This window comes from Vulpes vulpes, chromosome 9 (genome assembly GCF_048418805.1).
Source record: "Vulpes vulpes isolate BD-2025 chromosome 9, VulVul3, whole genome shotgun sequence".
NCBI lineage: Eukaryota > Metazoa > Chordata > Mammalia > Carnivora > Canidae > Vulpes > Vulpes vulpes.
Window position 1 is genome coordinate 51,440,393 of NC_132788.1, and position 144,179 is coordinate 51,584,571.

Below are 144,179 nucleotides of genomic sequence, written 5' to 3' on the forward strand. Positions count from 1 at the left end.
CTTCCACGGTGCAGAGTCATATCTGAAAAGTGGCTGCCCTGGTGTCTATGAAGGTCCACACTGGCTCAGCTTGGGGTCAGGAATGCAGGCAAGAGTAATGTGTGACACGTAGGCCTGGCCCATGAAAACCTGCCTGTGATCTTCCAAGCTCTCTTTTGCCCTCCATTCTCTGGTTGGAGTCATGGGATCTGAGGCACTAGGGGATGACACTGCAATATAGAAAGCCTGGGTCCCTGAAACATTGTATGGAAGGCTGTTTGCAAAGGACTCACCTTAGACTGATGTTTAAGCAAAAAATAAACTTTGTGCTAAACCAGTGCAATTTGGGGACTCGCCTATTACCATGTTAGTGTTGATGTAATTGACATGGCAGGGTGTGGTGTATCAGCCACAGCCTACCCCTCCCCTCTTGGGGATGTCATTTTCCTTTCACTAACAGTAATTGACAAGAAGCCTCTTTTCATGACTTCTTCCGCATTTTTTGGTTCTTCACATTTTTTTCTCTTTGAGTTTTTCTCTATAACTTTTTTTTTTCTGCTTGTAAACAAGAGAAATTCCTTTCCTACAGTTCTGGAGTTCCGAAGGCTGGAAGTCCAAGATCACAGTGCTGGCATGGTTGGATGAGGACCCTCTTCTGGTTGAAGACTTCTATCATCACGGTGGAAGGAGTATAACATCTCTTCTGAGTCACCTGTCAATCCATTAGAACTTGAGTCTTGGTTTTCTTCTTACAAAGGCTACTTCTGCTAAGAGTTGAGTTCGGGAATACGGGAAGTGGAAGGAGAAGGAGGTGATGGACACCTCTTCTGATTGTCTGCTCTCCTTCACTGTTTTTCCTTCCACATTGATGCCTCTTTTCCATCTCAGGACTAAGGATCACACTTCAACTCTTGGCTGTAAGTGTCCTGCTGAGATCAGAAGGGAGGCTACATTGTAAGAATGGCTTCTGGATTCTTTCTGGAAAGGACAGAGCCAAGGGCTAGTTGCATAAAGAGCCCTGAGAACCCAGGAAACCAAATGTCATTGTGCTCATGATGAAGTGAGGCTCAAGGGCTCTAATTTACAATTTTCTTTTTGATTTTTTATTCCCCTGATGTTCCCCGAGGCTATGCCAATGAATAATGACCATTTCAAATTCCTCCTAGGAGAATCAATCACTGTACAAATGGGAACTGCTTCCTCATGGAATATCCCTGGAATTTACATCATGGCAACATTCTCATTGTGTTTCATTACTAGGAGACTTGGTTGAGAAACCATCGCATTTTACTGCTTTTGTGTTATATTGTTGAGTATATAACAAGTTCAGGACTCAGAATGGGGTAAGTTCATTTCAAAGTGTGCATGTGAGCATGAATGTGAGTGTCAGTGTGCTCCTATTTACTTCTACTCTAAGTGGTCTATACTGGCACCTACAAACTGCCTCTTAGGGACTGAAACCTAGTGGGTTATGGATCTCTAGAAATATTTGACACGAAAAGTCAGACTTCTTTTCTGCTATTTATTCACTGCTATTTATTCACAACCAGGGCAATGTTGTGTTTACACGTCATGGTGTGGATCCCAGCTCCAACACTTACCAGCTGTGTAATTTGGATACAGTCTGTAACCTCTCTGTTCTCCAGTTTTCTCTTCTGAAATAGAGGAATTGTGATATCTACTTCATAGGATTCTGTGAGAATAACATGAAATAAATGTAAAATCTTCAACAGGGAGCTGTAATAGTAATCCTCAATTTATATTAGCTACTACTAATAATAATTTTAAAAAGATTTCATCGTCTACTGAGATTACCATGTTCACCACAAAAGACCTCCCCTCTCTGACTTCTACCTTCCCTAGGTTCTCACAAGCCTTTCTATACTTCCCTATCATTGCACTTAGGACCTTTCATTGCACTGCTGTTTGCATGGCCATTCTTCCTATTTCTTACTCTTGTATCACCAGTACCTAATGTAGCCTCTGGTACATTACATGTTGAACCCTGTGAGATTTCTGTTTTCATGGATTAAAAACTCAAATGTTGACACTTTTATGTGGTTTGACCTAGAATGGGTGTTCAGTAAATATCTGCTGATGAGGGAATGAATGATTACTTTTTCCCCCCACTGGTCTACTACTAGTTGACAAGTGTCATAAATGACACCATGATTTTCACAAACACTAATGTATCTTCCTGGATACTTGTTAATACTATTTTCACCTTCCAGGAGAATTTTGTTAAAAATATGTTGTATCTGTGAGTTGTGAGTTATGTTTTTTCATAAAATGATACGGTTCAAAATATTGTTCTCAGGCAAACAGAAGATTTAAGAATTATCTAAGATGATCACATACATATTCACATATATACTCACATACACACTTTGGAACAACTAACACCATCCTGAATTCTAAATTTGTACATACTCATCACTGTTCATCCCTTACTGAACTAGTTCAAAACACTCTAAGAAGTCCCATACTTAATCAGTATATTATCTGGAAGCCAAATAATTTTCCTATCCCCAAGTCCTGCTCCCAGACCCAGCTATCTATTCTAAAAATGATTTTTGTTGTTACACAACTGGCCCCAAATGTGATGAACAAGCATAGAACAAACAACACATATGAGATGCTTGTGTCTTGCATTTTATATCATCAAGGAATGACCCAAATCATCTGTTGATTATTCCCTCTTTGGGGATCTTCTCTGATCAAAGAAGGAAAGCTGAAAACATATCATAGGCATTGGGATTCCCAATACCTCAAGTATTAAATGTCACATCTTGGCCCATATCTTGCTGAGGATCAGCCATCTGAGGTGGGACATGACAGGAGTGAAGACGCTCTGTCCCTTCCCTGATGGTGAGCAGACCACCAGCATGTTATGTGACTGAGTCAGCAAGCACAAGTCCAAATGCTTGGAGAGGCAGGTGGATCATGTAAGTAGGAAAAGGAGGCTAAATAGGAAGCCCTAAAAAGAAGTGAGGAGTGTGACAAGGTATACTGTAAAAAGGCAGCCGCCATTCAGTTCCAGGCTGGTCTATGAAGTCCATGTTGCCAGATTTTAGGATTTTTAAAGAGAAAGTTAGAAATTCAGATGTTTATGAGAAATTTCCTGGCTTTTGAGACACTGCATGTATCATATGCCACATGGCTGAAGGCAGATCTGACCTGTGGTCGCCAGTTACAACTCCTACCTGAAACTGCAATCCATGACACCTTATGCACACAAGGCATTCAGAAATGGAAAGAGACTTCTGTGGTCAGAATGTTCAAAGAAAGCTCTAATTTTAAATACTTTCACTTAACATTCCTGAAAATATTCTGACACGTGTTGGAACACATGTCTCAATTTTTAATTTGGAAAATACAGCCTGAATCTCTCTAGTTAGCATTTTGGATCTCCTTAAAAGTTAGTAGTAGTCCTACCAGGCTGAGAAAGAGAGAAGAAACAGGCCTACATACTCAAGGGTGAAAAGTGCCAGACAATATGTTTATTTTAGGGAATAAGGGATGTTAAACACTGCCTTAGTCTTCCAGCTCTTGTTGCACATCCCTTCCCCTTTCACTAGCTCATGTCTCTCAAAATCCAAATGCTTTGGCTCCGTTATTAAGAAATTATCTGTGAGTCATTCTCAGAGGTCTAGTTCATGATGACAGTACCATATCCATTGGACAATGACTACTCCTTTCTAAACATTTTGGTCAAACATCAGCAAAGCCCTCCTTCCAGCCTGAATTTCTTCCAGTCCACTGATCAACAAATTGCATTACTAACTTTTCTGAGATATATGCACATGCATGCACCCACAGTGACACACCTTCCCTGTGACAGAGCACACAGTTTGATGTTAGAAGCACAGTGAACTCATCAAGCATCAAAGTGGGTGGCAGAGAGGCAGAGCCATCTGAGGAAAGCTTCATCCCCTCGTTGGCTCCCACCCTCAATTAAGGAGTCCAGGGCATTTAAGGCCTACCACATTTCCATGCGGGGACAGAAACCCAATCTGATAAAACGAACCCTTTGAATGGAAAATGGGAGGGTCGTCAGTTTGGGCTGGAGCATATGCAGGATCATAATGACACTGTCTTTGCTGGTGTCAAACCTATATTTGTTAACCAGCTCACAGAGCAGTAACAGGGCACTGTCTTCAGACACTGCCTGCTATTCAGAAGAGGGAACCACAACAAAAATATCCTGTCAAGCCACCCAAGTCAGATAATTACGCTGGCTGCAAAACATCCAGGCACTGAGCACTGGAAACGTTTTAGGGGCTTCTTTATCATGCCCTGCCTTTTCCAGAATGAGGCTAATTTGCTCCTCTTTCAGCCAGCTCCAGCACATAGAGCAGGCGAAGGAGAGAGCAGAGAATGAAATGTCAGCGTTATTGAAGAGATTCATGATTAGTCACACTCACTCACAGGCCAGGCCCTTGCCAGACACCACACCACTCATTAGCAGACCTGAGAACTGGCGTGCTTCCCACAGCCGAGCAACAGCTCCAGGCCTGGCAGGCCGTCCAGGGACCCACAAATCACTGTGTTCTCCCACACCCTACAATAAGAAAGGCCAGTTTGGGCAAGCCTGGGTGCAACAGGCTCCCCAGATGCTCAGTGGATCTGTTTGTGTTATGCTCTGTGTTGTTTAAAATATTATTATGCAGGAGCTCAGCTGGTGTGGAAATCCAGATAATATCTCTTCATTGTAACATGAAGAGTAACCTGAAACAGTTACCTGACTGTGGCTGCCATTTTCTCCCCAGGTTCTGCCTGAGGCACCCAAGAGCCCGTGTCTGTGGTCTGTCATCCTCCCTCGTCTTATATTCAGCTACAGCTGTGAGCCCTGCTCTTCCCAGAACTGGAAACATTTCTTCTCCTGGTCTGAGTAATACCAGCAATTCTAACTTAAATTTATAGCATTGGCCATTGGAGGGCTCAGGGCGTTGTCCAACTTATTTTGCAGGAGACAGGGTGGGCTGTAGGATTGACTTCACTTCCCATAGCAATGGGGAAACTGAGGCTGAAGGGCAACACCACTTACTCAGAAGCATAAAACAAGGAAGAGGGATGGCTGGGTGGCTCAGTGGTTGAGTGTCTGCCTTTGGCTCAGGTCATGATCCTGGGGTCCTGGGATCGAGTCCCACATTGGGCTCCCCACAGGGAGCCTACTTCTCCCTCCGCCCGTGTCTCTGCCTCTCTCTGTGTCTCTCATGAATAAATAAATAAAATCTAAAAAAAAAAAAACAACAACAAGGAAGAATTGCCAGGTGCCTGCTTTTCTGTTCAGGTTCACTCTCTTTATTCCAGCTTCAGTTCCATAGAAGAAGCACCATTTCCAGTTAGGATATTTTCCTCTTAATGAAAGCACCATTCTCAGAGTTATAACTCCATAAAGCTCAATCAAAACTAACAAAATGATGTGGCTTCTGTAGCTCACCTTGTATCCTCCATAGGGGATCTGAAAGCAGAGGGTGTGGCGCCAAGACATCATAAGTGATCACAACGGGCACTGAACATGGTCGTTCATCACACCATGTCAGAGTGATATAGAGCTGTGATGGGCACTAGTGGAGAGAGGAAATTATCACTGTAAAGCCTGACTCCAGACCAGAGCTCATATCACTTGGTTTTTATACTGAGATGCATAATAGCTTAGATCAGTGGTGCCTGCAAAAGTGACCCTGGCCCTAGAAGAAATTCAAGTGGTTAAGAATGACTCAAAGCATCACACTGCATTTCATCTGGCTGGAGTTGCCCCCACCCTGGCTTCACAGAGGTATCACCATGCTGATCCAAGCAAGAGTGGTAAGGCCCTGAGGAAATTCCGTGAGTTTCCAGAATTTTCAAAACTCCCTGCAAAGTTACTAAACAGTGCTTCATCTAAATAAAGCATATTGGCAAACCCAGAGATTTTGTGTGAAGGCCATTTACCACAATGGACACCCAGTACTGTACACTCCTGATCCTCTGAAATGGGGGACAGTGGGAATGTGAAGGGCCAGAGGGAATGTGAAGGGTCATAAGCACTTCCTGTCACTCAGTATAATCTGGGGGTGGAGGGACCACTGCCCCTTCCCTGTGGGAGTCCCCCAGTCTATCCCATTCACTGTGCTCCTCAGTAAAAAGAGGTAGAGCCTAAGATAAGGTATTGGGTTAAAGGAATACCTTACTTGACCCCAAAAGGAACTTGCTCAGGAGTCACTCAGTTCTCCTACAGCTTCCCCACCCCCACCAAGTCTGGGCTGTCAGCTTTTGAGACCACAGTGCCCAGTGAAAGACTGACTATTGTGTACACTGCCAATATGTGTAGTCTACCTTTCAAAGCATGCACGTGTGCTTACAGAAGAAAATGACTTTCCTTCCAATCTTTGCATTATTTGCTTCCTGAAGTTGTGAAAAGGGCTGACAATTTTTGCATACTTTTCCTGGGTACTATCTTAAGTGCGTTGAGTAGGATAGCTCTTCCCACAAGTCTATGAGGAAATATATTCCTCATTTACACATGAGGAAATTGATATACAGAGATTCCCCAGTCACACAGCCAGAAGTAGCAGGGCTGGGGTTTGAACACAGAGCTCGATGTGTTTAACCATTGTGCTGGTTAAGAAATGATGGTATGATTCTGCGTGGATCAGGGCTCTTGTTTATCCAATGTACTTCTGAGTGTTTGGGAATACTTCACTCTCTCTTCAGTGACATGAAGGTGTGCATAGAAAGGCCAAAAAGATTTGGGGGAAAAAAAGCTAAGGAGAAGTTCAGCATAATGGTCAGGAAAAAGGGACCTGAGATCAACAGATCCAGCTGGAGTCTACTGTTACAACTATGTGATTCAGCCTCTCAAAACTTTGTTTTTCTCACCTATAAAATAGGGGTAATGAAGGCCTCTAGCTTACAGGGTTTGGGGGAGGTTGAAAGGAAGTGGCCCACATGAACAGCATCCAACAATGGCTGGCCAACAGTGAATGCAGGATAAATGTTGAATAAAAGTGCTGGTTGTTAAATGCGGTGAGATAAATAGCACTTAACGGAAGATAAAGTTTTATAAAAAAGATTTAATGTCTACATTGTCTTCTTAATTGTCAAACTTGTCATAGAGACTTAAGAACAATAAATAAGAGATTCCCCTTAAAACGGTAATTTTGTTTTTTTAATAATAAATTTATTTTTTATTGGTGTTCAATTTACCAACATACAGAATAACACCCAGTGCTCATCCCGTCAAGAGCCCCCCTCAGTGCCCGTCACCCAGTCACCCCCAACCCCTGCCCTCCTCCCCTTCCACCACCCCTAGTTCATTTCCCAGACTTAGGAGTCTTTATGTTCTGTCTCCCTTTCTGATATTTCCTACTCATTTCTTCTCCCTTCCCTCTATTCCCTTTCACTATTATTTATATTCCCCAAATGAATGAGAACATATAATGTTTGTCCTTCTCCTATTGACTCATTTCACTCAGCATAATACCCTCCAGTTCCATCCACGTTGAAGCAAATGGTGGGTATTTGTCGTTTCTAATGGCTGAGGAATATTCCATCGTATACATAGACCACATCTTCTTTATCCATTCATCTTTCGATGGACACCAAGGCTCCTTCCACAGTTTGGCTATTGTGGCCATTGCTGCTAGAAACATCGGGGTGCAGGTGTCCCAGCGTTTCATTGCATCTGTATCTTTGGGGTAAATCCCCAGCAGTGCAATTGCTGGGTCGTAGGGCAGGTCTATTTTGAACTCTTTGAGGAACCTCCACACAGTTTTCCAGAGTGGCTGCACCAGTTCACATTCCCACCAACAGTGCAAGAGGGTTCTCCTTTCTCCACATCCTCTCCAACATGTGTTGTTTCCTGCCTTGGTAATTTTCCCCATTCTCACTGGTGTGAGGTGGGATCTCATTGTGGCTTTGATTTCTATTTCCCAGATGGCAAGTGATGCGGAGCATTTTCTCATGTGCGTGTTGGCCATGTCTATGTCTTCCTCTGTGAGATTTCTGTTCATGTCTTTTGCCCATTTCATGATTGGATTGTTTGTTTCTTTGGTGTTGAGTTTAATGAGTTCTTTACAGATCTTGGAAACTAGCCCTTTATCTGATACGTCATTTGCAAATATCTTCTCCCATTCTGTAGGTTGTCTTTTAGTTTTGTTGACTGTTTCTTTTGCTGTGCAGAAGCTTCTTATCTTGATGAAGTCCCAATACTTAATTTTTCCATTTGTTTCTCCTGCCTTCATGGATGTATCTTGCAAGAAGTTACTGTGGCCAAGTTCAAAAAGGGTGTTGCCTGTGTTCTCTTCTATGATTTTGATGGAATCTTGTCTCACATTTAGATCTTTCATCCATTTTGAGTTTATCTTTGTGTCTGGTGCAAGGGAGTGGTCTAGTTTCCTTCTTCTGCATGTGGATGTCCAATTTTCCCAGCACCATTGACTGAAGAGACTTTGTTCCAGTGGATAGTGGCTCTCTTCTGGCTGCTGTCACTTGTACTTTATCCCTTTCTCCCCAGGATCTCATGGAACAGCTAAAGCTGGCTCCCCCACATCTCAATTCTGGGCCTGGGTAACAGATATGTTCCCATCATCTGTGGGTTTCTGGCAGAAAGGGGCCTCTGGGCAATGGTAGTCAGACATCAGCCCCACGTCTGTGGCTCGGGAGCAGGTTTGGTTCTGCCCCATCCTGTCCAATCATCCTCATCTGCACCCTCCCTGTTCCTCACAGCTTGGCGGCATGTTGGCAGGTCGCTGGCCCGGAGCCTGTATTCCTCACACAAGTCCTGTCACTATAATAACCATATTTTCTGTTGCGGTGAACAGTAATTGAATTAAATTGGGTGGCATTTGATCCTGACCATACTAATTGCCTGATCCAACTGAGGCCTCTGTGAGGTCATGGGCAGAAATGAGTGGAGCAGTCAGACAGATGTCCTTGTTCCACAGGCCTGGCCGCCATGTCCTTATTTCTGTGCACACCCTAGAAATCCTCCCTCGTATGGAACTCTCTGGAGGGTGATAGGGTTTGGGAGGCTGGAGAGCAAATCAAGAGAGCCCCTGGGCATGTGAGGAACACAGTAGAGCTGGCAGGGAGCAGAGTTTGATGTCACAACATATGGGCATGAAGATATTTAAACAGGGACGGATGCAAGCACGGGATATTGGTAACATCTATAAATATGGCTCAAAAAACACTCTGCGCACGCACGTGTGTGTGTGTGATGGGGATTGGCAAGTAGGAATGAAGAGTTTTGCTCTGGTAACATCTCAAACTGTTCACGGTTTAAAAGTCACATGTCTTTGGCAAACAAGCAGTTCCAGTAGTGTTTATCAAGAGTAAATTATGTGGGTATGTTGCTTATCTAAAAGTAAATAAGAAACACAGATGACTGTCTTTAAATCTCTAACGAGATCTACTTTCCCTTCTTTCTGCAGATAAAATTAAATCTCGACATCAACATCGAAATTTGCAGGATTCAGAAAGGGACAGCAAGAGGGGCAAGTAGGGGGTGATACCTTTAAAAATGTCTTTCTCTGTCATCCTTCTCCTTGTCTTCACTGGTCATTTGGTCTTGGCATCACTGTTCATCTTTCAGACATGAACCTGAACGACCTTTACAAACACCAGACCCCATCCCTGTCACCCCTCCATTTCATGATCCCTGATGGCAAACATAGAAACAGAAAGTTGCTCCTATGTGGGGGGCACCTAGAAATTCAGCTTTGCTTATAAAACACTGACAAGGTAGACTCCCATCCTTAGAGGCACAGCCTCTGTCCCTTTACTTTGCAGGTGTCCTTTATGGGTTGGCCTTTAGTGAGCCAAATTGCCAACCTGGGAGGAGTACTTCATTTTGACTAGTCAACTAGGGCCTGCCAGGAGGAAAAAGTGCCAAGATTTTGAGAACAAGAGGCTACAGTCACACACAAGGACTTAGGAGGGCAAAAATTAAGGCCCTCCTTGGAAGCCCAGAGTAGATGTATTTTGGTTGTGTCTCTTCTCACATTATTGCTCCAAAAGGAGGTGATGGGAAGATCTCTTCCTTCATTGATATTCTGAAGGTTCAATTTGTGTGTGAGGATAAGAATCTGGGGCCAAGTGAGAAAGGAAGTCCTAAACACCCAATAATTTTTTGAATTATGGGTTATGACACATTAATGACTCCCAGGATGGGGAAAGTTTCCATTGGGATGTATGATTCAGCCTCGTAAGAGAGCCCAATGCCTTCAATTTGAACCAACTCAGTTCTCAACCCACTAATCCTCTAGAGTCCAACCAACTCCTTCCAAGTGAGAGGTCCTCCCAAAATGTGTTATGAATCACCATTACATTATTGATACAGTAAAGGGAGTAAGTCTTGCTGTACTATACGGAGCCAGCTTGAAGTTTCAGGTTAAAGCCTAAATGAGGATGAGGAGTAGGAAAGCCTAACTATCCTCCATATGTGGTTTTAGGACACTAGTAGAAACTGTATACGAGTCCTCAGACCTGAAAAAGGCTGTCACTAATCACATGAACATCGCTGCTTTGCTCCTTTCAATAGTCTGTTAAAGTTAGGGAAAGGTCAGTTCAATGGAAGCCATGTCATGTCGGTATAGAATGCGGTGAAGGAATTCTCAGAGTACAAACTGGCATCACATGATTTCAAGTCTCCTGGGGCCCACTGTGAAATTCAGCACCATCTTGGCACTCTCTCTGTCTCCCTCACCTGCTTCCCTGCCTGCATGGTCCTTGTTCATGTCAATGTCCTGTAGCTGTTGTCCAAAGCCTTGTCTTCCTCCACCATACATGCTCCCCAGGGTTTATTAACAGTATTTCAGTTACCATGGGCACACTCTGGAAATGTCCAAATCCAGATGTTCAGTCAATACTCAACAAAGGTCAATGAAGAACCTACCACGGGGCAGGCTTGGGGCCAGGCACTGGGCAACAGGAAATGAATAAAAGATGACATCAGCTGCCAGGACTTATATATATTTATACTCAGATATTTGCAGAATTTTTAACCCAAATTTATAGTAATAATAATAACAATAATGATTTTTAAAAATATGCTAATATTTGTTGAGAACCTACATACTTAGTTCATGTCAGCTGCTCAACACAAGACATTTTCTGGCTCACCAGAAGTGCAAGCATGGCCTGGCTCACTCAGGCACCAGCCAAATCTCTAATGCTCATTTTCATCCTAGCCTGACAGCCAGGCAGTGACAAGTGGACATGGACCAGGACACATCATGATAACGTGTTACACATCATGTTAGAACTGATTCTAGGGCCATGCTGCTTCTCATCTGACTTTTAACGGTAAGAAATGTAAGATGTGGGCAGATAATAATTTAAATTTGAACTAAAAATGTCTTACTTCTTCTCTCTTAAGCTTCCAAATCACAGGAGTACCCCAAGACTGCAAATTAAGTTCTTTTTTTAAAAAAACAAAAAAGATATATCTTTTGTAAGTAGTTCCCTGAATCAGCTTTCTCAATATTATGTAATTAGAAAAAATATATATGTATATTGCCTTCTCAGTCTCGTATCCTTCTGCTCCCCACCTATACACCCAACACCTGACAGGAAAAATCACCTACTCTTCTTTCATTTCAATCTTTGCTTATACACGCTGTGTCCTTCACTGGAATGCCCCTTCCCTCCTCTCCTTCCAGGCAGCCATCCTGACCTCTCCAGGGTGAGATAGGATATATGTGCTCCCATATCTCTGTTCCCACAGAGATGCTTTCCCAGCCTTCCCTCATCATGGCAACTTTTTGTTTACATATCTGAGTCCCTAGTTGGGAAGAGTGGTAGTTTATTTATAGTTGTTTACCTAGTGGCTATCTGCTGCTGGCTCATAATATGTACTTAGTAAATGTGTGTTGAATGAATGAATGAACAGATAAGCAATTTAAATAAGAGCTCAGATTTCGTCCGTAAAGGATGTGAGCTTTTACATTTCTAAAATGTCTATGCTTGATATGCCATGGCTACCAACACTCAGGTAGTACTTTAAACTATTTATAAGAATTGCCTCACTCAATCCTCCAAACCAACTCCATGAGGTAGGTGGAATAATTATGTTAATTTTTCAGATGAGGAAACAGAGGCACAATGAGGTGATGTAACACGTCTAAGTTCCCACAGCTAGTGAAAGGCAAAGCTACACTTGGATCCCAAAATCGAACACCCTGTATCCCCCTCAGGAAGCTCCCTACTGCTTGCAGAGAAGGTTGTAGGCAGTTGGACATCTTGATGATGCAAAGTTGTGATGACTATCCTCTAAAATAAATGTATTTGGGAACTGGTGAGTACCCGATCCTTCCAGAGCGTGGCAAATTTTAAGTACTGATTCTATTTTTGTCTCCTGCCATTGTCCTGCCATTGGGGCTTGCTTGTCAGCGTGCCTGTCTTTGGAAAGGATAAAAAAGAGGAAGAAACATGAGTTTTGAGGTCACAAAATCCTAACAAAATGGAAGACAGACTTCATCCACTGGCTAACGGACCTTCTCCAAATCTGTTTTATCACCCTTAAAATGAGTCCATAACCGGGGGTAGCACTGGTTGATACTGGCGTTTGTCAGAATAAAATAAGCCTGGGCAGCCCTGGTGGCTCAGCGGTTTAGCACCTGCCTTCAGCCCAGGGCATGATCCTGGAGTCCCGGGATTGAGTCCCATGTCAGGCTCCCTGTGTGGAGCCTGCTTCTCCCTCTGCCTGTGTCTCTGCCTCTCTCTCTCTCTCTCTGTCTGTCATGAATAAATAAATAAAATCTTTAAAAAAAAGAATAAAATAAATCCTTATGAAGAACCAAATATATTCACTTGCTTTCTTTCCATGCTTAATTATTTGCTTCTAACATGCTGTAAGTCTTGAAAACCAAGCTTGTTAGAATCATGCCTTAAAAAAGCATGCCATTTTCTTCATAAAGCCCATAACCTTTAGAAGTCATCTTCTCCTAGCAGTCCCTTCTGTAGGGCTGGGGTCTCCTGCACTGTCCTCCTGCTGCTAGGCCATCCTCCAGGTAGACAAGGTTGGGTTCCGGATAAGTGAGGGGTCCCGGTAGTCATCCGTGGCTCACCGCTGGGTGGCAGCACACCACACTTCCTTTAGCCCTACTCTTTTACAGTAGAGCTCCAGGGAGGAGCCCATCCCCACTTCTCAATTTCCTCCATTGCTTTTGATGTAAATTATCCGTTGCACTTTTAGGTAGTAGCAAATATTGTTTGTGTGTGTTTTTATGCACTCATTTAGGAAGACATGGAGCCCCGCCGAAGCCAAACTAAGCACATTTCATTACACCATTTTCACTGGGAGATTTTTCTTACACAAAATTATCTACAATTAAAAATGTAGAGAAATTTTCTCAGTGTGGCACAGCCTTTTAAAAAGATAAGGACAAAACCCTTATGGAAAAAGCAATTTATAATGCCAGTAATTTTCTACCTCTGGACCCCTATCATTAAGGATAGCAGTTTTAAAAGGGACTCTTAGCTCTGGTCTCTCTGCTTAAGCTGTGGGCTCACATAATGGTCTGTCTCTAACTTGAGCCCATTGCCATGGGAGTAATTATGGCACACACTCAGAAGGGCGATTTGCTACAGAATCAAAAAAGAAGCAGTTGGGTTCGAAATGAAAAACAATCTCTATACACATGAGGGAAAGAAGCAGGATGAAATGAGGAGGATCCAGAGAGCACTGTTTTAAGTGGAAGAGTGCCGTGAACAAGTTTGGAAATAAAACATCAGAATAAGACAATAGTGTGTGTGAAACAAATAGAATAATTTTCCCGATGTCCCCTTTCCTTCTCCCATATTTTTCAATCACAGTGCATGGTTAGATGGTTGCAAATAAATAGCTCTTTACAGTTGCTATGATATTTTCTGTACCAAGCATTCCAAGTAAATGATTTTAATTTCATAAAATCTTGGAAAAGAATCACAGATTTCATGGCCATAAATGTGACCTGGAAATTCATCCTGTCCCATTTCTCAATCTTCACAAAGGTCCAAGCCAAGTTTTTCCCAAGAAGATCAAAATCTATGCAGGAAATATCATGAAATAATTTTTCTTAGGCCCAGGACAAACCACAAGACCAAGGACAAAGCTCCCTCAACGTAAGGGTCAATTTTTTTGGTCAAGGAAGGAACATGAAATCCAGAGTCAGCAGACCCTGGTGAAAGTCTAGATTCTGGAGTTTGCCAACCCTGTCACTAGGGCAAGCCACATGATGCCTCTGCACTTGGGTTGCTTCAAAAATGGAGATTATAATCTAAGTCCAATGACGGAGTGAGAAAATGGATGGGAAAGTCCTTTGTAAACCAGAAAGTGTTATTCAAATGCCCCTTCTCAGAGTTGTGCCCACTCAGTTCATTTCTCCTTCAGTGTGCCAAAGAATCCAATCCTCTACCCCTAAAACACAAAAGAACTGACATCTGCAGGGTAGGGGTGTACTTCTAACTGTGTGCAGGCTCGGCAGCCTGGAAGGTGGTGTGACCTGAGCAGGGAAGGGGAGTGTGAAACCCGTAAGTGGCAACTTCCAGCTTCCTCCCAAGAAGGGGATCTGTGCACTTGCCAGGGCCCAGCCTATATCTAGGGCTACAACTGTCACTAGAGAGTGACAGGGGACTTGGATTTAGCCACTATCTTGCAGAGTGACTCTAGATTATTTATTCACTTGCTTGGTTACTCATTCAAAATAGTGATTAAAGACATAGGCTCTTGAGCCAGGGAGCCCGGTTCAAATCTTAGTTCCACCAATGACTTGAGAGGTTACTCTGGGATAAATACAAACAGTAGCCAGTATTTATTGAGCATCCAAGTATGCTAGCTCTATTTCTAATGTTTTGTGCATGTGTATCAACTTGGGTGACCTTCACAACAACCCTACGAAGTTACCCTGTCATTATTCCTTATATTCTAGGTGATGAAATTGGGACCAAGGTGCTTCAGCTGGTGAGTGGCAGGCACACACACTCATCAGGTATGCCGAGTTCTCCTTAAAGAAATGTGTCCATGTATGTGGAACGCCTAAAGTAGTATCTGCCACTCAGTAAAAGCACTCAATGAGAGCTATTGTTTATTTTTGATTTATCATGTATTGTTTATAGAGCAGCCACTTTGCTAGATGCAGGCAGGACACCCAAGCTCCCCAGCCCCACCCCATAAAAATCACAAATTATAATACCTGCTCTATCTATTCCCTGAGATCATTCTGAGGACCAAGTCGGAAAGGCACTGTACAAAGATACAGGTGTGCTTTTGAGAGTGAAAAGCAACTGCATTTGGTAGGCAGTCAGCCTTAGTTTATTTAACTGAATCTGACACAATGTCCTTGTAAAAGGAAAAACTTAACTCAAAAGATGCATTATAATAATCTTCTTGTTGGAATAAACATCATCTGGTGCTGTGGCAAGTGTCTAGAACTCCATTTGCCAAAATAACTGACGTGATTTTGTAGTTCCTAGAGTGTCACGTTGACTCCAGCCCTGTTGTCCTAACTCAATGCATGTTTATTTTCCTACAGATGAGGACACTTAAAGCCATATAAAAGGTCTGTGTTCTTTTCCAGGACTGGTTGGCCCTCTATCAGAACAGTGGAGAACTAATCTTCCTAAACACTCAATCAACATACACTCATTAAACATGTATTATTTGCAAAGCTCAATACTAAGGACTCTATTTGTGGATGCTCTCCTCAATTTACATCTCCAGTTCTGGATTAATTCTGTTATAATTTTTATATTACAAGGATCAGAAAACAAATGCAACAGGGGCTCATTCTCCTTTTTATCTCCAAGAATAGCTCATAGAAGAAAATTGAGCCTAACGCAATTTGTAAAAATGTTAAAGAGCACCACGGTTCTTTTTGCCCCAAAGGCAAATTTCTGAGGAAGATAGAATCATTGTAACATGATGTTAATCTCATTTTAACAGATATTTCTTTGACCACCTACTCTGACCTAAGTTTCAGAATCTAATACTTACCAGCTGTGTTGCTTTGTACCAGTTACTCAACCTTTTGGACCTCAGTGTATTTATCTATAAAATGGGGGTTGGGAGGGGCCTACTCATGAAAGCACTTGGGAAGCATTCATTACTTCATCTATCCTCTCAAAAATCCTGTGAAGTCAATGTTGCCATCCCCTGTTACATCTCATAAAACTGAAGCTCAGTTTCCTGAACAAAGCACTATACCTAAGTCTTCACAGTTTCTGGACAGCAATGTGAAGACTCAAATACACTCTTTTTATTTCAAAATCCTGTGCTCTTTTCCTTGGAACACAGGACCAAGCCAAGGAAGGATTGCCATTGGAGAATTCGAAAGCTTAAACAATTGGAGTCAGATTTCATTACTATTCAACTCAATTGTCCTTATCCCAGTGATTTGGACCCTCTGGCCCCAGAATTTCTTGGTATTTGTGTTTGCAGGTCAGTACTCAGAGAACTTCTCATAAACAGTTTCAAAATACAAATGCTCTATTTCAAAGGTAAGCAAAGCCAAGTTGATTTGAAAGTCAGAGAGTTCTGCTGCCCCTGCTCCATGGTGTGCTTTGTGTGTTAGAGGTCACGCTTTCCCAGTGATAAGGGGGACTTCACTAGGAAGTTCTCAAAGCAGAAAGCTGAGCACGAGTGCCCCAAAGGTCATCAGTGGGAGATGGCCTTGAGGGGAGAGCTTTATCTATGTGGACTTGTCACCCGGAGTCGGGCATTAGCAAATACACGCTATTTCTGCCAAAGGTTATGCGCCTAAATGAGCAATTGACATCATTGGGATTGCCTCTGACTGTGGCACTTGCAGTGAAGAGAGGATACTGACATCTAGGTAGTGAGGGAAACGAAGAAACGCCCTTTGGGTAGTGAAGTGGGTTTTAGTGCCTTAAAGTTTACAATAGTGTCTTCTGCTGCTACAGAATCTTTCTTTTCCTTCTTTCTCCCCTCTTCCTCCTCTTCCTCCATTACCCATCCTCTCATAGAATGGCAATCAGTCCCTAAAGGGGGACTGAATTAAAATTCAATCTGTTGGACTCAAAGCCCCTACTGTCCAATATGTTTATATTTCTTCTATTCCATTAAAATCTTGCCAGACTGGCCTCCCACCAGGCCCTACCAGGTACTGCTCAAGGTGACATGCATATATTTTTCTCCCCCTTTTGATGCATTCGCTCTTAGAAGTGATACTTCCTTTGGGGTCCTGTTCCTTGTGCCTGTCCAGCAAGAGGCTGGCAAGGAGCACCACCTCACCAGGCTCCAGGTAGGGAAGCGTATTGAAAGGGCAGCAAGGGAAGCTTGAGGAGACAAGTCTGGGATTGATACTTGATGAACTTACAATAAATTATCATATCCAATGGCAAGAGTCACTGACTATGGTCCCTAAAAGAAAACTATAACAACATTTGCTTATTTATTTTTTAAGATTTTATTTATTTATTCATAAGAGACACAGAGAGGCAGAGACACAGGCAGAGGGAGAAGCAGGCTCCCTACAGGGAGCCCGATGTGGGACTTGACCCCGGGATCACACCCTGAGCCAAAGGCAGATACTCAATTGCTGAGCCACCGAGGTGTCCCTATAACAATGCTTTAAACCAGGGCACTTCCATTTGTTTTATTTTAAAAACTGTGAAGAGTCTACCTCACCAGCAGAATGGAATAGGAAATGTAGGCAAATAATGACTCTGTCCCAGTCTTCCTCCCAGAGGCCCTCCTGAGGGACAGGAGGCCAGTTTAGAGTCAGATGCACAGGGTCTGCTCCATGTTCAGCTCCTCCTGGGCCCGGCCAGGCACACAGGGACCCTTCTTCTGCCCTCAGGAAGATAGTCCTGTCCCCAGTCCTGGCTTCCCCCTGCTATTCTGCTCCTCTGAAGAGGAAGGTCACCTCATTGTCCAAATTCTCACGTTATGTCAACAGGGTCCCAGAAGCAGAGGTGAAGGCCCGGGGCTGTAGGCCTAGCCCACCCTCCCGTGCTCAGACTTTACGGGCTGTAATTCCCTGCATGACAGTGTTGTGTAAACTTGGCAGCCATCACCGCATCCACCCTCTGCCTCCTTGGCTAAATGACTGCAATTCTTAGAGCCATCTCTACTAATCTCTGTGGCTCACCTCTGAGGCCTGCACAGAATATGTTCCCTTCTGTGGTAATTCAGGTCAGATTTGCAGAACCCAGATTCAATGAAGGATTAAGTAATGTTCCACATTGGCTGCCTTTTGTGCTCCAAAATTGCTTAATTCTCTGCTGTATCCGGACTGCATAGATTGTAACTGAAAATTCCTTAAATCATGAAAGAATCCCCAGGACCCCTCCACTTAATTCCATCCACCCTCTGCGTGAGTGCAGGGCTTTATCCGCAATGAGAAACAGAGAAGGATCTACTTACATAACTGGGGAAGAGAGAGAGAGAGAGAACCTTTCATGATTGTGGCAAAGTATAAACTGTATTATGCCATCACTGGATTTAGTATAAGAAGCTAGTGTCATTTTATAAAAAGAGCTCAGAGCTGAGAGACAGGAAGCCTGAATTCTAGTGTTGTTCCTACCACTTGAAATGTAAAGGACTCTTAGCCTTTTTTTCCCTCTCTATTTGTGGGTCCCTTTGAAGACCTGCTCAGTGCTTTGGAACCTTAATCGTACAGGTCCAGCATTTGAAGGAATAGATAACAGAGTCTGCCCCTCAGGGTAAGACTCCTTCCCGGACTATTTTTGTAGGCTTTTCCGGCACTGATACCCACAGAGGCCATTAATCCTGCCTTAGGAGGGAAACAATCTAACAGGTTATATTTTTAATGTTCGCAATGCTAATTGTCCCATATAGCCTTGAGAGTGAAAACAGAAGAGCGTTGAGAAGTTTAAAGAACTGGTAGGGTAGCTCCGTCTTGTCCTCGGCTTTCATGAGATGCTAAAATTATCCCCAACTCCTCAAAGCGTTATTCACAGTTCCATATGGTTTATATCCTAGCAGTCGAGCAATTCATCAATCTGTTTACATACTGATGTTATACTTAGATTGATATTTAACTGTCCTCCGAATCGCTGCCTTGTGAAAGATTTATAAATGACTGCTTTGCTGTAATAGAATAGATATTGCTCTAAATGGAAAATAGTAATCATTTAGGTGCAAATCATGGTCTCTTTTTATTTACACATACGTAACCACACATTTACACACACGCACAGAGAGCTAGCTATGTCAGAGCCCTGACATCGGTAAGTATGCCAAATACTAAATGTTGATTTGTTATGCGATAACGAAACTTCTGGATATGAACAGCCTCATATAAAATATGTATATAAAGTAAGTATATAGCTATCCATACACACATAAAAACTGTGCAGTTAACTTACCATTCCTCTTTTCTACTTGTTTTTATTTTATGGTATATGTCACAGTGGTATTTGAAATCTGTCAGGAGACTACAACAATGTATAGAATAAATAGCCCTTTTTTCTACTCCTAGAGCATCCTAGAATCCTAAAGTTGGAAACGATTTTAAAGGCTGTTTACTCTGGCCTCCAATCCAATATAGGAAACGTGTCTTTTACAACCTTGATAGATGGTTATACAGGCCTCTGCTTGAATACTCTTAGTGATGGGGATCTCACTTCTGTATAGATTAAAATAATTAGGAAGATCTTCCTTATATCAAGCCAGAATTGGTTCCAGGTAATTTCCATGGCAGATCTAAAACCAAATCTGTCTTCCTTGTTCTTTAAACTGGCTCCTTCTTTTATGTTTCCCATTCTAATTAATAGAACCACTGACCAACCACTAGAAACCCAGGCCCCACATATTCTTCTTCTTCCCATTCAATTGGTTACCAAACAAACCCAAGTGAGTCTATCTTTATAAAATAGCCTCGTGGGTCTGCTACCTTCTCTCTGTCCTGAGGCTTTTATCTATCACCCATTCTTGGATTATCTCCAACGATGGATTACCTGCCTCTAATCTCACATTTATGGTCATCACCAAAAATGGAATTAAGCCTACCCTCTATAAAACCCCACAGTAAAGCCCTATAACAACACTAGAGTTGGTTTGGCTCTGGGTCTGTTCCCCAATTATATGTATGTATGTACATCTTCATGCTTCACCTAACACCCTACTCATTGCAAGTTCCAGACCTTTGGAATCACTTACAGTGCTAAATTTATTCCTATTCTCTTAGCGATTTTGCTCATAAAAAAAGTTAGCTCTTGTCACTGTTATTACCACTGTTATTACTATTTTTAGTATTGTTAAGATCTCAACACTAATTAGTGGTACCAATGAAATTCAGAGCTGGGATGATGGAATACCTCCCAAAATCGATGTTAATAAACCCCAAAGCAGTAGATAAATCAGGCATTTTTAAATCTAACTCTTCAGATTGTTTATAGGCAATATTTGAAGTTCTGTTCTTAATTTAGTTGTTCAGATCTCTAAACACATCTCCCCATTGAAGTAACATTTAAGATAGGGTCAGCCCACGTGGTTAAGCTGAAATATCCATAAATGTAATTAAAAAGTAGAACATAAGACTGTTATACATGAATAATATGATATTTTAGCTAAGCAAAAGATTTTCATTTAAATAAGAAAATTGTTTCTTATTTAAATTTTATTTTAGCTATTTTAGCCAGTTCTTCTCTGAAAATTTGTTCTGAGACGATTGTAGCACTACCAGCATTGAAACTCATTCATACTGGAGTCTAGGTGACAGAGACCAGATTGTTCCCTAGTGTAATCATCTTTATGAGTTCCCACCCTCATCTGAGGGCTTGAGAGAGGCAAGCACACAGGAAACATCTCTTGGGTGGATACAAACATTTAATGGCGAGGGGATAGAGGACACAGGAGCCTGAGAGTGATAAAGGTGAAATGGTGGGGGAGAATTGGTGAGACTCCAAGGTTTAGCTAACTCTCTCACTGATATGGCTGTAACTCCTCCTTAACATGTATGGGTACAGAGAAGAAAACAAGTAGAATTGGTGTTAAGCCTGAAATCTTCAGTGGGAGTTGATAATTACCCTGGTATCCTATGGACTGTAGAGATTCCAATGTAACTATTTCAACAAGAACCATGGTTTGTCCCTCAAATTAACCCCAAAGAGAGTTTATTCAACCGGAATGACCCTGAGGAGTTTGTTAGAAAACAGTCTACCAATATGCTCCATATTCTTCAGCAGGTAAACTATGCTGGGAATGGCCAAAGTCCATTGAAATATTGCTTTAATCACCTAGACAATCATAGACCCACTAAATTGATAGTTGCCATCATGTACTTATGTTCTTCCCCAGGGGCTAAGAAAAATAATGTCAGTTTTCATTTCTATTCTTCAAGTATCTTTGGTGGAAATAATAATAGCCTCTTGCTACAACTAGCCTTTGTTTAACTGACAGGTCTGGTCCTGACTGACTCGTGAAGGACATATATACTCTCTCATCTCCCCAGGGGTCCCCCAAATCTTGCAATTTCTGATTGTTCATCTGGAACTAAACTTATATACATCTCTGAAAGCCAAATGTCTAATGAAAATGTATGTACACATAAAACACCTTACACAAGTGCTTAGAGCCATATTTGTAATCACCAAGAAATGGAAACATCTCCATGTCCTTCAACTGTTGAATGAATACAGTCCATGCATTGGACAACTGACTGCTAAGCAATAAAAAGGAACAAACTATTAATACACGCAACAACCTGGATGAGTCGCAAATGCCTTATGATAAGTAAAAAAACCCAGACCCAAAAGCCCATATGCTACATGACTGCATCTGTATGACATTCTGTAAAAGGCAAAACTACAGAGACAGAAAACCAATTAATGGTTTAAGGGGCTGGAGTAAGAAGACGTCGACTTCAAAAGGGGGCATTTGGGGAGATGATGGAACTGACCTAGATATTGATCACAGTGGTGGGCACACAGAATATGTGTTCTTTTTTTTAAGCTCAGGAACTATACAATAAAAGAGTGAACTTTACAGTATGTAAATTATGCCTCAATAAACTTGGCCAAAACAATTTTAATATAAAATATCTTATAAAAAGAAAAAAACAAATGGCTAAGTGTGATTATACACTCTCTTTTTAAAGATTTCATCTATTTATTCATGAGAGACAGAGAGAGAGGAGGCAGGGAGAAGCAGGCTCCCCATGGAGCAGGGAGCCCGATGCAGGGCTTGATCCTGGGACTCTAGGAGCACAGCCTGAGCCAAGGGCAGCACCTTGACCAACTGAGCCATCCAGGTGCTCCTGAGATTATACACTCTTGGCCCCTATATTTGTTCAGGTAGATGTTTTTTAATTGAGAATGGTTAAAATGATAGCTAACTGAGATCAGGAATGAACAATATTCACCCAGCAGGGCAAGCTGATGATTGTTCTGAAAGACCACAGAGGGTTGTGGAAGCATAATTCCAAGTTGTTTATTTCTAGACCTTACTGATCATGTAGGTTGGGATACCAAAGGGATGGCTAGAGTAAAAGCCAAGCATGGTGCCTCAGGGTACACAGCCTTCAGTGGTCCTCCTCTAGAGCAAAGGCCAAAAGCCTGAATGATCTATGGGCAAAAATATGATGCTTCCAAATAAAGAGTATCTCATCGAGTCCTCCTAAGAAGTTCCCAGAATGAGAGTTATCATCCCTGTTGTGTAAGTGAATAGGTGGAGGCTAGAGCATATGAGCTAGCCAGATCACAACAAGACAGTGGACTGTGGGGCTGGGGTCTAGGGCTTCTGATTGCCTGCTTTGTTGGTTGGTTGGTTGTTGTTGGTGGTGGTGGTTGTTGGTGGTGGTGATTTAGTGGTAGTTAAGCTCTTCATCATGAAGTGAGCCCATCATCAAAGTAAGAAGACAGACTGGTTAGGCACAGAGAGAAGCTTTTCCTTTCACTGGAAAGATTAAAATTAGGGTGAATTTCTGAAAAAGAGACATAAGAAAATATCAAGACTTTGTCTAGAAGCATCAGACTACAGCTGCATGAAACCAACACCTGATTTATAATTGCATAATTCAGGGCAGTGCTCAAGTGTTTTGACCTACGCAATTGAAAAACCTGGATATCTGGAGATGAGCTGCCTGCTATTTTCCACGTAGCCCAGGTTTGGCTTACGTACCTTCTAAGGGACCCAGTGGAGGCACATGGTAGTTGGGTATCGAGAGGAATATTTCGGTGTTTCATAGGGTTTTCTTGTGATATCTGAATTCACTAGACTCCACATAAAAGGATAGGAAATAAATCACACCTTTGACACATCTTCCTGGTAACCTAGATCCTGCCGCTACATTGCATCAGAAACATATATCATGGAATGTTTTTCGTTGGCATAGGAACAGCCTTGGAAATTTTCAAACCAAAGGGGTCAGAATATTAGGAAGTTCGTAGCAGGGAAAATTCTTGCAGTGGCAGCTGATAAGCGAAATATCCTGAGGAGAGTCTCTCCTCTCTTTCTGGCACACTGCCTAACTGAAAAACAGTCCTGTGTGACTCGAGCAGTCACACGAAGCGGGTGGCGCCCTCATACCGTGGCCCTGCTTCAAGGCGTGCCAAGATTCTGCCTGTGGAACACAGGGTTAGTGAGAAAGGAAAGTAGGGACAGGATGTGACGATTGCTGTGTGTGCACCCTTCTAGATCACACTGAAACCCCCTCCAGCAGGGTGCATGACAGAAAGAAGAACAAGGCCAGAGGAGGTTTCAATCAACCCTGTTGCTACCCCACACTCTGCAGATTGGGTTTAGCCCCACTCTTTTTTACCACGTCTCAATTTTGCTCACCACCTCTGGCAGCAAGCCCACCCCTTCCAAATGGCATGGAACATTGCAAAGGCCTCTCTTCCTTTGTTCCTCTTCTTTTTTCCTTGTTTTATCCAATTGGGGGAAGAGCCCAAAGGGGGTGAGAGAGAGAAGTGGGACAGAGAGGGACACTCCCAAAGCAGCACCACAGAGGGAAAGCTGAAACCCTCAAGAGGGAGTGCCTTCGAGGATTCCAAACATACTTATAATGATTCATGATGATACATCCCCATGCAACTCGCAACCAACCTGGAATAGTCCTCATGCGTCTTGCATGCAAATTAGTTGGTGGAAATCTGGATTTTCACAGAAGGGAGACTATGAATTAATATTCCATTAGTAAAGACTAGACTTGAAAAATATTCATTAAAACCTTCTTTATGGGCACCTGGGTAGTTCAATGGTTAAGCGTCTGCCTTTGGCTCAGGGCATGATTCTGGGGTCCTGGGATCAAGTCCTGCATTGGGCTCCCCATAGGGAGTCTGTTTCTCCCTCTGCCTGTGTCTCTGCATCTCTCTCTGTGTCTCTCTTATGAATAAATAAATAAAATGTTTTTTTTTAAATTAAAAAAAATAAAACCTCCTTTAAATGGCCAGCTGTTTTTTTAGTAATACATTTTATTTATTTTTTATTTACTTATACTCTTTCCAAATTTTAGTTTTCATTCCAGTTGGTTGACGTACAGTGTTTTATTTGCCCCTTTTATTTGATTTTATTATTTATTTGTTTTTCTCTCCTGACAATACAAGTGTTTTTATTTTTTAATTTATTTTTTAAGTTCTCTTTAGCTAGTTAACATACACTGTGTAATGCACTTTAAATACAACTAGACTTCTAAAAAAGGAATTTTTTTCACATGGCTCTTTGGGACCACAGCTATTGGGGTAAAATGAGTCACATCTGCAATAAAGTCAGAGTTTCCAGAGAACATTCTCAGTTTCTTTCACCGCTTACCTGAATACTCTGGTGAGACTAATGCTGAAGCAGGAATGTGAGCATGAGGCTGAGCTGAGCAAAGACCTCTGTCCCAGGCCACCAGGGGACCATTTTGATCATTATTCCCGGCAAGGTTTAGACGATGATAATAGATGCTTCTCTGAGCCAGAGTCAGTCTGTCCGTCCCCCAGCAGAGCAGAAGACAGCTTTCCAACTAACACAGAAAAGGGGGAAGGAGAAATATCGTGGCAAGAGGGATGAGCTTCCTGATTGTTTTACTTTCCATGGCTCTGGTTTTTATGGGATCGGTGGGAACGAAGCAAGTGCACGAACTATGAGTGAAATAAAGCAAACCAATTGCCTTTTAAACCTAATTGCTTTTAATCCCATCTCTCGGTCAATTTAACCTTTGGGATGTCTGTGCCCAGACTGTATGTTACGAGGGCAGAGCATAAAACATCTCTTGACTTAACCCCAATCCTATTTACAGTATTAAAATAAATACCGTAAATTCTGTAGAAATGATCAGCAGATGTGTTTAGAACCCCTGAAAGGGTTTCACATGTAATAGCCAGTCATTCAGTTAGCAAATATTTATTGAGCATATACTGGATGCCAAGCACTGCATGAGGCAGCAAGGCACCCACTATGAATAGATCCTGCCTCCTGGCCTCAGAGTCTTGCAGTCAAGTTGAAAAGCAAATACATACCAAACAACCCCAAAGCTAGATACGGCGGACTAAAGCAGGGGCACAGAATAATTGCAACAGGAGGAAGGAATGATCAAAGTGGCCCCAGAGGTGGGAAGAGGCTCTGGGTATGGAAGGATACTCCTGGAAAAGGCTGCTTCAGCTCAGCCTTGCCAGAGGAGCAGAAAGTGACAGAACCAGGAGACCTCTATTCAGGGCAGTTTTGCTCCTGGGGAATTCTCAAACAGCATTGCATTTTCCATCAAAAGGGCTGCCAATTTTTTTTTCCCCATGAAAATAGATACACATGTCCATACATACACTTGATTGAGAGCAAAGATTTTTTTGTTCTATCTTCCCAGATCACCACTGCATTTAGATCTAAATTCCAAAGCTGAATAGAGGGCAAATGTACTCCAGTTCTGTGATTTCAAGCACTCCAGAGAAAGATTTAGGGGAGTAAGTGAATAACAATTAACAGTGTTTTCCCCATCTGATTGGCAGATCATATGGTGTTTGCTTTTTAGAATTAATTTGGCTTTCTAGTAAGGTTATCTTGCACACTTTCCAGGGTCCCCTGATATAAATAGACCAAGCAGTAAGGAGGAAATGAAAACAAGAGTGCCTGTGTCTGGAACGTCGTGACAACTGTGGGGAATGGAGGGAGACACAGAAATACACAAGAAAACAACAACAGAAGGCTGTAGGGGACAGCTGGTCACTGCATCATCCTCACCCAATCAACCGGTTGGTCATGAACAGCTAAGCTAGAAATTCAGGTCGAGGTCAAGAAGAAGTTCTAGGTGGCAGTGAAATGAGGGAGGTGTTTGCCTCTTCTAACTTATTTTTAAAAATCGGTTCAAGTTTAGCAAATTTCTTTCAGAAGGAAATTAAAGAGAAAACCTCCTCACTATTCATCAATAATGAAAATGGGCCCTGTTCCAAAGTTGCTTAGGGCAAGTATTTGCCAATGGCAAGCTGGGGACCATAGGTGAATATTTATCAACCCAAATAGCCTTAGTTCCCTCTTTATTTAAAATTTTTTTTTTAATTTTTGGCAGGGTATGAAAAAATGTTCATAGTCTGACAATGTTTACCTTTGTTTTATTTGTAAATCTGATAACATTATATCCTCTTGATGTAACTTCTGCTAAACCAAAGGGGAGGTAGGGTGAACAGTATCTCTGTTTTCCCATAACGCTAAGTTTTAGCACTGGGAAGGCTGGACAGACTGGGAAGGTTGGTCATCCTAAGGGAGAGTGAATTCCCAAATACAAGTAGCCCTATTCCAACTAAAGGAATTCAGGGGAAGAGAGGTGGTATTTGTCTATGGGGTGAAGCACAGTACCTGCCCCGCCACAGATGTGGCCTGTTGTCTTCTTCCTTTACACATTATATGTGAGCCTGTGATGGAAAAGTGAAAAGGGAGAATTCTCTTCTTTTTCCACATGAGCTGTCAGGGTCAGTACCTCTTTTCCACCGGCAACTCAGTTACTAGCAGGCAGAGGTGGCTGATCAAGTGTTTAGTAAATGGCAATCTCATCTGCCCATAGACAGAGATTGGTATTTCCAAGAGGCTTTGAGAAAGTTCTCTTAGTCCAACAGGATAAGCATCATCTGAGAATCTGTTGGACTTGCAAATCATCAGGCCTCACCCACATCAGCCTGAACCAGAAACTGGGGAGGGCCCACTGAAGCCATGGTCTGATAAGTCCTTCAGGCCATGCTCATTCAGACTCAAGTTTGAGAACCACCACTCTGGAGACTGATCACAAAAGATCAGATATGATAGGTATACCTGATACACCTGTCACAAGCAAGAAGCATAACGTTAGAGTGTGTGTAGTCCATGTGTTCAAAGAATTTTTATTGCAATTAGAAAAACAGCTAAACATAATTTTTTCCCCAACTAATTTATATCCCCATGAGGTAGCCTGTTTTTACCATTAGGTTGAACTCAGGTCCAGATTCATTCATCCTCCAAATCTCCAAAAAAGCCCAGGGGACAATCACAACCTGAATTTGGGAAAGACAATAAAACAATTACCATTTAAATCGGAAAGGATGCCTAACAAATACTGATCCTTGACACAACCGTGCACTGGGGATGGAAATTAAGTCATCCTTCAGGAGAAAAGCCTCAAAAGATTCTCAAAGAATGGGATTGGATGTCCCTTTCTTCCTCCTCTCTTTGCTCCCACCCCAGTCCTTACCACACCCACCCTTCCTTCCCCTAGAAACAGAAGTCTGATCCTAGAAAAGCACAGGTTTCCCTCCCATGCTGACCCAGTTACATCAGGCACAGCTCCGTGAGGCCTGCTGCTCTCTGTCCTCCAGGGTGGACTTCATTCAGGGTTGCCCAGCAGCCTGGCTTCCTGGCCTTTAGAAATGGTGAGGGATTCACTTAGAATCAGCGGCTACCGAGCTAGGAGCTCAGGTGCTTCAGAAATGGCAGGTGGTTGGAGCTGACTTGACAGCAATTAAATGTACAAATCTTTGATTAGGCTCCCAGGAATGGAGTCATTAGCAACCCAGAACGGACCAGCTTGCTTTCCACTGCCTCATTAGCTGCTCCACTGATGTTACTTTAAAAAGCCAAGGGGGGGGGGGGGGGGGGGGAAGAAACCTCTCCAACATAGAAGTAGGAAAGTTTAGTGACAAAGGTGGGCAGGGAGGGGAAGAAGCCCGTATAAGCATTTCTAGCTGAACAAACAGGTCCCCTGCTTTTTCCAGTGTGGTGGCTGACATAAAAGTGGATGTTTGCTGGACTGTGAAATAGCCCCATGCCTGCCTGATTAATCTGCCCAAAAGGGTGTTGTTGTTGTTGTTTTAATTTCTTTTAGTCTACTTTTCAAAATCCTCAGTTGATTCACTCTCCCTAGCCAAAGCCCCAGTGTGATGGGAGCCTTCCTCTGGTGGGTAGAGTCCAGATTGGCCAGATTTTGTGTGGAGCTGCTGTATACAGGGCTCTGTCCTCCTTCCCCAGTGGCAGGTCTGATGTCCACAGCCACCCTTTGGGGGCCACTGGATCTCGGTGTCAAATTCTCCCCTGCATGGTCCTGGACCCTCTGTGATCCCAGTTGAGATCCACCTTGTGGATATCTTGCACATCACTAAGAGATTTAGAGTCTGGCTAAAACCAACCATGCAGGTTAAGTAATCTTCCCAACTGAGAGCTTTAAAACAAAAGGGAAAGGTTCTTACAACCATAATGTAAAATCCTGTGTGACTATTTGATAGCCTTGTGTGAGACTTGTATTCATTGTATAATTTATTATTCTTATTGTTCTCAATCTGCCAGTCATTGGATTCATAGTCATAAAGAATGCTCCACGAACATTTACTGATCACCTGTTATAAACCTCCTATTAATTGCTGTGGGAAACCTGTGGGTGAAAGGACATACTCTCTTTGACTTTGGGATCTATTAGAAAAAAACATCATATACACTTTTTGTTATTCATTCATTCATTCTTTCAACAAACAAAGAATGTGTGCCCACTTGCTTTAATCATTGTACTTGTCAATAAGAATACAAAGGACAATAAAATACAATAATTATATTGCTTACTGCTTGAGAAGCATTTTACATGTAAAATTCATTTAATCCTTGCAGCAACTGTATGAGGTAGCGACTACTATGATTTTCATTTTAGAGATAAGAGAACGAGAAAGCACAGAGAGGTTAAGTAGCTTGCCCAAGACTACATTGCTAGTAAACAGCAGCAATAGAATTTAAACCCCAACAGTCTGGCAGTTTCACCACTATGCTATGTTCCTTCAAGTTGCTTCCAACTTAAAAGGGAAGGTAAAAATCAAAACCAACCATCACAATACAATGTGATAAGCGCCTCAGCACACATTAGGCAGGGAAGGGAATTAAGTGCAGGTGGAAGAGAATTCACACTGGAAACAATGTTTGATCTGGGTTTTGACTTAAAAAGAAGAAACGTACAGCCTTTCAAGAAGTTAACATCTAATAAGTTACTTCACTAAATGTCTTTGACACCATTATGACATAGTTGTTGAAACAAAGATATCGTGTAAATTGGGGATCTTGAAAAGGAAGAGATCACATCCAAGTGTATTAGCAAGAACAGTTCTTTTAAGGAGATGGTATTTAAGTGAAGCCTTTAAGAGCTGCTTAAAGTTCACGATGGAGCCTTGTGAAGAGCAGACAAGTCAGGAGGAGAGGAAGGCAAGAATGAGATTGGAGGAGAAAGAAAGGAGAACAAAGAAATGGTTTCCAGGGAGGTGAAGTGAGGAGATACTGTTGGAACAATGATTTGTCTAACCACGAATGAAAGATTCTTTTTTTTATTTTATTTATTCATGACACACACACACACACACACACAGAGGAACAGACACAGGCAGAGGGAGAAGCAGGCTCCCTGCAGGGAGCCCGACGTGGGACTCGATCCCGGGTCCCCAGGATCACACCCCGGGCGGAAGGCGGCGCTAAACCGCTACGCCACCCAAGCTGCCTGAATGAAAGATTTTAATTCTAGAAATCTATGAAGGCTTTAGGAGGGAGGAAGGGAGGGGAGCGAAATAAAAATGACTTAGAAAGATCAAGGAGGGGGTGATCCCTGGGTGGCTCAGCGGTTTAGCGCCTGCCTTCGGCCCAGGGCCTGATCCTGGAGACCCGGGATTGAATTCCACGTGGGGCTCCCGGTGCATGGAGCCTGCTTCTCCCTCTGCCTGTGTCTCTGCCTCTCTCTCTCTTTCTCTCTCTCTGTCATGAATAAATAAACAAAATCTTAAAAAAAAAAAAGAAAGAAAGATCAAGGAAAGAAATGGAGCAATACCATTAAATTGATAAGATAGAAAAATATATTTTCATTCTAAGAAATGTAAGAGATTGTTTTTATTCAGAATCACAACCTACTACTAACAATTTTTGTGAGGCTCAAATATGGTAACAAGAGCGATTCCTTTATAAACCATAATGCGCTACACAGTACCATTTCTCCTCTTACCAGTACATTTCTATGGTCTTTAATTCAATTCTCCTCTGTCTAAAGTTAAACTATCTGCATGTCTCCATGGCTAATGAATAGGAGACACCAAGTCAAGAAATTTTTCGTCTTGCACCTGATGAGTATGGAAGGCCTTTCCAAATATCCTCCAGATGAGTCAGAATGCACATGTTCAGAGCATCTTGGTCCCCAAGGAACTGACTGTGAGACATCCACAGTGGTCCGGGCTCTTTCTCTATCCACTCCACTGAGGAGTGGTGTGAAACCAGGGAGAGGAAATAATTATTGCTCCTGCATTGCCACCATCAACAAGAATCAAAAAAGATGGCCTGGATTCAATTAAGATAGCACCACAACCTCATTCACTATGTTCTTAATTTTTACATACAACCAATTGACTTCCATTAGAGCATAGCCCTGTTTATTTGTTTTAAAAATAATCTCTAGGGGCAACTAGGTGGCTCAGTTGGTTAAACATCAGACTCTTGGTTTTGGCTCAGGTCATGATCTCAGGGTCATGAGATTGAGCCCCATTTGTTGGGCTCCACGGTTCCCTCCCTCTGCCCTAACCCTGCTCACACACACTCTCTCTCTAAAATAATAATCATCATCATCATCATCATCATCATCATCATCATCATCTCTTTACCTCTCTTGCCATATTCTTATTTTATGGGGAGAGAAGGATAACTGGATTCATTTTCTATCACATGTTCCAAATGCTTGCTTAAGTGACTTCATGTTCTTTCTTTGGTCATTTCTATTGAGAGCTGGATGGCCTGGGAGATCTGGGTAAATGTTCCCCCATCCCTTGCTAAAAGTTCATAACACCATGATATCCCCCAGTTTACTGGGGAAACCTCTGATTGTTGTGGGAGATCATCCAATGATTCTGGAGTTTCCAAAAGCTGAAGCTGATGTATCACACCAGGACAAGGACAAGGAGACATTTGAAGTTAAATATATTGTTTTTCATGATTGTGAACTGGAACAAAAATTAAAATGGGATCTAATCTGTCAAATAAGATACAAGGAATTGCTTCTGAGGTCACTTCTTTCCCTTGAGCTTCATCGTGATAAACAAGAAGACAGAAGAACTACTGTTAGCTTTCTGAGCCTGTTTTCAGGCATGGGGCTTGCTACTATTATCAGAACCCCCAGTGGCCTTGCATCCCTGGCCTTTCACTGTGCCTCAGTGGCAAAACTCCAACCCTGAGTAAATACCACAACCTGCCTTTCTCCTCCTGTACTCAACTCATTAAACGAGGGAGGAAAAACATTTCCCAACAGTTCAGATGGCCGCTGCCACAGATTCATGGTCTTCCTCAACTGAGCTTCAGGAATCAGGCTCTGTCTTTCTCTTGTCCTTGCCCAATATCCCTTTAGTAGAAATTCCACTTCTTTGCAACTCTCAAGAAAGGTTTAATAATCTCCTGTACCCCTCACTTATAGCATATGGCCTCCACTTCTCCAGTCTTTTAAACAACCTAAGAGTGTTATATGCAAACTTTAAGCTTGCCCCCGCCCCCACAAAGAACTTCATCCACTCCCCTTGCCTAGAGTCTCACAGAAGATGGAAAAGATGGTGGTTTTGTTTGCTTGTTTTGTATCTATGCCATTCCAGACCAACCTCTTTTCTCTTGAACTCTTGGTATCGTGTCCACCTATCTCCTTGTGGACTGTGATCCATCAAATACTTTTTTCTCTAGCCTTCACAACTTCTCTGTAAATTCTTTTCTATTAGATACACATTCTCTTCAATCTCTCCCACTTGCAGGGAGAATAAATGAAGCTCCCCCTAACTCTGTTTTCCCTTCCTTGCTCTAGCTACTTTTCTTTCTTCTTCTCTTAAAACATATCTCAAAGAGTCAGCACTGTCTCCACTTCCTCATCTCACATTCCTTCCTCCCCTTCTTGACCTCCTATTTACCAATCAGTTGGTTCCTCTCTGTCCTGCTTTGGAGGACTTCCATATGGCACTCCAGTTAGCTGATCTCTTCCTTCTTCTTCATACTCTCCACTCTCTTCATGTCCATCACACCGTCTTCTCTTGCTTCTCCACCAATTACTCTGATCACTCCTTCTTGGCTTTATAGGCTTCTTCCTCTTCCTTTAATAGTGGTGTTTCCCTGAATTTTGTCCTTGATCCTCTTCCTTTCTTACTCTGCATTCTTTCCCTGGGCAATCTCATCCACCCTCGTAGGTTCTATAACCACCATTATGCTGGTTACGTCTGAATCTGAATTTCTAGACCTTCCCATAGGCATCTCTGTTATGTAAATAAGTCTACTGGACCTGTCCAAGCTGGCTAACCACAGATTCTTCTCATCCAGCTCTTCCAAATGACTTTAACTTTGTGGTTCCTACACAAGCTCCTTTTCTATGCTCCCCATCTCAGTGGATGGATCATTCTTCATCCAATCTCCCAGACTAGAAGCCCTGGGAGTGTCCTCAGCTCTTTCTTCTCTTTCCCCAGCTCCTGTCACATTTACCACCTAAAGTTCTCAAATATGCCTCTTCCTTTTAATCCCTACAGTGATGTCCCTGGGTTAGGTAGGCACTTATCATCTCTCACCTGAACTACTGTAACATCACTAACAGGACTTCCTGACTCTAGTCTTTTCCTCCTCAAATCAGTTCATGACATATAACCCTGAAGAATCTATCTGATTTGCAAATCTAATCATGTTATTCCCTTTAAAAAATCCCCATTGTCCTGTAGAATAAAAATCAATAAGATTATTTTAAATCAACACCTATATCTCTGGTCTCATTGCTCACCATGCCTTGTGTTCTACTACATCTTCAGTAACATCAAACCACTGGCAATTGCCATCATCACAGTCATCATCAGTATTATTCAGTGAGTGTTTACCACGTACTAGACACTATGCTAATCTCTGCACAAGTGTTGTATCGTGTACTCCTCACAATAACCCTATGTGGTAGTTGTCCCTTTTCCTCATTTATACACAAGGAAACTGAGTTGAAAAGAGGATATGTAACTTGCCAAAACTTGTGTAGCTAGTAAGTGACAGTCATAGAATTTCAACCCAGGTAATTGGATCCAGCACTCACTCTCTTAATTTTATTACACGTCTCATGGCTTGGCTTCTATTCTCCCTTCCACTTGGAATACGTTCTTCCTCCCTTCCTTGCCCTTGCCTGCCATATTCTTCTTATTGTCAAACACTCAGCTTAGGCAATAGCAGCTCCAGGAAACCCTCCCAGAATGCTGAGTTGAGGCTGGTGCCTGAGGTATCTGAGGTGCCAGGGTATGTGCTCCCTCCCACCCACCCCCTCATGCATTCAGCAGTCCCTGCACTTTCATGTTTTCCTGTAAGTATCTCTTGATGATGTGTGTCCCCCATCAAACTGTGTCTTATTCATCTTTGCATCTTTGATGCCTACCACGGTGCTTGACATAGACTAGTTGCTCAGCACCTGTTGACAGTGTAAGTGGTAAAAGCCTGACCATCAGCGATCTCTTCCTCACTCCAAAAAATAAATTGACATATTCAAGTGGCAGGAAGATGATGACTAATCCATTTCAGAGATCTGTGATCTGAAGGGTTCTTCTCTGCAGCCAGGAGCACCGTTGCCCTGAACCATTTACGGTCTTACACCATGACTGTACCTTCCCTCACCAGCCTAAACCTCTGCCCTGCAAGTAACTGTTAGGAGACTGAGTCAAAAGCCATGTGGAGAAGTCACATGGCCAGTGGGAGGCTCAATATACTTGCATATTCTACATAAAGTTCATAATTTTACACTATAGTAAATTCCCCAGTCTGTATGGAGGCTCTTCATGTTAATCTCCCTCTATAGCTTTATGTCTAGCCACTCACCCCTTAGGGCTCCACCTGGCAACAACTGCCCTGCCTCTGGCCTTCCAGCCTCTGTATGCTTGCTCCTACCTGCCTGCCCGCCTTCTCCACCTTGGCAATTCTTGCCAATGCTTTAAAAGTGGCTCAGATGGCCCTTTTTGTCTGCAGCCTTTTCTGTCACCCTGGCCAGAGGTGACCTTCCAATAGCTATTCCCCATATAAATCATTTGGAAAGTAATCATATGCCAAAATTAATGCTATCCTATCATGCAACATCCCTCTTCATGGCCCAAACTGATCTCTGAAACAGTTGTCTATCATTCTGATTTTTATCAATTTGTGTCTTCTTTCCTCCAAGGAAAATTTAAGTTTTCTAAGAGCAGAAACATGTTTTACAGGTTTCTCTCCAAGTGCTCAATGAACAGGGACTGAGGGTTTTTCTTTTCTGTAAATCCTTGATTCTTCCCAACCTTTCCATGACATCTGCTTCCTTCTCATTCCAGACTCAAAAGGGGGACTTCTTTTAATGTTTCTTTTGCTCTAGATCCAGGCTGTCACCAATCCACCTGATCCTTCCCCAGTGACACCTGACTAATAGATTGACTTCTCGGTCTGCATCTCTGCAGCCCTGGCCCCGCCCATCTCCACGATCCAAGCTGCACAGAGGATCAAGCAGGAGCCTCTAAGGCCCCCCTCCCCTATCTTCTTCAGTTCTCCAAAATCACTTGGCCTATGCTGTGTGGCTACTGGTTTAGCAAATCCCCCAATCTCCTGTTCCTTGCATACTTTTAATAGCACTACAAGGGGGAGGAGCTAACAGACAACACATTTACAGCATGCCTATGACTCTGAGATAATCGGAAAGCTCCCAGAACAATGCGAGATATAAATAGGAACTGGCTTTACCAAAGCCCTACTGCAATTTTTAATCTGGAGTTAAATCTCATGGAACAATTTTGTTCCATGCACCTTTGCAAGAGTGTGATGAAACCAGCTTATTTGTGGTTTAATTTTCCATTCGATATGCTGCTCTGCTTTATGAGCCAGATAACTTTGTGAAGCAATTATGACTACTGTACAGACTCAGGCAGGTGGCAGAAACCCGTGAGTTGGTTACAAAGGACTATCATGTGGGTGCGTCACCAACGTGGGGAATCAGGGGGTGTGGGACTCAGGTAGGAGGAAACAGGAAAAATCTTGGATAAGGAGCTGGTGATGAAGACGATAGCTTTTGAAAATAATCTCTTGGAAATTTTGACTGATAGGCAATAGAAGCAGTTCATTTTCTGGCCAAAATTTCATCTCATTACAGAACAAAATCACAGGTATCACAGATCCTGTACAGGTGACGGTCTTGTACACCCATGTGATAGGGAAATAATCATTTCACGGAGTGTTCACTGGGTACCAGTTGCTGTCTGGTTTAAGAGCTTTGTAATATAATTCATTGAAACCCCTCTATGCCCCCCGAAATGGTTATGGTGATCCTCCTGATACAAATGAGGAAATGGAGTCTGAGAGGGTTTGGGTTCCTAGCCAAAGGTCACCACTAGTCACGGCGCCAGGATCCAGACTCTGGCGGCCTGATGCCAACTGGCACTGTTCTTCTCTCTGGTATCTGACTACTCACAGAGGTTCCACATACTGTTTTAAGAGTATTGTATGTACTAACTGGTAAGCCTCACAACAACCCAGTGGAACCTAAACTATTTTGTCCCCAATATACAGAGGAGGAGACTGAGGCCCAGGCAAATTATGTGACTTGCCTGAGGCCAAATAACTGCAGACGGCTCGGATGGAAGGGCCCTCTGGTCCCAAGCCACATTCTTGAGCATTACTGTGTCATAGGCTCCCACTCACCAGTGGCAAGGGAAAGGCCTCCGTGTAGGGCAGCTGGAAGGTGATGGTTGAAGGCTTAGTATAGAGCCTGGCACAGGGACATGTCTGACCCTGTACACATGCTCCCAAGCCTCGCTGAAGACTTCCATATCAAGTTGGCCTTCTCCCCCTCTTCTATGGTGTAAGGCATCCCGGTGTCCTTCTCCTGCTGCAGTCCTGGGGCAGAGGGTGTGATCCTGGAGACCCAGGATCGAGGCCCACGTCGGGCTCCCTCCATGGAGCCTGCTTCTCCCTTTGCCTGTGTCAATGCCTCTCTCTCTCTCTCTGTGTCTCTCATGAGTAAATGAATAAATAAATCTTAAAAAAAAAAAAGAAAAGAAAAAAGAAGAGATTAGCATAATACTTCGATCAAATAAAACATGGGGAATATGGTGTTTTCAGATTATCCCATGCAACATAAATTTAGTTGGGGGAAGAATCAAGGAAGTCAAGCTCAGGACATGAGCAGGGCCTCTGGGTTCCTGCCCCACTCTGCCAGTAACCACCAGCTCTGTGGTCTGGGATGAAAAATGAACATCTCTGCAGTCAGCACCCAACTCTGCAAAACGGGGTGGTGGCAACTCTGCCCTCCCCAGGAGGTGGCTGCAAGAATGACATCCATTATGATCTGTGAAGCACATGGGCCACACGGTGAGCTCCCACTAAGGATGAGTGACTGTCATTACCCATCACCTGTGAATGAACAGAACAGGAGCCTGTGCTCAGGCAGTGGAATCAGGGAAGGAGGGTAGGGGTAGTAAGAAAGAAATTACAGAAAGACTCTGGCAGGCATACAAGATTTGCTGGTGTGCTGGTACCTCTCCCATGCTTTTAATTATTGCTGGGCTGTTCACCTGCAGGAACAGCCTATGATTAGAGGGGTTCATTGTACTATCCTTTACCTTTTGTGGATGTTTGTTTCATAACAAAATCTCATTGAAATACTAGGATTTTGTCACGGGTTATTTTTGTTTGAAATGTATTATCCTTTTTCTGGAGACCTTTTTAAAAAAATTTATGTATTAACATTAACAAACTAGAAATAGAAGCAGGGAAATAGGATGAGAAGAAAGTAGAAACAGTTAACACTGCCTTATGAAAACTCTTTAGAGCAAGACCAGCCTGAGTCCAAATCCCAGCTAGACGCCCATGGGTTTGGTGTCTTTGGGCAACTGACTAACTCTTCTGTTACTTGTTTCTTCTCTTTATAAGTGAGATGCATTGTCTAAGGTTTAAATGCAAAGACACACATCATCCCCCACCTAGCCATATGGTAGGCCCTCAAGGAACATTAACCCTTTCCTTCTGGTGATAGTAAAGTATATAAGTGGAGATAAGTAGACTGGGGGTGAGGGTGGGTGCAGGACAAAACTCTAAGGCTGAAAATAAGAGGTTTATGGATTTGGTGAGAAATTGGTCCTGTCCTCCACACTGAAAAGGGCTCAAAGCAAAATTGTGGTGCAGGTGTCAGTAGAAGCTGAGCTGCTTTTCCTCTTTGGTCAGTGGCCTCAGGCCCTCTAACACACAGAACCCAGATTGAATAAGATTCATTCATTCACACAGACAGACAAATGTCAGGACTTAAATATAATGACTTCTAATAAAATTTGCACTTTAGGGCAGCCCCGGTGGCTCAGCGGTTTAGCGCTGCCTGCAGCCCAGGGCCTGATCCTGGAGACCTGGGATCGAGTCCCACGTCGGGCTCCCTGCGTGGAGCCTGCTTCTCCCTCTGCCTCTCTCTTGCTCGCTCTGTATCTCTCATGAGTAAATAAAATAAAATCTTTAAAAAAAAAATTTGCACTTTAACTACTGAAAAGCCTTAAATCAAAAGAATAAAACACCAGTGGTCAAATTTCAGCAGACAATACAGAGGAGAGATTTTGGTTTTGTTTTTTATTTTTTTTTTTAGGGAGGTGGTGGAAGAAACAAAAGGGCTTTCTAGTATCCCTGACATCACAACACATAAATGCCAGTCTCCCTCTTTTTCCAGAAAAGTCTGTGGGGAGAGGGAAACGGAAAGGGTAAGTTCTCTTTCAGGCGCCAACTCTGGTGGACACTGGGAGATCCTGAGTTGTCACAGCCCAGCAGGAGATGGAACAGGAACCACATCTACAGGCACGGGATGCTGTGTACTGGACAGTGGCACAGAGACCTGAATTCTGAGGGTGGATGAAGGGAAGAGGCCTAAATGTGGCACTAACAAAGGAGCTCTAATTTATATTAAGGAGGAAGGTATTATCATATCTATCACACACACAGTAAACAAGGCTCGGTGGAGGCCAAGTGACATGCCCAACACCACGTGGCTAGCCAGAGGCAGAGCGGGGTTCAAACCTAAGTCTACCTGGTACCAGAGCACCATAGTAAGTTGAATATCTGGAAGCTAAGGGGACAACCGAGACTCTCCCTCCATCTCCATGACAACCAAGTCGACCCCAGAGAACACAAAAGTGGTGAGTGTGTCCTGTGTGTTGTCCACCTGCCCTTGTGAGCACAGGCCACCCACAGAGAAGCCCTTGTTCTGGCTCTGTGCTTTTACTGGTCCCTGTGTCTGGGGACGCAAGAGGGCAGGGACCGGTGCCATTACTCTTGCTGCCATCCTTCCTTTAGAATTCTGTTTTCAAACAATTGGCTTTGACAGCCTCCGCAGACCTGTCTCCCTGGGAGGCCATGTTCTGGCCTGTTCTGGCCGTTGGCTGACAGCCGGCCTGGCCTCGCTAGCTGTCTGCAGGAAAGCCCATGTTCCATGTCCTTCCTGCCGGTTCTTCCAGCTCCCTCCTCCCAGGCCTGTGGGGCCCAGCATCCTGCCTGCTGTGCCTGCTGGTCTGTTGTCTGCTTCTCTCCCCAGAGCTTGGTTTTTCTCTCTCAGTTAAGAGTAAAGAGGCCTGCTTCTCACATGCTGGCCTCTGTTCTTGGGTGACTGTGGTGTATGAGCAGGAGGAGGGGAGGATTCAAGTACGCATGGACCAAGCAGCCCAACCCAGACTTTGGAAATATCCCAGTGAGAAACTATTTCCTTTTAGGACTATGGGCTGGGGCTTTCAAATAAATATTTCACTGTTGTTTATCCCGGAACATGGATAATCTGAATCAAAAAGTGATGAGGATGGGAGAAAAGAGGCACTTCCCCATCTGGGAGCTCTGGGTGCCTGCAGTTAAGAGTCGTGGGGAAGCTAAGGGTGCCTGGGTGGCTCAGTCACTTAAGCATTTGACTCTTGGTTTCAGCTCAAGTCAGGATCTCAGGGTCGTGAGATTGAACCCCACATCAGGCTCCATGCTCAGCAAGAGTCTGTTTCTTTCTCTCCCTCTGCCCCTCCCTCTGCTCGCTTGCTGTCTCTCTCCCCCTCAAATAAATAAATATTAATGAAAAGAAAAAGAGCTGTAGGGAAGCCTGAGGGGTAAGCCCCTGGGAGGCAGGTTAGGAGGCAGAAATAAATTCTTAATTTTATTCTTCTCTCCATTGAGAAGTGGTGGCAGCTTCAGAAGTTTGGAAGCTTCCAGTCTCTCAGAAGATCATATCCCCTGGGACCACACCTGGGTTTATGCTAATGAAATGACTCATGGGGACCATTAGATCAGTTCAGGATAGAGTCTGGCCAAGCCCAAAGACCAACCATGTGGCTATAGGTTGGAGCTTTGAGTCACGTGATATCAACATGCTGACCTCCAAGGAGGAGAATGCAGCTGCAGACTGATTTCAATCAAGTGGTGAATGACTTGGTTAACATGACTATGGAACAAATCTCCAAGAAAAGCTCTAGACACAAAGGCTCAGGTGAGTTTCCAGTTGGTGAGCACATCAATGTGCCAGGAGCGTGATACATCTTTAATCTATTAGGGAAGGATAAGGCAGCTCTGTATTTGAGATCCTTTCAGACCTTGCTCTGTGCGTCTTTTCTTGTAGCTGGTCCTAGTTTGCATCCTTTTTTAATAATACTCTAAGGGCTTTCCTGAGTTCTTTGAGCCATTCTAGAGAATGGTCAAATCTGAGGAGGTTGTGGACATCCCCAAATTTGTTGCAAATTGTTCAGAAGCATGGGTGGCCATGGCTGGTGAGCAAAATGAAGGGAGTCTGTGGAGGACAAGTGCCCTTGACCTGTAAAGTCTGTGTTACCTCTGGGTAGTTAGTGTCAGAATTGCATTACAACACATTTTTGATGAACAGATGAATCTCCTACGGTCCAGCAAAGGAGGTCAAAGCACACTATCTTCTGCCTCCTTGCACTACTCTTTTCAAGAGGAAGCCAAATGGCTTTCATGTCAGCTGTCTCTTTGGGTAAAGGACTGAAGTTCTGGTTCTAGAGCTCATTCTCCAATGAAAGTTGGGGGTATGTTTACATGGTGCCACTGAATTGACATTTTTGGAGTCAAATCAACCATTTTGGCTGATCTAACATGCCAGTGCTGGGGAGTGAATTGATTACTGAATAATCAAACTCATTTGGTGTTTTTAAAATGGAGATAATTTCACACAGTTCAGACACAGCCCAATTATTTGGTTGTTAAGAAAAACGAATTGACTTGGCCCTTTGCAATCCAATCGGTTGCTTGGCAATCAACTTGCCAATAGTTTTTGCCTCCCCATTTTTCTCTCTGATTTAATTGTAGCACTGGAATAAAAGGATAGTCCACCCATCTGCTGCCTTGGATTTTGATGCCTAATTTAAAAAGTCAATCCTTAGCCTGCTTTTTCTTTTTAACTCCCAGACACAAAGGATCCAATTATTATTTCACATTCCTTTTATTTCTTTCCTTTCACCTTGTATCTCCTAATCTTCTCTAGTATCTTTTCTTGTCTTCTTTTTTATTAACAAAAATATTGTTACAATATTAACATATTAACAATAATATGAAAACAAATTAATGTAATAAGGATTTAGCCAATGTTGAGAAGAATACACGAGATTGTATTGGCTCCTATACATCATATTCTAACTCAACATTATTGACATATTCAGCAGTGCTTGTGTTCCACCATGAACAGATCTTTGTATTTTGCATCTGTCTATCATTTGATTTACCCTTTAATTTACTATTTGGTTCCATCAACGTAACATTTTATCCTGTATATAGTTTATCAAGGTCACTTCAAACTTTTCTCCATATTTTAAGGCCTAGTAACAATATTACTGTCCCGTTCGAAGCCCTACTGAAATGGCAGCCCTAGATATGTCCCTATTACCTCTGTCATCCTCTGATTGGACTGGAAGTAGATACCTGTCTCAAGGGTTGCCTATTCAAGCTTGTTACATGACCCATTGTATAAAAAGAGCTCACATGAGCTCACAGAGGGATGCACATAGCCAATCAGATCCTCACTCGCAGAACTTTGAATTGGGAGACACCCAGAGACACAGGTTGTTTGCCATGGGGGCTGAGGTACACTGGGTTAGGCTATGAGTAGCCTTGAGCCAGCTGAAGTTAAGAACAAGCCAAAATTGTGAGGAAGTATAAACTATGATTAAACAGAAGATATGACATATGAGGGTCTTATTTAAGTCAAAGGTACTGGGAGAAAAGCTAAAATATGCATAAAGAGAGCAACAGAAACCAAAGAGCTGGTCATGTTGCTTCAATGGCAGAGCATGAAGATCCAACATCTCCAAGTGCCAAGGTCCCAAGAACTACCTTGCTTCCAGCTCTTATCTTTCTGTGCACCAATCATACTGTGGTTTCTTATATGAGAACTTCTTCATTTCCCCTTGTTTCTTGCAATAACCATGGCTTCTCTCTTTACATGACCCAGCTTTCATTGTTATCCTTGTCACTTCTTGTGCCCTCATCCATTGCTCCCACCTGTGCTTAGGTAGTAGAGAAACTGTACAAGGAGCGTTTTCAGGGAGTAGAGAAACTGACAAGGAGCATTTTCAGGGAGTCAGGTATTACTTACCTGTTGTTGTAGTTCTACCTCAGTGCCTAGCTAACTGCTCCCCACTATGCCCTTTCAACATGGGATAACTACTTAGTCAAGAAGCCCCTCTCCCAGGACTGGGGCTATCCAATGAAAATGCCTGAAGGATTCAAGGTAAAAATAAATGAAGACACATAGATCATGTGAATTGTAATCCCTTGCCTATGTGGAAGGACATGATTGGTCTTATTTGCATCTATCATTGACTTCCAAGAGATCTTTTTGTTATATGTGCTCTGTGACTTCCAAGAGATCTTTTTGTTATATCTGCTCTGTGACTCTTGATTCATAAGTGATTCATGAATGTGAGGTAGCAGACATACTTTCCCAACTCAAAGAAAGTAATACCAGAAAAATCTGAGTGGCACACTATTTCTCGTATTACTCCTCAGCCTCTGGTTATCCTGTAAGATGTGAGCAAGGCTTTGGGTGCAATCAGAGCCATAAGATGAGAAGAGGGGGGATATTTATGAACTTTGCCGCATCCTGGGTGTCTGCAGGACAAAATAGGCCAATATCTCACCTCCATAGGGTCAAGAATAAAGAGCAGCTGAACCAAAATCAGATGTGTATACCCATATTGGGGCTGGGAGGCAGCCCCAAAGTCACTGGGTTTTTCTCACTGTTTTCACATAGCACTGCCCCAAGTCCTCCACCATGGAATGGATTTGCCCAATCCCTGAATATATGAAGGGACACAGTTCCCTGCCTGTGTGTCAGGCTAATGAATAACTGTCCAAGGGTACATGCAGCTAATTTGTAGTGTCCTAGTGCTGATGCCTTAATAGTAAATGTATTTATTCACTGGCCCAGGAGGTGGTCATCCTGGACCATCTGACCCCACACTTCTCAACCTGGGCCCCCACACCATGGCTCATGCTGGGGGAACAGTTTCATCTCCATCTCTTACTGGTGGAAGTGCTTACACAGTTGTTCAGGTCAGGACAACTTCCTTCCACCCATTAATGGCCAACTTTGCGTCAGGAGGAATAAAAGCTATTTGGTCAGCACTTTACAGCAAGGTGTTCAGCTGTGCCCCTGAATCATCACCAAGCATATCAAGGACTACTCCACAACTCTCTGCAGGCCTGACTCATGTGTCAGCTTCCCCAGAGAATGCCCACGGCTCCAGGTACAGCCTCCAAGCTAGTGGGACACACAAACAAAGCCAGTCACTAGGCTTGCTAAACTCTGCTTAAAGGTACAAGGCCTTGTACACACCTCTCTCCTCTGGGTTTCTGGTTTCTGCCATGACAATGTAGTATAGTGAACCTACCTATGGTTCATTTCACATTGGTAATGGTGTTATGAAATCTGGGGCCAGTCTTAGAAAATGCACTGCCTGATGTGAGAGAAAAAGGGGAGGAAGCAAAAGACTTATATACAAAATAGCATTCTCCAGGCCAAACCGTGGATTCCTGGGCCCAGCCCCAGAGATTCTGTTTCAGGGAGTCTGGTAGTGTACTATGCTACTGTTTTTTTTTTTTTTTTTTTTTTTTTAATATCTCAGATGATTCTGACAGGTATGGGAAACATTCTTTAGGTAGACACACACACATAAATATTCTGGGGTGGAAAAGCTCTTGACTTAGAAACTCAGGAGATCTGACACTAGCAAATGAAATGATCCTGTATATATCATCTCTCTTCCCCAAGCCTTATCTGGAAAATAAAGAGTCTAGATTAATTTCTCTTCAAGATCTTTCCAGCTCCAAAAAGCTATAAATACTATAATGGGTGATGCTATAAATACTATAAATCTCTCACTGCCCTCAGACTTTAATTTTCCTTGCAATACACAGTTGTTAATTGAAAAGAACTAAACAATTGGGCTAACCCAGGAGTATATTTTTAATATCTTCCTTCCGTATATTTAGAAATATAGGTAAAGAGAGCAAGTCGTGGAAGTAAAAATTAAAGAAGACAAGCCAGCTAAGTTATAATTGGAACCTTTCCTATCAAGTAAATATAATGAACCCTACAGCAAACCATAAACAGGAAAAAAAATCTGCACAGCCATGTATTGTGGGAGTTGCCACAGGGAAGGGAATCAATGCTGGGAGAAGTAGCTGACTGGCAAGATAGAGGGTGGGGACACGTCAGTGTTAGGAGTAGAAACAAGATGGTGGCCACCAGCGAAAGGAACCAAGTCTTCTTCCCCTGCTGAACCCAGAAGGGAGTCCAGCCATTCTTTTGCTTCAGGTAAAGATCAAGCTAGAGAGGGAAAAAAATTACCCAATAGCTTACGGATTTCAACAAAGCTGGAAGCAAAGAGCCTGAGGCCACAGAAAAAGAGGTGGTTTTCAAGTGAGTGAATCTGAAAGAATTTTTCTTAGTTTCGTCAGGAGCTGGTCATGACTTTGTGAGAAGGGATAGTGATGATAAATAATTTAAAATGTAAACAAAAGCAGATATTTCTATCTGGAAGCTTGTGGAAGATAGTGGTGGGTGCATTTAGTAAGATCCCCAGGAAGTTCAGGAATCAGAACACAAACCAAGTCTATCTCAAGGTGTAATGAAATAAAGTCCAAGCAGTTTTAGGTTGAGGTACACTGATTTTTTAAACAGAAGTCCTAATTCTCAGTAATTACATACAGACTAGACAAATAGTATTTAATCGCGACTACAAGATTGTCTCAAAAGCACTGAGGAAAACAAAACATACCACAGGATAATATTTGGGAGAAAAAAAGGCTATCATTGGCAACATTTTTTGAAGGAAGCGCTGCTATCAATTGTGAACCAAAAAACCTTTTCAGATTTCTTCCATTCTGAAAGAAAAACTAAAACATGGATTGGCAAAGTACCACAGGAGCTCACACATCTCAGAGGAGATGGATAACCTCTCTCTAGCTCTGGAGTACTAACTTTCCTCATGTAATAATCAGAATACCGTATGTATTTCCTCAAAGATATATATCACTGCTCTTTTGGACAGTATCGATTTTTCCCTCCTATCACAGGCTTAAACTTTATTTGATGCTTTGCTAAGTCTCTGAAATTCTGAAGACATTATCAACAGCCACTATTTTACATTTCCAAAACAGTTATATCACACTGCTGTGTTTCATGACACAGCTCTTTGAATTTCCAATATGCGACATGACCATCATCAGCTTCTTTAACCTTTTGCCATCTAATCTTTGGACTCCTGAAAAACATCAGCGATCTCTTCTTATTCACACAGAATAATATTGCTCAGGTCCCATCCTTAGCATCTCTTCCTGACAACCTCTCGTCTATAACCTTTCCTTAATGCTCTTTCTTGCCTTGGCTTAAGAAATAACTTCTAGTCCCCTTTATTCATTTGCTCCCTTATTCTGTCTGTTAGTGAGCACAAGTCTAATGACAACAGGGGTAGGATAAGCACACAAATGACCAGGCAGAATGGGGATGAATGAGAGCTTAGGGTGTGCTAAGTAAAAGGGGAAGGGTGGTCATTCCCCAGTTCGAACCAATGCTTGCACTCAGGGAAAAGGGGGCTCAATTTTCAAAAGGATCTAGATAGCTTGATTCCTATGGGGAATTTCCTTCTTTTTACACACATTAAAAATTAATTCAAAACTTTGTCTTCTGGATACTTGTGAGCTAAACCAGGCACTGGGAAGAGCTGGGATCAGCCTCCAAGCTGTGTGTTTGCCCCCTCTGCTCCGCACTGCTTCCTCTAGTCTACCGCATTGAGTACATGTAACCCTGTGGCCAAAAAGGTCACATTAGAAGTTGGAAGTGAACCAAGGCCATAGATATAGTTGCTTGGTATAGAATACCAATACCTGCTCTTGTTTTGTTCTAAGAAATACCATGTAGAAATTTCCTCGATGTGGGGAGGGAGGCTGGAGAAATAGAAGGGAAATTCAGGAGAGAGAAATGGAAGCATCCTGAAGTTTGAGAGTCTTCTCTGGACTTTGTTGGCTGCAAAGGAAAAGAATACCTAGGCTCCCAACAGTACTGAAGGTGGAGCATAGGCACACTGGGGATCCAAGGCAGTTCTGGCAACCTGGTTTTCCATCTAGCAACCAGCAGCAGGATTTCAGTGATATCTCTCTGGTGTTCTTCCTTTAATAAGACTCAGTTATCAGATTCCAGCTTCTTTATGCACTTCCCTTCTTGGGTTCTCCTTCCAACTAGTGGACACTTGTCCACATCTCCAATTCAATTCCCTCAGGGAAGAATTCTATTTGGCTTAGTTAATCATTTTCTGACCTTGTTGGAACACTGCTTTTGTGCAGACTGCTTCACAGACTATATGCCAGGTAGAAATTGGATTCCCTTAGTATCTGCCCATAGATCAAGTGCCCCCAGCCAAAGTATGCTCAGTTGCTGAGGGTATGGAAGATTGTCTGGTAAGTTGAAGAGATTCTTAGACCCAATTCCAACAAGGGGGTTTGGAGTTCTCCTACACCAACAAATAATTCTCAGACATCAGCTGGGTGTCCTATAATTTGACTCAGTTCTGACACTCCTCTGGATAGAGAAAGAATCAGATTCTGCAGGTTAAGAGTTCTGTCCTGAAAGACTGTCCCCCACCCCCACATTCCAGATGCTAGTCACAAGCCCAGGTTGTTACCTGGACTTCTGACTGACTGGCTATACATCAGAGTTTTCCACGACCCCTTTCTTGCTTTCAATTAACTTGCTAGAATGGCTCACAGAACTCAGAGAAACATTTTACTCACCAGGTCGCAGATTTATCATAAAAGGATATAACTCCAGAACAGCCAGACACAGGAGATGCATAGGGCAAGACATGGGGAAAGGGCAAGGTTCCATGGCCTCTGGGGGTACCTCCATGTGTACACCAACCCAGGAGCCATCCAAAGCCTGTAATTTTAGGGGTTTATGGCAAATTTATTACATAGCCACAAATGATTAAATCATTGGCCACTGGCAGTTAATTCAACCTCTAGGCCCTCTCTCCTTCTCCCCAGCAGTAGAGGTGGGGGGAAGGAGGGACCTAAACTTCCAACCCTCTACTCATGCATTGGTTCTCCTGGCAACTGGACCCCAACTTTAGGTGGGGTCTGAAAGTTACCGTGTTAACATAATAGATACTTTTGTCACTCTCAACATTCAGGAAATTCCAAAAGTTTTGGTAGGTGTGAGTCAGGAACCATGATGGAAGACCAAATATATATGAGAAATGTATTGTGGTCATGTAAATGAATTTTAGTGCTTGACTAGGAAAGGAGTTTCAGAGAGAAAAAAGAACTCAGTAAGATTTATACCATAATTTGTGGAACACAGTAAAAGTGTTCAGACCTAGTCAGCTCAGGGAACAAAGCCATGAGTTACAATGGGGAAAGGGAAAAATTAAGAAGGCTGCTATTTTTGTTAGAGTATCAAATAACACCAACTCTTAGCATCACAAGTATTAACCTATGGAGAAAATAGAGAGGTGAAGGAGATGGGAATCAAAATATCAGACTGATAAAGCAGGACTGGAGAAGTGGCTTAGACCAGTTGCTAGTCTTCAACCCAGAAACAGGTGGATCTCCCACCTAGTGACAGGGCAGGTGGAGTCACCCATGCCTACTCACCCCAAAAAGCCTTTAGACAAGCAGGCCAGGAGCAGAGCATGTCCTTCGTCCAGGCAGAGGTATATAACAAGAGTTGCTTTTCTCAAACTTGCCAGAAAAACACAGGCACTCCTCCCTTTTGTGAATGCTAAAATGAAAGAGCATATGTTTTTTACTTGACGGTTAAGACAGAAATGCAGAGATGGGGAGGAATGGTGCCACCTGATAAGTGTCAGGTCAAAGTTTAGTGCATTGTTCTAAAAATTCAATGAGATAATAAATTTCTTTAGCCAACGTTTTTTGAGCAGTCATTATATAAGTAAGCCAACCTGGTCCCTGCCATCACAGAGCTTACAGTCTATGGAAAGGCAGGTATCAATCATTCCACAAAAACAGATATAGATTTAGAAATGTGGATATGTACTTTGAAGGAAAAGCATCTTGTGCTATAAGAATGGTAATAAGGATAACTTAGCTAGCATGGAGGTAGTCTGGTGGTCAGGACAGGCTGCCTGTGCAAATATCAGAAGGCAGGGCTGGGGAGAGAGATCTCTAGGCAGAGGGAGTGGAGAGCATAAAGATTCCAGGGCAGAAAGAAGGACACGTCAAAGAACTGATAGGGAACAGTTTGAGTGGGATGGTGAACACTGGGAATGGCTGGTCAAGTGGTACTGAAATACCCCCTTTACACTCCAAAACTGTTAGGGAAATACACACTGAGGAAATCCAGCAACTGACAAGGAAACATCATTTATTAAGACATGTTGGCATCCAAGAAACAACAACAGTTTGTTTGTTTTTAATGAATTACAATTCCCCCAAAATGTGCTTTTATAAAAAAAAAAAAAAAAGGAATCATTTCAGAAGAGAGGACACGGTGATTGTAGCATGAAATACCGCAGAGAAGCCGACTAAGGTAAGAACTGAATACCGCTAGATGCAGAGACAGGGTCAGCATTGGTCATCTTGGCACAAACCATTCAATGGACTGAGGGGCTGAAGCCAGTTTGGGGCTGGAAAACTGAAGACAGATATTGGGCAAATAAGAGGTGGGGTGTTAGCCAGAGAGGAAAGCAAGTTGGGAAATTTTCAGATTCATGTAAAGTGCTTAGCAGTTTGGTGCTCATTCAAATATTCAATTAAGTAGCCTCTTTTCTTGTTTTGTTTTTCTTTTCTTTCTAAGAGAGTAAGATCTCCTGAAATGTAGGAATGGAGTGAAGTCTCTGTCATAAAGCATCTTGGTGCCCTGGTTGTCAATAGAGGTAAGAAGGGTTACTTTAGCCTTCCACTGGATCCACAAAGTGGCTCACTCAGCAAAGTTGTGCTTTGTTTCTACCCCAACCCCCATGCCTTCTTTGTGTGTATGCTGACATTTCTGAATTCGAGGGTTACTTACTACACTTTGACGGTGTGCTAGTCTATGATCGGTGTTGAAGGCACCACAATTAATAAAACATAGTGCTTGAATTTAGGGGGGGCGGGTCACAGAATGCCAGAGAATAGACTCGAAAACAGAGGTACCAAACAGTGTTGTAAGTGTATAATACAAGTATAATGAAAAGACAGTGTTAGTACAGAAGTCATGATATTTAATATGGATCTTAAAGAATGAGTAAAACCTTGGCAGTCTCATGAAAGCGAGAAAATATTCAGGAGAAGAGCTTGTGTAAGGAGGAGGGGATGACTCTTTTTCTTAATTTATCTCTCTCTCTCTCTCTCTCTCTCTCTATATATATATATATATATATATATATATATATATATATATATGGGCTTGATTATATAATATATATATATTATATATATAATATATTTTATATTATATATATATTATATATATATATATATATATATATATATATATATATATATATATTCTGCAATCTGCTCCTTCCTTGTAACCAACAACATGAATCTGTAAGGAATATGGCCACTGAACACAGAGAAGCCTATTAACCAACATAAGTAATAATCTTGGATGCCTGAGTGGCTCACGGTTGAGTGTCTGCCTTTGGATCAGGTCATGATCCCGGGGTCCTGGGATCAAGCCCTACATTGGGCTATATGTAGGGAGCCTGCTTCTCCCTCTGCCTATGTCTCTGCCTCTCTCTGTGTCTCTCATGAATAAATAAATAAAATCTTTTAAAAAGTAAAAATAAGACATAAAAATAAATAATAATCCTATTTCCCCATTCTTATAAGCACTCTACTTGTAATACTCAAGAGAACTTCTAATACACTGAAGTGGTAAAATGTTAAATTTAAGGCACATAATCCCTCTACATTTTGAAGAGGAAAACACAAACGTAAACACTTAACATGATAAATATCTAAATGGAAGCGCACTTTTCAAGACAACTTTTTCTGTGTGTTGTAATTCCTTGCACTAAGCTTGGGAGGTGGGTGGGTGGGTTTAGGTGGAGAAGGGGCAAGAGTTGGGAGCAGAGTCTATGATGCGCAGACACATAATTGTGATTAATCAGGACAATTCATTCCATGTGTCAAAGCATTTACTCAAGAAAGATTCAGGCCCTGGGTGAGAACTTTACAAGTCTAAGTAATTTTTTCCTCACACAATAAAACTTAAACATGGAAGCATAGTCTAAAAATAAGCTCTAATGACCAAGTTACTTGGCTGAAATAAAATTTCCTGCATGAAAAAACTTAGAGATGGTACTTCAATAGTTAACTTCTTGAAACTTTGAGCACCAAACTGTGTTCTTGAATCATACCCAGGTTCTGCTGTAGAGAGTAAGTCTCCAGAGAGCATCTGTGCCTCAAGGGCAAGGATGACTCCAAATGAGGACAGGTGGGGCCAGAGAGCCACTTAAGGATTCATATGTACTTAAGGAGAGGATCTGCCTGTTTCTATCACCTTTTGAATCTACTTTAATATTCCCAGGCACCTGGGAACATTTCCCTGGGGTCCCCAGATGGTTCCATGGTGGTGTCACCAGCCTCCTCCTTGCTCCCTGGGAGCAAATGGATCCCTGGTCTGAAACATGAAGCACTTCTTAATATCTGGTGAAAATAGCAAGTTCAGAGCTTGCAAGGATCCATTATCTTTCTGCTTTCAGAAGTGCTGATGTTTTTCGAATTTATGTTAAATGACAGACACCCTGCCAGGGCAAGGTTCATAACTCCTCCTGGTGCCACAGTTTTTAAACGTTCATTATTGGAATCATCTGGAAAGCTTATTAAAACCCAGATTACTGGTCCTCACTGCCAGAATTTCTGATTCAAGCCAAAGGATTTGCTTCTCTAAAAGTCCCCAGCGATGCTGCTGCTACTGTTCTGAGGACCCCACTTGGAGAACCCAGGTCCTAGGAGATCCTTGCTTCTTCTAAAATTCCATGCACAATCTGTGTAAATGTACCTATGTGTTTTGTCCTAGAACATGCTTCAGAGCTTTCATCAGAATCTCAAAGTGAAATAAACCATACATACACAAAAGCCAATAGCCCTAAGAACATTTACCCAGGTGAAATAATAGAGGAACGCTGACTCCCAGGAGAGAACACACTGTGGTACAGAAAGTATGGACCCATTGGATAAGAGGAAAGCTAGTGCCACGGTAATGCTCAGAATTGCTGGCTATGAGCTGGTAATGTTTGATAGGCTCAGTAGAAATAAAGACATTTACATAGGAATTAATATTCTCACCCTACAGGAATTTATTTTTAATTATAGATAATTATGCTGAATTACAACAAGATGATTTGAAGCATTACGCTAATTCAGAAGTAATAAAGCATGAATTACTGATGCAATCTTTAAAAATGTAACCTATCAATCAACACTGGAACAGAAACAGACAAAAGGCAATGATCTGACATTAGTCTTTTATAGTATTATAGTTAAAACTGGCCTTCAACTTACCCTTTAAAAGCTTCTTTAGGGCAATTAAATGCCATTACCTGTGGCTCTGTGCAGAGCCAAATGAAGATCTATATCCCTGCAGGCTGCCCTTACCATTGGCTGGTTCTCAGGATCCTTTGCTTTTTAGAGGTGAGAGAACACAATGATAAAAGCACAGACTTGTGTCCAGTCAGGCTCAGGGCTCATATCCAAGCTTTGACTTTTACCAGTTATAGGACTTTGAACAAGTTACTTCTACCTCTCTGAGTCTCAGTTGCCTCATCTGTAAAGTGGGAATGAGAGTCTAACACACAAGGCTCTTCTGATCATTGAATGATATGATCCATAAAATCTCTGACACAGTAAAAATTCAACTGCTGGTAATGCCAATCAGGTCCCGCCGTGGACTGATGTTGCTAGTAGAATCACATTGAAACCAGGTTAGTGCCTAACCTTCCAACAAGCCCTTCGGAATCCAGTTTTATTTAACAGGACATGGCAGTTTTTATATAACTAACACTGCGGCTTGTAGGCTAAGGATGGCTCTTGAGATCACAGGTCAAGTGAGGTCCCTTTGGTCAGTGCTGGGAGAAAGTTCTGGGAATGCCAACTAAACACCTGCTCAATGCATATTCTTCCTCCTGAATCTAAGAGACCACAGACAGAAGATGTCAAAGAAAGGTGAAGGGGAAGGGAGAAGAAGATAACAAATGTCTCCCACACAGTGACTGCTAATCTCTATAACAGGAAAGCTGATGACTGGCTACCTTAGTCAAAGTGAAAATACTTCATGAGAAAGGGGGGGGGGGGGGGGGGAACCAGCATTGAGCACTCTCTCCGAGTCGGTTTTGCTTGCATGTTGTTACATAATGTACTTCTTATAAAGAAAAAAAAAACAGAAAAATTCATAGAGCCAGTGAAAGGTGGAGTTGAGATTAAAACACAGATCTGTCTTACTCTAAATGTCACATGTTTTTAGTTTAAACCATACTGCCAGGGGATCCCTGGGTGGCTCAGTGGTTTAGCGCCTCCTTTTGGCCCAGGGCGCAATCCTGGGGTCCCGGGATCGAGTACCGCATCGGGCTCCCAGCATGGAGCCTGCTTCTCCCTCTGCCTGTATCTCTGCCTCTCTCTCTCTCTCTCTATGTCTATCATGAATGAATAAATAAAATATTAAAAAAAAATAAAAAATAAAAAAATAAACCATACTGCCTTTCCCAAAATAATGGACTTCTCCTACTTCATAGGACTGATCTTTTAAGCAGATGAGAGGAAAAATTGTGGATATATAGAGAAAAAAAATCAAAATGCACCTAAATAATTGAAAATCAAGAAACAAGCAATCCCTCCCACTGCACACACACAACCAGAACAAACATTAGTGACCAAGCACACAAAATCACTCAACACAAAATACAGGATGAATCTCACACTGCAAGACCTTAATTTTCTCATCTGGGACCCACAGTTAATTAGAGTTGCCAATGAGGTCAAGGGCCTGTTGAGGGCAGCAGAGAGTAACTTGGTGAACACCTCTGGCTATCAAACTGAGGGCAGAGATGGAAGCCAACAATAAGCCCTGCCTGGCAAGACCATATTGGTATTTGGGAATTGGCTCCATGTGAAAAGCTAGTACTATGTTAGAGTAGACCTGAAGATAGGATTTTGCACTCGGTTCCAGTCAGTCATCAGCATTTGGGTGTCCAAAGGGTCTTAATCAGAGAACACACTGCCATAACAGTGAGATGACCAAGGAGTGCTGGTGGAGTTAGAACCCTAGTGGTGTATACTGTCAGGTGCAAGCAGGCTGCCCCACTGGCTGTTGGCAGAACAGACCCATTTGGCTTAGCTTTTCCCATAACCCCTTATGGCAAGAATATGAAGCTGGGGGGCACAGACTTACTTGGTTACTTAACTTGCCCTGGAAACATGAGTTTGAGGCTTCTGGTTTTAAACAGCCATTACTCCAGGAAATAACTTTGAACTTGATGACATCCATTGTTGAAATTTTAGATGTCATAGGCTTATGCTTAGATGTCATATGCTTTAGATGTCATAGGCTTATGTGGAATTCAGAACCTGCACAATGGAATGGCCCCCAAAACAGAAATTTTGACACACAAAAAATAAAGACAACATCCATATTCTTATTCGTATCTTAAATTTAAGTAGCAGCCATCATGAGTCAGATGTTATGCTCAATCCTGTGACTACAAAGATACATACAACATGATCACTGCCACCCAAAAGACTGGAGTGGTGTAATGGGGAAATGGGATCTGTACGTAAGAAGGTTTGCAATGTTAAATGCCAAGTAAGACTGTAAACAATAAGGGATAAAAGTGTTCTGAAGTTCATTGTGGTCTGAGATGATTTAGGTTGGCTTCACAAAGAAGGTAGAACATTAACTGGATCTTGGATAAAGGTTAGGTTTAGATGGTAGAACAATAGAAGGAGGGTAATTCCAAGAATGGAAAATTGCATGAGCTAAAAAGAAACCATGGAAGGTGCAGGGCAAGGTTAGAGGCTGATGAACAGATCAGTCTAGCTGAAGTTGTAAATTTATGTGGAAAAAGAAACATATACCCAGGCATTCTAAAAATAATCTCACATTGCAATTTGTAAGACCCTATACAATATCATGGCCCCTAATCTTGAATCTGAGAAAATGTGATCTTCATATGTCACCACCCACTAAAAACCCTGACCAAACACTGAAGCCAGGAAAGTAAGTCCCATTTGGGATTCCAGCATTGTGTCCCTGCCATAGCATTTGGACTTTAGTAGCCTAAATGAACCAATATAATTTGTTCTCTGTACTTTGTTGGTTATGTTCCTGACCAATACTTAGTTAGCAAAACTCTTATGAGGGCCTTAGGGACTAAATTTCTAGATGCACAGTTACAAAGTTATCATTTTCCTTTTGGAATTAAAAATACTATAAGAATTACATTTTAAAAACTACACATCGTTGAGGAAATCCATCCATCTCACTTAAGTGAGGCATTTCTTTTCCTCTTACCACATAAGGGCAAATTTCTTCTGTATTCTTATGAGCCACTGATGGGCCAAGTAAATCACACTGCTTCTTCAAGCAGCTGTGCAGAGGAGATGCCAGCATTTTTTTCCCCTTAAGAAGAGATGATTATTGGATGGTTTCAGAAGAAAACTGTTTATAACTGTTAACAACAGAGGTAACCCATTGTTCTTAGTTAATTGATCCTATCATATGCAATTCTTGTTATAAAAGTTCTGCTGTAGAAAAAAATGCCTATGTTTGTGACTGAATACTTGAGTGAAAGAATGAATGAGTGTGTAAAAGAAAATATGCAGGAGAACTGTTGGGTGACCATACTAAAAATATTTCTCAAAGTGTAGACAGTGAACCCCCTGCATCAAAACCATCCAGAATGTTTAACCAAAATGCATAGCCTCAAAGGTAAGGCTCAGAAATTTGAATTTCAGCAAGTTCCTGGGTGATTCTCACAACTCTAAATGTGAGAATTTTTGCTGTGGATGGAGGAAAGCAGGAGGGAGGGAACTGCCTTTGGGAGACATGGAAGTGAAGCTAAGAGTTATCTGTGGTGGATCCTGACTATAAGGTTGGGGGAGGCCAGCAGAGAGAACCCTGTTATATTTTCCAATGCTCCTGCAGGCAGAAGAGCCCTGAATGCATGTTCTGAGGGTGATTTGCATAACTAGGGGTCAGAAGAAATAAAAAAAAGAGTTTGGTCTGAAACACTGAGACCTGCCTCTTAGGATCCAGACAAGCAAGGTGTCACACACCAGCACAGATGATGACTGTCCTGGGGACAATATTGTTGCCTTAGGTTTGCCATGGCTCTTAGCATCCTTTCAGTAATGGGCCAACACAGGGCTGGTGGAATGTAAGAAGCTCCATGGAACAAGATAGAATCCCACAAAAGCAGGTCCCAACAGCCAAAGACTAGAGCCTTTAGGGAGAATATATGGCTTTAATAAGTTGTTTGGAGTTTTATCTGCAGGCAGCAAGACTCACAGGACATTTGGTTTTTAAGACAAGGGCAGATATATCTAAAAGGGCACCCTGAGAAGGTGAATCTGGGAAACAAGTGCAGATTGGATTGAGGAGAGCAGAAATCATGGGCAGGAAATCTTTTTAAAAAAATATTTTTTTAATTTATTTTTTTAAAAGATTTTTATTTATTTCTTCATGAGAGACACAGAGAGAGAGGCAGAGACACAGGCAGAGGGAGAAGCAGGCTCCATGCAGAGAACCCAAAGTGGGACTTGATCCCAGGACTCCAGGATCATGCCCTGAGCCAGAGGCAAATAGATGCTCAAATGCTGAGCCACTCAGGGGCCCTGGGAATCCTATAAGGAGACTATCATTAGACCTATTGGAGTCTGCCCTGTTCTTCTGAGAGCTTCCACACTTCCTGCCAGCCCGATCATTTCAGACTGACTCCCTAAAGTGTAGAGACCATGTCTTCTCAGTCTTTGTGTTTCCTACTCTGTATAATGCTTAACTGCGCTGAGCCAGCTTGGTCTATGTATACTATCTCTTAGTACTGGACATATATTCGATTTTTAATTCCATGCAAGTCCTATTTCTCAGCCTTTTCAGTTTGTCATTCATTCAACAAATATTTACCGGATGCCTATTTTGCTCTGGATACTGGACTACACACTGGGAATAAAATAGTGAGAGGAAGAGACACAGCGCCTGCTCTGATAGGGAGTGCTGTCTACTGGGGGACAGACGAAAGGCAGAGAGTGTACAAGGGTGTTTCAGTTGGAAGAATAACACAAGCACAAAAGCAGAAGTCCCAAAGAGAGCTGTGTCTTCCATGTAGGTAAAGTCAGGGTCACCTGAGGGGAGACAGTGAGGATGAAGAAAAAGCCGCTGATGCCATGCCAAAGAATGAAATTTAACCCACAGACACGAGGGAGCTGTTAAAGACATCTAAGCAGGCAAGTTCCAGACCTGAGTTTTAGAAAATAAACTTTATAACAAACCACAACATGAACCAGAAAAGACCAGACTCTTGAGACAGGTGTATTTAGTTAGAGTGCTATTGAAATAGTCCAGGTGAAAGATAATGAAGACCTGAGTCAAGATGGTGATCTCAAGTGGCCAAAGGGCCACAGAAGGGATAGAAATCTATAAACTTTGTTACTGGATGAAAGTGGAGGAAAATAAGGCCCAAGGATGGACTGAAAAATGTCCTTGTCCTGACGACCATATATGAGAGAACATTTTTAATTAAAACCTGCCACAAGGAGGAAGAGTCTGTATGAAGCACGCTGATGCATTGGGTTCTAATTCATCCCCTACATGGCTGTTAGAGAATCCCACTGAGCTCATGGCCATGGCCACAACGCTCCCCTGCTCTGAGCACCTCTGATGGACACCATCAGTTAACCTCTTCAGGTACAAACTCATTTCCTCCTAATCCAATCAGTATTTGTTGCAGGCCTCCTTCAGTAAAGTCTGGCAGCTGGTGTCACTTCAGGGAGGGATGGATTAAAAATGGTGAATTAAGATGTGGCTCCTACCTTTACGAAGCTCCCAAGCTAAGAGTTGCTGATGCATTCATTTTTCCCATAAGTCAGGTCATGTGCTGAGCACTTTATATACCAGACAAATAGGTTACAGTGCCAGTAAATCCACATACAGAAATGAATTCGGTGCTGACGATGCCCCGAGACTAACACTGACTCCTGTAACTCACCATTTCAAATCTTAGTTCAATAATAAATGTTTCTCATTTATTATTTTTAGAAAGGGGAAATTTATCATTTTCAACATAGAATATTGTCCTTAGCTATTTTATGTGCATAGATTACACATAAAAATCTCATTTGAAAAAAATACATACTCTTCCAAAGTGAAACATAGCTTGGCAGTTTAAAAACCAATAAACTGCCAGACTAAAACCCGGAGCTTTGCCGATCACCCTGGACATCCGTGGAGCACTGACATGTCCTGCGCTGCTTTAACAGTCACAGCACAATTTCCGTACAATTTGTGACCCGATCCCAGCCTTGGACAAGCTTGTCTAGATCTAATATGAGTGCCCATAAGATGCAAACACAGCTGCTTAATTCAGTTTTAAAACTTCAATCACTCACATTTATTTTTTCCTCCAAAACACCAGCCAAGTGTTTGGACTGATTTTTTTCCAGAGAATTTATTGGTTCACATCACACAGACAAGAACTCTATGTCCAAAGAACTTGGAGTTTCAAAGCAACATGATGATGCAATGAGGCATTTTGACCAAATTCCATCCAGGATTTGACGAATCCACCCAAACGGAGAGGGGAGTGGCTGCTTCTGGTTCCAACTAGTTCTCAAGGCAGCAAAGCCTGGTACAAACACCCACCAGCCTGGTGGTGTGGAAGCTGACATTTTCTTCTTCTCTCCGCTATTAACTAGCCACAAGACTAACTCACACAGGTTGCTCAGGTGTTAGTGAACTGTCTGAACCAGTGGATTTCCAAGGATCTACCCAGCTCTTAAAATCAGACAATCTCAAGAACATCTCTTAAAGAACAGTTCTCCAACTCAGCCATTCTGAGTAAACATGATCTGGTCATGCTGAAATTTCCTGTTCTTGGTAATTACAATTAATTAGCAGAAGTCTATGGCATAAAAAATTAATCATAGTGCAATAAGGATTGTAAAAGCTAGCCAGATGGTGATGAGATGAACTAAGAGAAGAAACTTCTTTTTTCATTTCCAAAACCCTGTTTCAAGCATTTTGTAGGCTTCTCGGACTTGGGTGATTACCAGCAAGTCATTAGGAGGTTCTGCAAGCACGGCCCAGCCTGGGCTCGACCCAACCCTGAAAGACTCTACTCTAGTCTAAAGTTTCATTTGGAGGGATGCCTCAGTGGCTCAGTGATTAAGCGTCTGCCTTTTGCTCAGGGCATGATCCCGGGTCCTGGGATGGAGTCCCACATTGGGCTCCCCACAGGGAACCTGCTTCTCCCTCTGCCTGTGTGTCTGGCTCTTTCTGTGTCTCTCATGAATAAATAAATAAAAATCTTTAAAAAAATAATAGTTTCATTTGTTGATAATAGTGAGATCTACCTCCTTCTGTGTTTGAGGACAAAGAATCTTCTGACAAGTGGGTAGGAAGAAGGCTTCCCAATCTAGATGGAGCCAGTCAGATCCAGAATGTCTGTCCTGTTTGCTGCAAAGCCAAAAAGGAGGATATTTTAAAAAACTAAAAAATAAAAAAAGGAAGAAAGTGGGACTTGCTAAAGACCGCCTGAAGTCTGACTATGCTTCTCCCTGGCTAGGCAGTGGGACAGTATTATTAAGCTATTCCCTTCATGTCTGCATATCTTAAGAGTGACTTTTGACTCAGAAACTTTGGTTAGAATGTACTTTGTAAGCAGATCTGGGTTTTTGAAATCCTGGTGGAGTCTGGTCTCTGTCCTTCCTGTGTTTATCCTTAAATCTTCATGGCCTTCCCTTCTCTTGTTATTTGATGTTGTGGATTCAGGTCAATGGCTCATTATGGAATTATTTTAAACTTTGCCACTCAGCCATAAAAAAAGAATGAAATCTTGCCATTTGTGCCATGGATGGACCTAGAGGGTATCACGCTGAGTGAAATAAATCACACAGAGAAAGACAAATACTGTATGATTTCACTTATGTGGGGAATCTAAAAAACAAAACAAATGAACAAACAAAACCAAACCCATAGATACAGAGAACAGAATGGTGGGGAGCATGGGTAAAACCAGTGAAGGAGGTCAAGAGGTACAAACTTCCTGTTACAAAAGAAATACTTCATGGGGGTGTAGTGCGCAGTATGGTGACTGTAGTCAATAATATTGTATTACATATTTGAAGGTTGCTATGAGAGAGAATTTTAGAAATTCTCATCCCAAGTAAAAACAATTTTTTGGACCTTTGTATGGGGACAGACGTTAACTAGACTAATAGTACTGATCATTTCAGTGTATACAAATATTAAATCATTATATGGTATGCCTGAAACTAACATAATGTTACATGTCAATTATACCTCAATTAAAATAATTTAAAAAATAAACTTTCCAGTAATTTCAGAATAGAAATAGGACCTTCAAAGTGAGCTTGCTTGTGTGAAGAGTGGCACATTCTCTACCCCAGCTTATGGATATTCATGATTTTGTTTTACAAACTGGATTCATTCATTCTGGAGTCTCATGCCAATCTGCTGGCCCCCTCAGGAAAAGGACAGGGACTTTATGTCACCCACACCTACATTTTCACCAAAGGTTTGGCTGGATGAAACTGTAGGAAAAGACCTAATAAAGCACGTGAGTATTTAACCTAATTCAAAGAGATGATTAACTAAAATGTGAAGAGAAAAACAATAACAGGAACCAACAATGGTATGAACACAGATGAATCATCTCTCAACCCTTGCTAATTGACGTCAGACTGGCTGCAAATGGTGTTTTACAAGTTAAGGACAAGGTGACCTCCAGGGTCATATGCTCTTGTTTCTTTAGATTATTTGCCTTTGCCAGGTACATCTCAACAGGTATACAAATGCATGGCAAGGGAGCTTTTAGCAAGTTAGAGTCCAATTTTGGAATTGCTGCCCAAAGAGATTTAGATTATCTGAATTTATCCTATGGGGAAAAGAAAATTTTCACAGTTTTGAAATCTCAAAGCAAAAAATTTATATTTATCCTCTATCTGACCACCTTTATAAACTTTTTAAAAAATCCTTTCTAGGGCAGCCTGGGTGGCTCAGCGGTTTAGCACCACCTTCAGACCAGGGCCTGATCCTGGAGACCAGGGATTGAGTCCCACATCGGGCTCCCTGCATGGAGCCTGTTTCTCCCTCTGCCTATCTCTCTCTCTCTCTCTCTCTCTCTCTCTCATAAATAAATAAAATCTTTAAAAAATCCTTTCTACTCTGCTTCTATCACTATCCTTCTTCCCTGCTTTTTTCCGCCCTTTGTGACACCTATTATTACCTGACAAATAGATTTGTCTATTGTCTGTCCCTCTCTCCACTAGAATGCAAGCTTTTTGAAAGCAGGGCTTTTTTAAAATTCACCACTGTACCTTCAACATATGCGTCACTGCTCAGCTCCCAGAAGGTATCAATAAATGAATGGATCTGATCAAACACCTATCTAAGATGATTCACTAAATGTTCATTTTATGCATTAGTAAGAAAAGGGGTGACTTTAGTCTAAAAAGAAAGAGGAAGATTAATTTACCACCCATAATAGGCCTTCAATAAATGTTAATCAACAATATCATCATTTTTATTCTTACTTAAATTAACTGTCCATGATTTTAGATGACATATGACCCCAGAGACAATATCCTGGAGCCTCCCCATGGCCATGGGACAAAATCTTCACTTTGACTCTCTCCCACCAAGACATTCATTCTGTTTAGACAGGAAAGGAAAAACCTGTTGAAAGGGTAGTGAAGGCAATCATAAGAAGACAGAAGCTTTATTAACAGCAAGATTCCTGATCATGAAGCAGCAAAAAGGTGGGGACTGATTAATCCATTTGTTTCAGAGAATATTTTGAGATTTTAGTATCTTTCAGTAAAACACATTATGTATTTATCTGATTTGAGACAGTTCATTAGGTGTTCCTTTAAGAAAAAAATGCAGGTTCCAACAAATATTTGAAAGTTTCTCAGTGTTCAGCTAATTATTGATGGTTATTACAAAATTCTTTGGTTTAGCTAAGTTCTTATATTTAAAAAGACAAATGGAATGATTATCCACAAAATATTTCTTTAGGGAAATGCAATTTTATTATATGGTGGCAGCTGGTCCAGTTTTCAAGTTAAGTCTAATTGTATCCGATCACTTAAGTGCCTGATCCCAGAAGACCTCAGGTGCATAATAACGGCCCTAGACCTCATGGGACAGTGCTGTGCAAGAAGGGTCCTGAGAAAGTGGGGACAGGAGTGTGGGGGTCATACTGGATGCAGAGAGGCACATAGAGGACTTTTGCCCTGATGGCCCTTGCAGCACATGATGCTAACCTGAAGCTTCAACTGCTTGGGGAGAGGGAAGAGGGCACTTGTGGGTTTTTTTCTCTCTCTCCATTCATATAGAAGTGACAAGCAACCCCCAGGGAAAATACGGAAGATTTGTAAATATTTCAGTCTGGACTCTCAAGATGCCTTGGGTAGGGAGAGTCCTGTGCTTGGTTTTTTAGTGGGTGTGACTCAAGAAACTTGAATTATGTAAGTGGGTAAGAACACTGTAAAATTTGGGGCTCAACTCATCAACCTCTTGGACTTTGTTTTGATTTGGGTAAGAAAGGAGATGTCAGAAATGCTTCAAAAATGTAACTTCTACTGACATGGAAAAGAAAAAAAAGGTCTTTCTCTTAATCATGAAGACTCTAATGATGAGTGAAATACTACAGGGGGTGCTTTTCTCATTTTTTAGCGAATACTGAACATAATGTGTATAATTCAGAGAACATGAGTCAGTACCACCACAGTAAGTACCACACTACCTTCCTCCTTCAGGTAGGAAGGCTTTCTGAACTTCCATGGCTCTCCAAAATGAGTGAAGGACAAAGTGGTTCTAATAGTCCATGATGATAGTTCTAATTTTCTGATAAGCAGTCATTTAGTATAATGATTTTTTTTTTATTTAAGCAAATGACTTGCTAGAGACCACCCTGCCAATATACAACCCAGAGTTTGTTCAGCAAGAGGTTTGGCATTTTTCAGGAGGCTGCCAGACTTTGGAGGGTAATTACAGTTTCTCTAGAGGAGAAAAGATGGGTTCATCAAAGAAGAGAAAAAAAATGATATATGTTATTATTTAGAACTATCTGAAAGGAGTCAATATGCTCAGGGTTTGCCCAGATGAAACAGAAGTTTCTATGAGCTTCTGAGGTTTTTTGACTTGCCTGGTTTGAGATGAGATAGACCATGTGCCATATGTTTCCATAAGGAAAATGCATTGTTATTGTTCCTCATATGGACATAGAAAACAATTATGTAATATCAAAGCTTAAATTTTGCTTGACAATGATAATTTAAAGTCAACCCCAGAATTTCAATAATAACAGTATTTTGGTAACACTTACCAAACACTTAGAGGAGATAAAGTCTAATTGCCAGTTTCCTCAAACAAAATGAAAATCCTCATAGAAACTCATTCTTCACTTGCATCAAAATGTTCATCATAGCATTGTTTTCTAATTAAGAAAATCCTGGAAACACCTACATAAACAACAAAATGGAAATTGAGAATTATTGTTCTGCCAGTTATTGTTGCATAGAAAACCATCCCAATACTCTTTGGCTTACAACAATATGCATTTGCTTTTGCATATAGGCTACAGAGGGTTTCTTCTGGTCTCAGTTGGACTCCTCTATGAAACTGGTCAGCTGACAGGTCAATTGGAAGCCTATTGGTCTAGGAAGGACTTAGCTATGACCAGTGGGATGACTACTACCTCTCTCCACGTGGTTTCCCAGTCTCTAATAAACAGCCTTGGGATTTTTCTCATGATGATGATCTACAGTCAGGTTCCAAGAAGGCAAGTAGAATCATAAAAATCTTCTTGAGGCACAAGTTTGGAATCTGTACACCATCGCTTCTGCTACATTCTGTTGGCCAGAGCAAGTCATAAAACCAAATGGTATTCCAGGGGTAGGAAAATAAACTTTACATCCCATCCCCATCCCCAATGGGAGTAGCTACAAAATCACATTGCAAAGGATGTAGAAACAGGGAGAGGTGAAGAATTAGAAGAGGTTCTGCAATCTACCACAAAAGAATACTCATTTGATGGATTATTATCCAGTCATTAGAAAGGAAGCCTATGGTGCTAGTTTAGAGTGTTAACAAAAGAAAAAACTGCGTGTTAATTTTTGTTATAACCACATAAATGTACATAAAAATGTTAGAGATATACAGATATGATAGTTGCATAATTACAAGATGACAGAATTTGTGTTTTTAACTATTTTTCTAAAAATATCCTGACAGCTTTCATGGATAACCCAAACCTCCTATCACATCTGCATTCAGCATAAGCCACATTTCATTCCTTCAATAGGATTTGGCTGAAATACCCAGTGAATGAACAAAAGAATTACGGAGAGAAAAAGCAAATGATCTATTTTTTTTTTTTTTTTTTGCCTTTTTAGACAAAATGATTCAACCCAATAATTCCATGCCAGACAATTCAGCTGACAGAGAGGGAATTTAATGTGACATAGTATGCTTGCTATTTCTAGGGAAATGGAGTTAGAGCTTTTTAGAGTACAAAGCAGAAAGCCTTTGCCTGTTAAAGTTTTGTACAGGAGTGAAACCTTTCATTGTATAACTAAGTCAATGGAGATTATCTCTTCAGCCAGAATTTCCTTTTGTCTGCATGTGTAGTGTGGGGCATCTGTCCTTGCATTTGGTTCAGTAGCTGGGTTCTCAAATGAATGACTCAGTTCAAGGTAGTGCTTAATGTTATATTGAAGTTACTATGTAGATATTGATTTCATGGCCTTTGACTGTTTCTGAGGTCAGTCATTGACCGGCGCATTGAACTCAATCTCATGGGTTGACGTTAGCAATTGGTGGTATTGTCCTCACTAGTTTTGATTTAGTGATGCTGTAGTTCTAATATAAACCTTCTCAAGAGTACAATTTCTACAGGATTGCTTTCAACAGGACTCAACTATGACCTGACTAACACATAAATTGTGGAGTATCATGTGAAGTCAGATGCAGGTTTACACTAGTGATGAACCCTTCCATGTGGCACAAAGTCACAATTCTTGTGAGATAGCAAAGGAAATCAGAATGGCAGAGATCCAGGGCTGGAAGGCAATTTGGCATCCAAGCAAAATCAGATCCAGAGGCAGCATGCTATTTACATGTGTTCCAGTCCTAAAATTAGTGGTAGTGAGGTTGTTCCAGACCTCCTCTCCACTTTTCTATTGCCTCTGAAGATTTTTTGTCCTCCTGTAGACAGCAGATGGCTAGGAGCACCAGTCCTCCCAAGAGAATGCAAAGAGATGAGAGGAAGATCAGTCCAGTGAGAGGGGGCCATGTCACTCCCTAGCTCACTCTGTCCCAGGCTTCCTTTCAAAACAAGCAGTTCAGGGGGATTTGTGAAAGCCATCACTTTGTCCAGACGCACACCCTCTTACACCTTTCCCAGATTGTTGGTTTAACCCTTAGGCCCCTCCTAGAACCTCTATATCCCCAAGCCCTTTCCTCTGTTCCTAGCAAAACATACAGAGCCTTTTGCACAGTGATGTATAACATATTTAAATCTCCAAGTGCAGATCCTGTTTGAGGGATTTGCATGTTTACAAGGATTGAACCTTAAAGAACTGAAACTCTTAAAGGTCTGAACCCATGGGAGGGGCACAGATTCAACTGACTATGAGGGCCTGGTCAGCAACCTGGAGAGAAAAAAGTCACAGGGCAGGAGTGCAGCTCTCCCATGAGGCTCCTCTGCACCAAGGGTCTCAGTGTGACTGGTTAATTTGATGGTCCTGGGCCAGTTCAGAGAGGCTCCAGGGTACACCGCTCAATTTGCTACTGAGACACTCCAGAGTGAAGAGTCAGGGTGTCACCCTTTTTACTTCCTGGCCAGACTCTTCACCCTCTGGTGTAAGAACCAGATCATCCTTCTAGAGGAAATTCTGGTCATATTTTCCTCTTTGTTATTTTTTTCCAAAATAAGCTGGAAATCTGGGTTTTATATGAAATCTTCTGATTTTTAAATGCTGGGAACTAATTCCAATTGTGGAAATCCTTTCCAGAGGGACAAGTAATATCATCTAAGAGTTGAATCTGGCCCTCAGGGTGCCCTGTCATGACCTCTGTTGGGGATGGATGTTTGGGAAAGGGTAGAATGAGGTGGGACTGCACAGATATTCCTCAAATCATAAAGCGGGGAAAGGGTTGTTGGGGATGTGAAGGAGGCTTATTAGCATCTCACAGGATAGAGTGAATTCAGGAAATATAGGATTTTTATTTTGTATTTCTCAAAGGGAGGTATGAGTTTTAAAGGCTGTAAAACCATACCTTAGTGAATGGCCACCCACATGGGGCCCCCCATGGGGGACCATGTGTGCCATGAACAGACAGGTCAAACAGCATGAAGCCAAAAGCCACAGATGTGGGGTCACTGCACTGCCAGCTGCCCTGTCTGTGCCCACCCTCTGACCATAGTGGCCTGCGTGTGGAGCAGGGAATGTTTTAACAGGGATGGCTAGCAATATAGAATCATGGAATCTCGGTGGTTTAAAGCACTGAGCACTTAACAGTTATCTATTCAACCCTGTCACTTTACACAAATTAACTGAGCCCAGAGGAGGGACTTCTTGCTCTCAACACAGCTGCATTATGGAGGAACTGAAACTACTACACACACACACCCCACCCCCTCCCCAGTGCAGAGTTTATCTTGAGTATCCTTCCAATCCCTCACCTCCACCCTCACTCCAAGAGGAGCTGTTATAAAGGTACCTGTGAAATGAAATATCAGATGCAACTTCATTTTGGTATCTTTGGAAGACTTTCAAATCAAAAAGTTCATGAGCCAGAAAAAAAATTTCTTTCTCAAATCAAGAACCCCTGATTAGGGCTCAGAAAAGAGAGACACCAAATCATTTTATGTTTTGCTTAATTACGAATGAAGAGCTTAGTAAGTGTGCATGCCTGACTACCAAGTCTCCTATACACACTGCATTTAATCTTCATTATTATCTTCATTTTACATTTGGGAAAACTGAGGCTTTAAGAAGCTAAGAAGGCTCCCAGTTAGGAAATGACAGAGCCAGGATTTAAACCCCTGTAGTCCAACCCAGAGTCCTAGCATAATAAACTTGGTCCCCATAGCTTCACCCCTCACTCAACTCCCAAGATACATTAGCATTCAAAGGCCCAGTTCCCAGAAAACCTCCCACTGTCCTGGCATCTAGGGAGCTGCCCCAGTCTCTTATGCTAAACACTACTCTGAGCCCACTTCAGCACACTTTTTTTTTTTTCAGGCTCCAAAAATGTGGTCTTCCCTCATTATGCCAATTAGGAGGAACAGATGGTCTTCTACTCAATAGTTAACCATTCAACATTTAGGGAAGAAATTCCTGGAAGGTTTATTTCAAATATGAAAAGTGTCAACCCGAAGGAAAATTTTTCAAATAATTCTCTGGAGGGGAAGAGTTCTAGAGAAAGGCTTTCAGCAACTTAACCCAAATGTCATGGAATGTGTACACTATAATGGCAGAATGTCTTGATCCCAGAAGAATACACATAAACAGAGGAGGTAATTGGATTCATTATTTTGACACCTGAAAGGATGACAAGAAACCTTTAACCCACTGATAATCAGCAGAGTGTGCTGTCATTGTGTACCGTTCAACCAGACTATGGGATATCACATTAGCAAGCTGGCTGGCCTATTAGAGGCATGTAATTCTTTCATATACTTAGCGCGGAAGTGGAGAGGATTCAAAACAGCTTCCTTCTCTCTGACATGCATCCAAATTTTTAATAGCAGCTAAGTACCTTACTAAGCAACTGAATAAAATAATGTATTCAAGCCCCAGAAAACCTTTTCAGACCTTTTTATCTCTACATTTTACTGATGGAAAATGGATTGTAATTCAAATTTATATATTGGGCACACTCCAGGCAATAGATTTTTTTTTCCCTCATAGAACTCAAGCATTCCAAACTATTGGAGGAGTTAAGCAATTTTGATCATTTTGAAACTAGCTGTCAGATTTAATCTGTGCTAAAGAGGCAGAGGGCAAATGTATTCTGAAGCTTGTTATATAATTTACAGATTATTTTTGCAATTTATATTCCATCAAATAGGGTATATTAGGTTCTCAGAAAGCACGTAATGATCAATTAATTTCGGTAGAGCAATCCTTGTGGCACTTAAGGGACAGAAATGATTAGACCCTTTTCTAGCTGAGTCCCAAGGTCAAGTCATCAAATATGACTGATTATATTTTCTAATGGTTTCTCTATGCCCATTAAAGAGCACTCAACTATTCATACTCTCCTCTGATCATGACATTCAAAATTTGCTCAGATGGCTCCTGACAAGCAAAAATGTATTCTCTAATCTTTAACCACATAAACAATAGCTAACCACTTGTAATTGAGTTTAAATTGATTTCAGGTGGCTTCAGAGAAAAGCAATTTCTACAACAGATTAACCTCTTAATTAAAGTATATTAAGAATACTGTCAGGTGTAGGAATTCTGCTCCAGCAGAAAATTATACCTCATTGACATTCATTTACGAAAGAATTGCTGCTCTGTTCCCAGGTAACAGGTTACTTATTTGTGGTTCTTGCTTCACTAGGTCATCTCAAGACTGGTTCACTCTGTGGAATATCGGCCTTTCTGATGGGACAGGGTGAGGGGAAGGAAAGTGGGTGATGTGAAAACACATGTTGTTTATGGCACGAGGCTGTCCTTGTACTTAGGTCTTCAGAAAGTTACTTTGCTCAAGGAATGGGACCCTTCTGTTAAAACCATAGACTCCCTTAATCTGAGAAAAGAGGGAAATGTGTCAACCTCCTCATCAACAGTGACTCAACAGGTCTCTACAAGGTGTTGATCTCCAGTGCATTTAAGGTAGATACCATCCTGTCCTCTAAGTCCTTGCTACTCAAAAGTGGTCCACAGATGAACATCACATGGTGGATGGTGAGAAATAGAGTCTTAGGCCCCTCCAGCCCACCTGCCCCCTCCCCATACCCCAGACCAAATGAATTAGAATCACCAATTTAACAGGATCCCCACAGAATTCATTTGCACTATTCAAATTTAAGGCGCACTGCTCTAAGAGACTCTTCTGTCTGAATTCTCATTATGTCAGAAACAATGCCAGAAACATTTGGTCAATTTGGTAAAGGCAAAATGGGTCAATAAGCATTATGTAGACCAAAAAATATCATCTCCCCCTTTTTTTAAAAAAAAAGATTTTATTTATTTATTCATGATAGACATAGAGAGAGAGAGAGAGAGAGAGAGAGAGAGAGAGAGAGGCAGAGACACAGGCAGAGGGAGAAGCAGGCTCCCTGCGGGGAGCCTGATATGGGATTCAATCCCGGGACTCCAGGATCACGCCCTGAGCCAAAGGCAGACGCTCAACCACTGAGCCATCCGGGCGTCCCTCCTCTCCCCTTTTTCAAGACCCTGCTACCTTCTCTTCTTTGTGTCCTGGTTGTGAAAACCCCAAGTAAATACACTTCCACTCACCCAGTTCTGCCCCAGGACATGGGACATACGGAGTTCCTGATTTAAGCTGCAGTTGGTTCTAGAATCAAGCTTTATCCCCATGCTGGCTCCACCACCTGTGATAGAACCTCACCCTGGTAGTTTGCTCTCTTGGCACTTCAACCTTTGGCTCATATTCCTGACTTGGTTCTGTCATCCTCAGCTGGCGATTTTTTTGCTGCCTTCAGAACTTGCATTTTTTTATATTGTCCACCTGGTCCTGAGATACGTACTTCCTATTGTTACCTGTCTAAATTTAGGGTTGTGGTGTGGACTCCTACCCCATAGGTGGCAGCCTCCAGCCCTCCTTAATGTGCCTTGTGGTTATTAAAAGGAAGTCACACCAAAATGCAGCTGTGCTTAGCACCCAGGTGTTGTTAAGAAAAATGGGTTTAGAACAGCAAATCTCAGGCTTGACTACACATTATAATACTCTGAGGAGATTCAAATTTTCCAATGCCAAAGGTCCCATCCCAGATCAGCTTAAGTGAAAATCTTGTCCTGACCATGAATTACAAAAAGCTCCCAGGTGATTCTATCACACAGCCGGAGTTAGGAAACAACAGTTTAGAGAATTTTCCCTGACCCAACCATGCCCAACACACTTCATCCTCTATGCTTGAGTAATAACTTGCTTCATACATTCTACTTAATCTTTCTCCCCACCACCAGAGCATTGAGAAAATTGTGAATGAAGAGTGAAGAGCTTCCATGTCTCAATGGAGGGGGTATAGGAAGGAAGGAGAAGGGGGAGAAGAACCTCCATGAATTATCAGTCGTATTGCTAAAACTGTGCAAGGGATGGAAAGTAAATGGGCTACCCAACTTTTTCCAGTTTAAGTGGCACAAGCAGCTGCATTCTGCCACACACAAATCACAGAAAGTGAAAAGATGTCATTGGGTAACCACAACCACTCACAAGCTTTGAAGAAAGGCAGATGAAGAGTGAGGGAAGAGAGTCAACATGATACAGAAAATGTTTGCACATGTGCAAATATTCCAGAAAATAAAAATGCCCCTAAACTGCCCGTGTCCCTAAGTGATAGTCCTAACCTGTCCTGAGCATCCCTAAGTTGTGGAGGTAAAGGAGAGAGGGCACCAGGCTCTCAAGCAAAGGATCTATCCCCACCCAAGATTGAAAAGAGATGGAGAAAGCAGTAACAGCATCACCCACACCAGGGCTCTTAGTCTGGTGTCACCTCTGGGTGGGTCTGGGCCTGTGCCAGAGCCAAGTTAAAACACCTGCCATGGTGAGGAGGCTGCCAGGACAGTCCGACCTACTTCCTCTGCTTATCATTTCTTTCATAGGCCAAGAATTCAGAGTGACTGCCCCAGTGTGCTCAGGTCTTTAAGTGTCACCTTCAGAACAGCCCATGAGCTGCACCTGGGAACTTGTTAGACATGCAAATGCTCCGGGCAAGGCCCACTCCACACCCTCTCCCCCAAACTTACTGAATCAGAAACTTGAGACTGGGGCCCAGTGAGCTGCGTGTTACAAAACACTTTAGGTGATCCTGATGTACACTCCCATTGGAGCACCAACACTTGGTTTGCATGTACTTAGAGCTGCTTCCGTGTCTCTTCAGTAATCTTTTTCACCTGATTTGGGAGGAGAGGTGATGCTGAGAAGGCCAGTTCTCCCTTTGGATTGCTTGCACTCTGCACCTGCTGGGGTTACCATTCAGGGCTTTGGTAGTGCCCTTTCTGAACCTCTGAGCCTCTGTGTCCCAGGCTCTGTGGTTCCTGATCCCTGCAGTTTGGCTCCCTGGACATAGTCTTTGTCTGTTGAACCTGAGGGAACTGGCTTCTCCTTCTAGGCTCTAGACCCTGCTCCTCTGCCTATCCTCCCCTCTCTGCTTCCTTCTCTCATGCTGGTTGAGGCCCATCCTCACCCTCTAGACGGCAGAGACCCTGGGTGATCTTGGCTCTGTTTGCCCCCTCCTGGCCTGCTACATTTAATTAGTAACCAATAGGGGGCTATCAAATACGTTTGAATGAAAGAATTAAGCCCTTTTTAATATCTGAAACTAAAAGTCTGAACCTCTTACTAGTTTGCATTTGCCTCTCATGTCTTAGGAACATCAAGAATAGATTTGGGATATTTGAGAGTTAATGGGATTCTCTTCAGAGCCCTCTGCTGCAAGCTCTAACCTCTGAAGGTCAGTACTTTGCCTGGAGGGCAAGCACCCATCTGCTAGCCTGAGTTTGCCCTGAGGTTAGGGAGGCAAAGGGCTGATGCCCCTGAGCTGGGACAACCTCAGTGTGTGATTGGGAGTTTGAGAGGCCTACTCACGTGTCTCAGCCTCTCAATGCAAGTCCTGTGTCTGGCCGCTTAGATAGCAATGTTGAAACCTGAATATTGCCACAGCCTCCTCCACCACTGCACGCCCACTTCACCTTCATCATGTCTCTGCCTGTGCTTCTTGCCCTGTGTGGACCTCTGAATTCCAATCTTGTTCAGCCCATGGAGAGGCCAGACTATAGCCATGCCTTCCAGTTCAGCTGGATAACTTAGACTCTGATCACAGCTCTGCCTTTGAAGCTCACAATAAACCCCAATCCCATGTCTCACATCACAACCTGGTCCTCCAGCCCTTAATTCTCTCTAGATGATCCATCCCAAGCCCAGCCTGCCCTCTAGTCCAAACTCTTCCTGCTCATTGCTTTTTTATTACTATTATTTTTAATTTAAAAAAATATTTTATTTATTTGAGAGAGAGAGAGAGCACAAGCTGGGTAAGGGGCATAGGGAGAAGCAGATTCCCTGCTGAGCAGGGAGCTTGATGTGGGACTCAGTCCTGGGATTCTAGGATCATGACCTGAGCCACTTAACAACAGAGCCACCCAGGCACCCCTTCCCAGTCATTTCTGACCCATGGTTTCGGTGACCTGGCAGCCACTCTTTCCAACTCAGCAGATGGTCATGTCTGGAAAGGTCAAGCCTCCTGGGCTTTAAATCTAAAGCATGGTTGAGGCTTAATAATGTTAGTGAGAAAAGAAGGTCTGAAGAATGGAATAGATGGATAAATTGCATTTGGAGAAAGGGGAGAACAAGCATGATCAGGTTGGCCTCAGTTTTCAAATTTTAAGCTAAAAAGCATATCTTCCCTGCATGTCAGCTGACTCTGAATCCCTCAAGTATTTCTATACCTCCTCACAAGTGGTCCAAATTCTCAGCTGTTATAATATGGCCCTATACTTTCCTGAGCAAATGGCAGTGAAGAGGATGACAATGAAATGATTAAATAAAAATAAATAGGAAAAAGAAATGACAGATTAAAATATAGTTTTTAATGAGCACTGACTGCATGCTAAGCACTCTGTGAAATACTCAGCACACAGTAGCATACTCAACCCTTGCAACAATATTATATGATGGTGATACTACCCCAAATTTATAGGTAACAGAACTGTGATGGTGCTCCTAACCACCTTGTTAAGCTCCTTCTCTGACAGGAACTAGATTCTGTACCCTTAGGCATAGTTCACTCCTTCATTTTGGCCTCAAGAAGTGGTAGCTTGGTTGGCCAGTCCCCATCATTGCCATATGTGATGGTTTTACCAACAACACTCTCTTTGATGTAGCATCAATATAATCCCTTGAAACATTGAAAAATTAAGTTGACTAACTAGGCCAAGCAATTCAACTTACATGTCCTGGAAAGAGGACTGAACTTGGGTCTTGGCCCTGGCCAATATGACCTTGAACACAACAGACATCTCTCAGTATACTACTGTCTAGCATTCTATGACCCTATAGTGCTGTTCAAAAAATCAAATGAGCTATTGACATAGGGGCACCCTACAAAGTGGAAGGTACCACCAAAAATAAAAATTGTTATTATGTCAAAAAGTGGTTCAAGTCTTTTTTTCTGCTGAATTCACCACCCAAGAATCAGGGAGGGAGACAAGATCTTTTATGGTTGGGTTCATTCCAATAACAATACTTTCCACAAACATCCATTAAGGTCTTAACATGAGCCAGACACTTTTATAGGTATTTTCTTTTCTCAGAGACAAAAGATAAGACATTTATAACCAAGTTATTTCTGCATCTTCTCATATTTTGGCAGGTCTCACATCTGCTGCAGACCAAACACCTAGAGCTGGACCTGGATAGGTCAGTTAATAGGGATTTAGACACCACAGTTTGATTCCACAAGTACCCAATTGTCCGCATCTTGCTTCAGCATCTTGCCACACACACATCTGTGTGGCCTGTGGGGCAAGGTCAAATTGCTTTTTCATGGAAGCCATTTGTCACATGGATTCCCCACAAGAGAGGGTGAATGAATCACAAACAGCTCAAAATGTGTACCCTGCTGAGCATGAGTCAGGTTCAGTGTGGACTTATAGGCAGTCTCATTTCCAGCTTTCTACTTTTTTCCGTCTAGCTTCCCTTCCTGAGTTTGTTTTGCCTTTAGCTTTTTTGTGTTTAACTTTATATGTATTTTTTAAATACTTTTGTCTAAGTGCCATGGCTAAGAAAGAGACACTTCTTTCTTTGAGAAATGCATTCACTATAAACATGATAGAATGTGATATTTCTCAATTTCTTTGAACTAAACAGACATCTGAAACTTATTTTTAACAAACTTTTTAATTGAGATATAAATCCAATACCTTATAGCTCGCTCACTTAAAGTACACATCTTGATGGCTTTTAGTATGTTCAGTTGTTACACAACCATCGCTACAATCAACACTAGAATATTTGTATCACCCCAAAACCCCAAATCATTCCCCCTAAACCTCCTAGCCATAGGCAAACACTGAAATACTTCCTGTCCATATAGATTTGCCTATTCCAGATACTTCATATGTATAGAATCATGTAATATATGGCCTTTTGTGATTGGCTTCTTTCACTTTGTGTAATGTTTTCAAGAGTCCTCCATGTCATAATTCCTGGAAACTTTTGTATCTTTTCAGTTAGGAACTCAGACTTATATTCTTTATTCTCATGGAAATTTGAATTGTCTTTGCTTCACTTGCAAAAATAATAAGAAATGTCAATAAAAGTATCCTTTAGTGGGTGCTTATCCACATACTGTCTCACCCTCACCACAACTTATAAGGGAGTTATTATGGCCACTATTTTCCAAGGTAAGAAACCTAGAAAGGTCACAATGCTCAATAAGTAAGAGAGACAGTATTCTAATTCAGGTCTCTGAGTCTAAATTTGTTTGTCTCCTCTATTCTGCATAGTAGGTCTGTCTTGGAAGATGAGGTCATAATTATCAGCAGCAGCATCATAAATACCCTTATCATGTTCCTCAGAAGCTCAGCATTGGTCCATGGCCATGGCCTTGATGTGTGCCACAGAAGTAAGTAATGAAAAGGTGCTCTAACATGAAACACCCTCAGACATAACCTAGACAAGAAATGAAACAGGATGCATGGCACTCAGAGCTGTGGGACTCCAGGGACGCCTGGGTGGCTCAGCAGGAGCATCTGCCTTTGTCTCAGGGCATGATCTCAAGACCCCGGGATCAAGTCCCACATTGGGCTCCCAGTAGGGGCCCTCTGCCTCTCCCTCTGCCTATGTCTCTGCCTCTCTCTGTGTGTCTCTCATGAATAAATAAATAAAAATCTAAAAAAAAAAAAAAAAAAAAAAAAAAAGAACTGTGGGGGTCCAGAATCCAAAAGACCTGGCTCCAAATCCCAGATCTTGGGCAGCCCGGGTGGCTCAGCGGTTTAGTGCTGCCCTCAGCCCGGGGTGTGGTCCTGGAGACCCGGGATGGAGTCCCACATCAGGCTCCCTGCATGGAGCCTGCTTCTCCCTCTGCCTGTGTCTCTGTCTCTCTCTCTCTCTCTCTCTGTATCTCTCATGAATAAATAAATGAAATCTTTTTTAAAAAATCCCAGATCTTCCAACTTATAGCTGTGTGCACTTTGAGCACTTGCTTTCTCATCTTTTATTTTTCCACATGGGAGATGAGAAGGATGGTTCCTACGTTGTAGGGTTCTTAAGGGAATGAAACAAAAAAGATGAAGGCTTATCACAGTGCCTAGCACAGAGTAAGTGCTCAAGAATATTTGCTACTGTTAATGAATAGAGTCAATAAAATTGTAAAAGCCATGTATGGTGACAGATGGTAGCTACACTTGCCATGAGCACAGTAATGTACAGACATATCAAATCTCTATATTGCACACCTGAAACTAGTGTTACATTGTGTGTCCCCTGTACTCAAAAAAGAGTTTAAATGCAAGAAGGAATAAAGAAGAAGCAAGGCCTACAGTACTAGGCGAGAGAACCTGAACAAATGACCTCCACAGAGCCCTGAACTACAGGGAAGAGAGGAGTGAGTCAAGGGAGAGAGGCAGCCATGCTGTCATGGTTTTGCTGCAGCAAACTATCGATGGAGAGTCAGCCTTTAGAAAGTTCACTGAATCTTGCAAAAACATGACTACCGTAGTAGGAAAACTTGCCAAATTATGCAATTTGGAGCCAAATGCTCCTTTCCGCCTCCTCCCCGCCCCCAAGATGTTCAGCTTCTGGCTATGCCAAGAGTAGTTACTGGCAAGGAAATCATTAAAAAAAAATTTTTCTTTTTGGCATATGGCAAAAGGCAGGGAAATAGAAAAAGAACACAAGAGGAGTTTTCCCCTAATCTTTTATTAAAATGATTTTCTAGATTTGGCAAAATGGCATTAATCACAATGCATAATTCATAATGAAACTCATTTCAAAGCTTTTAATTGGGGGAATAACTTTTTGTAGAAGTTTTAAATAAAAAATCTATCCTACAGATAGAACAAAAATGTACAAGGATGCTTAGTGCAACATTTTTTAATACAAATCTTCTTGGATTTACAATGGAGTTACGTCCTCATCAAGCTCATCAAAAGTAGATGATGTCACAAATCAAAAATGTATTTATACACATAATCCGCCAAACCATCGTTTAGCCTAGCTGAATTTAAGCATGCTCAGAACACTTAAACTAGCCTTTTTTGGGCAAAATAATCTAACACAATGCCGATTTTATAATGAAGTGTTGAATATCACATGCAATTTATCGACTACTATACTGACGGTACAAAAGTAGAATGGTCCTATGGATACAGAGTGATTATCAGTGTATGAGTTGTTCACCCTTGTGGCCATTGCCCAGCTATCACAGGAGACGGTCACATTGCATATTGTCTGCCCAGGAAAATGTCAAAATGCAATATTCAAAGTATGGTTCCTACTGAATGGGTACCTCTTCCTCACCATCATAAAGTCAAAAAATCATTAAGTCGGAACCATTATAATTTGCGGACCTTCTATAATTATGAGAAACAACTAGATCACAAAACCAATTGGAGAATGGCTAAGCCAAATATGGTATCAATATCTGACAGAATAACCCAGAATTATTAAAATTAATGGAAATTCTTTGAGGGCAGAGATTTTGTCTTTTTTGTTCACCGCTATATTCTTACTACCTGGAAGAGTGTCTGGCACTTTGTAGAGTTCAAATATCTGTCATTTAAATGAATAAGTGAATGTTTGTGAAATGCCTTTGTAATCAATGCATATGTATTGTATGTATGTGTTTGTACATGCATATGTGTGTATACAGGTATAAGTTTATGTCTATGTTGTGTTTACATAATAGTTGTTGTAATTGTGACAACTGTCAAAAAAAGGCATAAAGATATTGATGCTTTAACACCAGAGGAGGCTGCTGGGAAAGAGTAGTCTTCCACCCTGCCTAGGACTCCTTTACCCCTGTCCTCTTGCCTTTTTTCTTATCTTTCACTTGGAATTAATTTTCCTTCACTTTTTCCCATGGTATTAGTTATTTGTTAGCTCTCCAGTATTTACAAAATGCAAAGAGTCAATTAATAAAGACACAAGGGTACTTCGGTATTTTAAGCTAGCAGTGATGGAGGGCAGTCAGTGTCTTAACCTCAGAATCTATTGTACTAAGACAATTTTGATTTGTATAGATAAGTATTATGTGTAACAATTCTTTAGGTAACTATATCATTTTATGGTCCAGTTCAACTGATATGCAAGAGAAACCTTCCCTCACAGTTTACATAACTTAAATGGATGCGGCAGCACAAATTTGTGAGTGAGCGCAATCTCTTTTGATGCAAAATGAATCTATGTCACTGTTGTTAGTTATATGCCTTTAATGCAAAAAAATTATTTCTTAAATAAAATTTGGAAGAAATCACTGTAGTTTATGCAAGCCAATATTGACTTTTGTTCTGAAAGTGCTTTGTTTTGGTGACCCGTTGATACCTTTTCCCTGTTTGTAATTGCACTAGTTCTTAGCCAGAGCTGACATCTCAAAAGTACCCAAGCCAATGTGCTATTTGAGTTACAAAATGAAAACAAATGAGAAGTTCAGCCTGACATACATTTCATGTTCCCTGCATGCACACATGTGCACACGCACACACACACACACACCTTCTCAAGAAAGACTATGATGCTACCAGGTTAAAGGGTTGGTAGCAATTTCTATCCTCTGGACTTGATAATGGACATTTAAGATGAAAACTGGCGGTCTCGGGCAGCCCGGGTGGCTCAGCGGTTTAGCGCTGCCTTCAGCCCAGGGTGTGATCCTGGAGACTCAGGATTGAGTCCCACGTCAGGCTCCCTGCATGGAGCCTGCTTCACCCTCTGCCTATGTCTCTGCCCCCTCTCTCTTTCTGTCTCTCATGAATAAATAAATAAAATCTAAAAAAAAAAAAAAAAGAATTTAGAAAACTGGCTGTCTCCCTGTAGCCTCCTGAACACTACAAAAGCATGGGGCACTTCTGTCTCTCAGTGTGGTTCTTACCCTCATTGAAGCCTCCATCCCTCCATCCTCACAGTATAGTCTTTGGATCTTCCAATGCAATCATTTTTTATTAATCCATCCTAACTAACATTGATCCCACATAACATGGATCAACATAGTGTGCTATTAGAATAAAATATGAAAACTTTGCCTTGTTCCCCAAGATTGGGCTCTTGTCTATTACCCTGTCTCATGGCATGCCCCACTGCTTCTTGCAAGCCTTCAAGCTTTTTTTTTTCCCACCACGTGGCAAATGCTCTTGCCATTCCTACTTTTTGGAATGTGCTTCCCTCAGCTGTTTTTGTCATTTAGTTTCTCTTTTTAAATGATAAAAAGAGGTCCCCTGAGAGGTCATCCCATTACCACTTCTCTACCTTCTGTCAGATTCTCTCTAACACATCAATCTTTTGTCTTTAAATACCTTGCCTATTGACTTATTTATTTGGGTATTATCAGTCTTCCTTTACTAAAACTTAAGCTTATGATACCAGAGACTTTGTCTTGCTTACTGCTCTATTTCCAGTGCTTAGCACATAGTAAGGCACTCAAGGAAGGAAGCCAGGAAGGAAGGAAGGAAGAAGGGAGGATGGACCCCCAATGTGGATATAGTATGGAGCACATAAGGAATGGGCTTAGCACTAATAATTTAGAGCACAGGGTATACAAAGTGGTAACTGAGAGAAAACCTCAGAGCCAACACATGGAGACTGAGGCAATTTTGGAAACAATAAATAATTAGTATCAAGATTTTTTTCAGAGAATGATGAAAAAAGTAGCTCCTCTAAACAAATAATGGATCAATTTAGAGGCAGCTGCACCACAGGAATTTTACAGCATGTGTTAGGTCTCCAGTCATTGAGCTTAAGTTTCAAAAAAAGGACTCAAATGTTTGAAGATCAGTAAAACCAGGAGGACACTGGGCTATGGGCCTATCTATGAGTCTCTGAGGACCAAGCTGAAGTCTTCACCAGAGAAAGATCAAGTAAAATCCAGAATTAAACCAGAGCTCTTTTGTTACAAAAGTCATTGCCTGGTGCTAAGGATCAGGGTGGGCTGAGTCTGTGGGCCGAGGTCAGAGTGAGAAGTAAGCTCCACTTAGGGAGGGGCTAGGAAATAGTCAGGGACAAAGCAGGGGAGCAGACATTTGTCACCATGATGATGTCCAAAAGTGCATTTGGGAGTAGAAAATACAACCTCCCAAGAACACACGGCATAATGGGCACCAGCCCTGCAACAAAGTATTCTTTAGATCCCACACATAGACATACCTTTCTGCTCTGACACCTTTGCATTTGCTGTTTCCTGTTCTTTAGAATACTTTCTGCCACTTCTTATTTGGCAAACTCTCACTCACCATTCAGAAGCCAATTCAAATGTCATCTCTATTGTGAGTTCACACAGCGATGCTTCCCATGGAAGCCCTAAATCTAGTTACACCCATGACATTCATGGCCTTGACAGTCCTGTAGTATGTGCTCTGGCCCACAACAATCATGGCACCTGTGCCTTACATAAGTCCTCATGAGCGAGAGTAGCCAGGAGGATCTTCCCAGGCCCTGTCTGGCCGAGTTCCCACACTGGGCTGACAGGTTGGCATAGTGAGAAGCCAGAGCAACTAGACCCACACTGTATTCATGCCTTAGTCTCTGACCTTCATGGTCAGAATGGACAATACTCACCGCCTGATGTGAGGTCCAGGCCAGGCCAGGCACCCAACATGTGACAATCTTTTCCATTCTGGGCTCACACAGGCCATCAGCTGGTCTGTAGGAGCTGGCAATGTTTGCTAAGTCTGCTGCTGCTCTTCCTACCTGCCTCTGGGGTTCATGGTTCACCATCACTTTGACTCCAAAACAATGTTCTCCACTTTTGATTGCTGGCCGCGACCATCTGCTGGTAGCTTCTCTCAGACAGCCTGTCATTCAGCCTACACTCGCCCTGGGAATAGAACACGACACAGTGCTAGGTTTTGTGGAGCTGGGCTGGACAGGAAAGCAGGATATGGGGTTCCAGCTCTGCCAACCCACATCTGGGACTATTAACAACAGGCCCAACCAATGGCCAGCAGAGAGATTCACTGCAACAAAGGGGCCTTGCAGAGGTGGGGGGGAGGAAGTAAGCCAGATGATGACAAGACTGAGGTACAAAACTTTCCAAGTTGAAATATTACATAAATATTATACATATTTTATTAAATAATAAAATATTAAAATAACATCAAAATACTACATTTTAAAAGTCCAGGTTCCTCTTTCTCTCTGAGTTTATACTTTAGGTAATATCTGAATATATGGTGTTCCCACAAAAAGCACACTTATATGATACACATATGTACTGTATTAGTGATGTTTTAAAGATTTTATTTATTGATCTTAGAGAGACAGTGCATGTAATCAGGGGAAGGAGCAGAGGGAGAGGGAGAGAATCTCCAGCAGACTTCACACTGAGGGCGCAGGGCTCAATCCTAGGACCCCACGATTAGGACCTAAGCCAAAACTAAGAGCAGGACACTCAACTGACTGAGCCACCCAGGTGCCCTAGTATTAGCAATATTTCAGATGTGATGGTTACAGCTAATGTGCACTCCTTACATTTTATAGTCTGGGAGGTCTGGTTCTAAATCCTGGTTCTGCAGCAACAATCATTCTACATGATCTCAGACACATCATTCCATCTCTCCACCTATGCTGCATCAGCTATAAAATGAGTTTGTAGACAGGGTTGTTAGGAGAATCAAATCAAAGTAATTGGCACCTATCTCACCTTTCATAGAAATCAAGCATACTGTCTCTCAAATGGATCCTAACACTGATTCCCAAGCAAGGGTGACGTTCATTCCACCAAGACCAAAGAATGTTATAAAGTAGAAACACATAAATTAATCCGCAGAAAACTTCCATCAAGGAGGAAAAGAGGGTGATCTGACATTAAGGGGAGCTCTTTCCACCCAGAAGGGAAGTAGGAGGAGACAGGAAGAGTCTCCTGGGGTTTTGTTTTTTTGTTTTTTTGTTTTTTTGTTTTTTTAAAAAACCACACATCCTTTTTATTGTTAAGTCATAAAAAGGTATCAAAATTAAAAGCAAAAATTACAGGGTAAGACTTAACGTAACTACTAGGAACATCAAAGGAAGTGAAAGTGGGACTAGGCACAGGGCAATATGAATTAATGAACATGAGAAGGATAAGGATGGGGAGAACAGTGAGCATGTGCTGAAGAAGATACTAGGCGAGAGGATCTGGTAAAAATTTTGATCTTAGACAAGCGCCTAGGTAAAGAAATAATGGGACAAGATTTCTAAACCCCACTATGTGCTTAAGAGTCATCCTCGCCATTGGCACTGTCTCTGTCATCCTCTCTTTCCTCAGCCTCTTTTTCATCATCCTTGATCAACTGCAGGTGGTCATCCCCCCGAGCTTCATTATCATCATCATCCAGTAAGTCCCCCTCCTCAGCAGAGTCATCGGCACCCCCTTCAGACTCCATCTTCACATAGTCTCATCTTTCTTCAGGGAGCGGCTGCTCTGCTCCTCTTCTGACTTAGCATTCTTCATCTCTCCTTGTTTGCTCTGTTCTTTCTCAATTTTTTCCAGACTTTCCAGTAGAGAATCCACTTTTTGTTTTATCTGGGTCAACTCCTTCTAAATGGTCTGAAGGTCATCTCCTTTCTACTTTCCAGACTTGGAAGAAGATCCTCGCTGTCCACTCTTAGAATTGACGCCACTTTTGCCCCTTCGTGAGGTGTTTCCTGATACACGCTGGCATTTTGAGGGAACCACAGCGCGAGCAGTTGGAGGAGGGGGAACGCGTGCTGGGCAACGGCTGGCTCCTGACGCCCGCCCGGCTCCTCTGCCCCGGCCGCCCACCACGGCCCCCTTCAGCAGCTGGTAGGAAGACGGCGCTGGCTGGAGGGCAGAGGCTTTGACGAATACATGAAGGGAGTAGGAGTGGGAATGGCTCTGTGAAAAGTGGGTGCAGTGGCCAAACCGGATTGTATCATCTCTTCTGACGGCAAAAACGTCTCCCTAAAAACTGAGAGCACTTTGAAAATAACACAGTTTTCATGTAATCTGGGAGAGAAGTTTGAAGAAACTACAGCTGATGGCAGAAAAACTCATACTGTCTCCAACTTCACAGACGGCGCGTTGGTTCAACATCAGGAATGGGATGGGAAGGAAAGCACAATAACAAGAAAATTGGAAGATGGGAAATTAGTGGTGGAATGCATCATGAACAATGTCACCTGTACTCAGGTCTATGAAAAAGTAGAGTAAAAATTCCATCATCATTTTGGACAGGAATTAGCTGTGAGGATGAACAAGCTCAGTTCAAAGAGCAATTCTCCACACTGCTTTTTTTTCATCACTGTGTTCAATTATCTTTATCACAAACATTTTACATGCAAATATTTCAAAGTGTTGATTTAATTAGGATCATCCCTTTGGTTAGTAAATAAAATAAATGTGTTTCTGCTAAGAAAAAAAGGGGGGGGGATTGGGCAGGAGTCAGCCCCAGGAGGGTCCCCACTTCCCCCAGGAGGGTCCCCACTTCTCTTTGCCCATTACCATTAAAGTGAATCTTGAGGGAAGCTGGGAGAGAAGATGAAATTCCTCGAAGCTCTCTATGTGTTTGAGAAACTACTAGCATACTGAGGTCAGGGTCCCTCCTCCTTGGGCAAAGCCTGAAAGCCTTTTGCAGAAAGCCTCATTGGGATCCAGCATATCTGGTATGTCCACAAGCAGGCAAAGAAGCCTGGACAGAGGGAAGCACAGGCGCAGCCTCTGGAGCCCCACTCGATGGAGGCACGCAGAAAGAAGGCGGTTGAAAGTTTACCAGCCCCCACGGATCTCAGCGATGCTACAAAAACCAAAAGATCAGAAAGAAGACTGTCAGGAAGAGGAGGCAACAGCTCCAAGGGCCTCCAGGCGGAGGCAGAGGCCCAGCCTATATGTGTCCCCAGGAGCCTGCAGAAGCCATGCACGCTGGTGGACGCCCAGTTCTGGCAAGGCCAGCAAGGACCCAGGGACACCCAGCAAGGACCCAGGGACATCCTTGAGGACTCCTTCCCCTGCCCCATAATGTGACCTGAGCTGCTCTGAGACTGTGGCACTGTTAGATGAAGGGAAAGAGGAGAGGAGCAGGAAGAAATCCCAAAGGACCAATATTTTCGCAAAATGAACCGTTAACATAAAAGAGGCTGTTTGAAATCAGAGAGCCAGAATTGCATTAAATCAGAAAATTAAAAACCATGCTTTCCCTCCCTTAGCCACCCTTCTGCTATCAAGTGAGAAATGAGACCATCAAAGAAAATAACACATTACAATCCTTTGCAGATCCAAGTACTAATGAGCAAACTTCAATGCCTACCACTTGCTTAATTGCTAGTATTATTACTATTATTCCATATTACTATATTTAGCCAATTCAACCTAAAAATATTGCAGTTTCCAATGGTTCAAACTAATAGATGCCAGTTGCTATTTTATACAACCAACATGTGGGAAAGGAGGTCCCTTCCCTCTGATCTGAAGGAAAGCATTTCTGAAGGTAGGGCCTCAGGCAGGTCTGGGAGACCAGCAGATCTACACTTGGTATATTCTCTGCCCAGAACACTTTTCTATCTGTGCCCATCTCCAGGTCCCACTATTTCTCCACCTAGATCACCCATTTCAGGACTGGGGAAATCAAGCAATGTGCTTATCAGCTTGCAATAGTTTCAGAAAATTAAAAAGAAGCACTTTTTTTATACAGAAGGGCCATTCCTAATAATTGTGGTACTTTTAACTAAGAAGTAGCTCAGGACGGAAAATGTTGAAAAATATAAGGTGAGTCATTGCCAATCCCCACCTCTGAGGCCACCATCTCAGTGCTTCCCATTTGGTTTTTCACAGGTTTGAGATCTATGAAACAGAGTGGACAACATACATATAGGCTCTTGCTGGAACAGAGTGGCAAATATATAGAATACATCCGAACAGAGAAGCCTATGCCCTTGCTGGGCTCTCCACCTCTCCACAGCTGTGAACAAGCTGGCCCATAATTCCTTAGCTCCTGAACCACTGTGACATCTCAGGGTTGGAAGAGGGATTGGAAGTCATGCAGCCACATCTCTGCCTACAAACCTCCCTGAGTAATGATGGCATCTCAGCTTGAGCACCTCCAACAACAAGGAGCTCACATATTCTCCTTCCAATATTTGAGAACATTCTTCCTTGTGTTAAAGCACAAGGTGACACATGCACTGATTAGTAGCATGGGTTTTGAAGCCAGAGAGATAAAAGGTCTAATCCTAGCTCTCCATATTGCTAGCTGTGTGACCATGGGCACAGGCCTAACTAAGCTCATGTGCCTGAGTTAATCTTTCCCTAATGGGTAAAGGAGAACACGTGTACTACTTATCAGCCCCACCATCAAGTGTTGGTTAAGGAACTCCTTGTAGAGTTTAGCCAGGTGCTGGTATATAGGATCCACTCTAACTTTGTCTTGCTTCTCCCATGCTCTCAGCACATCCAACCATGCTGGCCTTTGTCCTGTGCCTTTAATGTCCCAACTCTTCACTGCCCCAAGGGCCTTTGCACTTGTTGTCCTTTCTAGAATGTTCTCCCCTTACCTCAACTTCACTGACTTTCCTTGACCACTCTATACAAAGTCACCCTCACTTCCCAATTTGTCTGTATTTTCCATCTTGCTCCTTTTTTGTAGGACTTCCTCAATCTGAAATGAGTTTATTTATTTGTTTGTTTATTGCCTGACTTCCCTGACCAGAACATTATCCCTATGAAAGTGGAAAGTTTGTCTGTTTCATACACTAGTGCCTTGCACATGGAAGGCACTCGATAAATATTAAATGAACGAATAACACTATCACAGTCTTTCAGCATTCTTAATGGAAAGGAAAAACCTTCCATGAATTCCAAGTATGGAGAGAAGAGGAAATAAAGCAGAAAATGGAAGAATTGTTAATTGCCACATTACCCTGAGATTGAAACAACTAGAAAAGCGAAAATCTGAATGCCTAATTATAAAATGCGAGCAAAGGCAGTTTTCAAATAGGAACAGGATAATGTCCTCAGGAAGCAGATGGATTATAAAATGCCAAGGATGGCTACTTCACACCCCCTCAAGACCTGTGCCCAGTTCTTTACTGGAAGGACAGCATGATTTTTCAGCCCTTCCCAAGAACCTTTCAACCAGCAACACTTCAAATGAAAGTACAAAAGAATCAGAGAATCCTTGCCATGTACCGCATCTGGGCAGAAATAAGAACATCTGTTCTCAGCATGAACCCTATTAACTTCATCATTTGGCTTTCAAGGAAAAAAAAAAGCACAATTATGATACATGGGCATAATCGGTGGCAGGGTAGCAACTTGCACTCTACAGCAGGCTGCATGCTCTAGGCAGACATGGCTGCTGGGGAGGAATGCCACATGCCAAGGTACAGGAACATGCCAGCAGCAACCGCTGGGTTACCTGGAATCAGCAACTTGTAGGGTCAGGGGCCATCTGGGGACTAGAAGAAAGGGAGTGAGTCTAGAGAGGAGGAGGTATGAACAGATGGGAAGAAAGAGGAGACAGAGGCAGGGAGAGAGGAAAGAAGGAGGGAGAGGGATGGGAGAGAGGGCAAGACAGCAGCCGCACAGACCTGAGCTGGACAGAAGGGCACAGGGTGAGGCATGGGTGCAGAGAGAAAGAGAAATGCTCACCCTGCCTGGCAGGCGACCGGAGTGGCAATATCCCCGCATAAACAAGATTGCTGCTGTTTGCACCGCAGCAACACCCCTGCCCCATTGGTATTACTCCCAAGTCACAGAGCAAGTGTGTGCAGATGAAGGGCTTGGCCTCAGCTCTGTCTCCAGAACCTGAGCTCCTTACCGAGGAGGTAAGGACTCTGCTACCTCCCTAATACTCCTTGAGCTTATTGTCGCTCTAGTGAAAACAAGCCAGAAGCAATGTAGGCTACAGCTATGCCTTCATTTGTCATGTGCAAGGCCAAGAGCAGGCCCAGTTATTACAGATGGCACTACCCACACCTTAAGGAAAATGGGATTGGAATTAGATAGACATGAGTTCAAATCCCAGCTCCACACTCAAAAAAGCAAGTAAGCATGGAGACACAAATGGCCTTATGGCTAAGCCAGTGTTCTCGGCTGGAAGCTGAGTCTGAGATGCCCCCAGGACCGTGGTGAGGATGAACCAGGACCATGTAGAGACTTCACAGAGTCTGGCACTTGGTACATAGCAGCCTTTCGCATCAAGAGCCAATATGCTTCCTGTGGAAGCTGAGCAAGGAAGTGATGGGAAAGGAAGGTAGGAAGATAAACATGGAGTGGACAAGGGAAGCAGGGACCAGAGGTGGCAGACAGGGAATGGAGGCTGCAGGCAGTGGCAGACAGGGGCCAGCTCCAGGGAGACCAAGAACCCCACCCATCTTGGCACCCTGAGAGCCTCTCCGAATGACAATTTGGATGCTCCTGAAAGCCAAACAAACCTTCAATCAAAGGTTAAATGATAGACAGAATAATCTACATAAGAGACCAGAGATTTATAGGCTATCTTTTAAAAGCCCTTCTCACGAAGTTGTTAAAGCTTTATAAAAGGCATACAAAAGGGACTATGTTTCTAATATCCAAAAGAACTACATTATGCAGAAAGATTCATACTCAATGGACTCTAATAAAACTGAGGAGTTGCTGTTAATATTTTTGTGAGGTCTCTCATCTTGGAAGATGACTTCCTGATGTTTCAGCCACGTGGGTGCTAGCGTGTGAAAAGCTGTTTAATCTTGAGCAAGTTGCCTAACATCTTGGAGCCTCAATTTTTTCATCTGCAAAGGAAATATAACAATAGAACCTTCCTTATAGGTGGTTGTAAAGCTTAAACAAGATAACGCATGGGAAGAGGTCAGCACGATGCCTAGCCCATAGAGGGAACTCAGTCAGTGCAAGCTAAGATTCTGACTGCTATCTGCATTATTGTCGGGCAGCTGTAATAGACAGTGTGCTGCCATAAGGATCGAGAGCCACACAAACCCAATTTCTGTAAAATATCCAAAGAAACTAGTTTAAAATATCAATTCCTTCCTCTGCCTCTTGTCTTATACATACCAGCTCCCAAGACCTCTCAACTCCACATTGTAAGAATACCTGTCCTCCATTCTGTCCAGTCCTCAATGGGTTTTCTTCATCTCTCATGGGATGGTCCTCAATCAGCTGCAAGGGCCTCCTAAGGAAGCCTGCTGCTAGCCCACTTATTCCACCCCACACATTGAGGCTGTATAGTACTAGTCCATCTTTGAAGTCTTAGCTGGAATTGACATTTGATTCATGCACATTTTTTGCCTCTACTACATAGTTTAACCATATCTGATTTCATTTTAAAAATAATTTAAGTCACTTACCATTTGGTTAAATGGATATTCCCCAAAACCCCCAGAACTTCTTCAGCAGCCTTGGTAACTAGTAGGTGCTCAGTGAATGGTTGTGGACTTGAACCACAGATATGTTTAAAAAAAAAAAAAAAGTCTAGATTAAAAGACTAGGAATTAGTATGCAAGCATGTCAATAATTAGCAAATTAGGATGATGAGAGTATAGCTGTATTTTTGTCTCAATTTCCCAAGCATAGGGATGGATATTTTTTATTGATCATTGAAAACATACTGTTAGGACACAAAGGTGCATGGAAGTATTGCCTAGACACCACACAACAGAGCATCCTTTGGCTGCTGCTTGTGAGCACTGTTTGCAAAGCCCAGTGTGGTTTTCGATCAGTGTTTCTTCACTGGGAAAGAGCAGGTGCCCTACGTCTGACAGATCATCTGCTCCTGAGCATACAACCTTAAAGAACAATGACCTCTGAAGTCAGAAGACGCAATCATGCCTGCCCCAGTATACAGTGATAGCCAACCCACATCTCACACCTGAGCCAAAGGGAAAGAGCGCAGGACACGCTGTGCCTCTGCCTGCCCACTCAACATGTATCAGAATATGTGTTTGCCCTGGCTTCCTCCTCAGTAACATGGAAGGGAGTCCACCACTACTGATTTACTCAACACAGTGTACTGGCTCATCAATGAGTCTCTGGCGGTTTCCAAACACAAAATAATATTCCCAGGACTGGCAGCCAAGAAGTGGTTTATCCTGTATCCTTTCTCACCTGTGGGTAAGGAGAGAGAACATCAGGTTGGTGGGGTCTAATTTTGCAAGCAGTGATTTATTTGCTCTTAGGAATCACAGCTTCAGCTTAGTGACATCTGTAAGCCAAACATTCTCAAGTATGTGTTTTCTTCAACTGTTTGCCCCCCGGATGTTGCAGGCTTGGTTGGCATCCTCCTTGAAGTTGACAGCCCCTACTGCCACCCTCAGCTGACAAGACACTTGGGCATAAGCCAGGGATAGGCACCAATGGCATCGTCCATTCTGCCTCTGGCTTCTGTGGCTCCTTATCACCAGGTAACACTGCCAGGTAACAGTATCCCACAAAACTTAGTCATCACTCCCCTTCTCAGAGCCCCACTGGCTAAAGGAAGATGCTTTTCCTTTTCTATAAAGCATCATTTTCCTTTTCTCAGTTTTGTTTCCTGCTTGTATTAAAAGCCAATGAGGCAGATGGATGAGGGAAGTAACCTGGCAAAGAAAGAAAACCCATCCCGGGCATTCACTTCGTAGAGCCTGCGGTGGAGCCAGGCCCTGTGCAGACAACTGTGGATATGTGTGGCCTCAGCCCCAGACCCTGGCACCTGGAAGCTAGTGATGCATGGTGCATGCGGTAAGACACAGGTCCCAGCTGCCAGGAGCCATGCCTTTGATCAAGAGAGGCACAAGATCTTCTGAATTCTGGTAGACCCTTTTCAGGATCCAGGACCACAGGACTCTTCTTCAGGTCTCAACAATGAATAAAAAGGAAAAAAGAAAAGAAAAGGCAATCAAAAAAAGAAAGAAAAGAAAAGAAAAGAAAAGAAAAGAAAAGAAAAGAAAAGAAAAAGAAAGAAAGATAGATAGATAGATAGATAGATAGATAGATAGATAGATAGATAGATAGATTTAGGGGGAAGACACTGGACTTACATGGGTAGACATGGATTTTTACCCCAGTTCTTATACTAACTAGCTGAAGAATCCTGGCCAAGTTACTTGACCTCTCTGAGTTTTAGTTTTCTCATCTGAAAAACAAAGAGGGACTCCTGGGTGGCTCAGTTATTGAGCATCAGCCTTCAGCTCAGGTCCCCAGATGGAGTCCCACATCAGACTCCCCGTGGGGAGCCTGCTTCTCCCTCTGCCTATGTCTCTGCCTCTCTCTGTGTGTCTCTCATAAATAAATAAACAAACAAATAAATAAATCTTTTTTTTAAAGGAGTGGCTTTACAAACCTCAGAATTTGTGATAAGGATTAAAGGACATAATTTACATAAATTCATAACATCTGATATTGGGTACATGCTTGATAAATATTAGGTGTCATTAGTATTTGTGTTACTGTTTTAAACTTTTCAGTCAAGAAATGCACAAGGATAGGATATTTCGGATCACTTTTGTGGTTCCCCAACTTTTGACTTACCTAAGTACTTGCATGAGAAGAGCCCTTAGCCCTCCCCATCTTCCCTCCTCCAAGCCCAACCCAATGTGCCTATCCTCATCCTGGGTTCCTGCAGCTGTCTGTACTAGGCCTACTGGCATGTATGTCCTCTGTTCTTTTCCAGATTGCTCCTCACGGGCTGGGACTGTGCTCTTCCTCGCTCAGTAGCATCTTTAGTGTCCAGAACACTAAACACTAAACACCCATGTACCAGGTCCTCAACACAGTGCTCCCTGAGCGGAATTCTTGCCTTAACTCCGGCAACTTGAAACATGAGCTATTGATTTCACAGGCTGAGATCTTTGAAGATTTTCAAAGTCTCAGAACCACTACCCAGTCAGAGAAGTTCAAAGAATGAATTTATTGACCGGCTTAGTCCGCTCTCAAAAATCATTTACACTTCAGTCAGGAGAGGCCAGGGGAAAGGTTGTTCACTGGGGAGCTTTTGCTTCTTCATAGACCGTCTGATATCAGAGGAGAGGAACTTCCCTTGGTCTGTACTTGGATCATATGAACACCCTGGGCATAAAATAGCCCTTCCTAAGGGTACAGAGTATACTCAATCCTTGCTCCCTATAGCAAGGGACCATTTGGCATTGGAACAGAAAGCTGGCCCACACCACTGGGCCTCATGTGGGAAGCCAAAATTTGCAAAACTTATGCCAATATTTCTAAAGAGGTCTCTTTCCCTATGCTCACTGACTCTTTCCAGATTCTCTCTTTCTTTGGGTAACATTTATAATTTACTCTCAGTTTTTAAAGATTAATTTGGTGCTTCCTGAATGACAAATAATACTATTAATGTAAATTAACAATGGTATAAACTCCTAACACCTGCGCGCATGTATGTGTGCTGCGCGCGCGCACACACACACACAGAAACAATAAACAAATGAGAGTTAAGAAAACCCTATATGCAGGACATTAACTGAGAAAGCCACATTATGTATAGGCTTTTTGAAATAAGCCATTTACTCCACTGACCTAAAATTTCATGGCCTGTTGTGGGCTTCCACATAGGCCCTGCATGCTATCATGGAATTTGAGAATATTCTTCCATGTGTTAAAGCAGCCAAAAGATAGGGAGATGAGATAGTTACGGATCAGAACTACAAAAAATACAAATAGAAAACTCTAAAATGTCCACTTCTAGATTCTGATGGCATTGGTGACCGTCCATTGCAGATGGAGAAGCTGTCAATCACTTATTGCTAAATGGGGAGGATACAGCTTCCCTCCCTTTCTTTCAGGCCATATAAAATTCTAATTGTTTACCAATTTTCCCAGGATTCACATAAAAAAATATCAGGTGGAACTACAAAATTGAATACTTGCAGATCTTACAAACAAACTAGAGACTTGCCTCAGGGCTGCTCAGAAAATGAGGGCATTTGGGCAAGGCCAGGGGCTAGGGGACTTCAGCAGGTGTGGGGCAGACCCTGGTGCTGGAAACAACTTGTCCCGGGGGCTCTACACTGGGAGGGACAAGTTCCCAGAAAGGGCAGTACTGCTCCAGCCAGACAGCCCAGGCAGTTTGCTCTCAATTATCCATCCCATGTGTAATTTCAGGAAAACTTCTTTTGTAAATTGCAGATTTTTTGACACTTAACTCAAACATAATGAGTTGGCCAACAGTGATTTCATGCCCAAGTAAACCTGTCATCTTCACTCTTAGCCTTTTCCTTCCCTTCTTACAGAGAACAAGGATCCAGACATTTTCCAAGAGAAAATAAACTTCCAAAGCTGAAAGATTAGAGTTTTCAAATTTGCTTAAAATGCTGAACCTAAGAAGGGGGTTCTCAAGTTGGCAACACACTTCCCTCCCACATCCCTACTAAATCACCAACTCCAGAGGCTCTGACTCAAAGAATATGTAAGCCTGAGTCTCATCTTATAAACACACCATTTCCATGCCCCATGTTCTAAATTCCTTGTTAGCGCAGTGCAACTCAAGGTCAGGGCAAATAAGGTAAGGAGACCATTCAAGTTCAACTTCTGAAGCTGTTTTTTCTCTGCTGAAGTTTAGGTAGAGGCCAAGAGGACTGTTTTCACTATTGTTTCAAGCTAAACTGCTGACAACTAAGAACTATGAACACTTGGGCAGAATTTCAAACTCCAACAATAAGCAAATGGCATAGGGAGATTGTCTTGTGTTGCTTTTCTATAGAAAAATGCCTTTCTACCTTGTGATATTCCAGAAAGTTGTGGGCACTTTGTCTGTGCCCACTCAAGACTTCAGTGGCCACCCTGGTAGCCCTCAGGGCAGCCTACTCGGGCAGATTAATCCAAGGGGTACAGAGGCACTTGATGTAGGGGAGAACTGGCAGCCCCAGGGGCATGCCCAGGAACAGGTGTCTTCCTTCCTCTGGGGTGGCTCTGCCACTTACCTGGCTTTTACAGGAATTGTGATTCGACAGATTATCAAAATTGTCGTGAAAGCTGAGGATGACTGAAAATCTTGGCTAAGTATATAGCACCACGCAGATTCCAGAACGGTTACTTCCCTTCTCTTCTTTAACCCTTACTTCTGTCCCAGTGTTTAAGATCAATATGGTTTGCCTCCACCTGCATTCACTCATTTACTCTATACCACACCCTCTCCCACACCTCCCTGGTCTGTTACACCCATGGTCCAGATCTTTCCCCATCCCCTCTTCTATCAAAACCCCTACTGTGTGTACTGTTCCCTCTGGGCTCTGTCATCGCTCAATGGAAGCTGTTATTTGATAAAATCATTTCTGCTCATGTACCAAGACTCACAAGGGATATATGCATTCACTGGGTTATTTTTAGAGAAGAGTGTTAACTGAAGAAGTGATTTTGTATGGAAGTACGGAAGACCAGGGATTGGTATTTTGAGGGGCATGAATTAATCAGAAGTCTTTCAATGACAAGTAGCAGAAAGCCAACTGAAATGAATATGAACAAAAGAAAGAGTTAATTGGCTTATGTGACAGGGAAGGGTAGGGTTGGAGCTGTCCTCAGCTGGAGCTAAGCCCAGCTGGAGAGGAACCCTGTCAGGACCTGCACTGACTCCCATTCCAACCCTTGCCATGTGTTGGCCCAGTTTTTATCAGCTTCTCTACTTGGCAGGGGCCATGCTCCCAGCAGGTCCAGGGCCACGCAAACTTACAGCTTCCATCAAGAGAAAAAGACTTCTTGGACCCTTGGGAAAAGGACTCTTGGGAGAAGGACTCTCATTGGCTCAGCTTGAATCACATGCCCATCTCTGGGCCAGTCCCTGTGGCCAGGAGATTTGATTGGTGTTTGTGTTTTCTGTTGCCGCATCAAGTGGCTTTAAAAAGGACACATTTATTAAGTTATGGTTCTGGAGCTCAGAAATCCTGCAGAGGTGGTGCCGGAAGGATACATTCCTTTCTATAGGCTCTAGGGGAGAATCTGTTTTCCTGCTTATTCAGTTTTTTGCCAGAATTTATTCCCTCACCTGTGTGCCATTCTCAGCTTCTAGAGGCCACTTATAAGAGCCCATGAAATCACTTTGGACTCACCTGGATAACCCAGGATAATCTCAGGGTCCACAACCCTACTTCCATCTGCAAAGTCCCTTTTGCCATGTAATGGCAATGTGTTTCAAAGAGCAGACTCATCTGTAAATGGCAGCCAATATGTAAAACATATTCCCAGGTTCTGAGAAGAGAGCATCACCATCTTTTGGAAAAGAAGAGCAGCGTTATTTAACTATCATAGACAGGTTTTGTCATATATGCACTTGTGTAGTCATAGCATGGGCTGGTGTGATTGACATCTCCAATAGAATCATGTGGAAGGGGAAGGAAGAATAAAACCCCTGGTGAAGAACAGGATGCTGTTGGCAGTGGGAGGAAAAAGAGAGAAATGTCCACTACAAGACAGAATGGGCAGAATTACACATTTAAGTCACTGCTCAAAAGTGTTGGTAGCCTTTTTGGTCACAATTTTAATATTTCCAATGGCAAGCACCTAAAACATGTTTTCATGAATAAATGAATGGAGGGGGGGGGGGAGGCAAATCAGAGGCAGAGAATTAATCTGTTACCAAGTTTACCCATCCTGAAGTGCTAGAACTTTGTTGGGCTTAACTATGAGAGACACAGAGGAAACAGAAACTACTCCTAGGAATTTGGCCCAAAGAATCACGCTCACATATGGCAACAGAAGACAGCCAAGAAGGAAGAGGGGACTGGGATCCAGCCCAAGACTCATGTGCTGAAGTAGACCAGGGGTGGAACAGAGGGGGTTTAGACTGAGAGGCTAAATATAACATCCATGGGATGTAGGATTCTGGACTGTTAGTTGAGACATACTGGCTATGGTTCAAATTCCTATAACCAGCCATATGACCTTGGGTAAGTCTGACCTTGGGTCAGTTTTATCTCCAGTGAAAAAAGAAGAGGAGGGTTATCAAGGATGTCAGTGAAATGCTTGCCACCAGTCCCCATCCCACATCCACCCCTGACATCCATAACCAACCACAATACTGTTTGCAAATGAGCCCAGGCCATCCTCAGAATCCTCCAGGCAGCTCTCCAACGGCTACTACTAATGAATCGAAGTCACAACATGTATTAAAACTCCTTGGCCATTCTAGAGTTAGACAATTTCTAAAGTGCTTTTCAGCTTTGACATTTAATATTCTAAGGTTCTAATATAGATCGATTGCTTAAGACCAAGGGAGACCTAGATTCCCCATTTTAAACTCTTAAGGCTGGATAAGGACAAAAACTACCTGGTGGAAAAGGCAGATGGAGCTGAACAATCTTCATGACTTAATCCCAGTAATCAACAACAGTCTCACTAGGAATTCAAATAAGAAATAAAATAAATCTTCCTCCTCACTGGAAGTCGACATGCCGCCTGAGTGCATTACAGATGTTTCACTGGGTGTTTCATGATCCTTGATGTGCAGGTAATTGCCTTGAGATTACATAGATAAGCAATCTGGGTTTGGGGCCGGAAGAGATGGTGCAAATAAACCAAGAAATGTTGTAGGTCACTGCCCTAGAGTCTCTGCAATAGGGTTTAGCAAACAGGAAATTTATTAGGGTATGGCCTCTGGGTTAATACCTGTCCAGAAGGAAGAAAGTAAGGTTGGCCTGAGGGTAACATTGGATGATGGACTCAGTAAAGGTCTCAGCTGACTGCATGGTGAGTTCTGAAGCTGGGCTGGACTTTCAGAAATGTCTCCAATTGGGAGAAGGGGATCAGACCTTTATCTGCCTCCAATGATCTGCCAGTCATCTGATGGAGGCTGCCCCCAGGAAAGGTGGAGTCCTTGGGTGAAGAGGCAGTCTTCATAGAAGGCAGTTCCCAAAAGAAGGCTGGTAGTGGAGCACACCCAGAGCTGAGGGAATAATTCAATCTGGAAGGAAGAGCTGAATGGAGCCACATACAAAAGAAAAGAAGTGAATGGGATCTCCTACCTGGATGGCCTCTTTAGATGACCAGCAGGGCCCATTGATACTACTTTTTATTTTTCATGGCACATAGAAACTATCCTCTGTGTCTCATACAACCTGTAGTTTCTTCAGGTGTTAACCAATGGCCAATGGTTGTGCTCAGTAAAAATTACCAAGAGATAACTGGTACTGAAGTTTCTCTCTGGGGGATAAGTGTCATGAGTAATTTTAATGTTAATTTTATAGTAAAAACATTGGTGGACAAATGAAATTATCCATATAAGTTATATAAAGATAGTATATTCATTTTCTAGGGCTTCCGTAGAAAAACGCCACAGACAGAGTGGTCTAAACAACAGAAGTTAACTTTCTCACAGTTCTGGAGACTAGCAGTCCAAGATCAAGGTGTTGGCAGCTTTGATTTCTCCTGAGGCCCCTCTCCTTGACTTGCAGATAGCTGCCTTCTCCTGTGTCTTCCCATTGATTTTCTCTGTAATGCATATCCCCAGTGTCTCCTCATCTTCTTATAGGAATACCTGTCCTTTTGCATTAGGATTCTACCCTTATAACCTCATTCAACCTTAATTACCTCTTTAAAAGCCTCATCTCCAAATACAGTCACATTGGAGCATAGGGCTTCAACATATGAATTTGGAGAGAAACAATTTAGTTCATATACCTAGTCTAGAAAAGTCATTTTAACACACTCTACCCATTAGTCTATGGATGAATGAACAGTAGAATGCAAGATTTATATATGGAAGCCATTAACAATAAATTTTGAGATTTTTTGGCCTCCTTTTGTTTTTGCTTCATTGTAGAGATTGTATTAGATAGGATTCAGAAAACATAGAAAAGTTTAAATTGAAAATAAAGATCACCCATATTCCTATTTCCCATTTAAAAAAATTAACATTTGACATATTTCCTGCCAGTCGTTTTTCTCTGCTACATAGGAATTTCTTTTATGTATTGTATTATATATGTCTTGTATCTACATTTTTACTATATATTATCATTTTATCATTGCTCAATTTTAAAAGAAAGACAATATATCCACAATTTAATTGTCTGATATTTTATTTTATGAACTAACACACTAAATATTGAATGTAAATATTTTATTGAACGTCTGGCTTCTAATATGTATATCTATATAAATCAATACCTATATATAATAATCATTTCCTTTTTCCTTCCTTGCTATGCAAATATTTGAATGTGAATATTTTGTTGAACGTCTGGCTTCCTAATATATACATATATTTTATAATCATTTCCTTTTTCCTTCCTTGCTATGCAAATTTTCAACATTCTTTTAGGTTCACTTCAAGTGCTCCCTTCTTGAGTAAAGTCTTCTCCAGCATGTTTGGGCTGTTATAATATGGTCTTCCTTTGGATTTATATACCGTGCTTTCTATATGTTTAATCCTATCCTTCTTGTTATATATCTTGCATTACTGTCACACCGTATTTTTGTCTTAAGCCTTACTTCCCAAATGATTGTAAGCTTCTTGAGTACAAAGACTGCACCTTATATTCCTCACTATGCCATGGCAATTACTCCTCACTGATTGATTGGCTGGTTGATTGATTAATTTGCTTGTTGCTTTGCTGTTTTCTGAAAATGAAGACTCAATCCCCAGTTGTCTGTGGAAATAACTTTTCCCCCTACTTATCCTTTGGAGGGCACTGGTTTATGGCATTTCCACAGCAAGACTAAATTGGATGTATCGTGTTCCTTTGTGTTATCCTGATTTTCCTGCTCTGTGTGTCTTGACAGCAGGATAGTTCTATCATGTTATATCCTATTGTGTTATTATAATGGCTTAATTACTGTGTATGGGCTTTTAACTGAGAACTGGGAAGAGGGTAAATTCTATAAATAAAATGTACTATTGGTGACATTAATATGCTGCCAGATTTAGTTGTGTCTCCATTGCACAGGTTCACATTAAAATTCAAAGTGTTGCCAAATATATGTTATAGGTAAAGAATCTATTTTAAATTCCTCTAGGGGGTGAATTAAGCTTCAGTCAAAACATGTTCCAGAAAGAGGAACTTTGATGTTCTGATGTGCCCCATACTGTATGGCAGTCTATCCAAACGTTTTCTGTCTGTGCAGTAAAAGACAGCACTGTTCAATGCCTAGAAACATCTAGAAGAAAACATTCTTTATGCCTAATCTGGCCAAAAATAATCCTTAGATTATCATTGCTAAACCAAATTTATCAGTACTTAAAATGTAGACAAAACTGTATCTGGCTTACTAGGATAGCAGAACACATTGCTGTAAATGGCTAACAGACCAAACCCAATTGACTTTTGAATATTTAAAACTGAAGTGGGGGAGAAAAGAGGGAAGTGAGGGAAGATGAGAGGGAGGGAGGAAGGAAAGGAAGAAGGAGCGAAGGAGGGAGGGAAGGGGCCTAGAGTTATGCATATACCCATAATGTCAGAGACATCTGCCATTTTGTTAGCTTTTATTTCCAAGCTTTGTTAAATTTAAATTTCCAGTTACAAGAACCATAGTAAGTATGCATTGAGAATATATAATCAGCAAAGTGGGGGGCATAATTTTGGATATTGCTGCTTTGATACAATGAATGTGGTGAAAGAATATGTTGTTGTCTTTAAAAATATTTCAGCTTTTATTTTTAAAAATGAATAGGAAAGCAGATAACTTCATCCCATCCAAGGGACCATCCATCCCAACATCCTTGAAATTCAGACCCCCACTCCCACTCAAAGGGACAAAGGATGTTCAGGAAGGGGACGAGTGGGGCCCACACTACTGGCTTTAAAAAGTGATTTTTGTCCTTAACCAGACCATTCTGACACATCCAATGCCATCCTTCCATGCAAGTCACAGCAGAGGGCCATTTCTGGACCCCAGCCTGAATAGGAATGTTGAAATGATTGCTCTAATAATTTAGGGGGAAAACAAAACATCATTTCACTCACCTCCATCCATCCTGAGAGTCACATGGACCAGATTTTTGTCCAGTTGATTGTTTCAGTCCTTCATCTCTGCTTCAGGTACAGACCTTGACCAGATGTTCCAGTGTTTTCAGGGGGCAGGCCTTTTCGAGAATGAGAGAAAGGCAACGATGCGGAGGAGCAGGAGTGAGGAAGAGAAAAGGCAGTGGCTTTGCAAGGGTGGACAGAGCTGGGACCAGGACAACATCACATGTCTATGCCTCCTTTCCCCTGAACAAGAGCTGGAAGGAGAATAGACCCACAAGGAAATGGGCCTGTGGTCCTGTCAGGAAAGGGTGAGGAAGGCACTTGTCTTGGGCATAAAATGTAAGGGGTACCCCAGAACTCACCAATCAAGACAGGAGCCTTTTGTAGCAATGTTTAAAAAAAAAAAATCAAAATCCCTGTGAAAACTCCATGATAAACAGATTATCAAAGTTGTAGATAGTTCCAACCCTGCATTTATATGATCCTCTCTCATTGGCCTCATTCTAACTCCAGCCTTGGGTCTCCTGGCCCATCTGCAACAATTTAAAGATGCTATCAAATAAATAAATAAACAAACAAATAAATAATAAAATTTAAAGCTCTGAAAGGTCCTTGCCTCTGTGCCTGAGGGAAAGGCACTAACAGTGGGGAAAGGAGGTAGACACAGAGACAGAAGACCTCAGTGAGAGTTGGCAGGAGATGAGGGAATTGGTAGACCCAAAGACCTAAACTCAGTTTAAAATCAGGTTCAAAAAACAGAATGGATTAGTGCTAGATTAACAGTCCAGAAGCAGGAATGGGAGCAGTGGGGGAACTCCAGTCTTCTGGCCTCTTCAAATTTATGAATCTCAGTCCACGTCCACATTATTGGGCTCAGTTCACATCTCCAGTACCCACCTATTTGGGATTTTGCTGATACCCCATTCCCTAGGCCATATGATTGACAAACCTGTCCTGGGGAAAAGGTAATAATAAAAGGAGAGGAAAAGAAGTAGGAAAACTAGTACAGGTGGAAAGTAAGTGTAGGTGCCAGCTACCACCCGCAGTAACTTGGAAATTAGGTAAATAATATGTAGATCAGTATCAAGGAGGGCCACATGGGTGACTCAGTGGTTGAGTATCTGCCTTCGGCTCCCAGGGGGATCCTGGGATCGTGGGATCGAGTCCCGCACTGGGCTTCCCAAAGGGAGTCTGCTTCTCTCTCTGCCTGTGTTTCTGCCTCTCTCTGTGTGTCTCTCATGAATAAATAAATAAATAAATAAATAAATAAATAAATAATTTAAAAAATATATCAACGATATTCAGAGTCAATTATGAAGTGAAAATATATCTCAGGAGAGCAAGATTTGATTGTAATTCCAGTATATTAAAAAAAAAAAGTATGAATGACAAATATTCTCTCCTTGACCAATCTTTCTACTCAGACTCCTCTGAGTAACATTTCAACTAACCCTAACTTTGGGATTTCATGTTTCTCTGTGCATTTTCCAGTTTTAGCAAGAATCCTGATAAGTACCTTTAACCGAAACCCCCACACTCAATATCAGATATTCCTTATCCTCCACCATCCCCCAGGTGATGTCTGGTCACCTGGCCTGCCTTCAGCAAGAACCCTATTAGATCAGCTTACCCAGAATCCCACTTGACCCCTCATGTTCCCTCTTAGCAACTTTCCATCCACCAATGCCCACCCCGATCCTTGGCTGTAAATTCCTACTGGCCCAGGCTGTATTGCGGAGTTGAGTTCACTCTCTCTCTCTCTCCTTGTGTTAGACCCCATTTCAGTGGTTCCCACACCCATTACAATTGAACCACCATTTAAATAAACTCTTTAACAACTGTCATTGAATAATTGTTTCCTTCACATGAACCTGGGCTCATCTATATGGAAAAGACAGTTTTGTTGGAGGGTATGAAAAGAGGGAATGTTGGTTCTTTCCTTCCTATCACAGAGCAAGCAGGTAGAAAGCACTCATGGATCTAAATGACAAGTCTGGGCAAATAAATAAGAAATTTTGTTTAGATGACTTATACCTAGGATTTCTATCTTTTTTAAAGATTTTATTTATTTATTCATGAGAGACACAGAGAAAGGCAGAGACACAGGCAGAGGGAGAAGCAGGCTCTCCATGGAGAGCCTGATGTGGAACTCAATCCCAGGACCCCAGGGTCGTGACCTGAGCCAAAGGCAGGTGCTCAACCACTGAGTCACCCAGGAAACCCAGAATTTCTATTTTTATAGTAATAGTGTTTTAGAAGAAAAAGTGTTAAATATGTCAATTATAAGAAGGCTTGGTCAGCAATGGAAGCATAGAATAAGGAGATTAACAGAGAAAAAAACCACAGGTGCAGCCAACAGGAAACAGTGTCCTGGTCCCTCTTCCTGCATAAAAAATAAACTAATCCATAAAAAATAAACTAACCCAAAATTCAGTGGCCTAAAACAACACCTATGTTATCATGTTCATGGATTCTGTGGGTCAAGAATTTGGACCCAAGAACAGTAGGGACATTTGTCTTTGCTCCATGATGTGTGGGACATCAGTGAAGAAGACTTGAATGTTGGGCTGCCTCCACAGAAGGAGCTGGAATCCTCTGGAGGCTCCTTCTCATACACTTTGCCTACGAGAAAGCGAGAGTCCACTGGCCACATAGAAGTTACACTTCTCATTGTACTTGAAGAAACCAGCTCTTCCATTTTAAGCATCATTGCCTCCAGGCTGTTAGTGTGCATCACTGTGGCACTGCTTCCCTGGCCCCGAGAATTCCATCCATCCACTCAAGGACACGAGGCTTAGGTCAGCCCCTGGCCCCAGTCCATCTGTCATCACCAGTATCTCCACCATGGGGCTAGGTGGGGACACCAGGTGACCTACCCCAACCATAACCCTCAACATCCATGTGAGTGACTTTTTTTTTTCCTTCTGAAACCAAGAATGAAGGGAAGGAGTATAAATCAAAACAGGGGAGAGGAAGCCATGAATCAAAACTGAAAACTACAGAAAAGGGAGCAAGGCACTGCCTGCATGAAAAAAGGCAGCAAAGAATAAATAAATAAAACATCTCAGCAGTGGGATAGCTCATGAGTTTTTTTCCAACACAGCCCATGCTGACCCATTACCCCTCCAACTGGCATTAGCTGGGTGCAGCACTCCGACCACCAGCTTTGTTTCTGGAGCATCTTCCTGACTTCATACCAGAGGGTCTCAGCAAGGAAAGAATGTCAAGGACAGAGTGCATTGCCCGTGCCATCAAACAGACCTGGTGCAGCCCTGACAGGGTCTCCAGCCACTGGGTTTACCACACAGGGACCCTCACCTTCCTCCACAGGTGGGTTATTTGTTTAACAAACACTTACACTGAGCTTACTCCCTGCTGGGCAGTGGCCTGAGTGCTTTGCAAATATTAGCTCAGTTAATCCTCGCAACCAGGCTGGAAGGGAGGCACTATTGTTATCTGCATCTTACAGATGAAGAAACTAAGATAAATAAGATCATCTATTGTCCAGTGCGCCCAGCCAGTAAGCAGTCAGGCCAGGATTCAAACCCAAGCCAGGGGCTCCAGTTTCTCTGCTTGCAGCCCCTGGGCTTGCATGGAGCTGGTAGCTGGGGCAGTAAGGAGGGGGGGCTGAAGGCACCCACACACAGGCTCATCTGAGTGGGCATGGCTGGGGCAAGAGTCCACTCAGATTTCCTGGAGGACTTCTGTGGCTGTTCTCTGCACCTGCCCCCTGCAGCCAATGGGTCTGTGCCCCCTCAACTGTCTGCCTCTTATCTGCCTGCCTGTGAATCCTGGTGCAGAGCACCCAGGGTCACTGAGGCAGTCTGCAAACCTTGCAAGGGGACTGAGAACCCTTTCTGCTGTGTTGTTAAGACTCCAGTCTTCAGAGATAACCATGACCCCAGTTGTGGGGATGCAGGTGAGATGGGGATGGGGTAGGAGTAAGGCCGCTAGATAAAATAGAATGCCGAATTCCACTGGAAATCAGACTAACAACAAATACTTTTCTTTTTAGTACAAGTTATGTTCCATGCAATATTTGAGACATTCTTAACACTGAACAAAAATATGCATTATTTACCTCCTAATTTAACAGGGCATTTTGTATTTTTATTTTCTAAATCTGGCAATCCTAAATGTGGGCTTCTGCATATCTCTAAAATGCTGGGTGGGGACACAAGTGGGAGAGCAGATGAGCTCAGCATAGGGATTCAGGTGGTGATGAGCCCTCTGAGGAGCCAGGAAAGTCACCCTCCATGCTAACAGAGGCAGTTTCCCGTGGTCTGGACAGAAGCAGTCCTCTGGTCATGACAGAGCACAGGAGGAATATCACAATGAACTCCCATTTCCCACCATGCTGCTCCACAGGCTTGGATCCCACACCCTGCAAGCAGCTCCTTGCCCCACAATTTTTCATTTTGAAAACTATCAGAACTGCAACAAAGTTACAATGATAATAAAACAAATATTCATTTTGTCACATTTCCATCTGCATGTGCACACATGTACACATAAGCACACACGTGTATTTGTTTGATGAGCCATTTGTGGCAGATGCTGGGACATTTCATCCCTAAATACTTCAGCATGTGTGTCTTAGGAACAAAAGCATTCTCCTACAGTGCCATAATACCATGACCATACTCAAGAAATGTGATGTTAATACCATTCCATGAGCTAATATACAGTCCACACTCCAATTCCTCCAATTATCCCAATATATGTGTATCTGTCTATATGTACAACTGTATGGACACAAATATACATATAATTAATGTCACATTAATATATAATGTCATAAATACATATTGTGTATATGCATATGTATCGATATATATGTATATATGTATATATACACACACACATCACATATGCGTGGTATATAGATACACACAATTGGAGGAATTTGCATATGAACTTCGTATATGTATATATATACATACACACATTAATATATTACTAATTTATTATAATACAATTTTATTTCATTTTATTTTTGATCCAAGATCCAATCGAGGATCCCGAATACACTTAACTGTATGTTCCTTGAGTTTCCTTTAATCCAGAACGACCTTTCCCGAGAACATACTGCATGCTAGACAAAGTGCAAGTGGCTTGGCATATCTTATCTAATTTCATCCCTTTTACAAATAAGGAAACTGAAGCTTACTCTAGTTAAGTAACTCACCCAGGGTCACATGGCTAGTAAATGCCATACCCAGGAGGTAACCCAACCCTAATTCCAAAGGCCACCCCCTTTCCTTCCCTGTGCTGTCTGAGCTCTGTCTTCAGGAGACAATACTAAAAGAGTGATATTGAGGTTGGAACCTGAGAACTATTCCAGGTGGTCAGAGAAAGTCTCATAGAATACATAGGATTTTAAGAGAGAAGCTGATCAGGTCAGTGAGGAAGGCAGTGTAGGGTCAAGTTCAGGAACTGACACAGACCCAGGTTCAAGTTGGGATTCCTCTGTTTCCCAGCTATGTTCCCTTCACTTCCTAGAACCTCACTCTTCCACCTGTCACAGGAGAGGGACAAGAGGGACCTCACTGGATGGCTGTGGGACTCTATTAAATATCCACAATATGTTCCTAGCACTTCAGCTGACCAGGCACATGCCAGGGGCTTGATAAATGGCAGTGACGGCTGTCACAAGGTGAGCCGCTGCCTGAGGGTTGCCACCCACAGGAGCCACGGCAAAGGGCAGCTGTGCCAGCCACCAGGAGTTGCCAAGATGAGAGGAACAGGAATCACGCTGATATTCAACATTCATGCCTGTGGGTTCCATCACAGGAGGAGGGGGCTGACCGTGGGGAATTCAGGGATTCGGTCTACATTGCTGGAAATGGTGAGATGAGCCCCCCTTTCCTGGTGAGAGCTCCCTTCCAGAGGAGAGCAGATGGGAAGGAAGCTCAGGCCGAATGTCCTGCGGCAGGGGGACTGCTGCCCCTGCTCACTAGAGATGCAGGCAAGGGGCACAGCCCCTTCTCTGTCCAGCATCACCGTCACCTGTGACCTCCTGAGTGTTTGGAAGCCCAGTGTCTTCGGGGCAGGTGGGGTCCCCCTCAAAATTCCTATGTTGGAGTCCTAGTCCAGGACCTCAGAATGTGACTACCGTTGGAGATGGGGCCCTTCAAGTGGTGATTATGTTAAAATGGGGCCTTTTGGGTGGGCCCTAATGCTGTCTGACTGGTGTCCTTACAAGAAGAGATCAGCCCACAGGGAAGACCATGTTAGGACACCAAGAGAAGACAGTCATTTACAAGCCAAGAGGAGGGGCCTCACAAGAAACCAAAAATGCCAACACTTTGATCTTGCGTTTCTGGCCTCTAGACTGCGAGAAAATACATTTCCATTGTTCGGGCACCTTAGTCTGTGGCACTCTGTTATGGCAGCCCTGATAAACTAATGCACAGGCCCTTGTGTCCTTAGACACAGGTTGACCTACTGAAAGAAAGAGATAGCTAGACAGAGATTGGGCATGGCCTCCTGGGAGGAATACACAGGGCTTCTGCTCTGCAGAGGGGTGGGGGACATAGCAGCAGGTCCCCCAGCCAAGACTCAAGAATCCAAGTTTTGGACACTCTCTGCCATTCCCGATTCCTACTGGACAGAAGCAGGGGACAGACCAGCTTGCAGACTGCCTGTAGGCAAGCCATTAGCCTGGCTAATGACTCACCGCTGAAATGAGGGCATGGAATTCCGTGATTTTTAAAGTTTCTTTCTCATCTGAAATTCCTGCAGCAGAGAAGGGGAGCAAGCTGGTTGAAAGAAGAAGCTGAGCTGATTGTTCTGTTGACAAGTAGTTCAGTGGTTTGAATGCTCCATAATTTCTGTGGAGAACCTGGCATGTGTTGCGTAAAAGCCAATAAACTGGAGAACCAGAGCCAGGCGCAGCATATGGTGTGAATTGGCTTTTTCTTTCTCCATGGAAAAGGTTGCTTGACAAGTCAGGGTGGTACCGGGGCCAACCTCTCCTGCAACCCCAGGCCCATCTAATTGTGTGACATTGGCAGCTTGGAGGGACCTCTTCTTTGTTACAGAGGGCTGCATGGCCTCGGGGGGATGCAGAGAGCCTGGCCTCTCCAGGGACACGGCCAGGCCACACAAGAAGCCAGAATGTTAAAAAGCTGCAAATCCCAGGACAGCAGTGGCAGCTACAGCCACACACACACTTCAGTGCAATGACCAGCTCCTCATACCCCTTGAGGGGGCGGCAATGTTATGTGGTCCCAGTCTCCTGCTCACCCCACTCCCTCAAGATGGAGGAGGCTCTCCCTCCACTCATCACGGAGCACCCGCTGAGCCCACACCCATCTGTCCTGTCACAGATGACAGGCTCAGGCTCAGGGTTAGAGGGCAGCAGCTTTTCTGCAATTCTCTTGCTAGTAACTAATAATTGATTTTTATTTAAATAAACCTATTGTCGGGCCTTCAAAACATGCATGAAATCGCACACATGTAAGACCTTCTTGCTGAACTCTGGTTTACTACGAACCACTTAGTTCTCTCATTCCTGTGATGATCCTTATGTCAGGGTGGTCTGACCCCAGTAGAATTAGTCTCCATGGAGGGTCGGGAAAATAAGTCACTGAACAGCACCCTGGTTTATCCAATGACATAGGGCACAATAGAACCTGAGCGAGACTTGAATGGCATCTCCAAACCCCTGAGTCAAGTTTCCAACTCCTAAGAGGTACACATTCGGCCTATTTTCTCCTGAAGTTTTTATTATATTATTGCCTTTTATTATTTGTAATTTTATCACACAAAATCCTTTATTATATTTTATAAAATGCATTGTATTGTTTTCAAAATTTTATTCATCAAAAACACTGTTATCTGTTCCTTGTTACAAATAAAATACAAATGTTCAAATAATCGAGAAATTAGGGGATCCCTGGGTGGCGCAGCGGTTTGGCGCCTGCCTTTGGCCCAGGGCTCGATCCTGGAGACCCGGGATCGAGTCCCACGTCGGGCTCCCGGTGCATGGAGCCTGCTTCTCCCTCTGCCTGTGTCTCTGCCTCTCTCTCTCTCTGTGTGTGTGTGACTATCATAAATAAAATTTTAAAAAATCGAGAAATTATTTTCCATTTTTACTTGTGCATTTGATGTGCATCTGGATGGGTGGCACTGGGCACACTTAAAATAAGGAGAAATAAATAGCTCTGAGATGCAACAACATATGTATTTGCTCAAGAGTGAATGGTGCAGATATGCATTTCACCAGACATATGGTAAACCATGCTAGGTGATTTTTATTTGAAAAGTCCGTCATGCCAAACGCAGAACTTAAAGGCACATACAGTCAGACATCCTGCGCTCCATGGGAACAAAAGCATTCCCATTCCTGGGGATGTCGTTATTGATATTTGAAGGGCAAACTGAAGTTTTCAGAGGGATTGCCAGTTTCCGATATGAGACCCATGAGCATGGTAAAAACCTGAGGTTCCAGCTGTCTCTGTTTCACACCCTGCCCTCCAGAGCTCGTGGATGCAGATAAAATGATCCCAGGTCAAGAGCCTGAAATGGCCCTTCCACTCACAACCCCACCCCATCCTGCAACCCTCCCCACCCTGTATTCCTTTTTCATAATCTGTCTTTGCCCAGGAAACCAAGAGTGGCTGTCCCAGGTGGATAATTGATGATTTTAGCATCTTTTCCCAGCTCCTCATTTTCCCTTTTAGTTTCCTGATTAGGTCTCAGATGAGTATATTCGCCTGCGGGGCTGCAGAAGTGTCTGTGAAGCAAGGGTGGGAAGAGGGAGGGCTTGCTGGGACCTTCCTAGCTCAGACCAGAGATAACAAGCGCTTCCCCCCAACCCCCACCCCCGAAACCCTTGAGGTTGGAAAATGCAGCGTCCTTCAGAATAGCAAAGTGCCTTGTGCATGTTATCTAATTTCCGTGCATGAAACTATGGGTGCTCAGCATAAAAGAGAAATGGGGGCTCAGGAAGAGGGAAGCAGGATATTAATTTAGTATAAACTGTTGTCATTCCCTCCAATTATTGCATGAATGATTAAACATTTATACAAGAATATTCCTGTGCAGATTTACATGTGCAAACCACATATACTGCTGCCTACTCTTGGACAATGGAGGGGGCTTTCTACAATAATTTTGAGTGTCCTTTTGAAAAGATTTTATTTATTTATTCTTGAGAGACACAGAGAGGCAGAGACATAGCAGAGGGAGAAGCAGGCTCCCCACGGAGAGCCCCAATGTGGGATTCAATCCCAGGATCCCTGGGATCATGACTTGAGCCAAAGGCAGAGGCTTAACCACTGAGCCACCCAGATGCCCCAATTTTTAGTGTACTTGATCTTTGCCTCCTATGCGGACTTTAGGACTTAATCTCCTTAAAAGATGCAATTCCACATTTTTACATATAAAAGGTTGTTTAATTACACTAATTGACTAGAATGTTTAACTCATAAACTGCTAAATGAAAGGACCCAGTATTGGGGTGAATAATGGATGTTAGGTACCCAAGAGCCTGAGCCACAGACATAAAGAAGAAAAGGACAGAAGGGTAAGTTGGAGACTTCAGTAGAAACTGGATCTGAAGTTATATCTGCTGTCCCATTCCTCACTGTCTCAGACAAGGGCTAGGAAAGGGCAGGAATGAAACCCCAGGGGCACGGAGGGATCTCAGAACTTAGCATCAAAAGCAACTGTCTGTGCACACCCCCAGCACCTTGTGACCTTTATTGCCATTGTCATTGACATTTCCTGGGTGGCTTCTCATGCCTGACAAAGGAGACTACAGGCCAGTGTCCCAGGTGAGAGTCAGGTGGTTTCAAGGAACTAAGCAGCTCAAATCACAAGAGGGTTTATTGCAGAAAATTAGCCAGCATCACAGCCAGGCCTCAGGCCAGTTGGGAGGTCATCAGGCAAAGAGCTTTCCACTTCCCTGAGGCCACATCATTTCTCACCTCTGAAGGATGTCCCCTCTATGCAGACCAGCTGCAGTGCCCATGGACCACACAACCTTGGCCCACACTGCCTGCGCTGAAATGGAAGCCCCAGCCACCAAATCTAGATGACCTTCCAACTTTGGAGATCACCACCAGTTGAATTCTGGCCTGTTTTGTCTCTTAGTTGGAATTCCAAGGAAGAGTAAAGGTAAGGGATGAATCTGGCCCCCGCAGCAGACCAGGACAGAGCGGAGACACATGTGACAACAGCAGCCACCTGTCTCCCTGTTCAGAAGGGGATGCAGGTGGGAGGGAGTCAGTGTTAACCTGGCAGAGGGGTTTGGGTGTGGCAGGGCAATAGGCCAACACACCGCTACAGTCCAGAACGGAGGCACTCCAGTGAATCGGCAAAACCGGTCAAGACTAAGGATGCTTTAAGGCACCTCCTGAAACGAACAAATTGGCACTCCCTACCTACTCAATAATACTAGCTAATATCTCCTGACTTTTTCCTAAGCATAAATATCTGTGCTTTTAAATCTTATCCTGTGTTCTAAGCACTGTGTAAATGCAGATAAGCATTATTGCATTTAACCCCCACAATCCTATGAAGTGAGCATTTATTACCCCACTTTACAGTTAAGAGAACTGAGTCTCAGAGAGGCTAATGATCTTGCCCAAATCTACAGAGTCAGTAAGTGGCAGAGCAGGGACATAAACCGGAACCCAATTACCTACCTCCATGGGTTTTAGTACTGGTTTCCTTTTATTTGGCCTAGTTTCTTTGAGAGCTTAAATAAGAGGGAATAAAATAAACTTTGCAGTGTTTCTACCATATTCTCTAAACAGTTCCTAAAAGAAGATGTTAGCATTCATATTTCAGGTTCTCTAATATTTAGTGTCTTAGAGATTTTTATGATGTTCAACCTAAATGTCCAGAAGGCATTTAAAACTGACATCACCAACATCATTAGCAGTTGTTTACCTGGACACTTGATATGTGCAGACACCTGACCAGGCAGAAAAGATAGGGAAGATTGGGAGGGTTGGGATCCCATCTTCTGCACAATATTCCTTCAGGCCTCACAATTATTGGGCTGCCTGCCTGCCTTCAGTCCTATAAGACAAACTGAAGGACTGCAGTTCCTTCTGTCCTGCCTTCAGTTCCTGAATCATTTTCATTTGCCTTCTCTGGATTTTCTCCAAATCCTTTCTTGATTTTTTCATCTTACTTAAGAGGTGAAACCAGAAAAAATATAGAACTGTCTGTCAGACCTGATGGAGGCTGGTCAGAGTGGATGGTCAGCTTAAAGTTCCCTCACTCTGAATGCGTGTTTATGAATTCCAAGGCTATGAGGCTTGGAAAAATTCCAAGGCTGCCTTTTCCTTAATAAGGGCAAAACACAACGGGCTTCATGTGTAGTGTGGGTATGGCCCTTGGCTTTTTTTCCTTCCATACCTGTACATTGTCAGCTCCCTGCTGGCTGTTCTTATGGTTTCCTCTTCATTCCTACATAAACTTCCTAGCCCTGTCTCCATTATGTGGCCTCTAGTTTTATATCTTTCACCTTCAGCAACTAGCCAGAAACACTTCCAATGTTAATTCTCTGGTTTTCTTTCTTTCTTTTTCTTTCTTTCTTTCTTTCTTTTTCTTTCTTTCTTTCTTTTCTCTTTCTTTTTCTTTCTTTCCATAGACTCTTTGTACTCTGAAGGATTTGTAGAAATGATTTAGTTCTATCTAGTCTGCTACCGTATTTGGGACTCATGGTTGCTCATTTCATCTTTAAAAAGCAGCAAGGATGGAGTCACCACAATTTTCTTTTGGTAAGGAGTAAGCAGTGTTTTGGAGACTTATCATGTGCCAAGTACTTATTTAGTACTTTAAATACATTTTTAAATTAATTTCTTGAAATGTCCTGGTGATCTGGGCTTCATCATTAGAATTTCACAGATGAGGAAGCTGAAGATCTGAGAGAGAGATTTAAGTCATTTGTCAAAGGCCATAATATTAACAAGAAGTACAGTAGGAATTCAAACCCAGTTCTTGTGGCCTCCGAAGTCCATGCTTACTAATTCTTTTTGCCATTTACTCTTTCTCACTATCAAAACATTTCTCTTGGCCAGATTTAGGTTTTTTGTTTTTGTTTTCTTTTTATTGTAACTCTGTAATCAATGTGTCTTTAGATGTGTCAGGTAAATCATTCTACCTCCTTGTTTGTTTTCCTTTTTTTTTTTTTTAAAGATTTTATTTATTTATTCATGAGAGACACAGAAAGGGAGAGAGAGAGAGGCAGAGATACAGGCAGAGGGAGAAGCAGGCTCCATGCAAGGAGCCCAACACAGGACTCGATCCCGGGTCTCCAGGATCATGCTCTGGGCTGAAGGCAGGCTCTAAACCTCTGAGCCACCCAGGGATCCCCTCCTTGTTTGTTTTCTTATCTTGAATAAAGGGATAATAATATTCATCTTAGCTACCTCGCAAGGATCAATGTAATAGTACTTTGGAAAATTTATAGCCTAAACAAATAGTTTATTACTATAGTTTTTATTACTAATCTTGAGCCTGGCCCAATGTAGTGTTTAGAAGATCGCTCCTAAGGATTTGAGACTCCTAATATGGACAGAGAAATAGATTTGTTATAAAAGAGATGTAACTCTCCTAATAAAGTACTGCATCAGTTTTCATCTGCCAGGACAAAGAAACTCCTGACTCAACTGCCATAAACAACCAGTGAGGTATTCATACAGTAAGAAGTTCCAGCGCAGGGCAGCTCCAAGGTTAGTTAATTCATGGGCTCCCTGACATCATCCTCGAGGAAAGTTCCTCCTATCTTTCAGCTCTGCCTTCCTCAGCGGGTTGGCGGGTATTCAAGCTAGCTCATTTCGTGGAAGCAAGATGGCAGAGCCTAGCACCATGTGTAAGCACCTACGTCCAGCAGGAGATGAAGGTGCCCGCCTCATCCTGGTGGTCTCATTTTATAAGCAAAAAAAAAAAAATCTTTGCCAGGTGCTTTCATCTCCCAGAGAATATTCTTTCATACTTCACTGAGCAAAAAGACACCGTGTGCCCTTGCCTAAACCAGTGCCTGAAAGGCACATGGGATGCCCATGGCTGATTTTTTGAAACACCTGGCTGTGGTTGGGAGGGTGGATTATCCAAATAAAACGAGGGTTCTGTTAATAAGGACGAAAGGGAGAATAGCTGTTGGTAAGCCACCAACAATTTCTGCTCTAGAAAATGAATTAAATCCATTGGCTGGAATTGATCTTGGTCTCTCCAAGTGTCAACAGATGTCTGAAAGAGAAGAGAGCACAGTATTCTCCTCTCGTCTCCCTCCCACCCTGCATTTCATTGCAAGCTGGTTCTAAAGTATTCAATTTCATTCCACATTCACAGACTTCAAGATCCTTCTTCTTTCTCCCTGGGTCTCTCATTTTCTCTTTATTTTGGATACGGCTTGTAGCAATCAGTGCCAGAATGCTGAAGGGCTGCTAACATTTTCTTTTCTAGGCTTTCCCAAGTGAAACAGAAAAGAGCTCTAGGATGGGAAGGCTCTTCAAGTGGCCGTCATTAAACTAAGCTGAAAGTTTCTCTGTGTCTCCCTTCCAAATCACATCACCCTCAGCAAGTCAAACATCGACCACACTACCATGGTTATTACCTTCCCAACCAATTTAGTCCCTAGTGAACAACATCCCTCCTGTATTCCAGAAAGAGAAGACACTTGTTCTGAACGAACAGCATGGAGTCACTTGGTGTGCGGGCATTTCTGGATTTAGTTCAGTGGTCTATGAATCACAGCGATTGGTGTGTCCCAGAAGAAAGGCTCTGGCAGTCCAGATGAACCTCGAGGTTAATTATATAACAACAGGTAATCACTATTCAGAAGTAATTATCAGGTTGCACACCCATAGATGCTGAGTCTCAACTCAAGGATATTTTTAGTTTAGGAGTCCACTGGCTTTTCCTGTCTTTCTCTCCCTCTGTTTACCCTAAAATTAACATTAATCAACATTTGGCTCCAAGCACACTGTGCTTCCAACCATGCAATTATAACAAGTCTGACCTTATGTATATGTATATATATTTTTCAAGTTTGACCTTAAATCCCCAGCTTCTATCTCTGAGTCAAGATCAGCGTTTGCAGCAGTGAGTTTATCAGGCTCTGAGGCCCACGGACACTCAAAGAGAGCCCTCCCCACAATCCGATGTGGTCACAGACACACAGATTGCCATAGGCAATCTGTGCATTTGCACCAACTGTCTTCTAATGGAGCTAAGGGGAATACATTTAGGCGTTGTGTTATGGGGAAATTATATGGCACAAAAGCAACAATATTTCAATTATTGCCACTTAGAGACCACCCAAATAGTTATAAGCAGGGACAGACGAGCTTGGATAGATAGTCATTTTCTAAACGTTTTAAAAACCACACTGAAACCTCAAACTGGATGCCATTCCTTGGTTTTCTGATGCTAATTCTTGTGACTGTGGTTAGAAGTGTCTCAAAACACTGGTAAAAAAAAATTTCTTTTCCTTACTCCCTGACCACGAGAAGAAAATGGGGACGTTGCGTAACCTCTACCACTGGTCTTCACTTTTCACACCAAAAGATGAATCTGGTGATGGCCTCGGCTCCACAGGATGGTAACAATGAAGCAGTAATCAAAAATTGGAACTCTTAAAGCTTGTTTGCAGGGTTGAGCACTATTAAGAAGTGCTCTCAGGGCTCCTTTGGAAAAATAATTCATTTAGGGCACCTGTGCGGCTCAGTTGGTTAAGCATGTGCCTTCAGCTCAGATCATGATCCCAGAGTCCTGGGATGGAGCCCCACATCCCTCACATGGGGCTCCCTGCTCAGTGGAAAGTCTGCTTCTCCCTCTCCCTCTGCTCCTCTGCCTCCGCTCTTGCTCTGTCTCTGGCTTTCTCTCTCTTAAATAAATAAAATCTCTAAAAAATAAAAATAATTTATTTCATTTGGGAAAAAAATAATATAGATCACTAATAATACTATTTGCAGATTCCTTTCTCTCATATGTTTTTTTTTTCCAGTTCTAATGAGGTATAATTGACACATGACATTGTATTCGTTTTAGGTGTACAAGAAAATGACTTAATATATGTAAATATTGTAAAATGATCACAATAAATCTAATTGGCGTCCATCACCACACATAGTTACAACTTTTCTCTTGTGATGAGAACTTCAAAAAATCTCTCTTAGCAACTTTTAAATAGACAATACAGTAACCATAGTCACCATGCTGTACACGACATCCCCAGGACTTATTTCTTTTGTACGTGGAAGTTTGTACCTTTTGACTCTTTTCACCCATTTCACCCACTTTGGGGGTCCTTTTTGGATATCTGGAAATAACATACATTTCTGAAGTGATTCCTTATTTTCAAAATACTTTCCAATGTATTATCTCCTTGAGCCTCACATCCTTGTGAGACAGGAGAGGTGTTTTTAATTGTTTTTAAATTGTCAAAACTGGGACACCTAGGTGGCTCAGCTGGTTAAGCATCTGCCCTTGGCTCAGGTCATGATCCCAGGGTCCTGGGATCATCGGGCTCCCTGCTCAGGGGGCGGGAGTGGGGAGTGAATCTGCTTCTCCCTCTCCCTCCTCTCTCATGCTGTCTCAAATAAATAAATAAAATCTTTAAAAATGATAAAAAATAAAATAAAATTGACAAAACTGAGGCCAAAGAGGTTAAGTGACTTATTTGAGAGCAAGGCCAGGGCGGTGGGCTGATGGGAAGGGGAGCCAAGATGCACTAGGTTACCTGGGACAGTCCTGTTTCCACATGTAGTTACACATAATTACTAACGGCCTCCTTACACTCTCAAAAGTCCTCATTTGAATAACAAATTATATTGTCGCCTTAACCTTAGGCCAAGATCAGAACCCAATCTCCCAAGTCTTGGTCCAAGGCTTTTGGAGCCATGCCTCTAACACAGTTAATGAAACAGGAAGCCATCAACCAGCACAACAGAGCTCACTCCTCTGGCTTACCCATGAATTATAGCAAGTGACCGAGTGAGCCCAGTTTCCTTTATTTTTCTACACTAAGTCTAATATTGACTTGCTTTCTCTCCACCTGACTCCTTCCAGGAAGAATGGAGTTAACATAAAACCCCAGAGGTTTTTGTCCTGCTCCGAGTGTCGTGCTCTCCTCACCCTAAGTGTGTGCCTCTTTGGTTCATTTTCCTACTGAGCGTTTGCAAATGTGCCCGTGACCAAGGAATTACATCGTTTATGGGACGATTTGGGGATGATCTCCACTGTGAAAACTAGTGTACCCTTCCCCTCAGGAATCATCTACTCCTCCAGAGGGGGACCTCCCTGAGGAGAGTCATGTTCTGCCATATGCGTGGCCTCTTCACAAAGCCCGCCCTATTCTCTTACTGATCTAACTGCCTATGGAAAGCTTCCCACTCATCACCTGGCAACTCCCTCCGTGTAGCTACCGGCGTGCTGGTGACAAAGGCAAACAAGCCTGGGCGTGCCTCTTGCTGCACTCAACAGAGAACAGCACTGGCAGCTCAGATGCCATGTCTCCTCAGAGCTGCGTGAAGGCCCTTCCTCAGAAGAAGACCCAGGGGTCCCCAGGGTCTCTCCGTGTAAGGACAGGAGTTCCCCCCATTTCCCAGAGATGGTGCTGAGGGGCAAATTTCACAGTCCTCGTTGAGGATGAAATTCCCATGGGGGCAGCACATGTCCACAACCACTTCTGCCTACAGCCATGACTAGATTCTCCTCACAGGCCAGGGCTGCTCTAGCAGCCATTCTCACATGGCCTCAGCCCCTCTAGCTACCCTAAAGGGAGGACAACATCTCCACTCGACACTGGTGAAGACAGACCCAGGGGCATTGCCACCACCATGGAAGAGTTAGCACTTGGGTTTGACTCCATCTAGTCTTTCAAGCTCCAGATCCAGGCTCAATCCATTAGAACACAGGGCCTCCTCTCAGAAGGTTGGTGGAAGGATCAAAAAAAGAACCCTGGGCAGTGTGCCTAGGAAGCTTCCACCAGGCCAGAGCTGCCCTTGGTAATGAATCCACTTCTTCTCCATCCCCATCTTCCTTGCCCACGTCCCGCTCTCCCAGCTGGCCCCAGGCACCTGACGGCCCGAAGACCAATGCAGGGTATCACAGAGTGACTTCTTCTGTGTTTTCCTGAGATGCCACAGTTAGACCCTTGGCAAAGGCAGTGGAGAACAATGAAGCCAACACACTCTGGGCCAGAAATTCTTTGAGCATAATCATCTCATAGGTCAGAGGTGGCAACCAAAGCACTCCAGTGCAGGTGTTATAGATTCGTTGGGTCCTATCTCCCTGTCCTGTGTTCTAGCCTAGCCAAGCAAGACATGCCCTCACCCAGTTACTTTCCCTCTTCTCAACTTTATCCCTATTATCCCAATTACCATTCTGAAAGAGGCTCCACAAATGAAGAAGGCGTTGGAACCACAATGGTCAACATCATAGTTAATAATAACAATTATATAATTATATCTCTCTTATATAATAATATGTAATTACCCAATAATTACTATTAAACAGTGCAGTGGTGACCACTGGGATTCCAGAGCCCTTTAATTATTGTTATCGCTGATAATGAAGCAGAAGATCATTCTCTAACATCATCTCTCTCTACCCCAGACACTTCTCCTCTGAGCTCTTGAACATCTATTTATTTCTGCTTTCATTCTTCAGCTGAGGTCTCACAACTCGGACTTGAGAACTCCCATTCGCCATACATGTTACAGGCAAATCTAAGTATTTACTCTTTCCTTCATCCCCAAGTCCTTCACCCCCAAGTCCTCCATCCCCTGGAGAAGCTCCTTATCTGTGATGATTGATGGGGAAATCTCACATCAAAATAGGTAGAATGAGCCTGTGCTCCAGCTTCTACTCATTTCTCTTGCTTTGAGATGCTCAGATAGCAAGTTAATCCAAATAACAATGGGGTAGAATTAAGGCCAAGTCCTCAGTTATATTGACTCTATAGTGTCAGACAATTCAATTTCTCTCATCTTATGTATGCCTTCCTGTGGGGGCAAATACTGAATTTCATCTTTCCCTTGTTGGACTCCAACTTCGACACATCTTTTTGGGAGGTGTATAGGTGGGGGGGGGGGGGGGGGGGGGAATGCCAAAGCAGCATAAGAATTTCTTTCTGAAAAAATTTTATGCTAAAATTGAATTCACTCAAGAAAACAATTTTGAGTGAATTCATTCAAGAAAAAAATTTTTATGCTAAAATTGAATTCACTCAAGAAAAGTGAATTGTTTGGCTAAAAACCACGCAGCAGTCTTCTAAGCTCCATTTTTCTATTTTCCAGACTGCCAGTATATCCCCAGAAAATTTATCAAGGGGTGTCTGGGCTAATGCAAAAAAGATTTCCCTTTCCTGGTTGACACTTCTCATTCCTTAGGGAGGCCTGGTTTTTAAGGCAGGGCAAGAGCTAAAATCAGCCCCATATCTAGAGGCTAAGAGACTATAAATAAATGAGACCAAGAAGATTAAAGCAAATGAAAATAATGTGAATTCATTTCCTTCAAATTAAATTTATCATAAGAGGACTTTAAAAAAAATATAAATGCAAGTGATTTTTCTACTCATCATAGTAAGCCATAAAACAACAAATGTTTTTCCACCTTCATCTACTAGCTACCACTAAGAGGCTGCTCCTTTTAGCAGATAATAATCTAAATTATCCCTCAAACCTGAGGGAATACTACATGCAGGTGACAGAATTCGGAATATAAAACAGCTTTTTGATAACTGTAGAGGTCTCTACAGCACTCTCCTCGTTAATCCCGGAAGAAGGTGTTGTAAGCATAGAACATAATTAATGACAAAGGCCTGAGTGTTCTGGGTGGGATTCACTCCTACTCACACCAGAGGGTGAATGATGGACATTCGGAGCCCTTCTCTGTCGTGTGTTGCATGTGTTTGTGCCACCCCTCTTCTCTGTCACAAAGTCAACCCACGCCTTATAGGTTGGGCAGGGACACACAACCCTTAGTGTCCATCAGGTGGTGGGGGGGGGGTTGTGGAGCAGCCTGTGCCCATGGCTCTGTGCCACTGGGCATCTGAGCTGGTCAGATCTAAACCCAAGTCTTGGGTCATGTCTCCATCTCAGGGTTGTGAGTTGGAAAAGCCTGAGCTCCAGGGCCAACGAAGAGGCACTCCTGCTCAAAATATGCCAGATTTCCACTATGTATAGGAGGGGACCTGAACCCCCCCGCAGCCTAGAGGGTCTTCTGTGGTCTCCAGCTTCAGCAGACAGCGTTCTCATCCCAGTCATGATGCCTGTTGACACTTGCCTTCAAGCCCTTCCTGCCTTAGGGCCTTTGCCTGCTCCCCAGAACGCTCTTCCCCTCCCTCTTTGTCAAGCTAAGCCCTGCTTATCCTCAGTTTCAGCTTGAAAATCATTTCCTTAGAGACAATTTCTGAGAGCCACCCCACCAGAGAATGTCCCTGGGTATATGTGCTTATAAACTATCCTTCTTGGGGTCTCTTTAACAAGTTATCAAAAAGACACATGAAAAAATTACAAACTTTGCTGCTCATTTTTTTCCCCACTTGATTGCAAACTTCATGAGATGAGAGAGGTGGTTGTTTTGTCCCTTTTGATTTGCCCTGTGTTGGGCACATAGTGACTTACAAATAATGGTGGGATAAGTGAGTGAATTCAGTCCATGCAATGACCAGAATATTTAGAGACCCATCCTATGAGCCACCTTAGAAAAGCTGTGAGGAAGAGCTACTATAATGGGATAAACAAAGTATCCGTGCATGGGGTTCAGGTCTGGATCACCTAGCCCCAAAGGGCAGGACAACACATCAGATCTTCGTTCCACTCATCCCATTGTTACCCAGATGACCAGGGAACTCGACTTGATATCTGGTATCTGAAAGGAAAGTCCATAGACCCTGGATTACCGGGTACAGCACTCACTTCACATGTACTGCAAACGTCCAGCACTTTGTTCTCAGAAACCATCACAAAGCCCTTAAAAAAGCTACTGCTCTAGCATCCATGCTGCATCTTCCAGTATCTCTTACATCCAGAGACAGTAAGGGCGGGGAGGAGGGCGGGGAGTGGGGGGGGCAAGGGGGAAGGAATCCTTTGTGAATCATAAATCTCTATGTTTGTTTTAGAAACTATGAAAACAGAACTCACATGTGTGTCAACCTCAAAAGTTAGGGAGGTGTCCCAAAATACCCTCCCTTCCCTCAGTAACTTACTGCAAGTATGTAATTTACTACTTTATTTATAGCATTGTCATAACTATATTTTTAATTTTTACTAAAGTTTAGGGATAACGAGTTCCATACGCTTGCTACCTGCTGTATGAAGTTGTAATTTTACAAACTCCTGTTTTTAAAGCTTCAGGCCACTTCTGTCTCTGATAATCTGGTTATCAGGCAGGAAGGTCCTAGCTGCTCTTTCCCCCTTGCCACCCCTCCCCTCTTCCACACCCCTCTGGCCACACTCATCCTCTCAGTACTATTTCTTTGATGTTCTTGTGTCCTGTAACTTCTCGATGGCCAGTTCCTTCCTTAATTTACTTGCTTTACAGCAGAATACTCAGTGACATTTCCCTCTCTAATGCTGCTAAGACCCTTGTTCTACAAAGTGTCATCTGGATTGGCGGCAGCAGCATCACTTGGAGTGTGTTAGAAATGCAGAATTCCAGGTCCACTCCAGGTTCTGAATCAGAACCTGTGTCTTAACAAGCGCAGTGCACATTAAAGTTTAAGGAGCTGCTCTAGACAATGTTCATCTCAAGCCCCAAGAACCCTGGCTCAGGGATTTGTTCCTACACTGACCTGCCCCGTCCTCCACCCAGCTCCTGCCCCACCGACAGACATGACAGACATGTCCCTTACACAGCAGCTCACCCAGCCTCCTACCAGCTTGGATTCAAAAGAGCTCAGGGAGACTCAGGCCTCTAAATCCTCCAGATATGAGGGTATCAGGTCTTATGGTGAATATCAGCTGCTTTATGTGTTTAATAGAGTTTTGTGAACTACCACCGGATCTGTGAAGAGGGTCTCTGCTTGTATACACATATGGTATGTGTGTATATAACACATACAGTGTCATACATGATCATTAAGATCTCATGGTAATTTTTGTGGAACACACACTCCACATTCTAATCAAATGTAATATGCTATAGTGAAAGTAACACCTGCTCTGGAGGTAGCAGACCTGGGTTTTAGCCTTTCTCTGCTGTGACCAGTGGCAAGACCTTGGGCAAGTCTTGGGAACCTGTCTGAACCCCAGATTCCTCATCTACAAAATGAGGACAACTCTTGCCTTGCAGCTGTGGGATTATAAATTGTGTATAATCTATATTGGCCACAGCTCCTGGCACGCGGCAGGTGCATAACAATTTGGAGTCCTGTTACAAGCGTGGTTATCATTATATCCGCGTAATAAATACAGCTTGTGGTTTTGTTCACTCTCGATACTTGGTTATATCCAATTCAGTTCTCAACTGATCTCTGTGTCACCTTTTTGCATAAAATGGTCCTATCCAGTATTTGAATCCAGTCCTAAAACCACCTTTATAAGTTGCCCTACACTGAGGTCTAATGTTTATTCTTTAGCTGTAAACCAATCCATGCAAGTTCTTGGTCACCTTCATCAATCCCTCAGGATCTTAAGTAGAAGATGCTCACTCATCTAAACAACCTCATATGGGCAGCCCGGGTGGTTCAGCGGTTTAGTGCCGCCTTCAGCCAGGCGTGATCCTGGGGACCCGGGATAGAGTCCCATGTCAGGCTCCCTGCATGGAGCCTGCTCCTCCCTCTGCCTATGTCTCTGCCCCTCTGTGTGTGTGTGTGTGTGTGTGTCTCATGAATAAATAAATAAACTCTTCATTAAAAAATTTTTTAAAAAAATAAACAATCTCATAACTCCCAAGCCTTCTAGTTCCTACTTCACTCTAGGGCAGTGGTTCTCACCAGAGAGTAAAGGACAAAAATCTCAACAGGGGACAGCTTGCAATGTCTGGAGACATTTTTGATTGTTACAACTGGGGATGGGAGGATGCCACTGGCGTCTGGTAGGTAGACGCCATTGTAATGCACAGGACAGCCCCCCACATCAAAGGAGCTTCCAGCCTGAGATGTTCATGGTACCGCAGTGCCCTAGATTAAAGCTGGTAGGGTAGTAAGCAATTCACCACAAACCAGCATTTTCCATTCTTTTCCCTGTCCTCCATAACCCATCACAGGGGTCCTCCAAATGGCCTTAACTTTTTATGTCCCATGGGGAGTTTTAAACCTCTCGGGAATGGCCTGGCTGTTCATTTCCAGAGGGCTGCAGTGCTGTAGAGTTTACCTCATGGTTGGAACAACTTGGTGGGTATGGGGAGAGCCACGCAGGCACGTATGCACCAACATACGAGTTGGGCTGCCATTTTAGAGAAAGAAGGTATACACGGACTCTGGCCAGGAGCCCTAGTGTATCTCTGATGTTCTGTCTTTTTTTTAAGTTGCTCTCAGGGATGTGAGCCCCTGACCTTACCCTCTGGGTCACTTATTTTTCAGCCAGTCTGCACGTCCAGCTCCAGGAGGCAAGCTCCTTCTTACTTCTCACATTGATGGCTCTCTCCTCTCTATCACTGTCTTTCTCTGATCCCAAAGTTCGAGCCTCTGTTTTCATAGGACTTCCATGTGTTTCTTGCTGGACATGGGTTGGCTCAAGCCTGTCCCATTTGAATGCACCAAGTGACTCTACATACATTCTGCTCTTCTGGGACATCTGTCATCAACTTATAGCTACTTAAAATTTATAGTGCTAACACAAACATCAGATAATCTGGGGGGGAAGTGGCTCTTTCCTCATGTATATCTAACCTTTAGCTAAAAGAGATGACACCAATGTATTATTCTCAAAAGGTGAACTGAAGAGTACATAGAAAGGACGATTAGGAAACATTTCTGCATAATTAAAAGCAATAAAAGAACATTTGAAATAATGTGCATAAAAATTAATGAAATGGATGAAGGAGTCTAGGACTGCTGGAGAGGTGGTTTTACAAAGCAAGGATGCACTGTGGATCATGGAGACCTGGCATCCATTTTTTACTCTTTCTTCTTGCTGGATATTGAAAAGTCCATGGAATCCTGGGATGTACAGAGCATACACCAGTCAAGCCTCTATCTTTCTAAATGCTTACGGGATATGGTAGAGGGCATAAGTTGATACCCCCAGCACACAGAGCCTCCCACACATGCCTACTCCTTTTAATAGCTGAGTTCTCAGTGCTGCTTTCTGTTTTCTGGTTTCATTTTCTTTCTTTTTTTTCTTTTTTCTTTTTTTTCCTTTTTTTGCAGGGCTCCTAAACACCCAAGCAAGGTCCTGGTCTCAGATTATTAGGGGAAGGGTTATCTAGTCTTGATCTACCTCTGGGGTCAGTAAACTTCAGTTGAGATCCTTACTCTTCATGGCAGTGTTGGCAACCCTGTAGACTAGGATGCCATGTACTGCTACTCTATTCATTTCTTCTTCATTCCTGCAGACTCTACCCTTTCTCCACATAGTTCATGTGTCTCTCAGAAAGCTGACCCCATTGTCCCCAAGAGTGGGCACCAATTGGTCTAGTATAGAGCAGGTAACCCCACACCTCTTGCCAATGACTGGTTCTGTTGGTCAGGCTTCAGCCGGCAGCTCATGACATTCCCTTGGTAATAGTTGTTAGTGCCAGGGTGAGATGAGACCTGAATTGGCCCAGTCAGACTGAAGTGAGGGTAAGAGAGCCTCTCCCTTGCCCAAACCCAGAGTGATGAGGAAGGAAACACAGAGCCTCATTTCTTGTTAGCAGCCACCATTGAACCATAAAAAGAACAAATTTAAAAATGAAAACCAATGCTAAGGACACAGGGCAAGAAAGACAAATAACTGGCTCCTTGATGACCCAGAGTCATTGAATCAAACAACCCTGAAGTGCATTCTACCTTCTTGCTGTGAGAGATGATACACTACACCTCCTGATGGCGCGCATCAGGTTTTCTCTTGGAGCCCAGAGTATCTTAACTGATCATTTCTCCACCTCAGCAGAACTTAGGGGTCTATACACTGCCCTTCTCTCTCCAGGAGGCTCAGAAATTCACGGACATCATCTCTCTTGCCTTAAACTACTTCCCAAAACATCCTCCTAGCCCACCACAGCAATCAAGAGACCTCTTTCCTGAGAAGTTTGAAATCGTCATTTGCCAACTCAAGACCCTCAACAGAGCCTCCTGGACCCCCTGCCATGCCACTGCCTTCTTTTTTCTTTCTCTCATCTCTTACTGCATCTGTCAGCCAGATCTCTTTCCCTCTCCATGCCTGTTAGAGCTCCGTGGCCTTTCCTGTACAGTTTACCCAAGATGGTCCAGGTACAAGTGCTTTATGACGTCCATGACAGGTACTTGCTAATCTCTCACAAGCCATCGGGTGTATGGACTCCTGCAGTTTATCTGGGTGATCAAACTATTTCATTTTTTAAATTCTGCTTAGTTGATATCAGTGCCTTAGAATAGAATTTGGATCTGTATTTTGCCTAAAAAGAAAGAGCTGACAGGGCTTGTAACTGGCAATGCATCAGTTCCACCTCAAGGAAATCAACGGGGAGAAGCTAATGAAACGGAACAGTTCTCATATTAACCAGTTAGCTATTCAGCTTAGGACAGATGTGGAAAATAAACCCATATGAGACAAATTCATTAAAGTGAAATTATCCGTTCAACACCTTGATATCTGAGCAGACTGATGTTTCAAAATTATTATAATTATGATCATGGGGATAAAGAGAGCCAAACTTTCAAAGGAAAACTTGAAAAAAATTAAAAATTCTAGTACTACCCTGTGAGATGCAAATAATGAGCTGGCCACAGATCCCCAGGATATCAGCAATTGCTCTAAATCCTTCTTGATGAGGAATCTGTGACTCTGAACTCAACATTAATTCAAATGCAAATAATATCTCTTCCCCCTGAGAATCATTATTCCTGATTCGGCAGGCAGTTTAATGGGAAATCTGCAGGTGCACACAGACTAAACCAGAGAAGTTGCCCCAGCTCCAGAACTCCTAAATACGAAGAATCTGAGAGACAGAGCCCAGAGATCTGAGTCCCCTCACCAGCTCCCAGCTGTTTCTGGGTAATGCATATGAAACTTACAGGGTATAGATGAGGTGCCTGCAGCCTGGAGAGAACTGCAAACCTCTCTTGCTTCTCACAAGCACAAACCCCATCCTTCAGTAACTGTTAACCACCTTCTCATGGAAGTTCTTTGGAAATGCCACCTGCAGAAGAGAGTCAACCTCAGGGCCCCTGGGTGGCTCAGTGGTTGAGCGTCTGCCGTGGGCTCAGGTAGTGATCCCAGGGTCCTGGGATCGAGTCCCACATCGGACTCCATTTAGGGAGGCTGCTTCTCCCTCTGCCTGTGTCTCTGCCTCTCTCTGTGCATCTCGAATGAATGAATGAATGAATGAATGAATGAATGAATAAATAAATAAATAAATAAATAAATAAAATCTTTAAAGAGAGAGAGAGGGCAGCCCCGGTGGCGCAGCGGTTTAGTGCCGCCTGCAGCCCAGGGCGTGATCCTGGAGACTCTTGATCAAGTCCCACGTCAGGCTCTCTGCATAGGCCTGCTTCTCCCTCTGCCTGTGTCTCTGCCTCTCTCTCTGCCTGTGTCTCTGCCTCTCTCTCTGTGTGTCTCTATGAATAAATAAATAAAATCTTAAAAAAGAGAGAGAGAGAGAGAGTCAATTTCCAGCATTGTCACTTTTAGGAGACCACATAGGAGAAAGAACTAAAAGCCTCTGAAAGGGCACCTGGGTGGCTCATTCAATTAAGTGTCTGACTCTTGGTTTTGGTTCAGGTAATAATCTCAGGGGCCTGGGGCTGAGCCCTGCATGGGGCTCCCAACTCAGTGGGAAGTCTGCTTCTCCCTCTCCCTCTGTCCCTTCCCCCTGCTTGTGTTCTCTCTCTCTCTCTCAAATAAATTTAAAAAAAAAATTTTTTTTAATTATAAAAGCTTCTGTAAGTGGATGGCTTGGGTTTGAATGTATGACACTAGGAAATTTACATGGCTATCTATGCCTCAGTTTCTCCATCAGCAAAATGAGGACATTAATAGATCTACCTTGTAGGACCATAGAATGGTTTAAGAACTAACCACTTTTTGTAGGCAACTTAGGGAAGTAGTTAAGAACATGGACTCTGGAGTCAGACTTGACTAGGCTTCAATCTAAGCTCTACCACTTGCTTATATATAACCTTGGCAAGTTATAAAACTAATTTTTTCTTTACATCAGTTTGCTCAGATGTAAATGGGGATGATAATATTAATAGCCTCCCATAGAAGATTAACATTTTAAAATAATTTAATTTAAAATAATTTAGTGTCTGACTTACATATATGTGCATTGAGTCCAGTATTCAGCTCACAGTAAGAGTTTGATGCATGCTACCTATTAGTATCAGAATTAGTGATGACCTTTGTGTGACTGGTAGTAACATCGTAGATGAGTGGAAGAGGGACTAATATTTCTCAGGATAGAACAGGAAAGGACAAGATACTTTTAGCTAGAAGAAACTGCCTTCTCAGCAAGGCCTTAGGAGGCTTCATATCGCAGCAGAAATGCAATGTGATACTTTGGTGTATCCTGGTGACCCAGGATCATCAACTAGAAATAATACATCAGGCACACAGAAGCCATTCTCAATGAGAAGTCCGAAAGCATATTTCTGAGGTAAGCAGAAGGGAGAGAGGTTCAGCCAGGGTAGGGAGCTATCTGTGTGGGGCAATCACAGGTCTGAGTGACTCCAGACACATGAAGTAGTGCAATACTTAACAAAAACAACTGCTACATTATGTTCCAGAATCACACACAAACATAGAGTATCCAGTGGATACACTGTACTCCTCTAAGAAATGTAAATAACAACAGTCCTTGGCTTTCAATCTTGTAGGTTAGGAAGACCTGCCTGGTGTCAATGCTCATTTTTTTTTAAGCCATAGCTGAAAAAGTGATACCTGTTTATTCAAGAACAGAGTTGCAGGAGATGTACTGACTCAACAAATGGGTAATAGGATATACTTGGCTTGTTTTATGTGCTAAATCTATCCCTAAAAACTGCATATAGAAAAAAAATGGAGAATGACTCATGGCAAATATTTGGTTTAAAAAACCCTGCAACAAATTTGAAAGATCTATTGAATACAAATAATTACCTAATTTTTGTTTTCCAGGGGGTGGGTTTTTTAAATTTTTATTATACTTTGGTAGACACACATGGAGTTTTCTTAAGCCAGGATTTTTTTGTTGTTGTTGTTATTAGAGTTTTACCTGACTATTACTTCTTTTATTCTAGATTGTATTAACAATAACTGAAAAGTATTACAAGGTAAGTGAGAGTTTAGATACAGTTTTCAACCTAACTTTCTTTCAGTTACTTCAGGGCAACTAAGCTTTAAGGTATTGCATAGTAAATAGTAATCATTGCATTGTGCCATGTCTTACAGATTTGTCATTGTCAAAGGTTACAATTGCATTATGACTGTCTTACAATGTGATAAGAATCCTGTATTAGCTAAAGCCATTTTATGTTCAAGGACAAAATTTAAAGCAAAATATTATATTTATGTATCTAATGAAAAAAAGAAAAAGAATTTGTTGACTTCACCTTTAGTGTTGAGGGAAATGTCTAGAAAAATGCTTGCAATAATTTCTTCCTTCACTTCTAGGTCAATTCAGTCTCAAGGCTTTTCTATTTCATTATCAATTTCAAAAAATAAATGAAAATATATTCCACCTCCTTATTCATCAAAGACACACCCCTTAGTCTTCTCTTTAGCCACCTGACAATATATACCCCATGTTCCCTCCTGCCTTTACTTTTAAAGGTAAGGGGAATGTCAGAACCACGCTTCTATTATGCATTGATGTTTCTTGTCTTCTTGCAGATAGAGAATTATTTTAAATAAGGTTTTACCTCTAAGTCTTTTTATCCCCAGATGGGCCTGTCATGGACCCTTGTCACCCACCAGGAAAGCTCCCCAGTTAGGGGACAGCTATTTCTGTCCCTTCTGTATCCATCAGCACAGGATCCTGAGCCTTCTCCCTCCACAATTGTGGAAGTGCAGTCCATCCCAGGAAAAAAATAGCAGGCTGGGAATAGTTCAGCCCTGTCATGTAATAGAAGCCAGGCTGGAAAAGCCCAGCTGATGTCCTTAGACCCTTTATTCTCTCCTATTTTCAATGGAAGGCATTGATTGGTCTCCCCCATATGAGTGTCACCAGATTCACCATAACCCAAAATCTTCTCATCTTCTCCAACCTGAGGACAGTCCCCAGCTGAAGGAAGCCATCTGGTCAGGAGGCTGTGGCCCATTTCTTTCATACTAAGTACTTGAGGTTAGATGTTGTCTTCAGGCCCCTAAAATATCTAAATGTCTTGTTGAAGCAAACAGAACAATGTTTTGGATTCCTAGGATTATTCTTTAACCCAGAAATCCTTTTCTGATCCATATGGTGTGCCAAAGTGAACACATAGGATGAAAGAAACAGTTCTTACACTCAGAAGGTCATTGAGCATCTGAGTAAGACGTTCTATTAAATTAGCAATTACAATATGGCAGGAGAGCCTTGATTATAAAGATAAGCACAGGTTGCCATCCAAGAACAGAAGAGGGACACTACCTGAGACAGAAGATCAGGAAGCCCTCTTAGAGCAGGTGACATCAGAACAGGGTTTTGGATAAGAAGAAATTAACTTAGCCAAGAAAACAGAGAAGGAAAGCACAGAGCCCAGCAGGCACATAATATGAGTCAAGCATCTACAAGGAGTTAAATACGGACAGGGTATAAAAGCAAGACAGAGGAATGACCAGGGAAGAGGCTGACAGGATCAAGCAGACATAAACTATGCCTAGGCTTTTGGAAATCATTCACTGGGTAGTGAGGAGCCATTGGAAGTTTCGGTTGTGGCTAGAAGATGGGTCAGATGGGGGAAAAGAATGCTGTTTAGATTATTTCCTCACTTAGCCAGGCTCAAATACCAAAGCTTAATAACCCCAAGTCTGTGGCTTTGGCACCATGTTCCTTTTTTTAAGCAATAAAAAAGTTTAAAGTTTCTATTACACATGGAAATCTGTTGACAATTTTAATCTGATGGCCGTGGCCACGGTGCTGTGACTTAACGACAGAGTCCTCTGCCAGTAGAAACAAAGAAGGTGCTGTTCCTGGCATGATTCAACTCTGCTTTATTTCTTTATTTCACAAATCTTCTTCATTTTGTTAAATTTGACTTCGTACAAGCTAGGATCTTCCCTATGGATTCTTCGAGTCATTCTAGGACAATGTATTTTTAGCTGTAGCGTGCACACCCCTTAGCAGCCTAAATACCTCCCACTGCAACTCCCAGCTTCCTTCCCGATGCAGCCCCTCCATGCCTGCTGTGCTCCAGCCACCACAGGCTGTGGGCCTGCCATGCGGCTGCCTCAATGTGTGCATTTGCTCACATGCTTCTCTTGGCCTTCCAGTAAGAATGTCCTCCCTCCGGCCTCATCTCCCCATCCACATTTTTCTGATTCTCAAGGCTTAAGTGGCTGAGCTTGAACATACCTTCTCTACTGGAGGAACTGTCTCTTTCTCTAAGCATCTAGATATGTGTCCTCTGTTGACTGTCTTCTCAAGTTTGGCTTGCGTTAGAGTACCTGTGCACAAACCTGCAGCATGAACTCCTTCAAGGGCATGCACTGATCTCTGTCAACTCTATTCCCTATGTTCCTAGCTTAGTGGCTACGCAAGGCTGCGTCTATACTGAACAGGGCTGCTTTTCTGTATTCCAGAGAGTATGTGCTAATAACCATGTTCCAGCTTGTAAGAACAGCTGGAGCCAGAGCTACCTACCATTGAGAGCTACATGGGTGCTTATTATGGACCAGGCACTGAGCTGAGATTTTTCATATATATATATACACATATACATATGTATATATATATGAAATATATATATTTCATATATACTTTTTTCATATATATATCCCCATACAAACATAAATCTATGAACGCATAAATGTATGTGCCTATGTATGTTTTTACATATGTATATGTGTTGTGTGTAGATAGTTAAGAATATCTGTATATGTACACAGTCAACTAATCCCATGTAAACAGTGTTATCATCTCTCAAAGGGAGTTACAGAGAGGTCAGGTGAAGACTGCAGAGCAGAGGAGGCCATCTGAAGCCATCTCTCTCCAATAAGGAAACCTTCATGCATGCACACACCCAAAGCACCTCCCTGCACCACCCACACCTACCTCAGGATGACTCGGATTAAGCAGGCATCAAGCCTTTAACTCCTCTTGAGCCTTCACTGCCAGCTCCCATGGAAAGCTGAAATGGGTGTGGGGGGCAAGGGGAAGAAATAACCTCAGTATCTTGTGGCATCACTGCTTTGTGGCAGAAAAAAGAAAGATGAATCAGTGACAGAGGTAGAGGAAGAAAAGTTGGAGATTCTGGGAGACAGCACCATAGCAAGGCTGTCAGAAGCATGGCTTGGTAGTACTTAACAGTTCTAACACTACCATGCTGGCACACACTTGTGGAACAGCCTACAAGCCCCATGAGGGCAGAAACCATGACTGTCAGGTTCACAACTGTATTCCTTGTTGCTTAGCACAGCATCTAATCATAATATTAACAGTAACCAGTGTCTGTTGAGCACCTACACATGCCAGGGCATTACCCCAGACACATGTTCCATATTACCTTAGCTCATCTTCACAAAACCTTATGAGGTAGGTAATATTAATCCCATTTCATAGGTGAAGAAACTGAGCCCCTAAGAGGCTGCATAACTTACCTGCACCACATATGGAAGCCAAGTCAGGGCTGGATGTGAATACAGATGTTCTGGCCCCGGAAATGCCTTTACTTGGTTCATTGGTGTACGAATCAGCCATATAAAAAGTATCCACTGAATAAATCATGACTTGAAGAAGGGGTGATCAACAGGGCCAGAACTGGGAAAGGGTAAAGAAGTATGAGAATGGAAAAGGATGTTTGGGTCTGGCAGGTAAAAGGGTGCTGATGGCCCTCAAGAGAGCATGGTGGGAGTCCTCTTTCTGACCAGAGAAAGGCTGGAGAACCCAAGGTGGGGGTCTCTGTTGGGTTGGTCTTTGGATCTTCAGTTCCTAGCACATGCCTGGTACCTGGTATGCACTAAGGAATGCCTGCTAAGGCAGGTAGCCCCACACCCCCGACCTCGCTCCCTTCCCACATGTCTCACTGCCCCCATTTATAAGCAAAGGACATCACAAGATTTGAAGCTCCTGGGAGTGACAGGAAGTTACATGCTTGGCCCCTGAGGAACGTCAAAGAGAGGAAATGTTAAAGACAGAAACCCAAAACTCTCAGTTTATGACTTTGAACTGGGGCTGGGGGAGAGGTGAGGGTGGGGGGTGACTAGCTTTCATTGGCTGCAGCTACCACATCAAAAATAAGTAAAACATGAGAACTGCAAACCACATGAAGAGAGAAAGGACTAACCTCAGTGAGCCTCTTAACACTGAAGAAGCTTCTTGTTAGAACTGAAGCCTCCCAAATGCAAAACAAGCACCATTTTTTTCTTGTTGGTTTAAATCACTTCAAAAGAGACTCACAAACCCAAAGAGATAAAGCCTGGCTTAGATGAGTACCCCACCCCACTTCCTTGCCGGCTTCTTCCACCATACTCTGCAGGAACTAGACCCCACTGAGCTGCAGGCCTGGGTCAGGAGGAAGCAGAGGAGAGGGAAAATTCTGGGCCACTCTCTGGGCATTACTGTGATTTGCATATTGTAGGACCTGGACCCAGATGGTGAGCAGGGAGCTGTCGTCATGCCCCCTATCTGTGAGGCCAGCCAGCTAGACTGCTAGGCTCAGCCACACTCAGCTTTGGGAGGCCACAGATCTCAGGGAGTAGCACCACCATCTATTACCCCAGAAATCTGATATTGGGCCTAATGGATTTTCTGTGTGTTCCTTGCTGACCATGGAGAGACCTCCCATGAAGACCACATATGGCCACAAGAAGGTCACACCTCTTACAGGGAAAATGTGATCCCAGCACAACCTTGGTTCCCGGTGGTAGAGAGTTCAAGGAAAGCACCAGAAAACAAGGCAAGCTAGCAGAGAACACGCTAGCCCAAGCTCAGGATGCAAGCCACATATAGGCAGCACAAATCAAGAGAGCATTTCAAAGTCACTTACACTTGGCATTCAAGAGCATTTTGGTACTTATATTTAACTGTGGGTGTGTTTGGTATTTCTGTAATTCACAACACATGAGGCCACAGTGTGAGAACCCGAAGCAGTAGGAGGCAAAAAGCTGTCCAGTTTTCCCATCCAGCTCCCGCTCCATTAGTGCTTGCCCAGGACTTGACGCTGGCGTTGGCGGGGGGGGGGGGGGGGGGCGGGGAGGCCCAGATTCCCAGCTGATGAAAAGCAGCTCAGGCATCTACTTGAAGGGAGCAGTCTTGGCTGAGCTCAGAGGTCTCCTGCTTTCTACCAAGAGGGAAAGGAGCAAGGAACCAAAGGACTGGCCCCAAAGCCCCTGTTTCCTCGGAGTGAGCCAGTATAGAGGAGGAGCTAAGCTGAGACCAGGAGAGGGTTGGAAGCCCCCTAGGTACCCCAAGCAAAGTGGATCCACAGAAGGAGGAAAGGCTGGAGGCCTCCCTTGCTTTCTGTATACATAGTTCTCTGGCTGGAAGAGGCAGTACAGCCGGGTAGCCCTGAAATGCTGGCCAAGGACAGGCTCTCTCCCCTGGAGGTGGACTCAGTGTGCTACTATGGATGGCTACTTTAAGTGGCAGAGGGGAGGGTCCACACAGAATTGAAATGTATGATGCTTGCAAAGTATTTTGCTCACTTCTGGAAACTTCAGGGTAGACTGGGTAGGCTATAGCAACATAAATGAAATGCCTGCATCTGTGTACAGAGAGGTAGGGAGATTAAAGAGAAAAGTAAAAAGGGAACTAAAGCAGGCATGAGTTTCTCAAACACATGAACATACATAAGTAAGCTAAATTGATTCCTTAAGGTGGTGGTTTCCCAAAATCAATCTTCTATTAATGGCAGAATGGGACAAACTGTCACTCAACCACGGTGAATTACAAATAGAAGAAAAGGGGATGACAATGTTCATATGCATCTGATGTATAATAAAAATACATGTGTGACATATATTTGTCAGTTTATTAAAGACATATGTCCTTTCCCAGTAAAGATGGTCATCATGGCTTTTGTTTTTTGAAATGATGGTAAAAGTAGAGGAGAATTGTTTTTTAACCAACTTACTTGGGCCAAAATGAAAAAGTGGACAACCTTGCAACCAATCTGTTTTTTTTTTTTTCCAACTTCACTTGTCTCTGAAATGAAATGTCCAGGGATTGCTAACCTAAGGCGTGGAACTACTATGTAATTTCTTTCTAAATTGCAAGACTCTTGGACTAATGCAGATTTTTACTAAGTCCTTTTTTTCTTTTGACAGTGACTATCCCATAAGTTACAAGAAAAGCTGATGCTTAGAAGGGCAAACTATGTGTCAGCAATCATACCAGACTCTTTCTTGTAATTCAGGTCATTATGCTCACACTACATAATTGTATGGTAGAAATTATTTAACCCAAACAGAAGCTTTATAACTGGAACAAAACCACACGACAGTGAAGTCAGTATTCAAATTGAGGCCCATCTGACTGGGAAGCCCACATGTTTTCCTATCCCATGTCCTTGGTTATTACCTGCCAAGAGGCACACATTGCTGGACATGAAAGAGATCTGGGGTATCCTCTCCTCTACCCTCTGATTTCACAAAAGAGGAGACCAAGTGGAAGTTAGGGGACTTTCTTGCCCAAGGCCTCTGCAGTGAATCTGGCAATGGATCTGAGCTGCAGCTCCGTGGCTCGACTCCCCACCCTGAGCTCTCTCTGTGGCCCACGTGCTCTCACAAGCACCACTGTGCCCTCCCACCAAGCCAGGGCCCCCGCCACAGGTGGCAGAGACAGCTACCCTCAGCGCCGCCCAGACCCAGGCTAAGAAGAGCCGACACTTTCCAGGGCCCATCAGCTCTGGATGAGGCTCCCAGGCTGCCCAGGAGGCCCTCCCTGCAGGGCACAGCACAGCCACTGCAAGGGGAAAATGCTGGGAGCCAAGCAGCTCCCAGGCAACGGCCTCCACCCAGCTCAGGCCATGCCCTGAGGGGGGCCACAGGGACAAAAGGGCATTGTGTGTGGCAGAGGGAGGGAGGCTGGGGCAGGACACACGGGGCAGACTCTTCCTCTCCCTGGGCAGGCCTCTGCCAGCTGTCTAGTGGTCAAAGAAGGAACCACTGTCAAGGGGCTGGACGCCCACCACATAGGATGGGGGACACAAGCTGATTGATTGAGTTATTAGATTTCTCCGAAGGACGAGGAGCTTCATTTAGCCTGAGTTGTATCACTTGATACAATGCCCCTGAGTCCAGAGACGCTGCCTTATCACACATTCTTTTTGATTCCCTTCAAATGGGAACACTTAAAAGAGTCCAATAGGAGCCCCCACCTCCTTTTTTTTCTCCCCCAAGAGGAGGATGAGAATCATTTGTCTCCAAATGATTTTGAGGGCCTTTAGGGGGCCCTCCTAAAGAAGCGGCCAGAGGAGCAGAAAGCATTTTAATAGCATCTTCTCTTTGCTGAATTGTGTCTTCATCTTACACTGCGGCTTTATTCTCTGCCCCTTTGACACAGCCAGCTGCCTTTCACATTCCAGCTCAGAAACAGGCTGGCTTCAGGCTGTAACAGGCACCAGCTTCCAAAGCCCTTTCTCTGGATGACTCACGTTAGCCTGTGTGAGCCTGCGAGCCCATAGTTGCAATTCCTAGACCTTTGTCTCCCCTGCGAAGCACTTTTGTGTATGCGCCACACCAAGTACAAAAACAATGTCTACCCAAGGACCCGGCCTTTACAATGGAGTACAATAATTAATTACGCAGTGGAATGTCTGCTTTGTATCTCGTTCAGGTCCATCCTGTTATCAACTCAGCAGACAGAGGAAGTGACATCATGCGCCCCAGCTCCCCTTTGAAGCTGGAGGTGCATACCCAGACATCGAATGTTGTGCTGCACTCTGAGCAGGAAGCATCACACTTGGACTTTCTGTTAAACTGTTTTAGAAAAAAAAAAAGGTTGGGCCGTCAATTTCTTAACTGGAATTTCGAATCCCATTGCTTGAATGGTCAAAAAGGCCTTTTGTGAATTCCACCCTTAGCCAGGAAGGTTACAAAAGAGGGGAGATATGCTCTCCCAAGTGTCTTGAAATTTAAGTCCTTTTGTACAAAGCACAACTATGCAGGGGGCAGGGGGGGATGCTCAGTTGAACAGGTTTTCATGGAACCAGTGAAGCAAATCTGTCTAACACTAGCCACCCGTGTCTCTCTTAGCCCGAATATTCCAAGCCCCCAGGTCTGTTTGCTGGCGGCTTCTCCACTCCTGTGCAAACATGTTTTATAAGCTGGTTATCTTGGGTTTTTGTCCATGAGTGACGGCTCTGGGAACTCTCAGTGTGGATCTGAACAGCATGCAAAATCATTTTACTTTTAAGACAAAAGACATTAGCTTCCCGTAGCTTTCCTAGCCATCTCTATTTCTTTTCCTTTCCTATCTTGCCTTCCCTCCTCCCCTTCCCCTCCCCATGGCACTAAATAAAATGCTTAGAAAATGAAGGACACAGCTGCCCTTTCTTCCTATTAAAACAATCAAGAATGATGGTGAATTTAATATATTTGATTAGAGAAACTCCAATTTGGTGCACTTGAATCAGCTGCCTTTGTCTTCAGCTTTGATGGCCCGATTTCAGTGGAATGTCCTCTGCTGTCCACTGCCAGCTCACTGGAGCTGGGGAGAAAATTTAGCCTCTGAAAGCATTTGCTTGGCACGCTCAGCAACAGGCTATTTATGCTGTGGAAGATGCCAGGCCCATTTCTTCCTAATCAGTGGGAGCACCACTTCATTAAATCATGGTCACTTACTGGTGACCCTCAGGGTTGTAACCCCCGGGGGCCGGTGGTCCTCTTTAGCAATGTTAATTTTTCATGAACATTATTGCTTTGGGGTTGATATTTGCCATTAAAATTCCGGTCTGAATCCTGTACAAACAGCCCAGGAAATTCTGGTGCTCTACTTGCATAGAAGAAATTCAGAGAATAATCATCAAATTTACATGTGGAGTCCCTTTCATCCAAAGAACAAGTATAAGCATAATAGAAAATAAGAAAATGTGTCATAATTTCCCCACAAGGTATTATTAAGAGAGTCTGAAAGACTCCCCAAGCAGCCCCAGTCTTGCAAGGTGCTCGAAAAGGAATTGATCTCATGGGGAGTTTCGAGGTTTGGAGAATGCTGCTTATTTGCACTTAAGGTTTATGGAAATTTTCACGAAAGGCTCTCATTAAACATTCTAAATAAATGTATGCTCAACAAATAAGTACAATGGTGAATTAAGGGTGAGGATTTAAATTACTCTCAAAAATATATCAAGACTCTCTGGAGTTCACAGAGGTTTCTTGAACGGAGATTGTCCTCGGGATGGTCCAGGTCATGGGGACTGTTAAGTTCATTCTCTACACTTTTATGCAGAGAAAGTCCCACATCTCCTGGTTTCCACCCCAAATTGACTGCCTAGCCGAAAGCCCAATGACTTCTCCACCCAGACTCTATGGTAGGAAACCAAAGCTGAGCACCAGAGCCAAGCTAGAAATAGCATCCAGGTTTCTGGGTTCTAGCAACCGTGCCCAGTCTGTGAGTCAGCCTGTCAACAACACTGACAAGGTACTCACGGGGCGCTGCTGGGCCCAGGGAGAATGGCACAGAAAGGAGGACACCCTGTCCTTGCCAGCCCTGGGGGAGTGTCATGCCAAGTCCTCAGGGGTGGGTGGGTGGGGTGTTACAGGTGAACACTCGGCTCTAAGACCGCGTGTGCACCACCAGCTTTACAGACACTGCAAGCCTGAGTTCTCTGAGGAAGCCCAGACATGTCTTGACTCCACACTTCAAGGCCCTCTGGTCATGGGCAAGAAGAATGAGCATGGCCTTCCAGCAGGGCCAGTTTCCCAAAAGCGGCACCGGCTGTCAGGCTCAGAGCCACACTGGGAAGGCCCCAAGGAGAAGGTTCTGAGCTGGGTGGTTGTGAGTGAGCCCCACACTCCTCCACGGGAGCCCAGCATTTTCTAAAACAGAGCCTGGCAGCAAGGACCCGTGCAAGAGTCGCCGGGACAAATGAGATAACCTTGGTTGCAAAACACAACCGAGGGCTGCATTTTACCACCTTTTCAGTGTAAAAGTCAAGTTTTAAGATTCCTATTGTATAAAATTAATATGAGAAGAATTTTATACCCTATTATGGCATTGTGTTATAATCATGGAATGCTCTCCCCGCCCAGTCTGGCCTTCTGTCCCCCGGACCGTGCCAACAATTATTCAGTTCCTCAGCGTGCGAGTGTGGCTTTTGGGGACAGTCTCCAGGAACTGAAAGGACTTCAAGCTGGGAAGAAGGGCATCTTTGGTCCCCGGTGCTGCCCGGCTGTGCCTGGACACTCACACCCAGACACACCCAGACACACACCAGACATGCCTCCTCCTCTCCTCCTCGGGAAGCCCTACCCTTCTCCCTGAACACTCCTGGGGACCTGCCTGGGAAGTTTAATCCATCAACAACTGCAGCTGTACGAACACATTGTCTTTGATGCAACACACAATGGGTTCCAGAAAAGGAAAACAAAATACTCTTTAAGAGTGTGCTGCATTCTGTTTGGAAATGGAGAGTCTGGGGCTAAGGGTTTTCCTAGACGGGCCAGATCAGGGGTGCTTGTTGCTGTGCCTCTGCTTCGCTTGGTGACTAGAGCTCCTTCCCCTGAGCATAAAGATTAAACTGGGGCTTTAGAATGCACCGCTCCAGAGAGAGGTGGTGAACGAGCAAGGGAAGATCAGATTTGTTGGTGAGTCGTCAGCATCTGAAGGAGGACATGGCAACAGGTTCCTTCCTGTCATCCAGCAGAAGGGAGTTAAGAAGAAAAGAAGTTGAGCTGCAGCATGTCTCGGGTTAGACATGAGGAGAGTTTTCCAGACTGAGGAATGTTCGGCCCTGGAAGAGATCACTGATGGAGGATGTGGAAACATTGCTGAAGAGTGAATGTGTCTGGCTTTTTACATGTGGGGAGGAGGAGAACCCTGAAATTCTAGGGAGCCCCTGGCTGCTTCCGTGGTGATAACAGCATTCTGTATTGTTTGGAAATTCCTCGTTGTCAGGCTCCCAGGCATAACATCTCTTCTTCAGCTGAACTCACTCAGGGTTGCCCTGATTGGAGGGAGAGCACTGTTTTCATTTTCTTTTGACCAATTTCAGTCTCACCAGGCTCTTTCTAGTCTGTGCGTAGGAAATGCCTCCCGGGGTCACCTCTTCCTTTCCTCCCCTCTCCTTCCCGTGGCACAGAACCATGCATTCCAGGGGCTGAACAATGGCCATTGAAGGTGTGTCTGGTCCAGTCAGTTTTTTTGTTCTCTTCATTCAATGACATGTATGTTTGCAGCAGCCAGGCCAGTCCTCCTCCACACGAGGGTGTTGTCAGCAAACCCAGGAAGTCTTCAGAGCCAAGAAAGCCTCAGATACAGGAGGAAGCAGTCGTGGATCTCCACAGCAAACATGTTCTCAGTCCACAGGATGCGAGCAGGGGAAGGCTTCCGGCCTCAGAAGTCACAGAGGGTGTGAAAGCAAGAGTGGCTGCCCCAAGGCTAAAGGCCACCAGCCAGCCACAGCCAGCAGGGATATCAATTCTTGAAAGCTGAATTGGTCACCAGAAAATGGCTACCCATTTTCTGAGGCACTTTGGAGGCACAAGGTAAATGAAACCAGTCATCAGGGCTCCGCCTGAAGTGAAGCCAAATAAAAGGAAGGCAAATCATATTTCCTTAGATTGCATCCCTGGCCTGAGCCACTTGCCCACATCTGTTCTGTCAGGTGTTTATGCCCAAGCTCCCATACCCAGCTTTCTCAATATTCACCCACAGAATCCCAAACCCAGCCCTAGATCTGCTACTCCACTGAACTCCCAGCCCTAGATCCGCTACTCCACTGAACTTGAACCCCAAAGCCATCCCAGACTTCTCCCAATGTCCTCCCTGTGCAATATCCCTTCTTTCTCCTCCATCCCCAATTATCACTGCCAAAGTATCTAGAACTGCTAAGACATACACTGGCCAGCGTGAAAGTGTTCCCAGGTACTCCTTCCCTTATGGATGATGTTCTACAGTAATTCCATTAAATTTACAAATAGAAAAGTTATTTCAATGAGTGTGAATATTTAAGTTTTCATTTATATCTGCATAGCTTTTGCATTCTTGACACAGTATTACAGATGATAAAAGAAGGAATTATTTACATTAGAATATTTATCCAAATTGTTAACTGGTAGTATTAAATTAGATACTCTACAAACAGAATAGTAGAGCATAGAAACAGTGTCTTACTCAATGAAGTATTTTTATTGCCTGGTAAAATTCCTGTTTCACAATAGGTAATAAATGCTAGCTACTGAATCCATGCACATGTAATTTCTTCCAGGCCTCAAACATCAGAAATCTATCAGAGAATTTCAAGAAAGTGAGTAGAAATAAGGGCAATATGTTACTGTCTCTGGTAAGAAGACAACTTTGTAGGTGGATGGATAAGTAGGATTTGGTCCCAAAGATCTGGGGCAAACCCAGGTAAAAAAAAATTCACTGTGGATTTGCCTGTATTGTTCAGTACCTATAATGCCAGATGAATATGATAAGCAAGACTCACCCAGCAACTGCCTAGGATAAGGAGACACAGGAAAGCTAAAATAAGAAGGGTATACGTCAACATAGAGTAACTTGTTGGGTAAGCAGCTCACAGAATGTGATTTTCCCCTCCACTCTTTTTCTCAGACTTGTATCCTTTTGGGATAAAGGGAATTCTTCTGGAGCTAAGGCTATAGGCTGAGTTTCTGTGCCATTCTGTGGGGAAGGCAAGCATGTGTGTGCCCCACACAACTATACAGGTGTCTGTGGGTATCTTCTCACTCTACCCCCTACAGCACCTGTAGAGAGAGAGAGAACTGGCCTAAGGCTCCTTATTAGAAATATCACCATTATAGTTGTCATCCCAGCACCCAGCACTCTGTGGTGTGTCTAGTAATTGAACTGAATGATAACTGTACAGAAATGCTTAGTTATAATAGTCCCATAAGACAGGAAAGAAAAATATGGATGGATACAGAAAAAATAAAAGAAGAGCTGGCATAAACCTATGGACCTTTACCAGTGTTAACAAGAAATTGATGGCATGGTGTTAGATGCTTCTTTTAGGGCACACTTAATCCATACTAAATACATTTAGACCTTGCTTCTGGCAACACTCTTTCAAAATCAAAGGTGTATAATTAGAATGACTGAAATACACACAGAAATTTAACATCACATTGAAAGGTACAAATTATTTTCTAAAAGATGGTTAAAAATGCCCATGGTCATGACTACAGTGCCCCAAACCCTTTGACATTTGAAAGGCAATAATCACATCTTTGCCAGTTGATACTTCTTTGTTCCCCAGGGGGGTGAGCAAGAGTGGAAAAGTAGCCACACTACACACTGGCTTCAAATGACATAGCAAGACCACATATATAAGGGACAGAACATGAGGGAATGAGACAGGGTGAGGAAAGGGTACAAATAGGATTGTGTCTCAGTGGAGCATCTGAGGTTCACCACCATTGCATTGCCCAAATCCCCAGCAAGCTGATAACGATGAGCCCTTAATGTGTTCGCTGTCTCTGACTTGTGTCAGCCCAGCATGCAATCATCTAAATGATACCACAACAATGCTAGAGCACACATTAAGCACTTATTGTAATAGCTGGACTGTTGAGCGGGAGCCATAGAGGGAAACAGAGCAGGAAAGACAGATGGTGTCTTTGACTGCATTCCTAGCAAGTCGCGGTGTGGTCTGCACTGGGTTATGGAGTGACCACAGCAGGTAAACCAACGTACCAAAAGGCTGTTGCTGGGATCTCTCTATTTCCAGGTCAGAAAAAATATTAGACCAAGAGTAACATTTTAGACCAAAGTGAACAATCAACTTTGGGTGATAACAAGACATAAGTTAGGGTCAACGATTTTACAATCGTTGGTAAAGTTCATTTACCAATAAACTACTATGGCATGGGACATTCATAGTAGGGGAGGGGACATATGGGAAATCTCTGTACCTTCTCCCCAATTTGGCTGTAGAACCTAAACTACTCTGAAAAATAAGGTCTATGTATAAATTAAGAAAGTTCCAAAGGAAGGAGAGATGCATTATAATCCCTGCAGTAAATACAGTGATCTTACTTATCAATCAGCCTCAACCAGTGAATAGCCAAAATCACATAGTGTCAAATGCGGACAGTTTCCTAGGTCAGAAATCTGGCACAGGTCTCAGCAGACAAAAGTTAAGGTGTCTGGGGGATCCCTGGGTGGCTCAGAGGTTAATCACCTGCCTTCAGTCAGGGTGCGATCCCCAGGATCGAACCCCACGTCGGGCTTCCTGCATGGAGCCTGCTTCTTCCTCCACCTGTGTCTCTGCCTCTCTCTCTCTTTCTCTGTGTCTCTCATGAATAAATAAATAAAATCTTTAAAAAAAAAAAAGTCAAGGTGTCAGTGGGCTTCATTCCTTTCTGGGGGCTCTAGAAGAGAATCCGTTCCCTAGTCATTCGGTTCAAGTGTAGGACTAAGGTCCCCATTTGACTCATGACCCCCTTCCTCCATCTTCAAAGACAGCAACAGTGGATTGAGTGGTCATGACATCTCTCTCTGAGGCATGATCCTGCCTCCTCTTTTATTTATAAGAACTCGTGATTAGATGCGGCCTATCTGGATAATCTCCACAACTCAAGGTCCATACTTTGGTCACAATGGCAAAATCTCTTCACCATTTAAAATAGCTCATTGATATGTGCCAAGGACTACAGCAGGTACATCTTTGGAAGACCATTATCCTGCCTACCACACTCTCCCTACCTTATTAATATATAGTCCTACATCCATAATGCTTCTGGAACTACCTTCGCCAACATCATCTTGAACACTTAAACACTCAATTGACCTCATCCTTATGAGCATTCTGGAGTATTTGACATCGATGGGACCTATTTCTTGAAGTGCTTGGCTTCAGCTTGCTACAATACTGCCTGCTCTTCTCCTTCTGTCCCTGGGGCCATCCCTTTATTGAACCCGTCATTCATTTCTCTGCACCACGCGTATATATCAGGACGGTATCCTCTCTCCTCGGCCTTGATTCTGAATGATGATTGCCTTTTGAGAAGCTCTGTTTGTTTGATCTATGGGCTCCTTTTCATCCCAAACCTGCCCATTTCTTCTTTCTGCATTATATACGGCATCACAAGAGCACTAAACCCCACTCTTCCATAACTGATTCTTGTAAATCATTCTTCCCTCCTTCTGCCTCTGCCTCACACCCTCAATCCGGTCCATCATCATGCCCTGTCTGTCCTAATGCCTGAGTATCTCTTGAATCCACCTCATTGTCTCTACTGCTGCTGTTACTAGGAATGCTCAGGCCCCCAATATCAGTACCTAGATTATTGCCCAGCATCCTGTTTTTGTGCCCTGTGCTACCCACTCCCAGCCATTCTTCACTTTGTCACTAGACACAGATATGACTTTGTCACCACTCTGTTTAAAAGCACTGGTTGCTGTCCATTGCTGAATAACATCCAATCCTGCCCACAGTAGCTACACGCACACAGGCACACTCAACACCCATACCTTGAACTGAGTGCGAGGCTTATCATCCTTATTGTCCTTCTCCCACTTGTTGTTCATATCCCCAGAGTAGGCTACAAAACAACAGCATCAGCATCCACCTGAAAGAATGTGAGAAACACAGAACCTCAGGCCCCACCTCAAATCTTATTTGGAATCCATATTTTAGTGAGACCCCTATTCAGATTCTAAGCACATCAAAGTTTGAAAAACATCACTCTAAAGCTATGTTCTCCAGAGTGGTAACCTTCTGAGTACGAAAATACCTTTCAGAAATTTTCTTTATTTTCATGTGTAATCTCCTCCATCTTCATTTGGACTTTAGCACATGTTTCATGAATCACTGACCATTTCAGCAAATTGTCCCTACATTTCACATCTCTGTGCTTTTGCTTTCCTCTGCCTGAATAGTTTTCCCTCTCTCCACTGACTGAAGCTAGCTTCTGTACTCTCCAGTATCACCTCTAAGAAACCTTCCCCATCTCCTCAAATATGCTGTTGCTCCCACCCCACACTATTAGAGATATTTTTATTGAATGATTTGGGCTTACATGTTCATCTCTCCCATTAGTTCGTGAGCTGTGCAAGGATGAAAACCATGCCATCTCTATCTCTGGGTCCCTAGTGTACAGCAGTCATACATCTTAGCTAAGTAAATGAATCTCTAACTTGAAAAACTTCTGCTACATTTTAAGTACTATTTTTCATGTCTCTGTTTAAAACAAAAGAGAGTTGTCTTCTAATTTCTTCCCTCAGATCCCATGTTCTGGCTAATTTCGAGATGGCAGCACAACAACTTGACAGAGAGCTGAAAGTAGAAAGGGCTTCACCTTCACTCACCTATGACCAATCCAGAGCATTTCAGATCTGCACCCCATGTTCTTTCAGCACTGTGTTTATTTTCTGTGGGTATATACTCCAAGGAAGAAAGACACATGCCTGGAATCACATGTTTAGCGTCTTTCCCTTTGTACTTTGATCTTAACAAACAAGACCCTGCCAACACTGTAACCCATGTGAGCAAAGCCCTCCTTTCAAAGAAAATCATCTTGTTTCTCTGTCTGCTCCATGATAACATTAGCTGAATCTGACCCTAACTAGTAAGCTACTAAAAGGAATTAAGCTCATTAATGATGTAGTCTGATATCTTAAAACAAAATGGCAGCTAAAACTTTTCAGATAGGCATATTTCTCTAAATCACTTACAATGAAATTTGGTATCTTCAAAGAGGTCAAAGAGGCATATCGTTGGACTAAATAATTTCTTCATATGCAAACATATACCCTATCTGCCACACAGGGTGGCTGTGAAGGTCTAATGAGATACTAAATGCAAAATATTAGATGCTTTGCAATTCTGTATAAATGTATGTGTGGCATTTTCATTAACAGCACTAAGTTTTTTCAAATGACTTTTCAGATTTCACTTCTTCAGGCAAGTCATTGCAAATCCTCTACACTTTCTTAAATGTCTCTGTCTTCTTGTTGTTCTTTTCACCTTCTTCTTGAATTTGAGGGATTACTAAAACAGTAATTATTAAAATAGTAATTAGATAATGTACACAGGACAACTGCTAACAGAATACACCTATGTACTTCACTTATTCGATCTAATGGGGTTTTAAATAAATTTTCTACTTTTTCCTCCCTGAAATTCCATGCACCTGGCACTGTAAAGAATTAAACTTAAAGCCAAAAAATTGACCTGATTTCCTGTGGTCCCTAATACTCTTTGCCTGCTCTAGCATATGATCTGCTTCTAATAAATGGGTGTACGCTTGTTTGTATGGCAAGGGTATGCAGGTAGAAGCTAGAAAAAGGGCAGCAAATAATAGGAAAGATGGAGACAGGGACTATTGGTTCTCACTGAGGCTTCACCAGTATCTATTCCATGGTTATCTTCTCAGAATTACTCAATACAGTGAAATGTATGTAGGATCCATTCAGGATTGAATTCAGCAAACTTTATTCCCTACCAGCACCATGCTGCACCAGCTCCTATTAATTAAAATAGTTAATTAAATATATAAATACTTTATGCTTGTATATTGAGATAACTAAAAAATAACAAAATAACATAGAAAAATGATGCATTCTAGATGCAACATGGGTGAATGAGTAGGATAGCAGAGAGGGATTCATTTCAACTTTGAAAATCAAGAAAATTAGAGTGGGTGCCCCTCTGAGCAGGGCCTGAAGATGCTGAGAATCAGGTAGGCAGAGAGGGGCCAGGATTCCCACAAGAAGGAATAATAGGGTGAGGGCAGACTATGGGTGCGCCAAGGAGCCATCATCTGCACAGAGGAGTGTGTTACAGCACACTGTGCAGGGCTCCGTTCATTCTACACCACAAACAGGCTTTGCTAGGCATGGAAAGGAAGTAACTTCGTGTTTATTTCTGCATCTCTCTTTATATTTGGTTGGGCAAACTAATATATAATTGACATACAGTAAAATTTTCCTTAATGTACTTATTTTAACATCTAGCATAAGGTCTATGCCTAGCAGAAAGCCTCATACGAGGCAGATCTTCAACACGTAGTAGAAAGGGAACCAATGGTCCACCATTGATGAGGTATTATTTGATTTTATAAACTGTCTTCTTTTTCCATAGGACTTTTTTCATAAGCCACTGAGTTCACATGCTAGATAATACCGCTGTCCATCTTGATAGCTGGCTGACTTCAAAAGTTCTCTGACTTCACCAACTTTCCACTTATGCATTAATAAATTACTGCCTAAATGTCAGCTTTCTCTCCAGGGTCTCAAGGTATCTGGTTTGAAAAGAGCCATGGGTAATCTAAACAAACTATGTGATAGGACATTGGATACTATTTCTCACTTTCTGATGAAGAGACATTTTCTAATTGAAATGTTATAAAAGGAAGAGACTGGGCATATTGGAGCATATTATAATGACCAAGGAGCAAACACAGCAGTCACTTCACTGCCCAAACCCCATTTTCACATTAATTCTCTCTACTTATGCACACATAGGCCAAGCAGGTATTATTTGCCTAATTTGATCGATAAGGAAAAGAACTTGAGAGCTGAGTGATTGTTCAAGGTCATGGGTACAACAGACACAGGACAGAAAACTCAAGTTTAAGGCTCTAGAGACAGCAACCTCACAAGGCACTTTTTCATGAAGGTAAAAGAGCTGAAATCACCTTTCAGACACTAGCCTTGATAAATGTACCTGTCAAGGCTCGGTATGAGGAAACAGAAAGTAGCTATTTTAAAGAGAATGGGATTTGATTTAATACAGGCAGTTCTGTGCTTACAAAATCGGTGGAAGGGCTGGGGGAGGGGGGGCGGTAAGGCTGCAGGTTGGACCTCCAGGAAAAACTTCCCATACCTCCTGGCCAACCCAACCCATAAGCGGAGCTGCCCCCTCCACCCCAGGTGGAAGGTGGAGAGTTGGCAGGCTGCCACAGGAACAGCTGAGGTCTAGAACAGATCTGTGGGATCTGGAAACTATCAACTTTCTACTCACAGGAGGCTAGGGACTATACAATAGAATTTTGCTACAGAAGAGCATACACCTTTAAGACCTTGCTGGCCAGAAACCAGCCAAAGCTGCAGAAATCTGACCTGTAGTCAGATTGCCCCTTTTCAAATCTTGCACGACTGCATCTAATTGGGAAACTCAGCTTTGCATCCATAACCCTCACTCCAAGAGATTCTGGGAGATACACAGTTGGAATAGATGCCAGGGCCCAAACTACCAACCCCGTGACAGGTAAATTCTGACACACAGACAAGCTCTTCCAAGACAGACGGGAACCAGGACTCGCGGGCTGTGCTTTAGAAGCAGACGTCACGGGCCATCCACATCCAGGTACAATGGATGGTTGCACAAACTTGCACTCTTCAGGGTGTGTACTACTCACAGACATTGGAAGCCAAATGGCCACTCGGGAGTGGTTTGTGCCAGCCTTCTCCAGGGTTGTCCACATGAGATCAGGGTTTGGTTACAGCTTGCTTTGACCAGAGAGAAAATCATGTGTCTGCCTAGATTAGAAAGTTACTCAGAAATGGAGGGTCACCCAGGGTACTAAGGCCACAGCTGAGGGTGGA

The 144,179-nt window shown here is 42.9% G+C and overlaps 2 long non-coding RNA genes and 1 pseudogene across 2 annotated transcripts in view; all 3 read right to left on the reverse strand.

Annotated features, from left to right (window-relative positions):
* Positions 1-24,479: 24,479 nt before the first annotated feature.
* LOC112918571 (uncharacterized) lies at positions 24,480-67,872 on the reverse strand. Its single transcript, XR_003234715.2, has 4 exons — positions 62,401-67,872; positions 47,489-47,615; positions 36,023-36,358; positions 24,480-27,369 (listed from the first exon to the last, which is right to left on the reverse strand). It is a non-coding gene; the product is annotated as an uncharacterized lncRNA (long non-coding RNA).
* Positions 67,873-80,537: 12,665 nt separating this feature from the next.
* Positions 80,538-82,077, reverse strand: LOC112918545 (heterogeneous nuclear ribonucleoprotein C pseudogene; annotated as a pseudogene).
* Positions 82,078-140,107: 58,030 nt separating this feature from the next.
* The window catches only part of LOC140593891 (uncharacterized), a 14,130-nt gene continuing 10,058 nt past the window's right edge, over positions 140,108-144,179 (reverse strand). The window contains exon 3 of the long non-coding RNA XR_011994282.1: positions 140,108-140,200. This is a non-coding gene — a long non-coding RNA (uncharacterized lncRNA). The remainder of the gene's footprint in view (positions 140,201-144,179) is intronic.